Below are 144,179 nucleotides of genomic sequence, written 5' to 3'. Positions count from 1 at the left end.
ATATTTTTCTTTTGACTTTTAATAAGCCAGTAGGGTTCATCTCACAGTCTCCAAACACATATATTTTATTATGGGCCTCTGCAGTTTACTTTAATTAGTGTGTCTGAGTGCTTTGGGAGCCTTAGCCTTACTGAAAACAAACAGAGTCTTACCATCTATAAAACATTAGCTCCCTTTGGTTTATCCTGATACAGCAGGGGAGGCTCAGTGAGAAACACATGGTGTAAGTAAACACTCATAATTGCATTAGCATTCTCTGGTGGATTGGTAATTCAAGCTCTGTTCCATGATATTGTAAGAGCAGTTAGAACAGGTTTACCAATCTTGTGGTCTGCTAGGGATTTCATCAAATTCCATGTGAACAGAACTTTAAGTGATAAATCTACTAGAAACAGGAGGAGAGAAGGAGGCATACTGTAAAATGAAAGCTTAGTATAGGCTTTATAACTTTTTATGTCTGATGTAGCTGTGACATTTTTTAGTTTTAGTTGCTATTTCTTCCCTCATGTTATTTAATATTAAAGACAATTTCAGTCTTTTCTTTGAATATGCCTACTCTATTGACTATAATTGTCCAATACTGTATAAAATGGTTGATTAAAATTTTCAGCTTTCAGATATCTATTTTGATATCACTTCACTCAAACATACTTGCCAATAAACTATGTTACTGATTGTTGATAGAATGGATGTATTATTTTTACAATAATTATTTGTAGTTAAAATTCAGGTTTTGATATTTTGTATGTATAAGCCTAGTGTATGTTATCACTTTTATGCATTAGAATTTAATATTCTAGAAATTGATTAGAATAATACATGACCAATATATATGGAATGGTAACAGGAATGGAAAATATTCCCTAGTTAGAGGAGTTTGTTTGACTTGGAGAACAAATTGAAGCTGCATCAATAGGCATAAATGGTTTGGTTGTCTGAATGACTTGACCAACTGAAATTATTCAATTTGCCTATTTTTATATAACTTCTTTGTTGTATGTTTGGTACTGCTTTTGGATTAACTTGACCTCTGTAATTTTATTTTTTGGTTTATTTGAGTCAACTTGGTAAAAAAAGGGCAAACCAGTTTGTTTAGGGTATCTATTAGCCACTTCAGGAAGAAAAATCACACCAAATTTTCATTGAAGTCATTGACTCTTAGTGTCATGCATATGCAGTCTACACAAAATGCTGCCCATTAGAAATATAATTTTAGAATTTCTAGTGGCTATATAAAAAACTGAAAAGAAATGTGAAATAAATTCTACTGATATATACTATTTGGATATATATACACACACACACACACACACATTGATATATACTATTTAGATTATACTATTTGGATATATACTATAAATAATATATATATATATATATATATATAAAATCTCCAAAATATTATCAGTTTAGCCTGTAAGCAATATGAAAAGTTATTAAGGATATATTTTATATTTTTATACTAAATCTTTAAAATCCAGTGTGTATTTTGTACTTATAGCACACTCATTTTGGATTAGCTATTTTTTTTTTGGATTTTTCTGAAGTTCGAAGCAGGGAGGCAGCCAGACAGACTCCCACATGCAACTGACCAGGATCCACCGGGCATGCCCACCAGGGGGCGATGCTCTGCCCATCTGGGGCATTGCTCTGTTGTGGCAGGAGCCATTCTAGCACCTAGGTAGGCCAACTTTGCTCCAATGGAGCTTTGGCTGTGGGAGGAGAAGAGAGAAACAGAGAGGAAGGAGAGGGGGAAGGGTGGAGAAGCAGATGGGCACTTCTTCTGTGTGCCCTGACCAGGAATTGATCCCGAGACTTCCACAGGCCCAGCCTACGCTCTACCACTGAGCCAACTGGCCAGGGTGGATTAGCTATTTTTGAAATGCTCAATAGCCACATGTGGCCAGAGGCCACCATATTGGACAGTACAGTTTATACCTCTTAATGCAGAAACAAATAAGTGGATGCTTGAAATAAGAACTATACAAAAATTTTAAAAATTCACACAAGATTCATATTCCTTATTACACACACATATATATTTTCTTAAGCATTACTCTTTCTGTGACTGAAATCATTGGTCTGATTTATAAATTGTAATTTTCCTACTTTATTATACCTCATTTCTCAGATTCTGATGTTGTTTTGTTTGCTATTACTTCTTTATATTTTAAAAACTATTTGTATAATATGTATACTTAAAAATGTAATTTTTCACATTGATGTTTATGATGACATACTATTATAATATCGGTGTGAAACTTATTAAGTAATAAAAAGACTTACATGGAAAAGATAATCTTTCAAGTATAGAAAATAAACTACTTTTTTCAAAGTACACCACATTGTTTTTGGATTGTTTTCATGGGTAAAGTCCTCAGTTTGGGGGAATATATTGCCTGCTCCTGAAACACTGTGAAAGAAAAAATGTTGGAGCTTTAACATTTTTTAGTAAATAGCAAAGTAATCTAAATTATTTTTTCTTTCTAATTCTCATGTCTTAGAAGTTAATTTACCTTTTACATAGAACATATATTTTATTTAATTAATTGTGTTTACATAGATTCTAGGGTCACCCCAAATGCATCCCTCTTCCCCCCTCTTCCCCTCACCATCTCCCTTGCCCCCCTCCCTACAGCACCCTCCCCCCTTCCTTTCAGGTTTATCCCATCCTATCATCCCCTTTCCCTCTTACATAGAACATATTTTTAACATTTGTTCCACATACTAGTTTTTATAAAATTCTTATTGCTTAAGAAAAATTTCTTCAAAGCATCATTTTATATTAAAAGAAAAAGTCTAAGATTAAATTTTACTGATAGTCAATAATAAGCAAATGAAAGGAATATTTACAAATTTCTGAACCATAAGTCGCAATATATACAAAGATATTTCCATCTGGCTCTTTCTATTCAATCTTCTATCTATTCTTATTATATATTGCTTTTACTTACAAGCACAAATATTTTCAGTATTTATATTGCTAATGTAAAAACACAGTATTATGTTTTCAGATAATTTTAAAAATGAAAGTTATTAAAATACATTTAAAATGTTTAAAATTATATGATGGTTCAATTATTACATTATTTAATTTTTTTAGCCAATATTTAGTCAGATTTATCATTTTATTTATCAGGTTTTGTTGGCCACATTTCCCTATTGCTATAATTAATGCCATATTTAAAAATATCTGAGGGTTTTTAATTCTTCTCTTTTAATTTGTTTTTATAATGTAAATTCAAATGTATATTTTAAAATTTCACGTATAACTGAAACTTATGTGCTATGTAAATATATTTTACATATAATGTCAATTGTATATCTGTAAGTACAATAAAAATGGGTCATTTATGAAGCAAAAGATTAAATTTTTATATTTCTTTATTTTTTATTTAGAAATTAAATTTAATTGGATGACATTGCTTAATAAGAATACACAGGTTTCAGGTAAACAGTTCTATATCAATTGAAAGATTAATTTGCATCACAGATAAACTTAAACTACATATTTTTTATTTCAATGATGTGTTTAAAAAAATTTTTATATAATACTTGACATGAGATTCATTATTTAGATATTTTATTGTCATTATAAATGCTTATTTAGAAAATTCTCTAATTTTATAATGACTGCTAAAAATATCTTTTGCTACCATATTCAAAAGTATATTTATATATAATTTTATTGCACAGAATTTATTTTCTTATAATCAAAAGTTCATAACACAACTAATTTAATAGAATAAGGAAACTTAAACATCTAAACTATTAGAATACAATTATGGGATTATTTAAATTGAAATTCTTTCATAACAATTTTCTCATATTACGAGGCATACTAAAAGACATATACATATGTAAAACATTATAATATTTAAAAAAATTGTAACATTACCTTAGTTTTGAAAAGTTATTTTTCCAGTGAGGACTCAATTTGGAGAACAACTTATTTTATGTTTTTCTACAACATATGCAAGCTCTTTATTTATGTACTATGATTATTAAAATCTCATGAAGGAAATCAAGCTGTTAAAACTTTCAATATTTTATTTGGTAACTAAATGAACAATGCTAAATAATTCTTTGAATTGTCTCTGTAAATTTGTTCCCAGTGATCTTTAGGAGTAGAAGGAAGGTTCGCTTTGAAATTGCACAATGTTTGCCTCCTGCCAAAGCTGAGCTGCTCGATGTGCACAGCCCCTGGCTTAAGCACGGTGCCTGACTGACTAGAATGGCTGGTGGAGAATCAAAAATATGCTTTAATCCAGTGTTCATTTTCATATCACAAAAGGTGCTGCAGAATGATTGTCATTTGCAAAAGAAAAAGACAAGCACAATTAAAGCCAGGTTTCTAATCCCCTTTGCCTGGGTTTAGAAGCAAAGCCAAAAGAAATAGTGTTTTAACAGGTACAAATGCCCTCAAGGGGAAGCACAGCCTCACCTCCTAGCTGGTGAGATGAAAGATACAAGAATTCAGTTGTATCAGTGGCCAAGAACCTTTACCCCAACTACTGTGGCTGACAAGAGACCACAGAACTAGTTGGTGGGCAACAAAGGCTCTATTTTGTGACAGCGATCAGACATGCACAGCAGCTTAAAGTTATCTTTCAGGCCTGTAGCTTCTGTTTTAGCAGCCAAGACATATAGTATCATCAGCATGTGAGAAAGTCTTAGAGCAGTGCCTGACATTGTGTGGAGAGCTATCTCCAAATGATTGAAGGGTAGACAGAGCTGCTAACCACTAATTAGCCTAATTGATACCAAATTGAAAGGGATGACTCAGCTGTTGCAGAAAAACTGCCAAATGGTAGTGTTGTGTCTCAGCTGCTTGAGTGAGAAATGATTATTAATTGTACCCTGTGGAAAGAGAAACTGCTGCATTACATTAATATTGGGGAAGTAGAAGATTAAACTTCTTATTATTCTGACTGTACGGTTGCCCCACCCTGTGGCACTCTTGTCATCAGGAATAGCTGACACAGTTGGGTAAAGTGACTTAAGCTCAACTTCTGCTCCTCTGGGGGATTTTACAGACAGGTTGGATTGCAAGCCAAGCAGTTTTCTGAGAGCACTGATACTACTAAAACAAATCTAAAAGTGAAGACAAAAATAAAAACAAAACTAAATAGTGGGTACTGGATAAGTGTTTGCTATTGAAAAACACAAGTTTTGGAGGTTATGTTTTCTTTTTTAACAAATAAACACAGTATTTTTAATCGATAAGTAGAATTATATAGTCTCTTCTAAGTTTTTAATTGCTGGTTATGGTAGTTGGTCAGTAACTCTAGTAAAGCAATAAAGGAATCTCAGATACGAGTTGTAGACACATATAGGATCCAAACACTTGAAAAGTAAATTTACTTTAGTTACATTTGTCTTCCTAAATTAAGAACTAAATTCTGGAACCAATAGGAAGGAAGATTTTTGAAATGCAACTATCATTTTGGGCTGTAGTTTTCTCTTTTCCTGTAAATTGTTAAGGATTACACTACTTCTTAATAAAGATATAATTGTTCCTGTGTTCACAGTTGTAGGACTGCAAGGGCCTCTACAGGCGGTTTGTGGTTTTGGCAAACTTAAAATAGTCATAGGAACAGTGGAGAAGCTGCTGCCTTCTCTAATACATTTGAAACTTTTAATTCTGAAGGAAGTTACTGAATTAAAATAAGGCACACTAATAAAAACAGATCTAATCAAGACTTTCAAAATTTACTTGGGAAAGTTTATCAGGGAAGACAACATTTGATCCTGCTATAACAAAAACTATAACTGCAAAATTTGTATAAATATTTGATCTGGCATTTGAGAAATAGCATCATATTTTCTGGTCCCAAACAAGATGCAGAGTTGAATGGGTTATATCAAAGGTAGTCTTTTTTTTTTTTCAAAATAACAATGAGATGGATTTTTTTTTTTTTGAGAGAGACACAGACAGGAAGGGAGAGAGATGAGAAACATCAACTCATAGTTGCGGCACCTTAGTTGTTCATTGATTGCTTTCTCATATGTGCCTTGCCCAGGGGGCTCCAGCTGAGCTAGGTACCCCTTGCTCAAGCCAGCAACTTTGGGACTTAAGCCAGCGACCTTTGGTCTTAAGACAGTGACCATAGGGTCATGTCTATGATCCCACACTCAGGCCAGTGAGCTGAGGGTTCAAACCTGGGTCCTCAGCATCCCAGGCCCATGCTCTGTCCACTGTGCCACCACTGGATCAGGCAACAATGAGATGTATTCTAAATGAGTCTTTTTCAATTATATTTGACATCAAAGTGCATTTAGATTCCAGAATAGTATGGTAACATATGATTATAGTGCCAATGAGAAAAAAAGGCAGGGAAAGTATTGGAGGATAGGAAGTTTTTAAAATAATGTATTTGTCCAGTGTAATTCTGAGCCAACTGCTTTCATATATTACTATATTTCAGATGCTCACCAGGCCTCCTGGAGGATGGGAAAGTCCTTTCCAGTAAATCTAGGCCTGGAAGTTTGGTGCAATAGTGACACTGCAGATAGCAATGACTTGGACAATTTCAAGAATATAGACTTTTCACTTACCCACAGTTTAGCAATTTAATTCTTGCACTGATAAACTCAAAAATACTTTCATAGTATTTTGTTCCATCAATGGCCTTCATATTACTTATATTATAAAATTGCTGAGAAAACATTATGGATTGGAAACTATATTATGGATACTTTCTTCTAAGAAACTGCCTATAAAAGGGTATCCAAAGATGAGAGAGGAGATGAATATTCATTTATTTATTCAACAAACATATTCATTTTCTTCTCATGCCAGGCACTTAGTTATGTACTTCCACATGGAACCATTCACGGTGACCCTACAGATGAGAAAGTAGGAAAGAACTTTGATAGGAGGCTTTCAAATCAGAACAATCTTGCATATTGAAATGTATCTCAAGGAACGATTATAGTACCTTCCTCTTGACTCTAGTCCAGGTGCTAAGGAATAACAGCATTTGCCACTCTCCTAGAGAATAACCATGGAAGTAACCTTTCCTTTTCTTTCTGACCATGATATTATCAAGAAGTGCAAAGTGGAGGACACTTGGGTCTTTAATTACATGAGTTCAGGGGAAGAGGTTTAAGACCAAAAGCTTATCTGAGTATTAGACTGTTTTTCAGAGAAGAGAGAGATATAATGGGAAGGGGTAAGGGAAGGATGATGACTGGGGTGCCTTCATAGTGATCATGAGCATGACCATTTGGAGAAAGTTGGGATGTCATTGAATTTCAGATTCGTATATTCAAGACTGCTATGAGTGGTGTGGTGTGTTAGAGGTGGCTCTTAAGGCTTTCAGGAGCTGGTTATACACATTTCTTCCCAACTCTATAGTCAGTGACCTCTTTTGGTATGTTCAAATTGGCTATGGTGGGAGTATTTACTCCACAGAAAGTGGCAAATGTTGTACAAATAAGGACTGGGTTTCTCCACATTTCAGAGAACTTGTTGCTAACCATTTATTAGCACAGCATTGGCTGTAAAAGATTATGGATCTCAGTGGGTCATTCAACCTCTTACAACCATATGATGATCTTTAAAAATTAATGCTTAGCTACTGATCTATTATAAATCCAAGCTAAGTGGCTCAAAGTCATTGGGAAACACAGTTACTGTAGTTGCCACATCAATGGTATATAGACAAGCAATATGGTAATTGTTAATTGTTGTTGCATTCATGTTTTTAGTATAAATAAAAACAAAACCACAAATAATTTAGAACTCCATTAGACAAAAAACTATTTTGGTCATAATAGCATCAATATTCCTTTTTTAAAATGTTGCTTTATCAATTTTAGTGAGAAAGGGAAGAGGAGAGAGAGAGACAGAGAGAGACAGGAACATCAATCTGTTCTTGTATGTGCCCTGACTGGAGACCAAACTGGCAACTTCTGCACTACTGGATGATGCTCTAACCAATGGAGCAATCCAGCCAGGGCAGCATTGATTCAGGAAACTTGTTTGAAATAAAAGCATTGTTAAGATTTTGAATGAGAGATTTTTAAAATAAGAAGCAAAACCAAATATCAGTAATGCCCCTTTTTTTTATTACAAGCTGAAAATAAGGGGATTTCTCACCTGTTTTCAGAAAATTTTACAAGCTTATTTGTGTCCTTAATGGATAACAATATTAATTACTTTATTTTCTTTTATTTTTAAAAAATATTTTTCTGGTTATTTGCTTCCATAGTTCTATGATAATTTTTACTTGGCACTTGGCAAAGTATTCTAATTTTATTTTCATAATCATTTCCTAGAGGAATGTAAAACTGTATACTTTGTGTATCTTTGTGTACTTTGTATACAGTTGTACAGCTTGTATATCTTCTCTATACCTTGGGTTGGAGCTAACAAAATTTTATCTATTTGAGACCAAAAACCATTTAGTCTCTCTGGTGTTGTGGTTTTCTTACAGTCTCCTGAGTAAGTTTAAAGATACTTGAAAGGATATATATTAACACCTTGGGAATGGAGTGAGGCCATTATTTTTTAATATATAGATTTATGTTGTCTAAATTTTTTACAGTAAATATATATTAATTACATACTTCTAGTTTTATTTTTGCAATGCTCCCCTCACTCACTACTTCAAATGCAATAATAAATGCAATGAAGGGAATAAAGTTAAGAAGAGAAGAATTCCAAGATGGCAACAAAGTAGGTGGAAGTTCCAGTGGCCACCTCTCAGGACCAAACTGGAGTTATAACTAAATTTAAGAACAATCATTCTAAAAAATCAACTTAGGACTAAATGAAGAGGAATCTATAACCAAGGAGTCACAGAAGTCACATGAAGACTGGTAGAAAGGGCAGAGATGCAAAAAGGTCTGCCCCGTTCCCAGGAGCGAGCAGCAGCTGAAGATTCTGAGGGACTCTCAGCTGTGGAGAGGTTTTCCTTGAGAAGTGTGGGTCCAAAGCCCCAGGCTGGGTGCCTTAGCTTAAAGTACCAGTGACTATAAGAGGTGTCCACAGAGTATTTGGTGGTGAAAAGAGTTTCTGTCTTCAAGAAGGAGACAGGAGAGCTCAGAGTCATAGGCACTCTTCTAAAGGGCCAATGCAGAAAATCTCATTCACAGTTCTGACATAGGGAAGGCTGAGAGGACTAGAGTCTGTGAGGAGAGTATGTAATTGGAGGCTTGAGGAGAGATTGATGGGGGACAGCCTCCAGAACCCCTGTGCTGAATCATTCTCCAATACTGCATTGCCATCTTCCTTGGTTGGAGCAATCCCCTCTGTGCTGCATCAGCCTGAGGGAAAGCAACTGCCCCACCCTTGGGAATCTCTCTTGCCTCACCCTATGGAAATTGAGTAGTGCTGAGAAGTAAGTAGCTTTGGCCAGGAGGCAAGGGACATGATAGTGACTCAGTTGTCTGGTGTTGAGGTCTGAGCTTTTCCTACTTTCCCAAAAATATGACTGGTCTTTCCTCCTCATGGGAAATTCAGTAGAAATTGGACTGTGGGCAGACCAAATCTCTGGGTTTCAGAGGCCACAATCACAGGAGTCCTGGTAACCAACCCTACTGAGGTCTGTGAAGAAATTCAGGAGAAACTGACACTTGGGGTCCTGGGGTGGGAGCCACACCCAGCATCTTTCCTAATCCCTGAATTGCCCCAGACTCTAGACTCTAACAGAGTCCCTTTCCCGCCCCCCCCCCCCCCCCAGGGGCCAAACCCAACAAGTATCCAGTAGACAGAGGCAGCATGAGATGAATTTTAGGGAACTTTGGGCCTTTTACTGACTTTCCCACGGTGAAGTGTAGGTAAAAGCCAGCTAGGTGAGCATCTTGGTCTTTCCATGTGCACCTAAGCTGAGCGGAGGCAGCTAAAATTCTGGTTTGCTTATAGCCCTAAAAGTGTTGCTGAGGGACAAGTCACAAGCAGTGTCTTTCACTGGTCTGCTACAGGTTCCCTCCTCAGAGGCCCAGAATCAGCACATCCAATGGCCAGCTACAGAGAACATCAGAGTAATACTCGACTACCCTTACTAGCAGCATATCCGAAGAGGAGCTCATCAGACACCAAACACAGAAAGACACCAGAAAGAGGCAAATTGCACTTTCTATAGTCAACACCTGCATAGCAGCTCAAACACATTCAATATATTATTCAATAAAGTAGAGCTTCACAATCAGCCAGCCCAAACCTTGGATATCCTTTCCTGCTGGATTTAGCTCCACAGGAGAAAGAGAGAGAGGTTTAGAGCACAGACATTCAATGTGTGAGTTCCTTGGAGCCTACTGTTTGAACTGGTCAAGGGGCATGGCCACCTAGTGAACAGTTACAATCAGCCCCAGTGGAAGACTTTCTCAAACTTTTCTTCTGATACCAGGGGCTCCCCAGCTGGAGAGAGGAATGTCAGCCACATCTAATCTGAACCTGCTACTCACCTTGCAGGGAAGAAATAGAATTGAAGTATTCAGTATCCAGAAGTGTCTGAGGCATTAGGCTCTGAAATAGGGGCCACTTTCCCTGTCTTGAGTGCCTGGCCAGGAGATCTCTGAGGTAGGGGGTCCCACTAATGTCATCCCGACCTCAGCTGCCCTCACCACCGACCTTGCAATCTGTGGAGGAGTTGGTGGGGTGAGGTCTGGTTGAGCCCACTATACAGTCTTTTACAGAAGACTTTGTAGGAACACCAGGCAGCTGCAAGAAGAGGTGGAGCAGCTGAAAAGTTGAGGCAAATCATAAGGAACTTGGGCCCTTTTATGGAGCTATTGTCAGCTAAAAGCATGAAAAACCTAATCTTTATACACAGGTTTGCCCCTCCCACACACACCCAGGCATAGAAAATCTCAGACATGAACAGAGCAATAGTTCTAGACAGGTAGCCCATGATGGGTTACAAACAATGTCTGACATCAACTCATACCCAAATCCTGACCAGGAGAACCTAGAACCAACACAACCAGTAGTGGGTGGTAGACCGCAACTAGCCACAAAAGTGGAACAGCCAAAGGAGGAGTCCAGCAAGCACCAGACCCTGCACCAGTCCAGACTATTACTCATAGGATGAACACTGTACAGCATCTAATATATGTCATCAAGGTTGATCCATACAGCCAGCCAGCCTGAAGTATTAACTTCATTTACAAAAGGGCCAAGAGCATTCAAAACTCACAAAGAACAGGAAGGTAAATATAACACTCAAGAAACATACTTAAAGCAAGGAGTTCATGTGACCTGGAGGTTAGTACCACTGAGACCACCTTTCTCATAAAAATGTCACATCAAATTTAGGAGTCAGAGCAGAACTATCTAATACACTGACATAATGAGCAGACAAAGAAATATGATCCAAATGAATCAATAAGAACAATCTTCAGAAAAGGAATTAATGAAATTGAAGTAACCAAACTACCAGACTAAAAGTTTAAAATAATGGTTATTAGGAAGTTCAAGGATCTTAGAGTAAGAAAAGATAAGCACAATGAGACTTAGTAAGCATTTAAAAGGACTTTGAAACTATAAGAAAGAACCAGTCAGAAATGGCAATACAATAACTGAAATGAAGACTGCACTAGAAGGAATCAAAAGTGGATAGATAAAGCAGAGGATTGAATCAGAGATTTAGAGTACAAGATAGACATAAGCACAGAAGCATAACAGTAAAAAGAAAAGAGGCTCAAGAAGGCTGAGGAAACTCTAAGAGACCTCTGTGACAACATGAGGAAAGAACATCTGCATCACAGAAGTTCCTGGAGGAAAATAGAATAAACAAGGGATAGAGAACTTGTTTGTAGACATCATAGCTAAAAATTTCCCTAAATTAATGAAGAAAAAAGTCACATGGGTTTAAGAAACACAGAGAGTCCCATTAAAGATGAACCCAATGAGGTCCACGCCAAGACACAACTTAATTAAAATGCCAAAGATAAGAGAAAAAAGAAAACATACTAAACGCTGCAAGAGAAAAGCAATTAATTACCTACAAAGAAGCCTCCATAGGGTTGACATCTGACTTCTCAATGAAAACATTTCAGGCCAGAAGGGACTGGCAAGAAATGTTCAAAGTGATGCAAAACAAGAAGCTACAGCTAAGACTATTCTCTCCAGAAAAGATATCATTTAAAATTGAATAAAAAATAGCCTGACCAGGCAGTGGTGCAGTGGATAGTGTCAGACTGGGTGGGACATGGAGGCCCCAGGTTCAAAATCTTGAGGTCACCAGCTTGAGCGTGGGCTCATCTGGCTTGAGCAATGGCTCACTAGTTTGAGCGCAGGGTGACTGGCTTTAGGGTGGTATCATAGAAATGACCCCATGATCTCTGGCTTGAGCCCAAAAGTCACTGGCTAGAAGCCCAATGTTGCTGGCTTGAGTAAGGGGTCACTCACTATGCTGTAGCCCCCTGGTCAAGGCATATATGAGAAATCAATCAATAAACAACTAAGGATCTGCAACAAAGAATTGTTGCTTCTCATCTCTCTCCCTTCCTTTCTGTCTGTTTCTATCTGTCATTCTCTCTGCTCTCTTTCTCTCTGTCAAAAAAAATTGAATAAAAGATAAAGAGTTTCTCAGACAAAAAAAGCTCAAGTAACACCAAACCACCAAACCAGTACAGCAAGAAACAGTAAAGGGCCTACAATAAGCAAAGAGGAAAAAAATCAAGAGAAAGAGGATTATAGATCTAAAAAATAAAATGGATATAAATAAGGTTTTTATATCAATAATAACCTTAAATGCAAGTGGATTAAATGCTTCAATCAAAAGAGATAGGGTAGTTGCATGGATAAGAAAACATAACCCATACATATGTGGTCTACAAGAGACCCTCCTCAAAAGAAAAGATACACATAGACTAAAAGTGAAGTGATGAAAAATTATATTCCATGTAAATAGAAATGAAAAAAAAAGAGCTAACATAGCAAAACTTATATCTGACAAAATAGCTCTTAAAACAAAGTCTATAGAAAGGGACAAAGAAGGTCACTACATAATGATAGAGAGAATAATCCAACAAGAGGATATAACTATTGTAAATCTTTATGCACCCAATATAGGAACACCTAAATATATAATGCATATTTTGATACACATAAAGGGAGAGATTAACAGCAATACAATAATAGTAGGGGATTTTAACAACCTACTAACATTAATGGATAGATCTTCCAGACAGGAAAAATCAAACAAACTAACAACAAACAAACAAACAAATACAGTAGCTTTAAATAATACACTATATCAAGCAATTAAATTGTTATCTTCAGAATGTTTCACCCCAAAGCATCAGAATATACATTGTTTTCAAATGCTCATCATACATTTTCTAAAATAAACCACATGTTAGGCTATAAAACAAGTGTCAATAAATTTAAGAAGATTGAAATCATATTAAGCATTTTCTCTGATCATAATGGCATGAGAATAGAAATCAACTACAACAGGAAAACGGAAAACATTCAAACATTTGTAAGCTAAATAGCATGTTATTAAATAATGAATGGGTTAACAATAAGATCAAAGAAGAAATAAAATATTTCCTTGAAGCAAATGAAAATGATCATGCAACCCAAAATGTGTGGGGCACAGCAAAAGCAATCCTGAGATGGGAGTTCATAGCATTACAGGTATACCTTAAGAAGCAAGAAAATCTCAAACAATCTAACCCTGAGCCTAAAAGAAGTAAAAAAACAAAACAAAACAAAGCCCATAGAAAGTAGAAGAAAGAAAATTATAAAGATCAGAGTGGGAATAAATGACATAGAGGCTAATATCTATATCTATATCTATATCTATATCTATATATCTATATCAACTATATCTATATCTATATCAACTATATCTATATCTATATCTGTATATCTATCTATCTATATTTATATCTATATCTATATCATCTGATCAATGAAATGAAGTGCTAGTTCATTGAAAAGGTAAACAAGATTGACAAACTTTTGTCCTGGCTGGATGGCTCGCTTGGCTAAAGCATTGTCTTGCAATGCAGAGGTGGCTGGTTCAGTCCTTGGCTGAGGCACATACAGAAACAGATCGATGCTTCTGTCTCCCTCTTACCCCCTTCTTCTCTGGATTCAATAAAAATATAAAATTTGAATAATAAAATAAATAAATACAAAAAAATTAAACAGAGAACAATTTTGCCTGACCTGTGGTGGCGCAGTGGGTAAAAGCGTCGACTTGGAACGCTGAGGTCGCCAGTTCAAAACCCCAGGCTTGCCTGGTCAAGGCACATATGGGAGTTGATGCTTCCTGCTCCTCCCTCTGTTCTTTCTATCTCTTTCCTCTCTCTGTCTCTTTCTTTCTCTGTGTCTCCTCTCTCTAAAAAGATGAATAAATAAAGTGTAAAAAAATAAATAAATTGTAAAAAAAAAATTTAAAAAAAAAAAAAAAAAAAAAGATTGACAAACTTTTAAACAGACACATCATACAAAAAAGAAAGAGGACCCAAATAAATAAAACTAGAAATGATAGAGAAATGTAACAACTGATATCACAGAAACACAAAGGATTGTAAGAACTACTATGAAGAACTATATGCCCCCAAATTGGACAACTTCAACAAAATGGATAAATTATTAGAAACATATAATTATCCAAAACTGAATTTGGAAGAACCAGAAAACCCGAGCAGACCAATTACAACAAAGGAAGTTAAAACAGTTATCAGAAAACTCCCAGCAATCAAAGCTCCTGGACTGGTTGACTTCACAGGTGAATTTTGCAAACATTCAAACACGAACTAACACCTATCCTTATCAAGCTACATAAAAAAATTCAAACTCATTTTATAAGGCATCCATTATCCTAATTCCAAAGCCAGGTAAAGACACTATAAGAAAAAGTAAGTAGCCTGACCAAGCGGTGGCGCAGTGGATAGAGCGCTGGACTGGGATGCAGAAGACCCAGGTTTGAGATCCTGAGATTGCCAGCTTGAGCGCGGGCTCATCTGGCTTGAGCAAAAAGCTCACCAGTTTGAGCCCAAGGTCGCTGGCTCAAGCAAGGGGTTATTCAGTCTGCTGAGGGCCTGTGGTCAAGGCACATATGAGAGAGCAATCAATGAACAACTAAGGTGTTGCAACGAAAAACTGATGATTGATGCTTTTCATCTCTCTTCGTTCCTGTCTGTCTGTCCCTATCTATCCCTCTCTCTGACTTTCTGTCTCTGTAAAAAAAAGACTATATATATAAAAAGGTAACTATACATCAATATTCCTGATGAACATAGATGTTAGAATTCTCAAGAAAATATTAGCAAACTAGATCCAGCAATACATTAAAAAGATTGTATATAATGATCAAATAAGATATATTCCAGGAAGTCAAGGCTGGTATAATATTTGAAAATCAATAAATGTGGTTTATCAAATAAATCAAATGAAGGATAAAAATTACATGATCATATCAACGTAGAAAAAGCATTTGATGAAATCTAGCATCTATTTATGATCAAAACTCTCATCAAAATGGGAATACAGAAAACATACCTTAAAATAATAAAGACCATAAAAGACAACCAAACATATATGACAAACTGACAGCCAACATCATACTCAATGGGCAAAATTTAAAAGCAATCCTATTAATGTCAGGAACAAGACATAGCATTTATTCAACATAGTATTGGAAGTCCTAGTTATAACAATCAACCAAGAAGAATAAAAGGCATCCAAATTGGAAAAGAAGAAGTAAAACTGCCATTATTTGCTGATGACATAATACTGTACATAGAAAACCTTAAAGTCTCAGCTATACCTGATAAATGAATTTGGCAAAGTGTCAGTATATAGAATTAATTTTCAGAAATCAGTGGCATTTTTATGCACCAATAATGAATTGTCAGAAAGCGAAATTAAGGAAACTATCACATAGGCTATTGCAACAATAAAAAATAAAGTACCCAGGAATAATTTTTTTAACACATGCGAGAGAGAGAGAAGGAGAGAGAGAGAGAGAGAGAGAGAGAGAGAGAAACAGGAAGGGAGAGAGATAAGAACATTTAACTTGTAGTTGTGTCACTTTAGTTGTTCATTGATTGCTTTCTCATATATGCCTTGACTGGGGGGCGCCATCCAAGCCAGTGACCCTTTGCTGAAGCCAGCAAACTTGGGTTTCAAGCCAGTGACCTTTGGGTTTAAGTCAGTGACCATGATGTCATGTCTATGACTCCATATTCAAGCTGGTGACCCTGCACTCAAGCTTGTGAGCTGGTGCTCAAGCTGAATGAGCCTGAGTTCAAGGTGGCAACCTTGGAGTTTAGAACCTGCTCCTCAGTATAACAGGTTTACACTTTATCCACTGCACTACCACCTGGTCAGGCTCTAGGAATAAATTTAACTAAGAAGGTAAAAGACTTGTTCTTGAAAAATTATAAGACATTGCAAAAAGAAAACAAGGGAGATACAAACAAGTGGAAGCATATACCATGTTCATGGATAGAAAGAATTTACATCATTAAAATGTTCATACTACCCAAAGCAATCTACAGATTCAATGTAATTCCTATTAATATACCACTGTCATACTTCACAGATTTAGAAAAAATATTGAAAAACTATGTATGGAACCTAAGAATAACCATAATAGCCTCAGGAATCTTGAAAGTGAAATATAAAGTGGGAGGTATTACACTACCTGATATCAAGCTATACTACAAGGCCATTGTAATGAAACAGCTTGGTACTGGCATAAGAACAGGCATACAGAACTATAAAACAGAACAAAGAAACCAGAAATAAATTCACCTTTTTATGGCCAATTAATAATTGACAAAGGAGACAAGAACATACAATGGAGTAAAGGCAGTTTTTTTAATAAGTTGTGTTGAGAAAATTGGACAGATACATGTAAAAAAATGAAAACTAGACCACCAACTTACAATGTTCACAAAAATAAGCTTAAAATGAATAAAAGACTTACCTTATTTCCCCATGTATAAGATGCTCCCAGGTATAAGACACACCTTAATTTTGAGGCCCAAAATTTGAAAAAAAATGTATTACATAAAGTTATTGAACTCAAGTGTTATTCATCATTAAGCAATGACTGCAAATATAACAAGCACAAAAAAGTGGGAAATGCAAGTAAAAACATTTACAACCACTGTATAAGATGAACCCAGTTTTTAGACCCCAAATTTTTTGAAAAAGGGTGCATCTTATACATGGGGAAATATGGTAAATGTAAGTCACAAAACCATAAAAATCCCAGAATTAAACACAGGCAGCAGACTCTCAGTCATCTCTCGAAGAAATATCTTTGCTGATATATCACCTTGGGCAAGTGAAATAAAGAAGAGAATAAACAAATGGAACTAAATCAAACTAAAAAGCTTTTGCACATCAAAAGATACCATTAACACAATAAAAAGACAACACACTCAATGGGAGAACATACTCACCAATATGTCTAATAAGGGGTTAATAATCAAAATTTATAAAAACTTATAAAACTCAACATCAGGAAGGTAAACAATGCAATTAAAAAAATGGGCAAAGGACCTGAATAGTCACTCTCCAAAAGAGAACATAGAGATGGCCAATAGGCATATGAAAAAATGTTCAATCTCACTACTCATTAGAGAAATGCAAATTAAAACCACAATGTGATGTCATTTCACACTTGTCTTAATGAGTTTCACTAATAAATCAACAAACAACAATTGCAGCCCTGCTGGGGGAATGCAGACTTGTGCAGCCACTGTGGAAAACAGTATAGCATTTTCTTAAAAAATTAAAAGTGGAACTGCCTTATGACACGGCTTCCCATTTTTAAGAATGTACCCTAAGAAACCCAGAACACTAATTTCAAAGACTATATACATTCCCATGTTCATTACAGCATTGTTTACAATAGCCAAGATCTGGAAACAGTCCAAGTGTCTGTCAGTGGAAAGTGGATAAAAAAATGTGGTACATTTACACAATGGAGTACTACACAGTCACAAAAAAGGAAATCTTACCTATGCAACAGCATAGATGGATCTGGAGATTATTATTCTAAGTTAAATAAACCAGGCAGAAGAAGACAAATACCGTATAATCTCACTTATATGTGGAATCTAACGAACACAGTAAACTGAAAAACAAAATAGAAATTGAAGCAGGGTCACAGGGAACAGGTGGACAGCTGTTAGAGGAAAGGGGGAAGATGGGATGGCATCAAAGAAGGTGAAGGTATTATGCATATTATATATACAGAATACATTGACACAGACAACAGGGTAGCTATTCCCAGAGTGAAAGGAGGGATGAATGTAGGAGGATAGGGGGAAAGAAACATTGCATGGGGATAGGGGGCATGATTTGGTGGATAGAGCATGTTAATTGAGTGAGACACTTGAAACCATGTCAACACAGTAAATTAAAATTAAAAATTAAAAAAATAAAGAAAAATAAAAAGACAAAATAAAAAAAACTAAAACAAGAAAAGAGTGCAGTACATAAATGTTTTGTGGTTTTCTGTGAGAAGAAAAGTGTAAAATGTTTTTATGCTTTCTAAATCTAAATCACCATGTATTTTTCTGTTGTTTCTTTCTTTGTACCAATAAAATTAATCATAATATTCATTTCTCAACTGAGATTTTGACAAAGACATTTTTTTGCTAATGTTTTGATATTCATATAGAAATTTTACTAGTCCAGTTTAAATATAAAATTTATTTATTATTCTGTTGAGGTTTCTCACCTGAAATCTTAATGGCAAAGGTCAATATGCCTAAATGGAATAGTTACAGTCACATGTTTGTCTCCTGGTTTGCAAAGCAAAGAAAAATACCGCTGAAATGGTTTTAGTTATTCTAATTCTGGTGGATCACTGTAGTTTTTAGACAGACACAATATGAATTGTAGAAGTATTTTTTTTCATTTTTATAATAAAAACTGAGTAATTAAAATGACAGTTGAAAACAATAGTGGGGACATAGCCAATGAAGGAAGGCTCCAAACCTTACTCAATGTAACATTTAATAAGATGACAGTAGCATTTTAAAATCTGACGCAGTCAAAAGGTTTGAGGTATGTTGTTTGAGGTATGTTGTTTGAGGTATGTTGTTACCACACATCACTTCAGCTCTTTTCAGTCAGAAGCTATTTCAGATGTCTTTGCAGTGTATTTGGCAATACACTTAAAAGATTACTATTTATGCTATTAATAATCTGGCTTTAAGTAATTGTGTCCGGCCTGACCTGTGGTGGCGCAGTGGATAAAGCGTCGACCTGGAAATGCTGAGGTTGCCAGTTCGAAACCCTGGGCTTGCCTGGTCAAGGCACATATAGGAGTTGATGCTTCCAGCTCCTCCCCCCTTCTCTCTCTCTGTCTCTCTTCTCTCTCTGTCTCTCCCCCTCCTGTCTAAAATGAATAAATAAAAAAAATAAAGAAAAAATTTAAGTAATTGTGTCCATCCAGCTGCCTATTCTCTCTTTGGTTTTCAGAACCCCCAAAATGAACAGCATGAAACAACAGCAATAGGAAAGGAAGAAACCATAATCCCACTTAGAGTTCCCCCCATCTTTCAGACAGCTGTGAAATTACTAAAAGGCTAATGTACTCTATTTTTTTCTTTTCTTTTCTTTTCTTTTTTGCAGAGACAGAGAGAGTCAGAGAGAGGAATAGACAGGGACAGACAGACAGGAACGAAGAGATGAGAAGCATCAATCATTAGTTTTTCGTTGCGACACCTTAGTTGTTCATTGATTGCTTTCTCATATGTGCCTTGACCGCGAGCCTTCAGCAGACTGAGTAACCCCTTGCTTGAGCCAGCGACTTTGGGTCCAAGCTGGTGAGCTTTTGCTCAAACCAGATGAGCCTGTGCTCAAGCTGGTGACCTCGGGGTCTCAAACCTGGGTCCTTGGCATCCCAGTTCGACGCTCTATCCACTGCACCACCGCCTGGTCAGGCTTTCTTTTCTTTTTATTAACATATTACTACTTTTTTAACTTTTAAATTTTATTTAGAAAATTAACTTTAACACAGTGACATTGATCAATAAGAGTACATGAGTTTCAGGTAAAGATTTCTATAGCATTTGAACTGTTGATTATGTTGTATGCCCATATCCCAAAGTTAAATCATTTTCTGTCATCTTATATTTGTCCCTTTTTACACTGTTCCTCTCCCCATTTTCCCTCACCCCTGGTAACCACTTCACTGTTATCTATATTTATGAGTGTCAGTTTTATATCCCACCTATGTATTAAATTATACAGTTCTTAGCTTTTTTTCTGTTTTACTTATTTTACCAGGCATCCCCAAACTACGGCCCGCGGGCCGCATGTGGCTCCCTGAGGCCATTTATCCAGTCCCCCACCACACTTCCGGAAGGGGCACCTCTTTCATTGGTGGTCAGTGAGAGAAGCACTGTATGTGGTGGCCCTCTAGCGGTCTGAGGGACAGTGAACTGGCCCCCTGTGTAAAAAGTTTGGGAACCCCTGTTTTACACAGTATAATGTTCTTGAGGTTCATCCATGTTGTAAATGTCACTATGTCATCATTTCTTATGGCTGAGTACTATTCCATTGTATATATGTACCACTTCTTCTTTATCCAATCTTCTGTCAAGGGACACTGGTTGTTTCCATATCTTGGCCACTGTGAATAATGCTGCAATGAACATGAGGGTGCATGTGACTTTATGTACCAATGTTACTGAGCTTTTGGGATAGATACCTAGTAGAGGGAATTGCTGGGTCATATGGTAGTTTCATTCTTAATTTTTTGAAGAACCACCACACTTTCTTCCATAATGGTTGCACTAGTTTGCATTCCCACCAGCAGGGAATGACGGTTCCTTTTTCCCCCACAGCCTCTCCAACACTTGTTATTACCTGTCTTGTTGATAATAGCCTATCTAACAGGTGTGAGGTGGTATCTCATTGTAGTTTTAACTTGCATTTCTCTAATAGCTAGTGAAGATGAACATCTTTTCATATATCTGATAGCCAATTGTATGTCCTCTTGGGAGAAGTGTCTGCTCAGGTCTTCTCCCCATTTTTTAACTGGATTGTTTGCTTATTTGTTGCTGAGCTTTGTGAGTTCTTTATATATTTTGGATATTAACCCCTTATTGGAGCTGTTGTTTATAAATATCATCTGCAATTTAGATAACTGCCTATTTATTTTGTTGTCAGTTTTTTTTTTGTTTGTTTTTGTTTTTTGCTGTGCAGAAGCTTTTTAGTTTGATATAGTCCCCTTCATTTATTTTAGCCTTTACTTCCTTTGCCTTTGTGGTCAAATTCATAAAATGTTCTCTATGATCTAGGTCCATGAGCTTAGTACCTATGTTTTTTTAATGTAATTTATTGTTTCAAATCTTATATTTAGGTCTTTGATCCATTTTGAATGGATTTTGTGCAAGGGTGACAGACTAGTCAGGTTTTATTTTTTTGCATGTGGCTTTCTTCCCAGCACCATTTATTAGAGAAGCTTTCTTTTCTTCACTGTGTGTTTTTGGCTCCTTTGTCAAAGATGATTTGTCCATATATATGTGGTTTTATTTCTGGGCTCTCTATTCTGTTCCATTGGACTGCATGTCTATTTTTCTGCTATTACCATGCTGTTTTGATTATCATGGCTCTGTAGTATAATTGGAAGTCACGTTGTGTGATACCTCTGACTTTATTTTTTCCCCTCAGGATTGCTTTGATTATTTGAGTTTTTTATGATTTCATACAAACCTGGTGATTTTTTGTTCTATTGCTTTAAAAAATTACATTGAGATTTTGATGAGAATTGCATTAAATTTGTATATGGCTTTGGGTAATATGGCCATTTTAACTATGTTGATTCTTCCAATGTGTGGACATAGAATATTTTTCTACATCATTGTGTCTTTTTTAAATTTCTTTCAATAATATTTTCACATCCTTTGTTAAGTTTATTCCTAGGTATTTTATTTTTGGTTGTTATTGCAATTGTAAAAGGATTTTTTTTTTTTAGTTTATTTTCTGATGGTTCATTGTCAGCATATAGAAAAGCAATGTACTTTTGTCTATTGGTTTTGAATACTGTGACTTTACTGTATTGGTTTATTGTTTTTAATTGTTTTTTGGTGGAGTCTTTGGGATTTTTTGTGTACAGGATTATGTCATCTGCAAAAAGTGATACCTTTATTTTTTCCTGATATGATGCCTTTTATTTTTTTCCTCTTGCCTGTTTGCTCTGGCTAAAACTTCCAGAACTATGTTTTAAAAAGAGGAGAGATTGGGTAGCCTTGTATTGTTCCTGACTTTAGAGAAAAAGTCTTCATTTTTTTTTTTTATCATTTAGTATGATATTAACTGATGAATTTTCATAGATGGCCTTTATTATGTTGAGGTACTTTCCTTTTATTCTGATTTTATTGAGTGTTTTAAACCTAAAGGGGTGCTGTATCTTATCAAATGACTTTTCTGCATCTACTGAAAGAATCATATGATTTTTGTTCTTTGTTTTGTTAATGTGGTGTATTACATTGATCAATTTTTATATGTTGAACCATCCTTGTGCTCCTGGAATGAATCTCACTTGATCATGATATATTATTTTTTAAAATGTATTGTTGTATTCAATTTGGTAGTATTTTGTTTAGGATTTTTGTATTTGTTATTTATCAGAAATATTGATCTGTAGTTTTCTTTTCTTGTATTGTTCTTGCCAGATTTTGGTACGAGGGTTATGTTGGCCTCATAAAATGTGTTGGGGAGTATTGCTTCTTTTATTTCTTTTTGGAGACTTTGAGAAATATGGCTACCAAATTTTCTTTGAATGTTTGGTAGAATTCACTAGTGTAGCCATGTGGTCTGGACATTTATTTTTTGGGAGATTTTAATAGTTATTTCTATTTCCTCTGTGCTTATAGGTTTATTAATGTTTTTCACTTCTTCAAGACTCAGTCTACAAAAATTGTATAGTTCTAGGAATTAATCCATTTCCTCTAGGTTGTTGATTTTGGTGGCATATGATCTTTCTTAATATTCAACTATGATCCCTTGTATATCTATGATGTCTGTGGTAATGTCTCCTCTTTCATTTTGGACTTTATTTAGTTTAGTCCTTCCTCTGTTTTTCTTAGTGAGTCTAGCCATTGGTTTGTCAATTTTATTGGTCTTTCCAAAGAATGAACTCTTTGTTATATTAATTTTCTTTACAGATTTTTGTTCTCTATTTTATTTAGTTTTGCTCTAAGTTTTACTTTTTCTTTCTTCTGATGACTTTGGGTTGCCTTTGTTCTTTTTTTTCTAGTTTTTTAAGGTGTGATGTTAGGTTGTTTACTTTGAAATAAGCCTGTAAGGATATAAACTTCCCTCTTATTATTGCTTTTGCTGCATCTCAGAAATTTTGGTATGTTGTATTATTGTCATTTTCATTTGTCTTTATATATCTTTTGATCTCTGTGTTTATTTTTTCTTTGATTCAGTCATTTTATAGAAGTATCCACTTTAATTTTTACATTTTGTAGGTTTCTTTATTTTTTTTTTTTACAGTTGAATTCTAATTTCAAAGCCCTGTGATCAGAAAATATGCTTGGTTTAATTTTTATCTTCCTGATTTTGTTGATGTTTGCTTTGTGGCCCAGCATATGGTCTATCCTTGAAAGTAGACCTTTATCTTTGACAATAGACCTTTATCTCTCCACTGATGCATTCTGAGAAGAATGTATTATCTGATGTTTTGGCTTGAAATGTTCTGTAAATGTCTGTTATGTCCATTTGGTCCTGAGTGCCATTTAAGGCCGATATTTCTTTGTTGATTTTCTGTTTGGATGATCTACCTAAAGCCATCAATGGTGTGTTAAAATCTCCAAGTGTGATAGATTTTTTGTCTGCTTCTATATTTAGATCAGTTGGTAGATGTTTTATATATTTTGGTGCTTCCTGGTTTGGTGCATATATATTAAGAAGTGTTATGTCTTTTTGATACAATGTCTGCTTTATCATTATAAAATGTTCATCTTTGTCTCTGGTTACCTTTGTTGTCTTGAAGTCAGCGTTTTCAGATATAAGTATGGCTACACCTGCTTTTATTTGGATATTATTTTTTTGTGGAATCATTTTCCAAGACTTCATTTTGAATCTACTTTTGTCCTTGTGGCTTAGATGTGTCTCTTGCAGGCAGTATATGGTTGGGTTTTGCTTTTTGATTTAATCTGCTATTCTGTGCAGCCTTATTGGTGAGTTCAGCCTATTTATATTTAGGGTAATTATTGACATTCGAGGATTTCCTATAGCCATTTTATGTTTTGTTTTCTGGTAGCTCTGTGTCTAATTTGGTTCTTCTCTTTTGTGTTTCTGTCAGTTGTTTTGTTTGGTGGTATTTCATACTTCTTTTTCATGATTCTTCTTTTTTTAAGCTGTGTGTTTCAGTAGTGGCTTTTTTGTGGGTGGTTACTATTAGGTTATTAAGAGAAAAACTGTCATATGTATAAGAGTCCTTTGTATTATGAATGCTTCTACACTCCATCCTCCTTAGCTATTGCAGATCTTTATCCTCTCCCCTTTTATGTTATTGTTGTCACAGATTATTCTTTTCTTTATTGTAAACTTGTTGGAGATTTTACTTGTAGCTTTTGATTTATTTTGGTCTTTGTGTCTGGTCAAATAACCCCCATGAGTATGTTCTGCAGTGGCGTTTTTCCAGTTTTAAATTCCCTCAGCTTCTATGTCTGCAAAAGTTTTTATTTCTCCTTCATATATGAAAGATAACTTTGACTGATATAGTATTCTTGACTGGTAATTCCTCTCTTTCAGTATTTTGAATGTTTGGGTTTACTCTCTTTTGGCTTTTAGAGTTTCTGATGATAAGTCTGATGATAACTTAATGGGCTTTCCTTTATATATTATGATCTTTTTCCTAGCTGCCTTGAGGATTTTTTTCATTGATTTTTTTTTGGCAATTTTATTGTAATGTGCCTTGGAAAAAGTTTATTTGGGTTGAGGTCATTACCTCAGAATGACATTCTGTTTGCTTCTTGGATTTGAGGATCTAACTCTACATAAGCTTGGGAAATTATCAATTATTTGTTTGAATAGGCTCTCCATTTCCTTCTCCCTCTCTTTTTCTTCTGATATACCCATTATCCTTATATTACTCTTTCTGATGGAGTCAGCCAATACTTATAGAGCTCTCTTAGCTTTTTAAAGTCATGAGTCTCACTCCTCTTCAATCTTTAGCATCACTTGTTGCCTGCCTTTGATATCACTGATTCTTTCTTCAATTTTGCTTGTTCTATTAGCTAAACTTGCTACGTCAGTCTTCAATTCATATTTCGAGTTCTTCATCTCTGTTTTTAGAATTTCAAACTCTTTAATGATGTATTTGTTTTGTTCATTAATTTGTTTCCTGAACTCATTAAGGTGCCTATTGGTGTCTTCTCACATCTTGTTGAGTATTTTCAGAACTTCAATTTTGAATTCTTTATCATTTAACTCCAACGTTTCCATGTGATTTAGTAATTTTTGTGAATTTTTTTTTCTTTCTGAACTATGTCTATATCTTCTGTAGCCATGGTAATCAATTTTTTTCTTGATAGCATTTATGAATGATATTATTAAGAATCATAATAAAAAACTACTAAAAATAAAAATTAAAATTAATAATTAAAAGAATAAGACCTTATTACAAGTAAAGAAAATAACCACTGAAAAAAGACTGAAAACAAACAAAAATAAAAAAGAAAACACCCACAAAAATAAGAATGAAACAGAAAAATTAAAAAAATGATAAATGAGAAAAAGAGAAAAAAGACAAAGAAGGAAAGGGAAAAAAGAAAAAAATGAATTTTGGTTTTGAGCAGTTTTGTAGAGTTAGTGTCACTGTATTACCACTTTTAGCTCTGTGAAGTTCCTAGACTGTCCTCTGCTGAGATGTTGCTGTAACAATGATGAAGGCAGGGCTACAGGTGCATTGTTGTGTGAAGTGTGTTGTTAGGGTTTTACAGCTTTAGCTTTATGGCTTTGGCTTTATGGCTTCAGCTCTTCAGCTTTATGGCTGTAGAAATGGTAATCTCAGGCTTCTGGGCACTTTTCCCCCATGTCTCAACAGACCTGTGAACCAGATGTGGAGCACCTCTGTTTTTCAGGGGAGAGAGTAGTTCTGGAGAGCTAGCTGTGGGGTTTGTCTCTGCTACTCTTGGTACTGCAAGGTGAGAGGGGCGGAATATGGGAGGCTGGGGACTGCACTTTAGTTTTCTCTGTCTCTGTCAAATGTGGTTTGCAGGCATTTATTAAAACACTTGCCATGACCTTGAGCTCTGGCTGCTTTGGTTTATTTCTCCCTCTGCCCCTTTATCTCTCCATTCCTCACAGGAGATGGAGACTCATTCACTCTGAGATTCTTTCTCCATACCACTCAGAGCAAATTCAGAGAGCCCTTCCAACAGAGAAAAAACAACACCCAGTCACTCCAGTTTTGTCTCCTCTCCTCTCTAAAGCCCACTACAAATGCATTTTATCTTCTGCCTCTTTTTCACCCTCTTTTACCTTTAGTCTACTTGGTGTGTGGATCTTTCAGGCATGCCTGTGAGCCCAGTTGGGATTCCTTTGCTAAGTTTTAGTTGTTCAGTTTGTTGAAATTTCAAAGATAGAGATCAGGTATATCTCTCATGCCACCATTACTATAATGTCATCTGGACTCTTTTCCAACATTTATTTTTAAGATTGGTTTGGATGTGGGTGGGATGGAGTAAGAGATAGAAGATAATATGAAATGAAATAATTTTGAAATTTTCATGGCCTCTTTTGTGTTTTAATCCTTCTCTTTCAGTGTTTTAATTTACATTAGGGAAGACAAATCTCTTTAGAGTTTTGAAGTTTGGTTGTTGGTGGATTAATCTGGTGGAATATTGCTCTCAGGAGACCAGCTAAAGACAAAACTAATTTAGCTTGTTTTAAGAACAGAGACAATTTACAAAGTAATAAATATCTTGTTGTTTTGGCTTTCCCATCACCAAAGTCCATATTTTATCTATCTCATATTTCTCTCTCTCTCTCTCTCTCTCACACATGCACACATACAATTTCTAGTTGACATTTATTTTTAAAAATTTTAGTTTTTGAAAGAATTATAACATTTATTTAAATTATAAAAATAGAAACCCTGGACAAATAATAGATTGTTCAATTTTATACTCTGAATTTTGTTAGCTTGCATAATCATAAAAATATTTTTTACTTTTTATATTAATACTAATGTTAACAGTTACAGAGTACTTCATACCTTAAAATTTTTGATACATAATAAAACATTCTTATATTGATAGTGAAGTTTTCTTATTTATATTTTTATAGTACTTTTATTTCATCACTGAAATAACTGACTACATACTCTGTCATATATATGATATATAGTACTAGATATATACATGTGCATATATATTACATGTGTAGGGAATGCATATATGTGTTATGTTTGTACAGACATATGTATCTAGTGTTAATGTATATTATTAATGGCCTTAAATACTATGTTTTGAGTTTAAATGTTAAAAATGTGAAGTTGGTTCTTTCTATTTTTTCTCCTTCAGTGTCCTAAACACAAAAGAGAGATATTCAGTTATACTTGCTCTCTCTTTTTTTTTTTTTTACAGGGACAGAGAGAGAGTCAGAGAGAGGGATAGATAGGGACAGACAGAAACGGAGAGAGATAAGAAGCATCAATCATCAGTTTTTTGTTGCGACACCTTAGTTGTTCATTAATTGCTTTCTCATATCTGCCTTGTCTGCGGACCTTCAGCAGACCAAGTAACCCATTGCTTGAGCCAGCGACCTTGGGTCCAAGCTGGTGAACTTTTTTTTTTTTTCTCAATCCAGATGAGCCCGCGCTCAAGCTGGTGACCTTGGGGTCTTGAATCTGGGTCTTCTGCATCCCAGTTTGACACTCTATCCACTGTACCACTACCTGGTCAGGCTATACTTGATCTCTTGATTGATTGATTAAACTTTTTACTCTAATGAGCTGTGCAGTCTTCTCTTTGTTTTTTTTATTTTTTTTATTTTTTTATTTTTTTGTATTTTTCCGAAGCTGGAAACGGGGAGAGATAGTCAGACAGACTCCCGCATGCGCCCAACCGGGATCCACTGGCACGCCCACCAGGGGCGAAGCTCTGCCCACCAGGGGGCAATGCTCTGCCCCTCCGGGGCGTCGCTCTGTCACGACCAGAGCCACTCTAGTGCCTGGGGCAGAGGCGTCTGCATCCCCACCAGCAATGCAGGAGGGTTCCCTTTTCTCCACATCCTCACCAGCACTTATTATGTATTGTTTTATTAATGAGCGCCATTCTGACTGGTATGAGGTGGTATCTCATTGTGGTTTTAATTTGCATTTCTCTAATGACTAGTGATGTTGAACATTTTTTCATCTGCCTATTGGCCATCTGTATGTCCTCTTTGGAGAAGTATCTATTTATTTCTTTTGCCCATTTTTTGATTGGATTGTTTATCTTCCTAGTGTTGAGTTTTACAAGTTCTTTATAAATTTTGGTTATTAACCTCTTATCAGACATATTGTCAAATACATTCTCCCATTGTGTGGTTTGTCTTTTTATTTTGTTCAAATTGTCTTTAGCTGTGCAAAAGCTTTTTAGTTTGATTTTTCAATAGCCGTAGGATGTAAAGAACAGCATAGGAAAATAGTCAATAATATTGTAATAACTAAGATTCTTTCTTGTACTTGAATTCGCTTTGATCAATCCTAAAATTAAGTGTTCAAGGTAATCCAAACCAGTTTCTTGAAATATAAGTGAAATATTTCACTAGGTAAAGATGAGGTACTTAAGATCTCTAGAACATGACCCAAGTCATGTTACTGTTTCTGTAAATGACAGCTTTATCTGTTCAGTTGCTCAGGCTCCAATTATCATCTAGTCCTCTTTTTCTTTCATAGTCCGAATCCATTTTAACACATATCCAGTTCTGTCACTTCTGACCATTGCTATCTTTATCACCCTAGTCCACATGACTAACATCTTGTGCTGAGATTATTATTGCAATAGTCTTTCACTAGTCTCCAAACCCTCCTGTGGCCATACCACTTCTCTTCATCTCTCATTAGCTCCAGCAATGCTGGCTCCTCATAGTTCCTTTGTACTTACTATTTTCTTGTCTAGAACTGTCCTTTCTCAGATAACATGATGTCCTTTATCTCTTCATGCTTCTGTTCAAATGTCACTTTATCAAGGAAGCCTTCCTTAGTCACCTTAAGTGACACAGGACCCTCCCCTCTTCTTTCCTCTGGAACTTTCTCTCACCCTTCCCTGCTTTAGTGTTCTTCATGTACTCATCAGCATCTGATATACAATATATTTTAACTGCTTATTTAGTATTTGGCTTCCCTAAAAAGAATATAAACAGCATAAGGACATAGACTTCATCTGTTTCTTTAGTTTGTAAACTCAATCTCAAACAGTAGCAGCCATAGAGAGTTGATGCTCAATGACATTTGTTCAATAATGATGTCTCACTGAATGAATGAATATTAAGTGGCTTTGAATTGTATATCCACACTGGAATTTATATGAGTTTTATATATTTGATTCACACAGGATTCCAAAATTATAAGTAAAATTTAAAATTAAAGTGCAATTTAATAATATTAGATAATAATAATTTAAAAGAGCTACAAACCTCCACAACCATTGGATGAAGTTTTGATTATTTAAACTAAAATTATTTAACTACCATTATTTAAAGAGGGTTTTTTTAGATAACTCTCTGTACATATTTCTCCCTTCAAAGGTTAGTTAAAATAAAATTGTAATTTCTCTTTTATTTACAAAGAATAGTGATTGAATATTTTTAATTGAATACTTTGTTAATGTAAGAATTGAAATCAATTAGTTCACAAAATACCCTCTTTTCTTAAAAGTAGAATGCACATCACAATTATATCAAATGTCAATTTAGTTCAATAATTTGGAAAAGAACTTTGGGCTTTCTCATTCTTCACTATATTCATCATGAATATCTCATTGAAAATTGGCTACAGCAATGTATAGTACTGGGGACAGTAGTTATGTTAAATTTTAACAAGAAACATCAATATTTTAAAAATTTAAATAACCTTTTGAATGTTTTTACTAAATATTTACTGTTATACTTCTGATGTCACTAAAGTTTAAAACTATACAAACTCTTTTGGAACACACTGTATACTTAAATTTTTATCTTAGCATAATATTCAAATTAGATTAATTACCAAAATTATCTGGAGAGTTGATTTAAAACAATTTTTCTGGGCTCCTTAAGCTCTTCTCACCTCCATCAGAAATTCTTTTTTTTTTTTTTTAAATAAATTTTTATTAATGTTAATGGGATGACATTAATAAATCAGGGTACATATATTCAAAGAAAACATGTCTAGGTTATCTTGTCATTAAATTATGTTGCATACCCCTCGCCCATAGTCAGATTGTCCTCCGTCACCCTCTATCTAATTCTCTGTGCCCCTCCCCCTCCCCCTAACTCTCTCCCTCCCTCCCTCCTATGTCCTCCCTCCCCCCACCCCTGGTAACCACCACACTCTTGTCCATGTCTCTTAGTCTCGTTTTTATGTTCCACCAATGTATGGAATCATGTAGTTCTTGTTTTTTTCTGATTTACTTATTTCACTCCGTATAATGTTATCAAGATCCCACCATTTTGCTGTAAATGATCTGATGTCATCATTTCTTATGGCTGAGTAGTATTCCATTGTGTAGATGTGCCACATCTTCTTTATCCAGTCTTCAATTGAAGGGCTTTTTGGTTGTTTCCATGTCTTGGCCACTGTGAACATGGTGGTTCCTCAAAAAACTGCAAATAGAACTACCTTATGACCCAGCAATCCCTCTACTGGATATATACCCCAAAACCTCAGAAACCATCAGAAATTCTGAGTCTGTCTGTTGTGATATATCCACAGCCTATATCCATATATCTATATGTATATCTATATTTATACCTATATCTATATTTATCTATATATACCTGGAGATAGCTACACCTTCAGGTGACTTTGATGAGGAATTAGATATCACATCTGACCTCTAGAGTAGCATTTCTTGAACTGGAAATGAAAGAATACTAGTGTCCCAAAATTCTTGGTAATAAAAGGTGTCCTTAGTTAGAAGAGATCAGGAAATGCTGGGTCTTAAACATCTGGAATATTCACAGTGCACACTAACATAGTACAGTCTTCAACAAGTCCTATATTTTATAAAATGTGAAACTGTATTTAACACACAGTTTATCAAACTATGAAATCATGAACTCCCATTTTCCTCCATAGAAGCTGTTAATACCCCTTTAAGAAATGAAAGAGCTGGCATGCTATTTTTAAACTTTTCCATCTTTGTTAGACAAATCTAATTCATTGGGTTGTTCTTTAATAAAAGGATCAAACTACTCTTTATAGAAAGCGAAAATTTGAAGTATTTCAATTTCTTTTCCAAGCCCAAGTTTATCTATATGGTCTCTAAGGTGAAGTTCAATTATTATTTTTCTTTTAAATTTACAAGGATTGTTCCTACTTTTTAAAATAGACAGGTAAGAGTAAGTCTTTATAGTTAAAAATATATTCCTAATGATAGATATAGAAAATTGGCATGCTTTTAGTATCCTGGGGGAGGATGCTGTTCTAGCTTAAAATTAGCACAGCTGTACTGTTTACCATGTGTGCTAGGCCAGCCTTATTCAAGTTAAGTTTTTCTGCTAACAGTATCCTACAGAGTCTTATTTTAAAGGTGGATTAAATTGGCTGTTACAATAATTTCTATTCTTGTCTATTGGTCTTCACAAGTATGGCAAGATAAATTCTAAAAGTAATATGAACTATACTTTCCCATTCTTTATCTCCTTACTTCAGAGAAAACTTGTTTCTCTCTCTGCAAAAGACATTTCTAGCTTATTTGTGCTCTAGAATCCTGTTACTGTTACAAAAAAGAATACACAGATACAGACAAGGAAGTACTTAATTATTTTGGTACTTTCCTAATAATAATACTTCTCTGTCTTTCTCTCAGTCTCAATCTCTTTGATTTTTTTTTATTTTTTTGGTTCTTATCTTCATTAGTCTTAGAAGGCCCCTCTGTTATTTTACTAATTTATGTCTTTATTTACTCATTTTTATTTCCCATTTTCTTTTTTTTACAGTTTTTTAAAATTTATTCATTTTAGAGGAGAGAGAGAGAGAGAGAGAGAGAGAGAGAAGGGGGGAGGAGCAGGAAGCTTCAACTCGCATAGGTGTCTTGACCGGGCAAGCCCGGGGTTTTGAACCGGCAACCTCAGCATTCCAGGTCGACGCTTTATCCACTGCACCACCACAAGGGTCAGGCAATTTTCCCATTTTCATACCTATTTTTTATGGGCAGTAGCTTAAATATATTTAACATTTACCTCTTTGAACATATAAAGTTATAAATATACATTTTTTAAATTTAAATTTCCCCATTGCTTTAAAAGAGAGAGAAGGGAGAGAAAGAAGCATCAATTTGTTGTTCCACTTAATTGTTTTATTTAGTTGTGTACTCAATGGTTACTTCTCACATGTACCCTGCTGGCGATGGAACTCATTATTTTGGCATGCTGTGTTCATACTCTATCCTCTGAGCTACCTGGTCAAGGCTGACACATAAATTCTTTTAAATATATATTATTAATGTAAATATTTTTTAAAAATTCAATAGATGTCATGGAATTACTGTGATCACTCTATTTTTAAATATACTTAAAAAGTTTTAAAGTACAGTTGATGTACAATATTATATTAGTACCACTTAGTGATTTGACATTGATATAATTTATGAAGTGATCTTCCTAATAAATCTAGTACACATATTGCACTACACATAGTATTTACAATGTTATCGACTATATTCCCTATGCTATAATTTATATTCCCATGAATATTCTCTAACTACCAAATTTTCGCTTTTTAAAAAAATATCATCACTATTTTCACCTAGCTCCCAACTGCCCTCTGGCAACCATAAAATGTTCTATGTATATAGCAGTCTGTTTCTGGTCTGCTTATTCGCTTATTCATTTTAGATTCCACAAATGGCATTTGTTTTTCTCTGTCCGACTTATTTCACTTAGCACAATACCCTCTAGGTCTATCCATATCATTGCAGATGGCAAGATTTTATTTTATTTTTTTATGGCTTAGTAACATTCCATTGTATATATGTATCACATATTCCTTTTCCATTAGTCTATTGATGGGTACTTAAGTTGCTTTTATATATGGACTGTTGTAAATAATGTTGCAATAAAAATATAAATGCATATGTCATTTTGAATTAATGTCTTGGTTTCTTAGATAAATAAATACCCAGATGTGAAATTGCTTGGTCATTCTTTTTTTTTTTTTTTTTCCACAGGGGCAGAGAAAGAGTCATAGACAGGGATAGATAGGGACAGACAGACAGGAACAGAGAGAGATGAGAAGCATCAATCATCAGTTTTTCGTTGAGACACCTTAGTTGCTCATTGATTGCTTTCTCATATGTGCCTTGACCACGGGCCTTCAGCAGACTGAGTAACCCCTTGCTCGAGCCAGCTAGTGGGTACAAGCTGGTGAGCTTTTTGCTCAAGCCAGATGAGCCAGTGCTCCAGCTGGCGACCTCGGGGTCTTGAACCTGGGTCCTTCCACATCCCAGTCCGATGCTCTATCCAATGCGCCACCTCCTGGTCAGGCACTTGGCCGTTCTTTGTCTTTTGTTATAGCCTTTGTTATATCTTAAAATTTTATTTATTTATTTAATAGCCTTTGTTTTAAAATCTATATTGTCTGTTAAAAATATTGCTACCCCAGCCTTTTTTGTTCATTTGATTGTTTTTATTTTCATGAAATATCTTTTTTCATTTTTTTAGTCTGTGTGTGTCTTTCAATCTGAAGTGAGTCTCTTCTAGACAGCATATGTAAGGGTCTTATTTTCTTATTCATTCAGTTACCTTGTGTCTTTGATTGGAACATTTAATTCATTTCCATTTAAAGTAATTGCTTGTAGATAGATATTTATTGCCATTTTATTATTTATATTTATGATTATTTTTTATTCTTCTGAAAGAAGACCCTTTAACATTTCTTGTAATACTGGTGATGAACTCTTTTAACTGTTCTTGCTTGGGAAGCTCTTTTTATGTCCTTCAATTCTAAATGATAGCTTTTCTGAGTAGTGTAATCTTGGATGTAGGTTCTTATTTTCCACCACTTTGAATATTTCTTGCCACTTCCTTCTGGCCTGCAAAGATTTGTTGAGAAATTGGCTGATGGTTTTTGGGAGCTTCTTGGTAGGCCACTAACTCTTGCTGCTTTTAGGATTCTCTCTTTGTCTTTAATCTTTGGCATTTTAATTACTATGTGTCTTGATGTGGGCCTCTTTGGGTTTTTCTTGTTTGGGACTCTGTGCGTCCTAGATTTATCTGTCTAATTTCTTCACCAAGTTAGAAAATTTTTCTGTCATCATTCTTTCAAACAGGTTTTCAATTTATTTCTCTCTCTTTCTTTTTCCAGCATCCCCATGAAACAAATGTTGGTATGCTTGATGTTGTCCCATGAACTCTTTAAATTAACTTCACTCTTTCTTTTTTTTTTTTTTTTTGGATTCTTTTGTTTGTTTGTTTGTTTTCTTAAAACCTTATATTCCAAATTGCTGATACAATTCTCTGCTTCATCTAATTCAGTGGTTTTCAACTTTTTAACATTTGGGGCCTGGTGAAAATAGGAGAATAATTTTGGGGACTGCTAATGCAGAAATCACCCAGAGCATAAATGAATTAGACTAAGATCATTGGGTCTATAATCTTCATACAACATCAGGATAGTTTACTCTTTTGTGGACTGACATGACATTTCTGGTGGATCTGTCTGTGGACCAGCGGTTGATAAACATTGATAATCTACTGTTGATTCCTGTATTCTTCATATCAGCTATTTTGTATTTTATTTCAGATTGGTGCTTTTAAAAAAATGTTTTCTACCTCCATTTTTATGTTCCCTATCTTTTTGTTGAAATTCTCACTAAGTTCATCTACTTTTTTCCTAAGTTTACTAAGCATCCTTATAACCATTGTTTTGAACTCTGCATCTAGTAGATTGTTCATCTTTATTTTGTTGAGTTCTTTTTCTAGTGTTTTTTCCTGTTCTTTCATTTGGTACATATTTCTTTGTCTCTGCATTCTGTCTTTCTCACTGTGTTTGTTTTTTGTATTAGGTAGAGCTGCTATTTCTCCCAGTCTTGGTAGAGTGGTCTTATGAAGTATGTGTTTTGTGAGGTCCATTGGTGCAGCCTCCCCAGTCACCTGAGTGGGGTGCTTTAGGTGTTTCACCCATGTGGGCTGTGTGTACACAGCCTTGACTGTTATTGTCACATTAGAAGAAAGGATTAATCCCCAAGCTAACAAGCTGTGAGTACTGGCCATGACTACAGTGGAGGAATTGCTTTGCAGGGGCCCACCTATGAAACAGGAGTCACTCCCTTGGGGCTCTGGTGCCTACGAAGTCTTCCCCTTGAAATGTGTCACTTGTGGAAGTGGTTGAGTGGTACTTCGGTGTGGTCTGAAGCTTCCCAATAGATGCATTGGTTTTGGGGCCTCCCCGGAAGTGCAGGTTAGCCACTTCCTGTGCCTTTTCTGGGGCCACCCAGCGTGAGCTACAAAGAGATCTGCCAATGGTTGCCACTGTGCTGTGCTTGGAGATATCTGGGAGAGCCTAAGCTGTGAACTGAACAAAGCTGGTAGTACTGGGCTTATGGCTGCTTAACAAGAGGTACAGGACCCACTGAAGCCAAATGCTGCTTGTTTTGTGTTATGGATCTTTGAGAGACTTTGGCAAAGTCCACAGTGTGAGCCAAGACAGTGTTTATATGGAAATGCCACTAGAAGTGACTAGAGGGGGCCCAAAAGTTGAGTGGGGAAAGATCTCAGAAAATCACCAAAGTGGGGTGAAAGGCATCAATAAAGTTGATGGAGAGTCAGATGTGACACCCACCTGTGCCTGAAGCAAAAGAACAATGGCTTCTGCCAGCATTTCTGTCTGGAAGAAAGCTGCCCTTAGTTCTTACCCTAAAACCAGGATATTTAGTTCCTCCAATATGTCCCTGGTGCCTTTGGAGCTGCTGCCCTTGCACTGGAGCACCGAGTGAGTGAATCTGAACAAGTCTGTGTGCAGGCCATCTAAGAGGAATGCCTGGGACTCCAGCAGCTTTCTCTCTCACTTAACCATATTCTCCACTCATTTTTACAGCCAGAAATTATTAGAACTTCTCTACTAAGCACCAGAAACCTAGGCTGAGGATCCTCCTCAGGTAGGATTTACATGTTGGAGATATCCCTCCTTATTTTTAACTGCAAAATGTGGATGTGGGATCTACTCATTCCTCATTTCCACCTCTCTTACCAGAGTCCATGTGGCTTCTTCTTTATATCCTTAGTTATAGGACTTTTGTTCAGCTAAATTCCAGGTTGTTCTAAATGATAGTTGTTCTGTAGTTTAGTTGTAATTTTGGTGTGGTTGTAGGAGGAAGCAAATACCATGTTTACCCACTCTGCCATTTGACTGGAAGCTTATCATTCTTCTTTGCACATTTTCCCCCAGCATTCTATCTGCTGAGTTCTTTTTAACTACTTCATAGTAGTTTGTAATGTTCACCATATTGTATCTATTTATTCAACTAAGAAAAGATATTCAAATTATTTTTATTTTCTATCACCACCATTAAAAATGTAGTGAACATTCTCATACTTTCTCACATATAAATCTGTTGGAATTTCAATGGGACAGATACCTTAAAAATAGTTAAACTGATTGGATTCTTCTAGTGTACTCTTTTCCAGGGCAGCTGAAAACTCCCATTAACAGTGCCCATTTCTTCCTATACTTCTACATTCCATCAACACTTGTTTTCTATTGTTTTATAATTATTGCTAATCTATATATATTAAAATATTAATTAATATTTTGAGAGTGACAGAGAGACAGGAAAGGAGAGAGATGAGAATCATCAACTTGTAGTTGTGTCACTTCAGTTGTTCATTGATTGCTTCTCATATGTGCCTTGAGTGGGAGCAGAAAGAAGCTCAAGCAGAACCAGTGACCTCTTGCTCAAGCCAGTGACCTTGGGCTCAAGTCAGGTATCATGGGATCATGTCGCTGACCCCATGCTTAAGCCAGTGACCTTGCACACAAGTTGGTGAGCCTGCACTTACAGTGGATAAGCCTGCACTCAGGTTGGTGACCTTGGGGTTTGGAACTTGAGCCCTCAGTGTTCCAGGCTAACACTCTATCCACTGTGCCACCACATGTCAGGCTCAATGAGGTTTTAATGTGTATTTTTCTGATTAACAATGAGCCTGAGCATCTTTTCATATTTTTGTTAACCACATGGGTTTCTTCTCTAAATTGCCTATGCACTGATAGCTCTTTATTCTTCTTCTGAAGGGTAAAGTTGACTAAATTTGAAAACTTATACATAGCAAAATACTTTATGTGGCTTAATATTTATGTTACCATTGCATTGTGTTCATTTTAATTTCCACTTAATTCTTATTGTACAAATTACTTTTTAAATCTTATTTTAACCCATGGGGAGGGGGATGCATTTGGGGCGACACTGGAATCTATTTAAACACAATAAATTACATTTAAAAAAAATCTTATTTTAACCCTTTGAGTAGTATGAACGTTCATGTATATCCTCGTGCCTCCTAATCATCCCGAGTACAATTAAATTATTTTAAAAATGTGTAAGGCAACATTAAAAAAAGGCAAATGTATGTTCTTCTTGTTTTCATAAATTGGTTATCAAACAAGCATGATTTTAAGTTAATAAAACTGTCACTGAAACTAATTTCATTTTTTGAAAAAAAAAATTACTCCTGGGTGGGTCAGTGAGCATAAAAAAAACTCACTACTCAAAGGGTTAAGATACCTATTTTTTGTTGACTATATAGAAATTATAGTAACTTAGATCTTTCCTTTTTTTCCTAAACTGTAATGAAAATATCTATGGTCTAATAAAAAGTCTTTGCTAACAAAACAACATAAGTAAAAATACCAAGGGAGATACATTGTTAAGACATTTTCTCTTTACTGTTGTGTCAACCCATGGTGCTAGCATGTTTGCCCTAAGGAAATTTGACGTTACAGAAAACCAAGGTGAGTCTTGCTTGCTGCTGCACTGTCCACATGGGGCATTCCATAGGCATTTGCTAAAACATAGGCTCTATGCTAATCCTTTCCTTAGAAAGGATCAGAGATGAGAGTTGATGTACTCTTCTAACACAGCTGAGAAGCATGTGCAAGTAGGCTCTGTCTAAGGATATCTCCTCCACCTTTCCTAAATCACTGTGATGTCTCTGACTGAGGAAGGCTAATGGGAATGGGACTCAAAGATACGGAAGAAAGCAAAGAAATATCAGGAAGTCAGCTCATTGTGAGCATACCTCTGCTTTCCTCACATGGCAGTGCTGAAGGCAAGAACTCTCAGGTGGGATTATTAAATATTGCATTTTCACTTCAAACATAATAAATATTTGTAAAGAAAGTATTTTGCACAAAATCTACTGGTTAAAGCACACACCAAGCATGACTTGTAATACTCGTTAGCATTTGAGTTTCTGATCATTTCTGGGACTCGTGATATTAGAGCAAAATGTTTCGTTTGTTTATTCTTACTTGTGCAAAAGATTAAGGATATAGCTTCTATAACTCAAAGTATTTGTATATAATGGTTCAGGAAATTGAGATGCAGGAAGATAAAGTACTTCATCAAGGTTACAAGGTGTTAGTCACAAACATATTAAACAGTGAAAGCCACATCTCCTGAACTCCATATCTTGCTTCATTAACTAAAAGTTGCTTCTCAGGACAAAAAATCAGCAAAAAATTGGCACATTATAAAAGTATTAAACTCTACCCCCATCTACCTGAATAAAAATCTCTCCCTTCTTTTTTAAAATCTCCATAAATCTGAACAATAACAATAAAACTTGGTCCAGTGACTTGACCAATAAATGAGAGACAGTTTAAAATAGATACATATGAAAAGAAGTTTGAATTTTAGCTTAATGTTAATTATTTCTATATTTTCTAAAATATCTACAAGCCTTCATTTACAACAGTAGCAGAAATGAAAAGGATAGGATATAAATGCAATATGTCATAAAATATGAGCTAATAATTTGGGTGTCCTCTTGACAAAAATGAGCTATGGCTTTTCTGTAGTTAGAGCCCAGCTGATGAAGCTCTATCACCTAACATATTATTCCATCACTGTGCTAGCTGCTTTACTGAATGGATGAGATGAGAGGACTGCCTTCTCATCAGAGGAAATAGAAGAGATAAATGAAGATATTCTAGAAATGTTTTCCGTTACTGTGTCTTTATGGACGATAAGATTCATTAGAAGAGAAATGTAAATCTCTAATTTACATAGTTTGAAACTTTTGGCTCTCAATATGTATGACTTGAGTGAATAGAACTTTTTTTTCTGAAGCATGGAATATAGGAGTTTTTACTAGGTTTATCATAGCTAAAAGAATTAAAATGCAGCCTGATGAGGTGGTGGTGCAGTGGATAGAGCATCAAACTGGGACCCAGAGGACCCAGGTTTGAAACCCTGAGATTTGCCAGCTTGAGTGCGGGCTCATCTGGTTTGAGCAAGGCTCACCAGCTTGAACCTAAGGTCGCTGGCTTGAACAAGGGGTCACTCAATCTGCTGTAGCCCCATGGTCAAGGTACAAATGAGAAAGCAATTAATGAACAACTAAGGTGCTGCAACAAAGAATTGATGCTTCTCATCTTTCTCCCTTCCTGTCTGTCTGTCCCTCTGTCTCTCTCTCTCTGTCTCTCTCTCTCTCTCTCTCTCTCTCTCTCTCTCTCTCACACACACACACACACACACACACACAAAAGAATTATAATGCATTTTATCATTAAACAACTTTGGTTTACCAGACCAGGTTCAGTTCAGGGCGAACTGCACAGCAGGTTGCTTGATTTGTACTTCTTGCAGGTAAGCAGAATCAAAACAGCTAAACTTCAGGCATCCGGCATCTTAGAAGTTTCCCATTAGGTATTTGTCCTCTCTATTTTAATTAACCAATTATGATGTTTTGTACTCTTCTCTGTAAAAGCACTATGGTTACTTTCAGCACCTAATACTTTTTTAGTGATTTTAAAATTGAGAGTCAAGGAAAAAAAATTTTTTTTAAATTACTAAACAATTGATTAGCTATATAGTAGGGGGCAAAATACATATTAATGACTATGTTACTATGTATTATATGAAAAAATGACTGAAAAGTTTAAGACAAAAATGAAAAAGATTTCATTAGGATGGTGAGATGTTAATGTTTAAAAGTTGTTAATTTTATTGTTAATTTTCTTTCTATGGAGAAGCCTATAAAGTCAGACTTGTAGTGAGATCCCTTACATTTTCAGAAATTACAATTTGATTTGATGTTTGTTGACCACAGTGAATAAGAGCAAGTAGCTGTTTGTATTATTGTAGGTTGTTTAGCCAAAAGAACTATAGAGGCCACGGTAGCTAACATTTATGATGTTATTTTAATGATTTTGTTAAATTACTAAGTATTTTCTCTTTACTCCACTAGCTGAATATTTTGAAGGACATCCAATTTTCTGATGTTATTGTTTATATATCTCTACATTCTGATGTTATAGTTTATATATCTCTACGTCTTTGTTTTTTCAGATAACTCTATCTATATTTTTGTATGTTAGAAAATAAATAATTAAAAAAGGGAATATAAAAGACAGGTGAGAAATACATATTTCTGCTAAAATTGGAAAGCATATGTAGTTTCTACTTTGATTTGGATATTCTTTGTGCTACATTTGAGTTCCAATTTCAATAAACTTCAGGTGAAAGAGTAAAATGCCATTCATACTCAATTAGTTAACAAAGGCCTGATGTAATGGTAAACTCTCAGGAGAAGCTGTTTCTAGAAGGCAGCAAGCAGGGCTGCTGCTCACCAGTACTTCCACATTGTCATCTTAGCCAGAGAGAAGAACTTGTGATCCAAAAACTATTTTGGAAACAGGTCCCTGAGCCAGCCTGCTCAGTAGCTTTGGGAGAGTCCAGTCTCATTGAAGTCAAAAGCAGAGTTTGCCACCTAACCTGTGAAGGCAGTGAGAGCAGAAGGCCTGGGTTTAATTGGTATTTATTGCTGCCATTGTTTTGGATTCCAGACCTTTGATAAACCTTTCCCAGCACAGCAAACCCATGGTTAACTCTGCAGCAGTGAGGAAGCTATGGAAGCAGAACTGCAATTAAACCGTCACAGGCAAAACAGTACATAAAAAACGATGAGAAGGTTCGTTTTTTACAGATGCAATTTTAATGACAGCTGGCAGGTGAAAATAGTATACTTTAAAATGAGATCATACTTTGTGTTCATACACAATGACCAAGGAAGAAATATTTATCAAAAAAGGACTATTCATATTGTGGTAAAGACAAGAAAAGGAGTGTAAAGACAAAATAGTTACAATTGAAAAGTGGATTGTTTCTAATACTGGGATTCAAGTTTAAGTGTTGTCAGGTGGCTTTGTATTTAAGTGACAGTGCTCAAAGGGTGTTAAAAACCTAACCATTTTCTCAAAACTTTTTCTATGTTTCTATGTTGTTTCTAAACACGAACCCTTACACCTAGGTCTGTAAGAAGCTGCAAATTCCAGGTAATTGTCAGTGAGCAAGACATTTACCTGCTCTGTGCCTCAGTTTCAGTATCTAAAATATTCAAAGAGGCACTTTCACAGCCTGTAAGCTGAAGGCTCTGTCACATTATATTTTGAGGCTCGTTGGGGCTCTAAGGTCCATGACTCCACAATGCTTTGTAGTAGAGCCTCCTGAGTAATTTATCCCTTCACAGTCTGTTTCACATGTTAGTAATAACAGAAGGCTAAGGAAAGTCCATTAGAAGAAGGTTAAGGGAAATAAGTCAAGAGAAAAGGAGTCAAGCTCTGAACCTAGAAAAGAATAGTATTTGGAGGTAGGGGGAAGTGATCTTGTAGAGGTAAACAGGGCAAATAAGAAAAAAAAAACAGAGGAAGAAAAGAATCAGAAATGGACAAAGGTAAGGAGAGGCTTATGCATGAATTAGTTAGGGAGACATCTTTAAGAGGTGGGATGAGGTATCAGAATTGAGTCGGTAGGAAGGGTTGATTAAGCCTAGCCTCCCACCCAGCTCTTGCCCGAGCAGTAACCCGTGGTTGTGAACAGTCTGTGCATAGTGCTTGTGGGCTGACTGGCAGTGGTGAATATAAAGATTCATAAATTTGAAAAGCAGATATATCATTCCATATTTGTTCCAAAGCATTTCCCTTCTCAAAGCTGTGCTTTGAATTTAGAGGCTGTTATAAAGGTTGAATCCTCCAGAGAACAAAGGCAATGTTGAATGTGGGACATGGTTGAAATCTGGGCCAAGGCCCAGGAATTCTGATGCTGCAAATCTCTGAGTGCTGCCCGGAGCCTCTGGGAGTTGCTGATATTGAAGACTTTCAGGTGAAATACATTCTGTACATTAATTTTTTTTACTGTCTCAATTTCCATTCTAAATAACTTGTCGGCTTGGGAATATTTTGCTATTAACCTTTACCCTGGTGTTGCAGTTTTTCTTCTTCTTCTTCTCTAAATTTGAAACTTAATAAAATGCTATGTGGAGTGAAGCCTTGCTCCTATCTTTTCCCTTGCCATCCCTTTTCCCTAAAGTTTAGCCATGTTTTTAAAGCTTCAGAAGTTCTTGGAAATTTTATCCTGGTACTTTTGTTACTTTAAATTGATATTCTATAGAAAGGAAGTCCTCTTGGATTTGACCTCTATTTGTTTTTCATCTCATCTGTACAGAGCACACACACCAGCTGTTACCAGGTGGCGAAGAAGATTGGACAATGGGCCTTTGCTGGTAATAATTCAAAGCATCAATTTCCCTTTTTATCTCTGAACTGAGCTGACATTCTCACTGGCCACTGGGGGGAGCCACATACCCATTTTCTCTCAGTCTTAACAGCATTCCTTTTAAAGGAAGCTGGGATTTTATTGAGCTTGTGGTAAATATAAAAAGTAAATTGTTTTAATGCTTTTGGAAAGAAAACAGCAATTCAAATTGACATATTTATAGGTTTAAATTTGAATCAAAATAATTTATTTTATTTTCTCCACTTTTCTTGATGAGGGGGAAAAAAAAAACAAATGGAAAAAAAAGAGGCTGCATCCTTAAGGAGAATTGCTTACTTTTAAAGCGCTGCTCTTCTGTCTTTCCTCTGCATACGCTTCTGAGGTTGGTAGCTGTGAGGCAGTTAAAACTCCAAATATATTTGTCTTGTTTATTTAAAAGTTTTAAATTGAATTTATTGGGGTGACATTGGTTAATAAAATTATACAGGTTTCAGGTATACAACTCTACAACACATCATCTGTATATTACACCGTGTGCTCACCACGCCAAGTCAGGGCTCCCTCCATCACCCTCTATTTCCTCTATTTCCCGTCTGTACTCCTCCAGTCCCCGTATCCCCTTCCCTCCCTGCAATCCCCACACGGTTGTCTGTGTCTGTAAGTATTTTTCTTTCTTTAATCTTTTCACCTTTTTCACCCAGCCCCCCAATTCCCTCTTTGTCTTGTTTGATTAATCAGCACATGCCTTTGCTATTAGAGTGTCCATATTCTCCATATTCTTCAGGAAGATGAGACAGACAGCATTGCGGAGCATAATTTTCATTTCATTCTCTTTGTTTTGCATCTCTCAGCTGTTTCCAAGTTGAATTCATTTTTAACTCCACCATCTAAGAACAATTATAAGTCATAAAGTCAAGAGATTATTAATATTACGGGAAACAGAAAGATGAAGAGCAGAAAGCTATCAGGGCCATTGCTCCTTCATTAGTTTATAACAGTGGTTGTTTTGTGTATTGTTGAACACAGTGATTTAAAAAAAAGAAGACTGATGAAATAAAAATAGCATCCTACTTCAGGACCTGGGGTTTATTTTAAGAGTCTAGATGTGATTAGAACTTGATTGTTCACCACAATTATTAAGATACTATTTTTATAAACTATAATATAGTATGGGTGGATAATTTTGGGGGACTAGTTTGGTAGAAAACTAGCATTTGTTGAAGGTTTGCTCTGTATCAAGCATTTTATATACATTTTAATTTATTTTTCCCAGTAACACAATTAAATGTACATTTTACAAATGAGTTAGATGTTAAATAACATACACAAGTTTGAACAATTAATGTGCAAAGCACTGTCAAAACAGGTGTCTGTAATACCACCATCTGTCCTCTTAGCTTAAGAAAAAAATTCTTTGTTTTACTTTTGTACCATTTAATTTATATGTCATATATACAAATTAATAAAATTGGTTTAGTTAATTTTATGTCAAAATAGTCTAAACAAATCCATGCTGCCTACTTGTGTCAGCTTACGTAGAGAAGCTTATACTGATTAACTGTCTAACTGTTTCCCTTTTCCCAGAACTCAGATTTTCAGATTTATTAAAATTCTCACTGTGAAGAAATAAATGTAGGTGTCTTGCTCTGGTATCTAATACCACCTTACTGAATTTCATATATATAATTAAATTTGTTTCTAATGAACGTCTTTTACCAGTTTCAATGTTGAGAACTATCTTGCTTTTTAGAGGTAAATGGGAATCCCATATGAATATTAGAAAAAGAATGAGAGGGAAAATGTGATTATTATATTTTTGGTAGCTCAAATATTCAATTGAAGCAAATGTTTATTGGACAATAGGGAGAAGAAGGTGACAGTGGCAAAGTTAGATAGGATATTAAAATATGCTTTAATCATAGGTTCTACAGAAATATTCATAAGAAAACAGAGAATAGTTATAAATGAAACATTCTTTTAGTTCCTTAATTTGATTTTTGGATCAGTATATTTTTCTATTTAACAAAAGGCTTAGCCTAACAAATGATGGCTATGCAATAAGTAAAAACTAGGAGATAAATTTTTAGAGGAATAAACATTAGCTTTTAAATTACAGTGGATTTTGTCTCAAAATTTGCTGGATAAACATCACAGTCCAGGAAATCAAATAACCAAAATGCCAACTATGTATATTTTTTTCCCCAGAAGTTAGAAGTGGGGAGGCAGTCAGACAGACTCCTGCATATGCTTGACCGGGATCCGCCTGGCATGCCCACCAGGGGGCAACGCTTTGCCCACCTGGGGCATTGCTTCATTGTGGCTGGAGCTATCCCCAGCGCCTGAACCAACCTTGCTCCAATGGAGCCTTGGCTGTGGGAGGGGAAGAGAGAGATAGATAGAGAGAAAGGAGAAGGGAAAGGTGGAGAAGCAGATGGTCACTTCTCCTGTGTGCCCTGACTGGGAATTGAACCCAGGACTTCCACATGCTGAGCCGATGCTCTACCACTGAGCCAACTGGCCAGGGTCTATACTGAATAAATTTTAATGAAAAATTACAAGAGATTCAAAACAACCTAAATAACATTTTGTCATAAGCATATTATTTCCCATGCCCTGTTTATGTGTTTTAGACACAAACTTGTCTTAAATAATTTAATCTGGATTCCAAAGGTCACTTATTTGCAGCCAGCAGTCAGTCTAGCTTTTGAGTCACTATTATTATTTTTTAACTTAAAAAAGAGCTGAAAAACATATATTTATATTGTTGGTAAATTTACTTCTAATTTCCTGAAGAGTTAAGAAAACCCTCAGTCCCCCCAACCTTTTGTGTGTGTGTGACAGAGACAGAGAGCGACAGACAGACAGGAAGAGAGAGATAAGAAGCATCAATTCTTCATTGCATCACTTTAGTTGTTCATTGATTGCTTTCTCATATGTGCCTTGACCAGGAGATTACAGCAGACCGAGAGACCCCTTGCTCAAGCCAGAGACCTTGGGTTCAATCTGGTGAGCCTTGCTCACACCAGGGGAACCCATGCTCAAGCTGGTGACCTTGGGTTTCGAACCTGAGTCCTCCGTGTCCCAGTCTGACACTATCCCCTGTGCCACCACCTGATCAGCCCCCCACCCAACTTTTTATTCTGAGAATTTCATAACTCCAGAGAAGTTTAAACAAAAGCACAATGAAGACTCAAATGCCCTTCACCTAGAATCTGAGATCACTAACTTTTTGTGTTATTTTATTCCTCTGTCTCTTTTTCCACATACCCACTTTTTTAAACAGAAAAGCCTATTGGAAAATAAGTTGCAGACATCATGCCATTTTACCTTTGAATACTTTGGCACCCAACTTCTAAGCCAAAAAGGATTTCTTTACACTTAACTACAAAACCATTATCGCACTTAAAATTTACAGCCCTGGTTGGATAGATAGCTTAGTTGGTTAGAGGAGCTTCCTGAAGTGCAGAGGTTGCCACTCTGATCCCCGGACAGGGCACATACAGGAGCAGCTCAGTGTTCCTGTCTTTCTCCTCTCCCTTCCTCTCTTGAATATTGAATACTGAATACTTCAATAATTCAACAATTTTATTTAATATCCAGTTCATTTTAAATTTCTCAAATTGTCCTCCAATGAGATTCTTGCTGTGTTCTTGGAGGTTCTTTTGAGTAAGTAGCTCAGCAGAAAACTCTGCAAATTTAAGTTAGGTCATTGGAGGAAGGGGCTGATTCCAGATGCTGGACACTGGAGTCTCCATATTTTTAATGAGACCATTTCCTCAACCTGGGAACTTCCAGTGTTGTATGGTTGCATAGATCATTCCTGTCCAACTACTCCTATAAATATGTAGAATCTTATTGGCAGGAAAGGACCTCTCTCTACTGGAACATTGGCCAGGCACACAGAGGTCAGCTATACACAACCTAAAATTGTGAGATTATGAGTTATGGAAATGCATATACTCTGATATTTCTCCTGTTTAAACCTTTCACTTCATAAACCCTATTTTATAGCTGAGTACTATGTATCTTTGACCTCTTTGTATGGCATTTCCCAGAGACCTCTGCTTCCCAGAGACCTAAGCAATTTATTTTTTTCCTATGCACAATCAGAATTTACATATTGCATTTGGTTTTGATCTCTCTTTAGTCCTATCTAGAACAGAGCTCCATTCTTTTATTTACCCTATGACAGTGACTTTTAAAGAGTCCAAGGTGATTTCCTACTATGTATTACACATTCTAGATTTGTCTGATTGTATTGTTTCTTCATGGTATCATTTCATTTGTTTCTCTATATTCTACATTTGCTGTAATTTGGATGTTTAATCTAAAAGCTTGAGTATATTTTAAAAACATTTACAGTAATAAGGTTTCATAAGTGATGATCCATAATTTGTATTACATTATACCAAGAGAGATATAATATATGGTTGTTTTATATTATTGATTAGTTAAGATGCTGACCACTAGAATTGCATTTTGCTTTCTTGAATTAATATTTAATTTACTAGTAATATTTTGGCACTATGTGACTATCCTGTTATATAACATTTTACCCAATGGTTTTAGCTCCTTTCAATAATCTTTGCCTGAATCATTTATTAAATTGGAAGGTTACAAAATGGTGATTTTTAAATTTTATCATTTCTCTTATATTTATTAGCTGGCATTCTTTTATAAATAGGACTGCTATTTTCTTCTACTTTTCATCTTTTCTAATAGCTATAGATTTTTTAAAAAGCTCATTTCATCATTAGGAGAAAAAAAATGGCAGCAGAGTAGGCGGATGCACAGACACCCAGCTCTCACCACCAAACTGGAATACAAATCAATTTAGGAAAAATCAGCATGAAAAACCAACTCTGAACTGCAAGAACAGCTCTCAAAAACCAAGGAGAAAGAAGAAGCCACAACAAACCTGGTAGGGAGCGCCTGAATCTCCCCTGCATACAGGAACAGAAGGGGGGGGTGAGGCTGAGAGCCCAGAGGGGATCTCACACAAGGGAAAAGAGCAGAAACTACTACTCACAGCCACTTGCCTGGGGACCAGGGAGCGAGGTGTGTTGAAAATAACAGCTTATCTCCCAAGTGGAAAGGAAAGAGAGAGGGACAGACTGTGAGGGGCTAAGGAATGAAGGAGACAACCTAAAAAATCTGACTCATCTGTGCTGGAGGTGGCCATAGCTGGGAGAGGGATTGAACCTTTCACAAAACAGAGCTGAATTGCTTCTGGATCAGAGATCTCCAGACATCTATCCAGCTCCAATTAGCGCAACAAGACACAGCTGAAAACAAGAAGTGGGGAGGAGGGGCAGTAACTCAGGTCTCCATGGAGATCTGAGATACACCTCCCCCTACTGAAAACACCCTGCCCCCAGTGAGATTAGCTGGCTAAAGAGGCCTTCAGAGTCTCAGGTTACACCCATCGCATTCCTGGATACAGTTTCAAGGAAGCCCCCTGCTGAGATCAGTAAACAAGACTTCACCTGTTAAGAAAACAAACAAATCAAGACTTCAAAGCTGCCCAAATCTGAAAGTGGATTACAGATAACAGCTGATACCAACCCAAGAACACCTAGAAATAACACAACTGAAAACTGGAGGCATACAACACCAAGCCTAGACTCAACCAACTCTACAAAGAAAACCCCCAAAAACAGACAATGAGAAGACAAAGAAGTGCAATCCAAATGAAACCACAAGAGACACCTTCAGAAGATGAACTGCGTGATATGGAAATAATCAAACTTCCAGATGCAGAGTTCAAAATAATGATTGTAAGGATGCTTAGGGATCTTAGAACAACAATGGATGGTCATTATGAACACCTAAATAAAGAAATAGCAAGTATAAAAAAGAATCAGTCGGAGATGAAAAATATCAGAAATAAAGACCACAATGGAAGGAATTAAAAACAGGATAGATAGAGCAGAGGATTGAATCAGCGAGTTGGAGGACAACTGGAATGAAGGCATGAAAGCAGAGAAGAAAAAAGAAAAGAGACTCAAAAAGACTGAGGAAACTCTTAGAGAGCTCTGTGACAACATGAAGAGAAATAACATCCACATCATAGGGGTTCCTGAAGAAGAAGAAAAAGAACAAGGGATAGAGACTTGACTTTGTTCAATCATATCATAGCTGACAACTTCCCTAAATTAATGCAAGAGAAACTCTCACAAGTCCAAGAAGCACAGAGGACTCCATTAAAGAGAAACCCAAAGAAACCTACACCAAGACACATCATTATTAAAATACCAAAGCTAAGCGATAAAGAGAAAATATTAAAAGCTGCAAGAGAAAAAAAAGTTATCACCTACAAAGGAGCCCCCATAAGGATGACATCCGACTTCTCAACGGAAACACTTGAGGCCAGAAGGGAATGGCAAGAAATATTCAAAGCAGTGCAGAACAAGAACCTACAACCAAGACTACTTTATCCAGCAAGGCTATTGTTTAAAATCAAAGGAGAAATAAAAAGCTTCCCAGACAAAAAACAACTCAAGGAATTCATTACAACCAAACCAATGCTGCAGGAAATGTTAAGGGGCCTGTTGTAAACAGATCAAAGTGGGAAAAGAATATAGCAAAAAAGGAATACACCTCTAAAGAAGAAAATGGCAATAAACAACTACATATCAATAATAACCTTAAATGTAAATGGATTAAATGATCCAATCAAAAGACATAGGGTAGCTGCGTGGATAAGAAAACAGGACCCATACATATGCTGTCTACAAGAGACACACCTTAGAACAAAAGATACACATAGATTGAAGGTAAAAGGATGGAAAAAAGCATTTCATGAAAATGGAAATGAAAAAAAAAGCTGGGGTAGCAATACTTATATCAGAAAAATTGGACTTTAAAACAAAGGATATAGTAAGAGATAAAGAAGGCCACTACATAATGATAAAGGGATTAATCCAACAGGAAGATATAACTATTATAAACATCTATGCACCTAATATAGGAGCACCCAAATATATAAAGCAGACTTTGATGGATTTAAAGAGCGAGATCAACAGCAACACCATAATAGTAGGGGATTTCAATACCCCACTAACATCACTAGATAGATCCTCAAGAAAGAAAATTAACAAAGAAACAGCAGCCTTATTGGAAACACTAAATCAACTCGGTTTAATAGATATCTTCAGAACCTTTCACCCTAAAGAAAAAGAATATACATTCTTTTCAAGTGCTCATGGTATTCTCTAGGATAGACCACATGTTAGGGCACAAAAGTGCTCTCAACAAATTTAAGAAGACTGAAATCATATCAAGCACTTTCTCCAATCACACTGGCATGAAACTAGAAATGAACCACAACAGAAAAGCTCAAAAATTCTCAAACACATGGAAACTAAATAGCAGGTTGTTAAATAATAAATGGATTAAGAATGAGATCAGGCCCTGGCCGGTTGGCTCAGTGGTAGAGTGTCGGCCTGGCGTGCGGGGGACCCGGGTTCGATTCCCGGCCAGGGCACATAGGAGAAGCGCCCATTTGCTTCTCTACCCCCCTCCTTCCTCTCTGTCTCTCTCTTCCCCTCCCACAGCCAAGGCTCCATTGGAGCAAAGATGGCCCGGGTGCTGGGGATGGCTCCTTGGCCTCTGCCCCAGGCACTAGAGTGGCTCTGTTTGCGGCAGAGTGACCACCCAGAGGGGCAGAGCATCATCCCCTGGTGGGCAGAGCGTCGCCCCTGGTGGGAGTGCCGGCTGGATCCCGGTCGGGCGCATGCGGGAGTCTGTCTGACTGTCTCTCCCTGTTTCCAGCTTCAGAAAAAAAAAAAAAGAATGAGATCAAAGAAGAAATAAAAAAATTCCTAGAAACGAATGACAATGACCATACAACAACTCAAAATTTATGGGACACAGCGAAAGTGCTGAGAGGGAAATTCGTAGCACTACAGGCACACTTTCAGAAGCGAGAAAAAGCTCAAATAAACAACTTAACCCTGCATCTAAAGGAATTAGAAAAAGAACAGCAAGTAAAGCCCAAATGTAGTAGAAGGAAGGAAATAATAAAGGTCAGAGCAGAAATAAATGACATAGAGGCTAAAGAAACAATACAGAGGATCAATGAAACTAGGAGCTGGTTCTTTGAAAAGGTAAACAAGATTGATGAACCTTTAACTAGACTCACCAAGAAAAAGAGAGAGAGGACTCAAATAAATAAAATTAGAAATGAGAGAGGAGAAATAACCACTGACACAACAGAAATACAAAATATTGTAAGAAAATACTATGAAGAACTGTATGCCAAAAAACTAGACAACCTAGATGAAATGGACAAATTCCTTGAAACATACAACCTTCCAAAAATCAATCTGGAAGAATCAGAAAACCTAAACAGACCGATTACACCAAATGAGATCGAAACAGTTATCAAAAAACTCCCAACAAAGAAAAGTCCGGGGCCAGATGGCTTCACAATGGAATTCTACCAAATATTCAAAGAAGAACTAACTCCTATCCTTCTCAAACTATTTCTAAAAATTCAAGAGGAAAGAAGACTTCCAAGCTCCATTTATGAGGCCAGCATAATTCTGATTCTAAAACCAGGCAAAGACAACACAAAGAAAGAAAATTATAGGCCAATATCTCTGATGGATATAGATGCTAAAATCCTCAACAAAATATTAGCAAACCAGATCCAACAATATATGGAAAAAATCATACACCATGATCAAGTGGGATTTATTCTGGGGAGGCAAGGATGGTACAATATTCATAAATCAATCAATGTGATTCATCACATAAACAAAAAGAAGGAGAAAAACCATATGATAATTTCAATAGATGCAGAAAAAGCATTTGATAAAATCCAGCACCCATTCATGATCAAAACTCTCAGCAAAGTGGGAATACAGGGAACATACCTCAACATGATAAAAGCCATCTATGAGAAACCCACAGCCAGCATCATACTCAATGGGCAAAAATTAAAAGCAATACCCTTAAGATCAGGAACAAGGCAGGGGTGCCCCCTTTCATCACTCTTATTTAACATAGTCCTGGAAGTCCTAGCCACAGCAATCAGACAAGAAGAAGAAATAAAAAGCATTCAAGTTGGAAAAGAAGAAGTAAAACTATCATTATTTGCAGATGATATGATATTGTATATAGAAAACCCTAAAGTCTCAGTCAAAAAACTGGACCTGATAAATGAATTCAGCAAAGTGGCAGGATATAAAATCAATACTCAGAAATCAGAGACATTTTTATACACCAACAATGAACAGTCAGAAAGAGAAATTAAGGAAACAATCCCCTTCACAATTACAACCAAAAAAATAAAGTACCTAGGAATAAACTTAACCAAGGAGACTAAAGACTTGTACTCGGAAAATTACAAAGCATTGATAAAAGAAATCAAGGAAGATACAAACAAGTGGAAGCATATACCGTGCTCATGGTTAGGAAGAATAAACATCATTAAAATGTCTATATTACCCAAAGCAATCTATAAATTCAATGCAATACCAATTAAAATACCAATGACATATTTCAAAGATATAGACCACATATTCTAAAAATTTATATGGAACCAAAAGAGAACACGAATAGCCTCAGCAATCTTAAAAAAGAAGAATAAAGTGGGAGGTATCACACTTCCTGATATCAAGTTATACTACAAGGCCATTGTACTCAAAACAGCCTGGTACTGGCATAAGAACAGGCATATAGATCAATGGAACAGAACAGAGAACCCAGAAATAAACCCACAGTTCTATGGACAACTGATATTTGACAAAGGAAGTAAGGAAATACAATGGAGTAAAGACAGCTTCTTTAACAAATGGTGTTGGGAAAATTGGACAGCTACCTGCAAAAAAATGAAACTAGATCACCAGCTTACACCACTCACAAAAATAAACTCAAAATGGATAAAAGACTTAAATGTAGGCCGTGAAACCATAAGCATCTTAGAAGAAAACATAGGCAGTAAGCTCTCGGACATCTCTCGCAGCAATATATTTGCTGATTTATCTCCACAGGGAAGTGAAATAAAAGACAGGATAAACAAATGGGACTATATCAAACTAAAAAGCTTTTGCACAGCTAAAGACAACAAGAACAGAATAAAAAGACAAAGTACACAATGGAAGAACATATTTGACAATATGTCTGATAAGGGGTAATAACCAAAATTTATAAAGAACTTGTAAATCTCAACACCAGGAAGACAAACAATCCAATCCAAAAATGGGCAAAAGAGATGAATAGACACTTCTCCAAAGAGGACATACAGATGGCCAATAGGCATATGAAAAAATGATCAACATCACTAATCATTAGAGAAATGCAAATTAAAACCACAATGAGATATCACCTCACACCAGGCAGAATGGAGCTCATCAACAGAACAATACAGAATAAGTGCTGGCGAGGATGTGGAGAAAAGGGAACCCTCCTGCACTGCTGGTGGGAATGCAGACTGGTGCAGCCTCTGTGGAAAACAGTATGAAGATTCCTCAAAAAACTGAAAATCAAACTGCCTTTTGACCCAGCTATCCCACTTTTAGGAATATACCCCAAGGACACCATAGAACAGCTCCAAAAGGAGAAATGCACCTCCATGTTTGTGGCAGCATTGTTCACAATAGCGAAGATCTGGAAACAGCCCAAGTGTCCGTCAGAGGACAAGTGGATTAAAAAGCTTTGGTACATATATACTATGGAATACTACTCAGCCATAAGAAATGATGGCATCGGATCATTTACAATAACATGGATGGACTTTGATAACATTAAACGGAGTGAAATAAGTAAATCAGAAAAAAAACTAAGAACTATATGAATCCATACATAGAAGTGACATAAAAATGAGACTCAGAGACATGAACAAGAATTTGATGGCAACAGGGAAAGGGGGTGGGGGGAGGGGGGATGGGGCGAAGAAGGAGAGAGAGGTTGCGGGAGGGGAGGGGCACAATGAAAACCAGATAGAAGGTGACAGAAGACAATTTAACTTTGGGGGAAGGGTATATACAGCACAATCAAATGTCAAAATAATCTAGAGGTGTTTTTTCTCAACATATGTACCCTGATTTATCAATGTCAATGCATTAAATTTAATAAATAAATAAAAAAGCTCATTTCATCATAATCAATTATCATAGTTATTTTTATTGATGAATAAGTTGTCCTAAATAGTCAATTCTATTGGAGCCCATTCAAGTTTGTTCCTTTGAATTTTGACCTGATTTGTGCAACTGGCACCTGCTAAAATTACTCCCAACGATCTCTGCATCTTAATATTCTTGACCTTATATAATCTTTCCTTTAAATATGGGCTAGATGTAGCAACACACTTCTAACAGGATAGGGCAAAAGTGGTGGTATGTCATGTCTGAGATTAGATAGGTTTTGAAAAGCCTGTTGCTCTGTCTTGCTTATCCTCCCTTACCCTCTTTATAACTAATACTAATGGAAGCTAGGAACAATATTGTCAGCTTCCCTATAAAGACGCTCACATGACTAGAAAATGAGTGACACTTTTGATTAACAGCCAGGAAGGAATTTAACATTTCAGTATAATGGCCCATGAGGAAATAAATGTCAACAGTCACATAAAGTTGGTTTGGAAGTGAATCCTGTCCCAGATGGGCCTGAGAGGACTGCAGCTGGGCTGACAACTTCATTGCAGACTCACGAGCAAGAGGACAAGCTAAGCCATGCTCACATTTCTGACCCACAGAACTGTAATATAATAAGCGTTTATTGTTTTAAGTCCCTAAATTAGGACTCATTTATTTTGCAGCAATAGATAACTAATACAATCCCACTGTTTTTGTTTTGTTTTGTTTTGTTTTTTTAGTTTTTTTTTTTTTTTATTGATTCATTTTAGAGAGGAGAGAGAGAGAAAGAGAAGGAGGGAGGAGCAGGAAGCATCAACTCCCATATGTGCCATGACCAGACAAGTGCAGGTTTCAAACCGGCGACCTCAGCATTCCAGGTCGATGCTTTATCCACTGCGCCACCACAGGTCAGGCGTTTTGGGTTTTTTTGATCAGTTTTAATTCTTTCTGGTGCAACAAAATTTTTCAGATTCACTTTATATTTTCCCTGATTTATACTTGGTATAGTATTCCTCCTATTTTCTCTGTTTTCCCCCCTCATGGAGAATGGTGTATAAAACACAAGATCTGGGCATATAATATGTTCATTGCTACAGAGGTGTCATTGTTTCTATATCTATTCAGCGACTAGAGCTAGAAAATGTTAAAAATATCTTAAGCTCATACTTGTATTTCCAAGTCACATTTAATATTATATTACTCTTTTTTATCTCCTTTTCTCTTGTAGTGAAAACTTTGTTTCCTTATCTCAACAGCAGAGTTGACATTATAAGGAAGTAGAGTAATGGGTGTCACAATTTTAGCAGTGACAGTAAATTCTCTGGCTTTCGCAGATACCTTTTCTTATAATGGCTTACTTTCTATCACTTGAGACTTATTCATTTGGCTCAAAAGAATTTTGAATGCTAGCATTTACTTATCAAAATTTATTTATAATTATATTCCAACCTAGAATAATAACCCAGAAAGAATAGAATAAAAATGAAAAAAATACAGATGTTTTTGTCTTGCTTACTTTAATAGGAAGTGTATGTTGGGCCTCAAGTATGTACTGTTCACAATTTAAGGCACTGGAGTCTCAAAGTTTCTGTTTTTGGTGGGAATACCTTATATTCAGGAGAATGAGTCATCTAAATATGTCAGTATAATTGGTAAGTGATAATATAGAGATATACAACACTTTACTACGTTAAATGTTGTCTAAAGGACATGCACTATTTTAATAATATGAAAACTATTTTAAAAGTTTTACAAAAGATGCAAAAGGGTTTACAAATAGGAGAGGAGCATTCCCTTTTTTTGGCTTAGAAAAATGTCAAAGGCAGACTAGTTTATCTGACAATTTTTATTGACTTCTGATTAATTAAACCAGAGGTTTTTCTCAAATAAAGCTTTGTTTATTTACTTCTATGCTTCACATTTCACTAGATTTTTACCCTGCATTTTGGTGAATGGTAGGTAGCATGCATATTTATGGCCAACTGTCATATTTATTAAATACTATATTAAACAGTCTACTAAATTTATGATTTCCTTAGATAGTTCAGCTCTTCTTTTATTTGTTATTGTTCTAATATTTATTTTTTGCTTGCATCTCTACTTTAGCTATGCTTTCAAGTAAAGCCTTTTAAAAATCTACACAACTGTAATTTATGCCAAAGCTCCCGAGGAGCAAGAGCCAGGGCATTAGAGCATTAGTCTGTTCAGTATAATTTAGAAATCCTTAAGACAAAGGAGAGAAGTCAGAGAAATAGAAACAGAAGACAACTCAAGTGGCATTTATTTTTTTTAAAAAAATTGTTTTGAGAGAGTACAGAGAGAGAGACAGAAACATGGAGCTGCTCCTGTATGTGCCCTGGCCAGGGAATTGAACCAGCAACCTCCGCTTTCTGGAACAGTGCTCCAACTGACCGAGCTGTTTGGCCAGGGCTTTAATTGTTTTTTATTTTCCAAGAGACAGAGAGTAGAAGGGAGAAAGAGGAGAGGGGGAAGGGAAGCATTTATTTGTTGTTCTGCTTAGTTGTGCACTCATTGACTGCTTCCCCTGAGAGTCCTGACTGGGTAGCAAACCGGCAACTTTACTGTTTCCGATGACGCTCTTAACTGCACTAACTGGTCAGGGCTGGTATTTACATTTTTAACTTGTGTTGTCTTTGGTAATACTTTGTAAGCTTATCCATATTTGCTTTATTTTCTTTTATTACTTTTTGTCATTCACAATAATTAAAATGACCATCCTGAAGGAAGCAAAAAAACCCCCAAATGTAATAAAATGACTTTTGTAGAAAATAAATCAAGGCTGAATTTTTAAATGTTTGGTAATAAACATACTAAACTGAAAACTTTCATTAGTATCTTAGATATTAACATATATACAGATGATAGTTACTATACTTTATAATGTTCTTGCTAGTCTAGAGGAACATTGGGTTTTGCAGAGGTTAGCTGTGTTTGAATGAAAGCAAGCCACTGAGGATGCACTCCATGGACCATTTACTTCATAAAAAACTTTACTAAAAATTATAATTTACTAAACTCTTGAATTTTTTTCATTTTAGTTCCATTTCTAGCTATTGAGGATATGGTTACTGATCTCTTCTTTTAATAAGTTGCCACCCCTAAGCATCAGTACTGTATATTTATTTGCACAGTTATTTAGCTTTCCAAAAGTGTAATGGATAGATCATATGCTATGATTAGTAAATGATGCAATGGTTTGAGTTGAACATGGATGAATTAATAGAAGCTTTGAAACTTTAGTCTTTCTCTTCCCACTACAATCTATTTTTTCCCAATAAGATCTATACATCTTTCTTGCCTCTTCAAAAGTCAGTTACAATTGCTTTGTTTTGTTTCAAATAGAATTCTATACATACAACATAATGAGGCATACTAGGAAAGAAAATGAAGAGACAATAATCCAAATTCACTCTTTAAACATAGCTGAAGCTGAGAAACTGTCAGTACAATCATTTTTTTTAATGTTTGCAAGGTCCATCCATATTGTCATAAATGTCACTATGTCATCGTTTCTTATGGTAGAGAGTAGTATTCTATAGTATATATGTACCACATCTTCTTTATCCAATCTTCTATTGAGGGACACTTTGGTTGTTTCCATGTTTTGGTCACTGTGAATAATGCTGCAATGAACAGGGGGCTGCATGTGTCTTTACATACCAATGTTTTTGAGTTTTGGGGGTAGATATCCATTAGAAGAATTACTGGGTCATATGGTAATTCTATTCTTAATTATGTAAGACTCCACCAAAAAAACTATTAGAAACAATAACCAATACAGTAAAGCCGCAGAATACAAAATCAATATACAAAGGTCTATGGCTTTTCTATATGCCAACAATGAAACTTCGGAAAACGAACTCATAAAAACAATTTCTTTTACAATTGCAACAAAATAATAAAGTACCTAGGAATAAACATAACAAAGGATGTTAAAGACTTGTATGCTGAAAACTATAAAACATTGAAAGAAATTGAAAAAAACACAATGAAAAAGAAAAATATTCCATATTCACTAATTGGAAGAATCAGATAGTTAAAATGGCCATTTTACCTAATGCAATATATAAAGTTAATTCAATCCTCATCAAAATCCCAGTGTCATTTTTTAAAGAAATGGAACAAAAAACTACCAGGTTTGTATAGAACCATAAAAATATTCAAAAAGCTAAAGCAATTTGAGGAAGAAGAATAAAGCCAGAGGTATCATACTACCTAACTTAAAATTATACTATAGAGCCATGATCATCAAAACAGCATGGTATTGGCAGAAAAACAGACATACAGACCAATAGAACAGTATTGAGAGCCCAGAAATAAAATCACATTTATATGGACAAATTGTCTTTGACAAACTAGCCATATTATTCTTTAAACCTATCATTTAAACCTTTCATTTCTTTCTCTTTCTTTTTGTTATTTAAGTGAGAGGTGGGAATATAGAGAGACAGATAGCTGATGTGCCTTGACCAGCATCTACCCAGCAACCCTCATCTATCACCGAAGCTCAGACCAACTGAGCTACCCTCTGTTTCCAGGCTCAATGCTTGATCTAATCAAGCTACTGGTTGCAAGAGGAAAAGAGAGAGAGAAGGAAGAGAGGGAGAGGAAGAGAAGTAGATGGTTGTTCTCATGTGTGTCCTGACCAGGGATCAATCCCAGAATGTCTGCATGCCAGGCTGATGTTCTATTCAGTGAGCCAACCAGTAAGGGCCAATCCACTTTTTCTTTTTTTCTTTCTTTCTTTCTTTCTTTCTTTCTTTCTTTCTTTCTTTCTTTCTTTCTTTCTTTCTTTCTTTCTTTCTTTCTTTCTTTCTTTCTTTCTTTCTTTCTTTCTTTCTTTCTTTCTTTCTTTCTTTCTTTCTTTCTTTCTTTCTTTCTTTCTTTCTTTCTTTCTTTCTTTCCTTTCCTCTTCTTATAGCAGGCCCTTTAACACTTCTTGCAGTACTTGTTTGGTGTTAATGAACTTCTTGAGCTTTTCTTTTTTGTTCATTTGTTTGTTGTTTATTTCTCCTTTAATTTTAAATGATAGCTTTGCTTGGTAGAGTAGTCTTGGTGGTAGGTTCTTGTTTTGCATCACTTTGAATATTTCTTGTCAATTCCTTCTGGCTTGATGTGTTTCTGTTGAGAAGTCAGATGTCTGTCTTATGGGGACTCTTTGTAGGTAATTCATTGCTTTTCTTTTGCAGATTTTAGTATTCCTTTTTTGTCTCTTAACTTTTGGCATTTTAATTATGTGTCTTGGTGTAACCTCTTTGGGTTTATCTTTAATGGGACTCTCTGTGCTTCTTGAAATTGTGTGACTTTTTTGCTTTATCAATTTAGGAAGTTTTAAGCTATGATTTCTTCAAACAAGTTCTCTATTCCTTGTTCATTCTCTTCTTCAGGAACTCATATGATACAGATGTTGTTTTCTTCATGTGGTCACAGATGTCTCTTAGAGTTTCCTCAGCCTCCTTAAGCTCTTTGCTGTTTTGCTGCTATACTTCTGTGTTATGTTTATCTTGTCCTCTAATTTGCTGATTATTATCCTCCACTTCATCCACACTGCTGTTGATTCTTTCTAGTGCAGTCTTAATTTCAGATGTTCTATTTGCCATTTCTGACTAGTTCATTTTATGGTTTCAATATCCTTTTAAATGTTACTAAGTTCTAATTGTGATCATCCATTCTTACTTTAAGATCCTTGAATATCTTAATTAATAATCACTATTTTAACCTCTGTGTTTGGTAGTTTGGTTACTTCCATTTTATTTAATTCTTTTTTGGGGGAATGTCTCTTGTTGATTGCCTTGAGTCATAATACTTTGTCTTCCCATTTTGTTTGTGTATTAGGTAGCTCTTCTCTGACCCCCAAATTTGTTGTTTCATCTTTATAGGGAAGATGGGCTGAGTGGTACTGTCCTCCAGGCCACCTGAGCTCCTTGTTCTAGGAATGTTTCTTTGGGGTTGTAATTACTCTCCTGTTGTATGAGCCTCAAATGCTATTTGCCTTTTCATGCCTTACAACTGGCTGGCTCTAAGGGTCAACCTTGATCACATGTATTAGACATTGTTCAGTGTCTGGCCAATGGGGTGTAATTCTTCTAAGCTGGGCATGGTGTCTCCTTAATTCCTACTCTGAGCATGCCACTTGTGTGGTTAGCTGAGTTAGGTAGTGGTGTAGTCTGCTACCCACTAATGCTTGTGTTGGTTCTGATCATCTTGGGTGGCTTTTGGGTATGAGTTGATGTTGGATGTTGTTTGTAACCTGCCATGGGCTAACTGACTGGAACTACCACTCTGTATGCTGTTTGTGTCTCCATTTTCTGTGCCTGATTTTTGTGTGTGGGGCCAACCTCTGAACGAAGATCAGCTTCCTCCTGCTTAGAGCTGACAGCAGCTCCATAAAAGGGCTTAAGTTCTGTAAGATTTTCCTCTACTTTTCAGTTGCTCCACCTTCTCTTGCAGCTGCCTGATCTTTCCACAGAGTCTTCTGTAGAGACTATAGAGTGGACCCAGACTGACCTCACCCCACCAATGCCTCCATAGGTTATGAGTTTAGTGGGTCAGGGCAGCTGAGGTAGATATGATGTTAGTGGGATCCCTTACTTCAGGGGTCTCTTGGTCAGGAGCTCAGTATGGGGAAAGTGTCCCTTCTCCAGAACCTAACTCTTTAGCCACTGCTGGATATTTCAATTCTGTTTCTCCATAGGAAGGTGAGCAGCAGGTTTAGACTGGGTGGGTCCACTGTCCCCTACGCAGAAGTTATTTCAGCTCGGGAGCCTTTAGTCTCAGGGGGAATATTGAGAGAGTCTTACACTGGAGCTGATTGTGACTCCTCTAAAAAGGTGGCTAATGCCCTTGACCAGACCCAACAATAGGCTCCAAATATCACAGTTTGATAGTCTGTGCTCTAAGTCTATCTCCCTTCCCCCCTGTAGAATTAGCTCAGTGGAGCAGGATATCCAGGTACTTTCTCTATGGCATCGAGTAGAATTTCTATCTCCTGTACTTTTATTTGTGTAAATGTTTTGTTTTAGTTCTAGTTGTTAGTTGAGTTTCATAAGTTTGAGCTAGTATTAGTTCAAAGTATGAGTCAGCTGACTGTGAAGCTCTACACTTTCTGATGCATGCAAGCTGCTGTGCAGGTATTAACCATAGAAAATGAAATTCATCTTGGCTGGGTTTGGTGCCTGACTCAAGTTCCCTTTGAATCTGCTACTGGTAAGTGTAGTTGGGTTTGTTCGGATGTCTGTAGCTGGCCACTGGATGTGTTGGTTATGGGACTCTGAGGAAGGAACTGTTGCAAACTAGTGTAAGGTGTGGCCACTAGGAGTCCAGTGGTATGACCTCTGAATCCTAGAGATTTGGCTTGTCCACAGTCCAGACAGTTTCTACTGAATCTCCTGTGAGGCAGAATCACCAGTCATATTCTAGGAAAAGTGTGGGGAAAAGCACTGGCCTCAATGCCATATAACTGAGTCACTTCTCACTCACTGCTTCTTGGTCAAGACTGCTTACTTCCTATCATGACTCTATTTCCATTGGGTGGGACAAGAGAGATTCCTAAGCATGGGGCAGTTGCTATCCCCTAGGTTGATGCTCTCCTGTGGGGACTGTTTTACCCAAGAAAGATGGCAACTTCAGTACTGGAGAATGACTCAACACAGGGTTCTGGTGGCCAACCCCCACAGTTTCCTAGGCCACCAGTTTCACACTCTCCTCACATGACTCTAGTCTTCTCAACTCTTCCTCTGTCCCAGGTAAGTGACTCAACAAGATTTTCTGCATTGACCCTTTAAGAGCATGCTTGCATCTTTAAAAACTATCTCTTATGGAGACGGAAACTGTGCCTTTTTTCACCTCCAAATGCTGTGTGGGTACCTCTTCTAGTCTCTGGTGCTCTAGGCTGGGGCCCCTGGCTGGAGGCTTAAGACCCACAACTCTCAGGGCAAACATGCCTGCAGCTGAGAATCCCTCCAGACCTTCGGCCACTGCTCACTCCTGGGAACATGGGCAGCACTTTTCATGACTCTGCCCTTCCTACCAGTTTCAATGTGGCTTATCCTGTGACTCCTTGGTTATAGACTCCACTTCATTTAGTCCTAAGTTGGTTTTTAAGGATGACTGTTCTTAAATTTAGTTAAAAATTCAGTTTGTTCTGGGAGGTGACAGTTGGAATGTCTGCCTACTCCACTGCCATCTTGGAATCTCCCTTGAAAAGTGTTCTTTTTTTTGGGGGGGGGGGATTTTTCTGAAGTGATAAGCAGGGAGGTAGAGAAACAAACTCCTGCATGCACCTGATCAGGATCCACCCAGCATGCCCACTAGGGGGCAATGCTCCGTTGCAACCAGAGCCATTGTAGCATCTGAGGCAGAGGCCATCAAGCCATCATCAGCACTCAGGCCAACTTTGCTCCAATAGAGCCTTGACTATGGGAGGGGAAGAGAGAGACAAAGTAGAGGGGGAATAGTGGAGAAGTAAATGAGTGCTTCTTCTGTGTGCCCTGGCCGAGAATAGAACCTGAGACTTCCACACACTGGGCCGATGCTCTACCACTGAGCTAGCCAGCCAGGGCCTGAAAAGTATTCTTTTAAGGGAGAGAATATGCTTCTCTTTCCTCTTTCTTGTGATAAGAGTGGGATACTATGCTTGGAGCAGAAAGCTGGATGTAGCCTGGGACTGGCTCTGTGCATCTGTGAAACTGCTATTCTATCTAGTCTTGATCTCCTGAACATTAGAATTTTTAAAAGGAACAATAATTGCTTTTCTGTCTGAGCCACAGTTAATTGGGTTTTATGTTGTACCTAATGCTAATTTGTATACTAAGCAGTTTAAATCCCTTTTATTGGTATCTTAAATAAAATCTTTTTTTCCATTATATCTTCTAATTGGCTATTATTTCTGTTTATAAAAATTTATTTATATATCCACTTTGTACCTTACTAAAAGACTAAATTTTAATATTATTTGCAGTAGTTAGAGAACAAGGATGGGATAAGAAGAACCGGTTTATGCAATAGCTTTAGCACTTGAAAGATATGGGGACAAGTTTATTATATTAATAGTGGAGTTGATTTGCATTTGTTAACTTCTACGGAAGTTTCACAGGAAAAGAACGACAGGTTCAGGGCAATCAACTATCAACTTAAGCCACATTGTATAAACCAGAAAGCTTACAGAGCAGCATTTGAGGAGAGCCTCATCTGCAAGAACCACCTATACTGAAAAGTAGGCCTGAAATTTGATTATAAGATTGGCAAAGTTCCAATAGATTAAATTCATAGCTCTAGGTAGTTTTCTGTGCTGCAAAGACCTGTAATGGGGACATTTGGGTAGATGATCTTAAGAACCACAAAACCACAGGTTCCCATGAATGCTCAGGCTAGCTAGCCCACTTCCTTCTTGTGAAACGACAGTAAACTCTTATTGTGTGCAATGAGCCTTATATGAAGCAGTTTTCTTGAAAATACATAGATGTTTGTTTTCCTCAGGATCTTTCATTACTTACCCTTATTTATTCTAAGCCAATAAATCCAGACCACAAAATAGACTTTCCAGGGACAAAGCCACCTCTTTAGGAGGAATATGCCACAGGATATGGCTCATATTTACTCCAGGAACCAGAAAAAAACATGTGTGTATGGATCTGGAAGACGCTGAACTGGGATGAGCAGAAGAATATGAAGCTATGTAGGGCAGAGCTTTGCCTTTTATCTTTTCCTTTTCTTTCCATCAGACTTTTGGTTAGGTTTATTATTTGGTTTTACTTTTGGGATCTAGATTTTAGGTTTTAGAGTCAGGTGTTTATGGTGATTGGGATTTGAATAACAGGAAAATGCACAATGTATTGGAAGAGCTGTTACAAATAGAGCCATGGGCTGCTGGTCTAATGAGGCCAAAGTACTGTTTGTGGGGAGAAGTTAGGTGAAAGCAGAGGCAGTTGTGTTGAGAAAGCAGGTTATCTGAATGAGTGTTTCTGGAGGAAGAGCAATTGTGGATGGTGACAAGGACTGGAGTACCAGTCTTACTGTGGGTGTCTGAGATTGAAGTGAAAAAGCTTTCTTGGAGGCAGTGGGCCAGGGAACTGAAGGGCTGGGTTTTAATGGAACACTAACATCCTTCAGGCAGCTGGCAAGGTTTCTTTCACATGGAAAGGGAGACTGAGGCAAATGACAAAAGCCTTCATTTTATTTCATTATAGTAACAGGAAAGGGGAAGAGATTGTAATAAAATTACATGAGTCTGAAAGAGCAAGTTTTATGACGAGTAGAAGTAGTAATGGTCTGGAAGCAGAGATTCAGTCCTTAGAGTTCTGAATCCATAGGAAGACAATGGAAGAAAAAAATATACGGTTGGGAAGAAGTAGGTTTACAGTTGTGAGTATGTGAAACAGAGTTTATTTTGTTTGTTTATTTATTTATTTATTTATTTATTTATTTATTTATTATTGCATTATTTATTATGAACAACTGTACCTACTTTTGCCCACCCCTGTATTTTCTTACTGTCTTCTTTTGGGTAGGAAATGATTTTTCTCTACATCTAGTTAGATCAATCTGATTGTTTGTAGCAATTCCTCCAAAAAACCAGAAATATAATTTCTGTCAGTATGAATATAGTTTAAATGAGAAGTTGTGAGAGGTCAAATTCATGGGGCTGCCAACCCACTGCCATTTTAAATGAAAGTTTAAATAAAATTTTTTTATATATGCCAGCATATTATATATATTTGTTAGCAGAAAGCAATTTTCAGTTTACCTAAATTTTAAGAATTTATCTTTTTCTTCGGCTATTAATGGCTTGAGGCAAAGTGATACCAATGTAGCATGACAAGTTAATTAAGAAAATTCATAACCAGTTTTTAAAAAATATCTGGTTATTCAAAATTACTAATCTGTTAATTTTAATAGTAATTTAAAAGCAAAATTTTTTTCCTTTCAGTGTTTTCCATCACAGCTATTTTGTTTCTATTTTTGCCTGCTATTTCATAGACAGCAATAAACAAAAAATTCTAAAACAGATGACTACTACTCTATTCTGTACTTTATTTTAAAACAATGCAACTCAATACATCTGCCATCATCTGGAACTAGTTATCAGAAAATAATTTGCATTTGATGTTTATTGTGGACCCAGTTGGGAATGAAAATGGTAGCCAGTGAGGAGACAAACACGGCAGAGAGGACTGTTCTCCTCTGGAAGCATTTGAAGCACTTCTAAGATTTTATTTTATTTTTTTAGTTAAATTCTGCTCTTGTATTAGTAGTCTATTCAGTTTTGGCCCTGGCCAGGTGACTCAGTTGATTGGAGCACTGTGCTGACATGTGGACATATCAAAGTTGCAGTTGATTCTTGGTCAGGACACCTACAAGAATCAACCAATGACAGCATGAATGGGTGGAACAAGTGGATGCTTCTCTCTCTTTCTGTCCCCCTTCCTTTCTCTGTAAAAGTCAATAAATATAAAATAATCTATTAAATTTCAGTTTAGTTTTTGTGCTCGATTTGTTTTCTTCCCATAAAACCTCTGCATTTGCCCTGTTTTCTTACAAAATCACCCTTTATTTTATAGACTACAAGGCTAAGGTTCCTGTTATTTCTAAACTAGCCCCAATGTCATAAATTTTGACATATGGACTTTATTAAGAAAATCAAGAAGTACTAACTAAGAACCTACTTCAAAGGTTACTTATTAATAGAATGCATGTTTTCTTACAGGTTATCATTAGGAATGTTATTTATTCAGACATCTCATAGAACATAATTTTATCACTTTGAGGTTCCATGCTCTTTTCTGGTATTCTAAAAATCATGAAAAGCTTGAAAATCACAGAAGGATTAACTTGCTCATTCTTAATAAAAGTAGAAATGCTCAAAAGAAAAAAAATTAATATTTTATCAAATATGTATCTGTGTTAAGTTGGTGCAGTTCACCTGGCAAATCTATATATCACATATTATATATAAATGTTTTGATATTTTAAATTAATTGATTCTTTTAGCAAATAGTTTTTGAAATCTTACTATGTTTCAGACAATGCCAAGGTCTTAAATGTGAACAAACCAGTCAAAATTGCATTCAAAGGAAACATTAAAACAAATAAATGTACAAATACTATAATTTTTATAAATCACAAATGCTGAGAAATAACATCAGTATACAGGAATAGAGAATGACTAATGGATAAAGATAGGGACATATTAGATATATTACTTATTTCTTTTTAAAATTTTATTTAAAAATTACATTTAAAGGGATCACATTGATCAATAAGAGTACATAGGTTTCAGGTAAACATTTTTTTTTTTTTAAACAAACGTTTTAGTTTAGATTTTTTTTTTTAAATTTTATTTTTAATGGGGCGACATCAATAAATCAGGATACATATATTCAAAGATAACATGTCCAGGTTATCTTGTCTTTCAATTATGTTGCATACCCATCACCCAAAGTCAGATTGTCCTCTGTCACCTTCTATCTAGTTTTCTTTGTGCCCCTCCCCCTCCCCCTTTCCCTCTCCCTTTCCCCCCTCCCCCCGTAACCACCACACTCTTATCAATGTCTCTTAGTCTCACTTTTATGTCCCACCTACGTATGGAATAATGCAGTTCCTGGTTTTTTCTGATTTACTTATTTCACTTCGTATAATGTTATCAAGATCCCACCATTTTGCTGTAAATGATCTGATGTCATCATTTCTTATGGCTGAGTAGTATTCCATAGTGTATATGTGCCACATCTTCTTTATCCAGTCGTCTATTGAAGGGCTTTTTGGTTGTTTCCATGTCCTGGCCACTGTGAACAATGCTGCAATGAACATGGGGCTGCATGTGTCTTTACGTATCAATGTTTCTGAGTTTTTGGGGTATATACCCAGTAGAGGGATTGCTGGGTCATAAGGTAGTTCTATTCTCAGTTTTTTGAAGAACCACCATACTTTCTCCCATAATGGTTGTACTACTTTACATTCCCACCAACAGTGAATGAGGGTTCCTTTTTCTCCACAGCCTCTCCAACATTTGCTATTACCTGTCTTGCTAATAATAGCTAATCTAACAGGTGTGAGGTGGTATCTCATTGCAGTTTTGATTTGCATTTCTCTAATAACTAAAGAAGATGAGCATCTTTTCATATATCTGTTGGCCATTTGTACTTCCTCCTGGGAGAAGTGTCTGTTCATGTCCTCTTCCCATTTTTTTATTGGATTATTTGTTTGTTTGTTGTTGAGTTTTATGAGTTCTTTGTATATTTTGGATATTAGGCCCTTATCTGAGCTGTTGTTTGAAAATATCATTTCCCATTTAGTTGGCTTTCTGTTTATTTTGTTATCAGTTTCTCTTGCTGAGTAAAAACTTCTTAGTCTGATGTAGTCCCATTCATTAATTTTTGCCTTCACTTCTCTTGCCATTGGAGTCAAATTCATAAAATGCTTTTTAAAACCCAGGTCTATGAGTTTAGTACCTATGTCTTCTTGTATGTACTTTATTGTTTTAGGTCTTATGTTTAGATCTTTGATCCATTTTGAGTTAATTTTAGTACAGGGGGACAAACTGTAGTCGAGTTTCATTCTTTTGCATGTGGCTTTCCAGTTTTCCCAGCACCATTTATTGAAGAGGCTTTCTTTTCTCCATTGTATGTTCTTGGCCCCTTTATCAAAAATTATTTCACTATATATATGTGATTTTATTTCTGGACTTTCTATTCTGTTCCATTGGTCTGAGTGTCTACTTTTCTGCCAATACCATGCTGTCAGGTAAACATTTCTAAGCATTTGAACTATTGATTATGTTGTGTACCCATCTGTAGGGCCAGTAGTTGTCACCGTCATGGCCATTCATATGCAGGGTTTCCTTCAATTTGTGCAGACCGTGAAGAAACAGTGGAGCCAAAAAATGGTTGGCTACTTCTTTATTAAAGTCTCTCACTGGCTGGCAAGCACCACATAGGGGAAACACTTCTCTTTCACTCATTGAGAGCTCCCAAAGCCCTGACACATTCTCTGGTTCCACAACCAGAAAATTCTTCTCTGGTTTCCCCTAGAATCAAAGGCCCTCAAAACCTCAGTAGGGCTCACAAAGCCCCTCACTTCTGGTTCCCCACCTGCAACACCTTCTTTTTCCCTGCTGACATGGCTTCTTCCATAGAACCCTGCATTCTCTCTGCTCTCACTCTGTAAACATGGCTTCTTTATCTTTCTCCTTCTTCTCTCTCTCTCTCTTAAAAACTTTCTGGCATGAAAACCTCCCCTCCAGCAAACATTATCAAAGCAGTAGCCCTTCCCAAGCAGGAAGGTAATTTGCAATTTCACAGACAACATGTACCTGGCACTGCCCATCCCTCAATGCAAACTATAAGCGAGCAAACATAAAAATTATATTTTATAAACTTATTTGACCAACACCATCACACAAAGTCAAATCATTTTTTGTCATTGTATATTTGTTCCTCTTTACTCCTGTTGGGCAGATAAAATATATTATGCTCACTTTGTTAAAGTTGGCGCTGCCCACGTGGAGGCTGTGGCCCAGGTGATATTAATGTGTGTTGGGGGCTGGCTGTGGGCAGGCAGAATCCTTGTAGCCTGGGGCTTGGTTTTGGGATTAAGCCTTTCCCACCCTTTTTGATGCGGGGTGGTACAACCCCATCATGCCCCAGATAAGTGACTTTGTATTAGAGACTTCCCTATTTTGTATATTGGATTAAAGGTTTGGATTTCTACACTATAAAATAGGGGCAGAACAGGAGCTTGCTCTTTTGGTTCCTGGGATTATTAGGAAGGAGATGGGGAACAGAGGTGAATAAGTCTGGTGAGCTAGAAACCTTTGATTCTAGGAAACTCGGATAAGTCAGTGGCTTTGTGAGCACTGAATGTGAGTGGGATTTGGAGCCCAGTGTGTGTTTTTTGCTTGCCCACTGGGTGCAATCTAGGATTAAAGACTATGGCCCACCAGTTTTTGGCTCCGTTGTTTCTTTACCGACTGTCCGAATCTATTGCGAACCTGCATGGGCCAGGCTGCTGTGATGGTGGCCTTGGCTCCTGGCTTTACAACTTCCTTTCCCCCACACCTCCTCTACATCCCTCTCTTGCTGTTAACCACTTCATTTTTATCTATGTCCATAAGTCTCAGTTTTATATCTAAGTGTGAAATCATACAGTTCTTGGCTTTTTCTGATTTACTTATTTTACTCAGTATAATGTTCTCCAGGTCTATCCATGTTGTCGCTAATAGCAATATATCATTATTTCTTATGGCTGAGTAGTATTTCATTGTATACAGGGTGTTCTCAGGTTGTGAAACAGTTCCATTCCTACTACAAGGATCTAACCCAAATTTTGGTGTAATTCAAAACACACCCTAGCCTAAGCCACTTACCTATCCTAACACAGTTGTAAAATCATAATCTAGAATATAATAACACAACTAAGCCACAAAAGTGTAAAAGGACATAAATGTGCTGTACTGTACACTGTACTGCATATTCTTCCTCTGCGACCAACCAAACTAGTTTGCCCGTGTCTGTAACTATGACGCTAATAGCATAAACAAAAACACTCACATCTCAATTTTTCAAAATTTTTATGGGAATGAGTATTGCAAACTTGAAACATTGTATGTTGAGACTGTTGTAACCTGAGGACCCCCTGTATATATAACATAGCTTCTTTATCCAATCATCTATCGAGGGACACTTTGGTTGTTTCCATGTCTTGGCCACTGTGAACAGTGCTGTGATGAACATGGGAATACATGTGTCTTTATGTACTAATGTTTTCGAGGTTTGGAGGTAGATGCCCAGTAGAGGAACGCTAGGTCATAAGGTAGTTCTGTTTTTAACTTTTTGAGGAGCCACCATACTTTCTTCCATAATGGTTGTACTAGTTTAAATCTCCACTAGCAATGAATGAGGGTTTCCTTTTTCTTTCTATGCTTGCCCTTCACCTTTCACTGAAACTACTGCCACCTATAGAGAAATGTCCTCCCAAACTTATTGAAGATTTGTACCATTATTAGACAGCTCAACAAAAAAGAGAAAGATGTAGAGGCCCTGAACAGAAACAGAGAATAGTAGCAGAGTTTAGTGCCCTGAGGCAAATGCCACAGTGGCTTTACTGACAAAAGTACTGAATGCAGCACAATAGTGATAGAATTAGCGATTCTGATTAATCAGGAGGTGGGGCCATTTGAGCTACTTCCTTACCCTTTTATCTGCTCTAAATATGCTTCCCTTTCTGATTTCTTTGCTCTCTTCTCTGCTTCCTGACTTCCTCATTCTTGTCCCTGCTTCTATTTGTGTGTATCAGTAAATACCCATAAGAACTAGGGGTTGGGGCCATCTTATTAAACCTGTGTAGGGGATTGTGAGGTGCTCTCCCTTAGGTTTCTCAGTGTACTCCATACGGTTTCTGAGTAGTCATTGTCTCTGTGACAGGATTTTGATGAGGATTGTTTTAAATTTGTATATTGCTTTGGGTTATATGGCCATTTAAACTATGTTGATTCTTTCAGTCCAGGGGTCGGGAACCTTTTTGGCTGAGAGAGCCATTAACGCCACATATTTTAAAATGTAATTCTGTGAGAGCCATACAATGACCCATGTATGTTATACATTATCCAATAAAAATTTGGTGTTGTCCTGGAGAACAGCTGTGATTGGCTCTAGCCACCGCAACCATGAACATGAGCGGTAGGAAATGAATGGATTGTAATACATGAGAATGTTTTATATTTTTAACGTTATTATTTTTTTATTAAAGATTTGTCTGTGAGCCAGATGCAGCCATCAAAAGAGCCACATCTGGCTCACGAGCCATAGATTCCCGACCCCTGTTCCTATCCATGAACATGGAATATTTCTTCATTTCATTGTGTCTTTTTAATCTCTTTCAATAATGTTTTGTAGTTTTCAGTATACAAGTCCTTCGCATCATTTGTTAAGTTCATTTCTAGATATTTTACTTTTCTCTTGCAATTGTAAAAAAAAATTTTTTTAGTCATTTTCTGAAGTTTGATTGTTGATATATAGGAAAAAACAATAGACTTTTCTATACTGCTTTTATATTCTGTGATTTTACTGTATTGGTTATTGTTTCTAATAATTTTTCAGTGGAGTGTTTGGGGTTTTCTATATACAAAATCATGTCATCTGCAAAAAGGGATACCTTTACTTCTTTCTTAATATGAATGCCTTTTATTTCTCTCTTTTGCCAGATTGGTCTGGCTAAAACTTCCAAAACTAAGTTGAATATAAGTGGAGAGAGAAGGAAGCCTTTTCTTGTTCCTGATTTTAGAAAAAATGTCTTTATTTATTTTTTCATCATTTAGTATATGTTGGGCAGATAAAATATATTATGCTCACTTTGTTAAAGATGGTGCTGCCCACATGGAAGTTGTCACCCAGGTGATATTAATGTGTGTTGGGGGCGGGCTGTGGGCAGGCAGGATCCTTGTAGCCTGGGGCTTGGTTTTAGGACTAAGCCTTTCCCACCCTTTTTGATGTGGGGTGGTACAATCCCATCATGCCCCAGATAAATGACTTTGTATGATATTAGACACTTCCCTATTTTGTATATTGGATTAAAGGTTTGGATTTCTGCATTATAAAATGGGGGCAGAATGGGAGCTTGCTCTCTTGGTTCCTGAGATTAATATTAGAGAGGAGAGAGCAGAGAGTAGAGCAGAGAGAGGCCACGTGGAGGAGGCCAGGAGAAGCAGCCAAGATGGCGGAGTGTTGAGTGAGAAGTCAGTTTGTGCAGAGTTTGTGCAGGGAGAAGGAAGGAGATGGGGAACAGAGATGAATAAAGTCTGGTGAGCTAGAAACCTTTGATTCTAGGAAACTCGGATAAATTAGTAGTTTTGTGAGCACTGAGTGTGAGTGGGTTTTGGAGCCCAGTGTGTGTTTTTACTTGCCTGCTGGGTGCAAGCTAGGATTAAAGGTGATGGCCCATCAGTTTCTGGCTCCGTTGTTTCTTTACCGACTGTTTGAATCCAATGCAAACCTGCATGGGCCGGGTGGCTGGATGGTAGCCACGGCCACTGGCTTTACAGTATATTAGCTGATGATTTGTCATATATGGTCTTTATTATGTTGAGGTACTTTCTTTCTATTCTGATTTAATTGTTTTAAACATAAAGAGATGTTGTATCTTATCAAATGACTTTTTTGCCTCTATTGATAATATCATATAATTCTTCTTCTTTGTTTTGCTTACATGGTGTATTTTGTTGATTGATATTCATATGTTGAACCATTCTTGTACTTCTGGAATGAATCCTACTTGACTGTGATGTATTATTATTATTATTTTTTAATTTTAGTTTTTTTAAATTTATTCATTTTTAGAGAGGAGAGAGAGAGAGAGAGAGACAGAGAGGGAGAGAGAGGAGAGAGAGACAGAGAGAGAGAGAAGGGGGAGGAGCTGGAAGCATCAACTCCCATATGTGCCTTGACCAGGCAAGCCCAGGGTTTTGAACTGGCGACCTCAGCATTTCCAGGTCGATGCTTTATCCACTGCGCCACCACAGGTCAGGCATATTATTTTTTTAATGTATTGTTGCATTGATTTGCTGGTATTTTGTTTAGGACTTTTTGCATCTGTATTCATTAACAATATTGGTCTTTAATTTTCTTTTTTTGTGTTGTCTTTGCCAGATTTTTGTTTTTAAAGATTTTATTTCTTAATTTTAGAGAGAGGGGACAGAGAGAGAAGCTGAGAGAGAGAAGGGGGGAGGAGCAGGAAGCATCAACTTCTATACGTGCCTTGACCAGGCAAGCCCAGGGTTTTGAACCAGTAACCTCAGCGTTCCAGGTCAACACTTTTACCCATTGCGCCACCACAGGTCAGGCGCCAGATTTTGGTATTAGAGTTATGTTGGTCTCATAAAATGTGTTAGGGAAAACTGCTTCTTCTATTTTTTGGAAGACTTTGAGAAGGATAGGTACTAGATCTTCTTTGAATATTTGGCAGAATTTACTAGTGTATCCTTCTGGTCCTGGACTTTTATTTTTTGGGCAATTTTTGATAGTTGTTTCTATTTTCTTCCTGCTTATGGGTCGGTATAGGTTTACCACTTCTTCATGACTCAGTCTAGGAAGATTTATAGTTCTAAGAATTTATTCATTTCTTCTAGATGAATTTGGTGGCATATCGTTTTTTTACATTACAGTATTCTACAATGATCCTTTGTATATCTATGATGTCTGTGGTAATTTCTCCTCTTTCATTTCAGATTTTGGTTATATGAGTCCTTTTTCCATTTTCCTTAGTGAGCCTAGCCAGAGGTTTGTCTATTTTATTGATTCTTTCAAAGAACCAGCTCCTATTTTTATTAATGCTTTCTATAGATTTTTTTTTGTTCTCTATTTCATTTAATTCTGCTTTATTTTTACTATTTCCTTTCTTCTGATTACTTTGGGTTGCCTTTGCTTTCTCTTTCTAGTTTTTTCAGATAATAATGTTAGGATGTTTACTTGGGAGCTCTCTTGTTTCTTTACCTAAGTCTGTAATGATATAAACTTCCCTTTTATTACTGCTTTTTCTGCATTTCAGAAATTTTGTATGTTGTGTTGTCATTCTTGTTTGTCTGTATATATCTTTTGATCTCTGCTTTTATTTCTTCTTTGACTCAGTCATTTTTAGAAGTATATTGTTTAATTTCCACATATTTGTGGGGTTCTTTACTCCTTTTCACAGTTGAATTTTAATTTTAAAGACTTATGGTCAGAAAATATGCTTGTTATAATTTCAATCTTCTTGAATTTGTTGATGTTAATTTTGTAGTTCAACATATGGCTTATTTTTGAGAATATTACATGCATACTTGAAAAAATGTATAAACTAATGTTCTTAGATAAAATGTTTATTATGTCCATTTGGTCAAATGTGTCATTTAAGGTCAATATTTCTTTATTAATGTTCTGTTTGGATGATCTATATAAAGCCATGAATGAAGTGCTGAGATCTTCAAGTATGATTGTGTTTTTGTCTGTTTTTATTTTCATTTATTTATTTATTTATTTATTTTATTTAATTAATTGTGTTTACATAGATTCTAGGATCACCCTGAATGCATCTCCCCTTCCCCATATTCCCCTTAACATCTCCCTTGTTCTTCTTCCTACAGTGCCCTCCCCCTTCCCTTCAGGTTTACCTCATCCTATCATCCCCTTTCCCTCTGTTCTCTTTTCCTCTGGTCTCTTTGATCCCTGTTCTGTCTCAATTCTGTCCCTCAGTTCTCATTGTTCCTTGGATTTCTCAAATGAGTGGTCTGGTTTTATTTTTAGATCAGTTAGATGTCTTAGATATTTTTTGTGCTCCCTGATTCAGTGCATATATATTAAGAAGCGTTATACCTTCTTGATACAATGTCCTTCTTATCATTATGAAATGTCCATCTTTGTCTCTTGTTACCTCTTTCTTGAAGTCAGCATTGTCAGATATGGGTATGGCTAAACCTGCTTTTGTTTGGATATTATTTGCTTAGAGAATCATTTTCCAACCTTGAGTCTACTTTTGTCCTTGTAGCTTAGATGTGTCTCTTGAATGCTACATATAGTTGTGTTTTTCTTTTTGATCTAATCTACTCTGTGCCTCTTTATTGATGAGTTCAGTCCATTTACATTTAGGGTAATTATTGACACTTGAGGATTTCCTATAGCCATTTTATGTTTTGTTTTCTGGTAGCTCTGTGTCTCATTTGGTTCTTCTCTTTGGTGTTTCTGTCAGTTCTTTTTGTTTAGTGGTATTCTATACTTCTTTCCCCTTTTTCTTCTTTTTTTAAGCTGAATGTTTTAGTAGTGGCTTTTTAGGATGTGGTTACCATTACATTATTAAGATAAATTTGTCATATATACAGGAGTCTTTCTCATGAGTGCTTCTGCACTCCATCCTTTTTTTCTACTGCAGATTTTTACCTCTCTGCTTTAATGTTATTGTTGTCATAGATTATTCTTTTTCTTTTTTATTATGACTTTGTTGGAGATTTTACTTGTAGATTTACTTGTTTTATTGTTTGTATCTGGTCAAAGAACCTTCTCAAGTATTTCTTGTGGAGGGGATTTTCTGGTGATAAATTCCCTTAGCTTCTGTATATCTGCAAAAGATTTTTATTTTTCCTTCATATTTGAGAGATAACTTTGATGGATATTTATTCTTGGCTGGTAATTACTCTTTTCATACTTTGAATGTTTGGGTCCACTCTCTTCTAATTGTAGAGTTTCTGCTGAGAAGTTTGATGATAATCTAATGGGCCTTCTTCTATGTATTATATTCTTCTTTTCCTGGACTGCCTTAATAATTCTTTTTCATTGATTTTTGGCAATTTTATTATGATGTGCCTTGGAAAAAGTCTGTTTGTGTTGATGTAACTTTGCATTCTGCTTGCTTCTTGGATTAGAGGCTCTGACTCTTTCCATAGGCTTGAGAAGTTCTCATCAGTTATTTGTTTGAATAGGCTCACCATTCCCTTCTCTTTCTCTTCTTCTTCTTCTGAGATACCATTATTCTTATATTACTCTCTTTGATGGAGTCAGACAATTCCTGTAGAGCTCTTTTATTTTCTTAATTGTTAGTCTTTTTCTTTTTCTCCATAATATCTCTGGTTGCCTATATCTGGTTTGTTCTTTTCTCTATCTGGTTTGTTCTATTAGCTAAACTTGCTACCTCAGTTTTCGATTCATGTACTGAGTTCTACATCTCTGTTTTTTTTTAAACAAGTTTTTAAAAGATTTTTTTATTTATTCATTTTAGAGTGAGAGATAGAGAGAGAGATAGAAGGGGGAGAGGAGCAGGAAGAATCAACTCCTATGTGTGCCTTGACCAGGCAAGCCCAGGGTTTCTAACTGGTGACCTCAGTGTTCTAGGTCGACGCTTTTATCCACTGTGCCACCACAGGTCAACTTCATCTCTGTTTTTAAAGTTTCAATCTCCTTGGTGAGGTATTCATTTTGTTTTCTGAGCTTATTATATTGCCTATTGGTGTTTTCTTGCATCCCTGTTGAGTATTTTCAGAACTTCAATCTTGATTTCTCTATCATTTAACTCTAAGGTTTTCACATGATTGAGATGTTTTCCTCTGGAGATTTTTCATGTTCTTTATAAACTACTTCTTTATCTTGTATAGCCATGGTATGGTATTTGATTTTTCTTCCTTGATGGCATTTGAGAATGGTATTGTTAAGAACTCTAACAAAAAACAACTAAATATTAAAAGTAAAAATGAAAAATATAATGAAAAATATAAGAATTAAAAAGTAATGGCAAGTTAAAGGAACAACTGCAAAACCCAAAAAACAAACAAACCATCCATGAAAAATAAGAATAAAAAATATAAAAATTTAATTAAGTAAATTTCATAAGAAAAAAAAGGAAGAAGAGAGAAAAAAAGTAGTTTAATTTTGGAGGTTTCTCTGTTTTCTTCTAGTAAGTGTTGCTATGTTACAAGGTTTAGTTCTGTGAGATTCTTGGGCTGACCACCGCTGATATGTTGTTCTTGCAGTGATGTAGATTGTGCTGGTGGTTGGGGTGTGTTGTGAGGGCTTTATGGCTTTGTTTTTATGACTCTAGCAATGGCAATTTTAGGCCCTTAAAGACTTTCCCCCTGCATCTCAACAGACCAGGGGACTAGACATAGAGCACCTTTGTTCTATAGGGGGAAGTGTGTCTCTGGAGAGTTAAGTGTGGGGTAAGTCTTTGCTATTCTCCTTACCTATGGGGTGAGGGAGATTGGATCTGGAAGACAATGGGGCCAAACTTTGGTTTTCTCTGTCTCTGCACCCAGTGTGGGCTGCAATTAGACTGCAGGAACAGTCTACCTGCCTTGCTCTACCACAGCTTTGGTTTAGTATCTCCCTTCGGCCCTCAATCTTTCTGCTCCTCCCTACAGAAGGAGACAAAATCCAGACTGTCCAAGCTTCCCTCCTTTCTGTTGGCCTGTCAGACAAAACCCAGACAGTCTGAGCTTCCCTCCTCTCTGTAGCCCTAACAGACAAAACCCAGACAGTTTGAGCTTCCTTTCTCTCCACTGCCTGGGAAGAAAAGGAAAACCTGGTCACTCTGGGCTTTCCTCCTCTCCAGAGCCCCAGTGGATGAAATCCTGAACAGTCCGGGGCTCTCTTCTCTCCAGATCTGACCACAAGGCCATCTTATCTTCCGTTCCCTTTCTCAAGCCTTCCACATTTAGTTTATTCAGTGCAGATATTTCAGGCATGCCTGTGAAAACAGCTGGTGTTGCTTTGCTGCATTAATGCTGTTTAATTTGTTGAAATTTAAAGGGGAAAGTTCAAGGGTATCTCTCATACCACCATTACTCTGATATCTATCTTATTTCTTTATTTCAATGATGTAAAATAAAATCTGTAACATTCCCTGCATACATATTTGAATAAATTGAAAAGATTTACAAATCTCTGGCTTTGCAATTGATATAAAAACACCAAAACCTTTTCTTTTTCCCTCCTCTAATCATTATTATTTGCAGCCCTTACCTAGAATTTTATCTTTTCAGGTTAAGCACTAATTATTTCTTATGTACCCATCTTAGACGGCTTAGTAAGAGGCAAACAGATAGCTGTTTCATTTAGTGTTTGAGAGGACATAATGAAAATAGAAATAAAATAAAATATTCAGATATTTAGTAAGGGTTGTGACACATAGATCTTTATTTCAGACCTGGATTTCTAAGTCTACCATTTATTTGTTAATTTTAATTTGGAATTCTTAGATCTCATTTGCCTCATCTGCAAATGAAGACAGAACAGTTTTCTAAATTTGAAGACTGATGGTTGCATAATAAAACTAATTCAGGAAATTTTTAGATCAAAAATTTTGGTTACATGAAATTGTAATTCATGTTTTAGATAATGACATATTTTGAGACTTATAAATTTCAAATTTTGCAAATACCACTGTAACAAATACTATGTCTAATTAAATTATTTACTTTTTGTTTGTTTGTTTTGCCTGAAACACTTATTGGAGTACATTAATGGATTTTTTCTCTTATTTCTTTTTAGAATACATAAACTTGTTTAAGTCCTGTATTTGAACAGCTATCAAATCCATCTTTTTAGTCTTGCTAATTTCAAACTCTATTTTCTGGCAAAAAATCATCACCTTCAGCTTTCTTTACTTCTTTAATTAACATTAGTTTTTAGTTTTTGCTGAGATACTTTTCTCTAAGAAATAAACTGGTCTTGTAACTATATAAAAAGGCAAGACAACATGCCTTGCTTTTACTGCACCCACTTGGCCTTTAGTGACCACTTCCTTCAGCATGCTTACAAACCACCTGGTGAGGTCCTATTTCATCTGCATTCCCAGGATCAACACAAAGCTTGCCAGTCTTCAATTCATATTTTCCATTTTTTTTTCTTTTTCTTTTTAATCCAAAACAAGGCACTTCTCAGTTTCTAGTATTCAGCAATAGACACATCACAATCTTATTTGAAAGTTATTTGAATCTCCTGGGTTGTAATATATTTAAGTCAAAAGTCTGAAAAACAATTATACCAGCCAAGTATTCCTTGTTTTTTAATCACCTGCATTGTTCAGAGAAGAGAAGTATCTTGCTACACTATATATGAGAGTTTTCCCAAAGGTAAATAAACTATCAGTATCTTTGACCCACTACATCCCTTACAAATAACTGTCTTTCCAGCAAGAGTAGGGAATGTGTATTTTAGCCATTACTTAGGCTGTGGTCTTTGCTAATGCCAATTGTTCGTGGACTCCAAAAGCCAGAAAACAAGTAATATAAGATGATATCTACTAATTCCATATTAATAAAGTTTCATTTGTTTACTTTCTAGTATGTGTACTAAGGTGTATAAATGAGGGACAGTTTTGAGCTGAGGCATTTCTGAACTGTAAATATGGTATCTAAAGTACCTCCAATAGCTCCACCCAGCCTTGAGTTTCCACATGTGCATGGCAATCTGTAAAGGTATTAATTCCCTGCTTTGAAAGGTACTACTGTGGAAAATTTGGTGCAAACATTTTGTTTATTGATTTCTTGTATTACCACATAAGACAGAATATATTTGTTCATGTAATTCCTTTGTGAAGGGTTAAAATTTCTCTAATTTTTTTTGGTAAAGTTAATTGAGCCAATGTTGACACACTAATACAAACAAATCACCTTCCCGTCACCAATGGAATATATTAACAAATTATTTATGAGTAGAATAAGCATCATTAAAGTTGTCATCTGTCATTTTATCAGAATTTTACCATTGTTTCAATCTTGTTTTTGAGGTAGTGCAGTGACTTTTTGCAGTGATTGATTTGGACCATTAATGACAAGTCCAAGTAGGTTTTAGTTCATCCATCTCCCTTTAGTCCAGACAAAAGACTGGTACAAATAAACATCATGTCTGAGTGATTTTTGACAGAAAAAACTCCAGGGAGCCTCCTGGCCTATTGTATAGCTGTCCCTTCATCTACCTGCCAGTAATGGACACAGCTCCAAGTGGAGCCCTGATACCTTGAATTTATCATGTCCAAAGAAACTAACTGTAAGATAACCTTATGGGGCACTACCTTGACACTTTGAAATTTGGTACAGTTTCAGCGGTATCTAAGGCTATCTGGGTGTTGGTTGAGAATGACACATAGAAATACAAACTCTTAATATAATACCACATTGCAAATGCTTGCAAATATGTGTTTATACATGCCATCTCTGCATCCTGACTTGCAAAATGACAAAAGTGATAGAAATTGTGCTGATGGACATTTTTTTTTTAATGACAGTACTACTTCCGGGTCATCTTTTACTTGGCTGTGACAAAAGTAATTTTTTAAAATTTCTATTGCAAAGACCATGTAGATATAAATGACATTTGAGCTGGCATCACATTTACCAGCAGATTCTTCAGTGCACATTTCATTGAATGCTCACTATTCCTGATGTTTGATTGATTCCCTTGAGCATACTGTTGTTCTCTCTGTAGGAAGGTGGTTATTATGCTTCTCAAGTACATCAAGGGCTTCTATAAGCAAAAATAAGCAAAACAAAATATTGGGTAATTTGAGAAACTCCATCATACAGTGAAAATCTAGTGACTAAACTTAGAACAATTTGGTATGTCTGGTGTTATCTTTTAATTTTATTTTTAATATTTTTTTAAAGAGAGAAAGAGAGAAGGGGAGGAGGAAGCATCAACTCTCATATGTGCCTTGACCAGGCAAGCCCAGGGTTTTGAACTAGTGACCTCAACATTCCAAGTCAATACTCCATCTACTGTGCCTCCACATGTTCAGGCTAATTTTAACTTTTTATTTTTTAATTACAATTGACATTTAATGTTACTTTATTTTAGTTTCAGGCATACAGAAGAGTGGTTAGTAGACATTTATATAATTTATGAAGTGATTCCCCTGATAAGTCTAGTACTCACCTGGCACCAGACATAGTTATTAAAATATTATTGACTATATTCCCTATGCTTTACTTTAAATCCCAGTGACTATTTTGTAACTATCAATTTGTACTTCTTAATCCTTTCACCTCTTTCACCCAGTCCGCCATCCCTATCCAATCTGACAGCCATAAGTTTGTTCTCTGTATCTGTGAATTGTTTTTGTTTTCTTCTTTCTTTCTTTCTTTCTTTCTTTCTTTCTTTCTTTCTTTCTTTCTTTCTTTCTTTCTTTCTTTCTTTCTTAATTTTACATATAAGTAAAATCATATGGTTTTTATCTTTCTCTGTTTGACTTATTTCACTTAGCATATACCCTAAATCCATCCATGTTGTCATAAATGGTCAGATCTCAATTTATTTTATGGTCAGGTAATATTCCATTCTTTTATGTGTCACCTCTTTTTTCTCTAATATACCAAAGGGCACTTAGGTTGCTTCCATATCTTGGCTATTTTAAATAATGCTGCAATGAGCATAAGACTGTCTATATCTTTTAGAATTAGTGTTTTGGATTTGGGGTAAATAAACCAGAAGTGGAATTGCTGGATTATAAGGTAGTTTTTCTATTTTTAATTTTTGAGGAACTTACATATTGCATATTGTACCAGTCTGCATTCCAACTAACAGCGTATGAGGGTTCCCTGTTTTCCACATCCTCACCAACACTCGCAATTTGTTGGTTTATTTATAATAGTTATACTTACATATTTCATTGTGCTTTTAGTTGACAATTCTTTGATAATTAGTGATGTTCAGCATCTTTTCATATATCTATTGACCATCTGTATGTCCTCATTGGAGAAATAGCTGTTCAGGTCCTCTGTCCATATTTTAAATTGCAGTGTTTGTTATTTTTAGTGTTAAGTTCTATGAGTTCTTTATAAATTTTAGGTATCAATCCTTTATTGAATGTATCATTGGTAAAAATCTTCTCCCATTCTGTATGTTGGTTTTTGGTTTTGCTGATGTTTTTATTTACTATGCAAAGATCTTTTATTTTAAAGTAGTCCCATTTCTTTATTCTTTCTTTTGCTTCTCTTGCCTGAGGAAATATATCAGAAACAAATATTACTAAGAGTTTACTGTGTTTTCTTCTAGTTTTACTGTCTATGTTTTCTTCTGGTTTTTGGTCTTACATTTAGGCCTTTAATCCATTTTGAAATTATTCTTGTATTAAATCATGATGTAAAAAGGTGGTCTAGTTTTTTTTACAGGTGTCTGTTCAGTTTTTCCAACATGATTTATTTATTTATTTTTAATTTTATTTAGAAAATAAAATTTAAAAATATGACAATAAATAATTCATAAGAGCACATAAGTTTTAGTTAGATATTTATATAGAATTTGAACTGTTGATTATGTTGTATACCCATCACCCAATGTAAAATTATTTTCTGTCACCTTATATTAGTCGCTTTTTACACCCTTCCTCCCACCTTCTCCCCTAAGTCCCCCTCTCCCACGTTTTCCTTTCCATAGTATACACTTCACTTTTCTTTCTGTGTATGAGTCTCAGTTTTATATCTCACCCATGTGTAAAAGCATACAGTTCTTAACTTTCCCTGATTTAGTTATTTCACTCAGTATAATGTTCTCAAGGTCCATCCATATTATTGTAAATGGCACTATGTCATCATTTCTTATGGCTGAGTAGTATTCCAATATATATATACATGTACCACTTCTTTATCCAATTATCTATGGAGAAACACTTTTTTTTAAAGGTAACTCAGTTTTATTTTTATTTTTATTTATTTATTCACTTTAGAGAGGAGAGGGAGAGACAGAGAGAGAGAGAGAGAGAGAGAGAAGGGGGGGGAGGATCTGGAAGCATCAACTCCCCTATGTGCCTTGACCAGGCAAGCCCAGGGTTTCGAACTGGCGACCTCAGCATTTCCAGGTCGACGCTTTATCCACTGTGTCACCACAAGTCAGGCCTCTATGGAGAAACACTTTGATTGCTTCCATGTCTTGGCCACTATAAATAATGCTGCAATGAACATGGGGCTGCATGTGTCTTTATGTATCAATGTTTTGGGTTTTTGGGTTTTGGGGGTACATACCCAGCAGAGGGATTGTTGGGTCATATGGTAGTTAGATTCTTAATTTTTTTTTTCATTTTTTCGAAGCTGGAAATGGGGAGGCAGACAGACAGACTCCCGCATGTGCCCGACCGGGATCCACCCGGCATTCCCACCAGGGGGCGATGTTCTGTCCCTCTGGGGCATTGCTCTATTGCATCCAGAGCCATTCTAGCTCCTGAGGCAGAGGCCACAGAGCCATCCCCAGCGCCCGGGCCATCTTTGCTCCAATGGAGCCTCGGCTGCTGGAGGGGAAGAGAGAGACAGAGAGGAAGGAGAGGGGGAGGGGTGGAGAAGCAGATGGGTGCTTCTCCTGTGTGCCCTGGCCGGGAATCAAACCTGGGACTCCTGCACGCCAGGCCGACACTCTACCACTGAGCCAACCGGCCAGGGCCTAGATTCTTAATTTTTTGAGAAACCACCATACTTTCTTCCATAATTGTTGTACTAATTTACATCCCCACCCACAGTGAATAGGGTTTCTTTTTCTCCACAGCCTCTCCAGCACTTGTTATTACCTGTCTTATTGATAACAGCCAATGCAAAAGGTGTGAGGTGGTATCTTGTAGTTTTGATTTGCATTTCTTTAATAGCTAGTGAAGATGAGCATTTTTTCATATATCTATTGGCCTTTTATATGACCACTTGGGAGAAGTGTTTGTTCGGTCCTCTCCCCATTTTATAATGAGATAGTTTTATTTATATATTTTGGATATTAGCCCCTATCAGACCTATTTGCAAATATCATCTCCCACTGAGTTGGTTGCCTATTTGTTATGTTGTCAGTTTCTTTTGCTGTGCAGAAGCTTGTTAGTTTGATATACTCTCACTTATTTATTTTTGCCTTTACTCCCCTTGCCTTTGGGATCAAATTCATAAATTGGTCTCTATAGCCCATGCCCATGAGTTTAGTACCTATATTTTCTTTCTTTTAAAAATGTTTTTATTTTTTGTTTTTCTGAAGTGAGAAGCTGGGAGGCAGAGACAGACTCCCACATGTGCCTGACTGAAATCTATCTGGCAAGCCAACTTGGGGGTGATGCTCTTGCCCATTTGGGGAGTTGCTCTGTTGAAACCGAAGTCATTTTAGTGCCTGAGGTAGAAGTCATAGAGCCATCCTCAGTGCCCAGGCCAACTTTGGTCCAATGAAGCCTTGGCTGTGGGAGGGGAAGAGAGAGACAGAGAGGAAGGACAGGGAAAATGGTGGTGAAGCAGATGGGTACTTCTCTTGTGTGCCCTGACTGGGAATCAAACCTAGGACTTCCACACTCCAGGCTGATGCTTTACCACTTAGCCAACCAGCCAGGGTGGTACCAATATTTTCTTATATGTAACTTACTGTTTCAAACCTTATATTTAGGTCTTTGATCCATTTTGCATTAAGTTTTGTGTAGGGGTTCAAACTGCAGTCGTTATTCTTTTCATGGGGTTTTCCAATGATCCTACCACCATTTATTGAAGAGGCTTTCTTTTCTCCATTGTGTGTTTTGGCTCCTTTGTCAAAGATGATTTGTCCATATTTTTGTCATTTTATTTATGGGCTCTTGATTCTGTTCCCTTGGTCTGTATGTCTGTCTTTCTGCCAATACCATGCTGTTTTGATTATTGTCATTCTATAATATAATTTGAAGTCAGATAGTGTGGTATCTCTGGCTTCATATTTTTCATTCAGGATTGCTTTGGCTATTCAGGTTTTCTTATGGTTCTATACAAACCTAGTGACTTTTGTTCTATTTCTTTAAAATAAATGGCTTCAGAGAAAATACAACTGGTGGCCAGCATAAACTATAGCAGCATACCACCAAACAGCTTCACAAACACCTCCTTGAATGGCAGACAGACTTGGCTGGAACCAGAGCTTCAACTGAAGTAACTTTCTTTCTGTGGGGATAGCCTCTACACAATAGCTCATCTGCTCTAGTCATGGTCAGCTACAGAGGCAATCAGCCTAAGCATCAACCCTACACAATAACATAACAATAGCAATTGAGGCCCAGCTACAACTGGAGGGCACATACAACTACACAGGGAAGACCCCTGAAGCACTCAGCTTAGATGACCAAGGGCCACACAGTACACTTTGTACATAAGGTCAAACTGCCATGACAGGGACACATAGTAGATATACCTATTACATAGAAACAAACACAGGATATCAGTCAAAATGAGAATAAAAAAACCCAAAAAACAAAAAAAAAATAAACAAAAATGGAACACGTTTCAAATGAACTGGACAAGAATCCAGAAAAATAATTAAATGAAATGGAGAAAAGCAGTATACCAAATACAAAATTTAAAACATTGGTTATAAGGATGCCCAATGAACTTGGGGGAAAAACAGATGAACTCAGGGAAACTTCAACAAAGAGATAAAGACATAAAAAAGATAAACATAAAAATATCAGTCACAAATGTAGAATACAATAATCAAAATGAACACATTAGAGGGAATTCATAGCAGATTACTGGAATGCCAATAGCATTAAACACTCAATTGGAACAGCAAAAATAAAAAAATAATTAAATAATTAGAACAGTTTGAGGTATCTCTGATACAACATCAAAGATAACAACATTTATATTATAGGCATCCCAGAAAAAAGAGAGAGAGGAAGGAATTGAAAACTTGTTAAAAGAAATAATGACTGAAAAACTGCCCTAACCTGGTTAAATGAATAGACACACAAGTCCAAGACACATAGATGGCCTCAAATGAGTTGAAACCAAAGAGGTCCACACAAAGACAAATTATAATTAAAATTTCAAAGATTAAATACAAAGAGAAAATTTAAAAGTAGCAAGGCAGAATTAACTAAATATATACTAGAAAGCTACTATATGACTGTCAGGAAATTTCTCAACAGAAATTTTGCAAGCCAGAAATGAGTTGCACTAACTATTCAGATTGATAAGATACTAGGACCTACAACCAAGATTTCTGTGCCCAACAAAGCTATCATTTAGTTGAAGGAGAGATAAGAATTTCCCAGGCAAGAAAAAGTTAAGAAATTTGCACTATTAAGTCAGTAACACAAAAATGTTCAAGGGTCTCCTTTAAGAAGAAAGGATTAAAAATATAAAGCTAGCACAAAGGTTACAAAAGTAGAAAAATCATTTGTCATTACAACAAATTGATATAAACACATACACACAAATAAAAATGACAAAAAATGTAATTATAATACAAGCCTGCCTCAAGAAACAAGAAAAATCTCAAATAAATAGTCTAACCTTACATATAAAGTAACCAGAGAAAAAGAACAAACAAAGCACAAGTGAGTATAACAAAATAAAGAATAAAAATCAGAGCATACAGCTTCACTAGCTAGTAGGAAAATGCATATCAAAACTATAATGAGGAAAAAGATGGCAGCAGAGTAGGTGGACGCACAAACGCCCAGCTCTCACCACCAAACTGGAATACAAATCAATTTAGGAAAAATCAGCATGAAAAACCAACTCTGAACTGCAAGAACAGCTCTCAAAAACCAAGGAGCAAAGAAGAAGCCATAAAAATCCTGGTAGGGAGCGCCTGAATCTCCTCTGCTTACAGGAACGGAAGGGGGGGTGAGGCTGAGAGCCCAGAGGGAATCTCACACAGGGAAAAGAGCAGAAATTACTGCTCACAGCCACTTGCTTGGCAACCAGGGAACGAGGTGTGTTGAAAAGATCAGCTTATCTCCCAAGTGGAAAGGACAGGGAGAGGGACAGACTGTGAGGGGCTAAGGAATGCAGGAAACAAACTAAAAAAGCTGACTCATCTGTGCTGGAGGCGGCCATAGCTGGGGGAGGGACTGAACCTTTCACAAAACAGAGCTGAAGTGCTTCCGGATCAGAGATCTCTGGACATCTATCCAGCTGCAATCAGCGCAACAAGACACAGCTGAAAACAAGAAGTGGGGATGAGGGGCAGTAACTCAGGTCTCCATGGAGATCTGAGATACACCTCCCCCTACTGAAGCTGAGAAAACACGCTGCCCCCAGTGAGATTAGCTGGCTAAAGAGGCCTTCAGAGTATCAGGTTATACCCATCCCATTCCTGGATACAGTTTCAAGGAAGCCCCCTGCTGAAACAAGTCAGTAAACAAGACTATCACCTGTTAAGAAAACAAACAAATCATGACTTCAAAGCTGCCCAAATCCGAAAGTAGATTACAGATAACAGCTGATACCAACCCAAGAAGACCTAGAAATAACACAACTGAAAACTGGAGGCAGATAACACCAAGCCTAGACTCAACCAACTCTACAAATAAAACACCCAAAAACAGATGATGAGAAGACAAAGAAGTGCAATCCAAATGAAACCACAAGAGATACCTTCAAGAGATGAACTGAGTGATATGGAAATAATCAAACTTCCAGATTGGAGTTCAAAATAATGATTGTAAGGATGCATAGGGATCTTAGAACAACAATGGATGGTCATTATGAACACCTAAATAATGAAATAGCAAGTATAAAAGAGAATCAGTCAGCGATGACAAATACAATATCAGAAATAAAGACCACAATGGAAGGAATTAAAAACGGGATAGAGCAGAGGATCAAATGAGCGAGTTAGAGGACAACTGGAATGAAGGCATGAAAGCAGAGAAGAAAAAAGAAAAGAGACACAAAAAATCAGAGGAAACTCTTAGAGAGCTCTGTGACAACATGAAGAGAAATAACATTCGCATCATAGAGGTTCCTGAAGAAGAAGAAAAAGAACAAGGGATAGAGACTTTGTTCAATCATATCATAGCTGACAGCTTCCCTAAATTAATGCAAGAGAAACTCTCACAAGTCCAAGAAGCACAGAGGACTCCATTAAAGAGAAACCCAAAGAAACCTACACCAAGACACATCATAATTAAAATACCAAAGATAAGCGATAAAGAGAAAATATTAAAAGCTGCAAGAGAAAAAAAAGGTATCACCTACAAAGGAGCCCCCATAAGGATGACATCTGACTTCTCAACAGAAACACTTGAGGCCAGAAGGGAATGGCAAGAAATATTCAAAGTAATGCAGAACAAGAAACTACAACCAAGACTACTTTATTCAGCAAGACTATCGTTTAAAATTGAAGGAGAAATAAAAAGCTTCCCAGACAAAAAACAACTCAAGGAATTTATTACAACCAAACTAATGCTGCAGGAAATGTTAAGGGGCCTGTTGTAAACAGATCAAAGTGGGAAAAGAATATAGCAAAAAAGGAATACACCTTTAAAGAAGAAAATGGCAATAAACAACTACATATCAATAATAACCTTAAGTGTAAATGGATTAAATGATCCAATCAAAAGACATAGGGTAGCTGCGTGGATAAGAAAACAGGAACCATACATATGTTGTCTACAAGAGACACGCCTTAGAACAAAAGACACACATAGATTGTAGGTAAAGGATGGAAAGAAACATTTCATGCAAATGGAAATGAAAAAAAAAGCTGGAGTAGCAATACTTATATCAGACAAATTGGACTTTAAAACAAAGGATATAGTAAGAGATAAAGAAGGCCACTACATAATAATAAAGGGAGTAATCCATCGGGAAGATATAACTATTATAAACATCTATGCACCTAATATAGGAGCACCCAAATATATAAAGCAGACTTTGATGGATTTAAAGGGTGAGATCAACAGCAATACTATAATAGTAGGGGATTTCAATACCCCACTAACATCACTAGATAGATCCTCAAGAAAGAAAATTAACGAAGAAACAGCAGACTTATTGGAAACACTAGATCAACTCGATTTAACAGATATCTTCAGAACCTTTCACCTTAAGCAGCAGAATATACATTCTTTTCAAGTGCTCATGGTACTTTCTCTAGGATAGACCACATGTTAGGGCACAAAAGTTCTCCCAACAAATTTAAGAAGACTGAAATCATATCAAGTATTTTCTCTGATCACAACGGCATGAAACTAGAAATGAACCACAACAGAAAAGCTCAAAAATTCTCAAACACATGGAAACTAAATAGCAGGTTGTTAAATAATGAATGGATTAACATTGAGATCAAAGAAGAAATTAAAAAATTTCTAGAAACGAATGACAATGAGCATACAACAACTCAAAATTTATGGGACACAGCGAAAGTAGTGCTGAGAGGGAAGTTCATAGCACTACAGGCACACTTTCAGAAGCTAGAAAAAGCTCAAATAAACAACTTAACCCTGCATCTAAAGGAATTAGAATAAGAACAGCAAGTAAAGCCCAAATGTAGTAGAAGGAAGGAAATAATAAAGATCAGAGCAGAAATAAATGACATAGAGGCTAAAGACACAGTACAGAGGATCAATGAAACTAGGAGCTGGTTCTTTGAAAAGGTAAACAAGATTGATGAACCTTTAACTAGACTCACCAAGAAAAAGAGAGAGAGGACTCAAATAAATAAAATTAGAAATGAGAGAGGAGAAATAACAACTGACAAACAGAAATACAAAATATTATAAGAAAATACTATGAAGAACTGTATGCCAAAAAACTAGACAACCTAGATGAAATGGACAAATTCCTTGAAACATACAATCTTCCAAAAATTAATCTGGAAGAATCAGAAAACCTAAACAGACCGATTACACCAAATGAAATCGAAACAGTTATCAAAAACTCCCAACAAAGAAAAGTCCGGGGCCCGATGGCTTCACAAGTGAATTCTACCAAATATTCAAAGAAGAAGTAACTCCTATCCTCCTCAAACTATTTCAAAAAATTCAAGAGGAAGGAAGACTTCCAAGCTCCATTTATGAGGCGAGCATAATTCTGATTCCAAAACCAGGCAAAGACAACACAAAGAAAGAAAATTATAGGCCAATATCTCTGATGAATATAGATGCTAAAATCCTCAACAAAATATTAGCAAACCAGATCCAATAATATATGGAAAAAATCATACACCATAATCAAGTGGGATTTATTCTGGGGAGGCAAGGCTGGTACAATATTTGTAAATCAATCAATGTGATTCATCACATAAACAAAAAGAAGGAGAAAAACCATATAATTTCAATAGATGCAGAAAAAGCATTTGATAAAATCCAGCACTCATTCATGATTAAAACTCTCAGCAAAGTGGGAATACAAGGAACATACCTCAACATGATAAAAGCCATCTATGACAAACCCACAGCCAACATCATACTCAATGGGCAAAAATTAAAAGCAATGCCCATAAGATCAGGAACAAGGCAGAGGTGCCCCCTTTCACCACTCTTATTTAACATGGTCCTGGAAGTCCTAGCCACAGCAATCAGAAAACAAGAAGAAATAAAAAGCATTCAAGTTGGAAAAGAAGAAGTAAAACTATCATTATTTGCAGATGATATGATATTGCATATAGAAAACCCTAAAGTCTCAGTCAAAAAACTACTGGACCTGATAAATGAATTCAGCAAAGTGGCAGGATATAAAATCAATACTCAGATATCAGAGACATTTTTATATACCAACAATGAACAGTCAGAAAGAGAAATTAAGGAAACAATCCCCTTCACAATTACAACCAAAAAAATAAAGTACTTAGGAATAAACTTAACCAAGGAGACTAAAGACTTGTACTCGGAAAATTACAAAGCATTGATAAAAGAAATGAAGGAAGATATAAACAAGTGGAAGCATATACCGTGCTCATGGTTAGGAAGAATAAACATCATTAAAATGTCTATATTACCCAAAGCAATCTATAAATTCAATGCAATACCAATTAAAATACCAATGTCATACTTCAAAGATATAGACCACATATTCCAAAAATTTATATGGAACCAAAAGAGAACACGAATAGCCTCAGCAATCTTAAAAAAGAAGAATAAAGTGGGAGGTATCACACTTCCTGATATCAAGTTATACTACAAGGCCATTGTACTCAAAACAGCCTGGTACTGGCATAAGAACAGGCATATAGATCAATGGAACAGAACAGAAAACCCAGAAATAAACCCACAGTTCTATGGACAACTGATATTTGACAAAGGAGGTAAGGAAATACAATGGAGTAAAGACAGCCTCTTTAACAAATGGTGTTGGGAAAATTGGACAGCTACCTGCAAAAAAATGAAACTAGATCACCAGCTTACACCACTCACAAAAATAAACTCAAAATGGATAAAAGACTTAAATGTAGGCCGTGAAACCATAAGCATCTTAGAAGAGAACATAGGCAGTAAGCTCTCAGACATCTCTCGGAGCAATATATTTCCTGATTTATCTCCACAAGGAAGTGAAATAAAAGACAGGATAAACAAATGGGACTATATCAAACTAAAAAGCTTTTGCACAGCTAAAGACAACAAGAACAGAATAAAAAGACAAAGTACACAATGGGAGAACATATTTGACAATACCAAAAATTTATAAAGAACTTGTAAATCTCAACAGCAGGAAGACAAACAATCCAATCCAAAAATGGGCAAAAGAGATGAATAGACACTCCTCCAAAGAGGACACACAGATGGCCAATAGGCTTATAAAAAATGCTCAATATCACTAATCATTAGAGAAATGCAAATTAAAACCACTATGAGATATCACCTCACATCAGTCAGAATGGCGCTCATCAACAGAACAACACAGAATAAGTGCTGGCGAGGATGTGGAGAAAAGGGAACCCTCCTGCACTGCTGGTGGGAATGCAGACTGGTGCAACCACTGTGGAAAACAGTATGGAGATTCCTCAAAAAGCTGAAAATCAAACTGCCTTTTGACCCAGCTATCCCACTTTTAGGAATATACCCCAAGGACACCATCGAATGGCTCCAAAAGGAGAAATGCACCTCCATGTTTGTGGCAGCATTGTTCACAATAGCGAAGATCTGGAAACAGCCCAAGTGTCTGTCAGAGGATGAGTGGATTAAAAAGCTTTGGTACATATATACTATAGAATACTACTCAGCGATAAGAAATGGTGACATCAGATCATTTACAATAACATGGATGGACCTTGATAACATTATACGGAGTGAAATAAGTAAATCAGAAAAAAAACTAAGAACTATATGAATCCATACATAGAAGGGACATAAAAATGAGACTCAGAGACATGAACAAGAATGTGATGGCAACAGGGGTGGGGAGTGGGGGCAGGGGGATGGGGTGAAGAAGGAGAGAGGGGTTGGGGGAGGGGAGGGGCACAGATAAAACCAGATAGATAGTGACAGAAGACAATTTAACTTTGGGGGAGGGGTATACAGCACAATCAAATGTCAAAATAATCTGGAAGGTGGACTTCCCCCTCGCTCCTCTAAGGGAGGGTTCAGTTTCTTCCAGTCCTGCTCCAGCCACCTATGACCTAACCTTGCCCAGAAAGCTGGGGTTTGCCACTGAAGGCTGAATGTGCCCAGGGCCGTCGGCCCCATCTACAACACTGTGGACGAGCCTAGGGTATTCCAAGAAGCAGGTAAACTGATCTCATTCGCACAAGGGCCACTTAACTATGTTTTGCCTGAATAGTCAGGTTTTTTATTCTTCCCTCAAAGATCTCTGTTGTGGGTGTTGATAGTCCTATTTTCTGCTGCTTTGCTTAATATATAGTGTTTCCTTTATCCCTCCTACCTCAATGCCCCACTCATATTTCAGGCTGGGACCTACTCCTAATTTAGAGCTCTCTTTCCTCCTTTAGCCAACTTGTATTATGAATTTACCCTTGCCACCCAGCTTAGTGTATCCCAAGGTTCTCTTTACCAGGCCACAGTCACAGAGCTCCAGGAAAAAGCTACCTGGTCTCAACTCTCCAGGCAGAGGAGAACAGAAGCTTCATATCCACGCATGCTGCAAATGGCTTTTTCCAGTCTACCTGAATCATTACCAGCTAGAAGCAGCAGTCATTGGGACTTGGACATGAGCTGCAAAATATAGAATGGTGACAACAATTCCAGTGCCATGCGGACTTTTCCTGTGGGGAACTTTCCTGGACTCCTGCTCCCTGTGACAACTCCTAACAGACTGAACTGTGGTTGGGTTGCATTTATCAGGGATTTGGCATGGTGATGGGGCCAACTTGGACTTGGGGAACATGTTAAGGACACTACTCTTTTAGGGATTCTTGCTGTATTGGCCAAGAGTTTGCTTAAAGGCTTTTAATCACTGTAAAAAAAATAGAGGACTGGATGAAGAAGATGGGGCACATATACACCATGGTATACTATTCAGCTAGGAGAAATGGTGACATTGGATCACTTATAGAGGAATGGTGGAGTCTTGGTAGCATTGTGCGGGGTGAAATAAGCGAATCAGAAAAAAACGGGAACTGCAGGATTCCATACATTGGTGGGACATAAAAGCGAGACTAAGAGGCATGGACAGGAGTATGGTGGCTATGGGGAGGTGGGGGGAGGGAAGGAGGGAGAGGGGGAGGGGGAGGGGTACAGAGAGAAAAGAGAAAAAAAAAAGAAAAAAAATGTCAAAATAATCTAGAGATGATTTCTCTCAACATATGTATCCTGATTTATCAATGTCACTGCATTAAATTTAATAAATAAATTTTAAAAATAAATAAATAAATACCAAAAAAAACCCCTATAATGAGATACCACCTCATACTTGTTCGAATGGCATTTATCATCCAGACAGGTAATAACATGTATGGAAAGGTTGCGGAGAAAAAGAAACCTCAATTTACTGCTGGTGGGAATGTAAACTGGTATAGCCAGTATAAAAAACAGTATGAAGGCTCCTCCAAAATTTAGGAATAGAGTTACCATATGACTTAGTAACCCTTTTCCAGTTATCTACCTGAAAATTTTGAAAACATTTATTCACAAAAATACATGCACCCCTATGTTCATTGCATTATTTTTCATGGTGACCAAGAAATGGGCAGAACTGAAGTGTCCTTTGATAGATAATTGGATAAAAAAAGATGTGATATATAGATATAAATATAGATATATATAGTGAAATACAACTCAGTTATAAGAAAAGATAATATACTGCCATTTTTGACTTGTTGGTAGGATTGTAAATTTGTGAAGCCTACAGAAAACAACATGGAGGTCCTCCAAAGCTTAAATTTCACTTACAGGTATTTGAAGAAATTCTAAACACTAATTGGAAAATATATACTCATCTTTATCTTCATTGTGGTACTATTTACATAGGGCAAGATATGGAAGCTACTTACGTATCCATCAACAGATGAATAAAGTAGTACACACACACACACACGTAAATATACACAATGAAATAATACTCAGCCATAAAAATGAGTGAGATCTTATCACATGTGCCAACATGGATGGACCTAGAGTATAGTACACTAAGAGAAATAAGTTGGAGACAGATACCATATGATTTTACTTATACATGGAATATAAAACCAAATAAGTAAACAAAGTAATCTGAAATAAATTCATAGACACAGACAACCAAATAATAGTTGCAAGATAGAATGGGTTTGGTAGATCAGTAACAAAGATAACATGTGAGACTGACATCAGAGAAATAGTGGTGTGAGGGATACTCCCAATCTCTTCCCTTAAAATTTCAACAAACTCAACAACTAAACACAGAGAAAAAAAAATCTCAGGAGGACCTGAAATATACACACACCAATTAAGGGTATGATTGGATGAAAAGGCGGCTGAAGATAGAATCAGCTCAGGAAGAAAAAAAGATGGAGGACGGGGTTTTTTTGCTTTCTTCACTGACCTGAGGAAGGGGAACATTTTTTTTTGTTTTTTGAATTTTTCTGAAGTTAAAAACGGGGAGGCAGTCAGACATACTCCTGCATGTGCCCCACCGAGATACCCCCTCCCCGCACACCCACCAGGGGGCGATGCTCCGCCCATCTGGGCATCGCTCTGTTGCAACCAGAGCCATTCTAGTGCCTGAGGCAGAGGCCATAGAGCCATCCTCAGTGCCCAGGCCAACTTTGCTCCAATGGAGCCTTGGCTGTGGAGGGGAAGAGAGAGACAGAGAGGAAGGAAAGGGGGAGGGGTGGAGAAGCAGATGGGCAATTCTCCTGTGTGCCCTGGCCGGGAATCGAACCCGGGACTCCTGCACACCAGGCCAACACTCTACCACTGAGCCAACTGGCCAGGCCGGGAACTTTTGTTTAGAGCCAGGAGAAGTGGAGAGACTGATAGAGAAGGAGGAGCTGGATAAGGGCAAATGCTCAAACAAAAGAAAGAGCATAGCAGGTGCAAATATGTCAGTCTGCACTGCCAACCCTGCCTGAGATTATGGGCATGGGACAAGGGCACAGAGTGTTGTGGGTGTCTGCCTGCATGACTGGGTTTGTGGGTGCTGGGTGCACACATAACTTATGGTGGGCTTCCAAACAGCGTGTGAGTAGTGGTTGAAGATCAGCCGTTGGGAGCCGAGGCATGCTAGATTGGCACCAGCCCACAGACTTTTGCCTGTATGTAGCAGAGGTGCCCTTGATCTGCGATCTGCATTCTGCCCTTCCTGCTCTGGCTCCTAGTGGTGCAGCCACTGCCCTGCCCAGAACGTTTTTTGAGCAATACTGGAGGAAGGACCCAGCTGTGCATCGCTCCCCTTGCTGTGCAAACAGTGGCTCTGGCGGATGCGCACAGCTAAATCTCCAGGTTGCACCATCTGTTAGAGGTAGAGGGACGTGGGGAAAGGTGCCTGGGCAACTGAGACTACCATTGTTAGAGCCATAAAATTGCAAAGCCCTAACAAGCCCTGCCTACAAACGCAACTGGAGCCAAACCTATGTCATTACCACAGTGACACATCAGCAGAACTCTGCCCAAGAGCCCCAAAGAGGAAAAACTTGTAGTACAGCGCCACCTTCTGGGAAAGAGTTATCTCTTAAAACTGGGGAAAAATATTTTTTAAATGCTTTTTTTTTGCATTTTTTTTTCTTTTCTCCATTTGAACTTCATTATCCATAGTTGTTATATTTTTTATTTTTATTTTTTGTGAGGTTATCATTTCTTAAAAAATTACCTCTTTTTTTTGCCTTTCTCTCTTCCCTTTTCTTCTTTTTTCCCCTTTTTCCTTTTTTTTTTTTTTTGCTCTCATTCAAATGTCATTTTTCATCAAATTATTATCTTTTGGACTCATACTTTTCTTTGTGGCATTTTGCTTGCTTTTGGACTTTATTTTTTTCTCTCTTTATTCATTTTTCCTCAGTTCCTGTTCCTTGTTCTCTGAGGTTTTAGTTCTACTTATTATTACTTATAGAATTTTTATTTTTTTACTATTTTTTTCAATTTTTATTTATATATTTTTAGTTATCTCTTGTTAGTGGTATTAACAATACCACTCCCAAATGCCATCAAGGCAAGAAATCAAATATCATGGATACAAAAAAAAAAAGAAATGTAGTTCAGATAAATGAGGAAAAATCTCCAGGAAAAAAAATTTAATTCCTTGGAAACCTTGGTGCTAAATGACAGAGAATTCAAAATTGAAGTTCTAAAAATACTCAAGGAGATACAAGAAAACACTGAAAGGCAATTTAGTGAGCCCAAAAACAATTTAATGAACACAAATGTACATCACCAAAGAAATTGAAACTATGAAAAGGAACCAGAGATGAAAAACTCAGTACATGAACTAAAAAATGAGGTAACAATCTTAGCTATTAGAACAGGTCAGATAGAGGTGAGAATTAGTGACATTGAAGACAGGCAACTAAAGATACCACAGAGACAAGAAGAGAGAGAATCACAAATTAATAAAAAAATGGGAAAGCCTTACACAATTGTCTGACTCCATCAGAAAGAGCAATATAAGAATAATGGGTATATCAAAAGGAGAAGAGAGAGAAAAAAGAATAGAGAACATATTCAAAACAAATAATCAATGAGAATACCCAAGCCTATGGAAAGAGATAAAGCCTTAAATCCAAGAAGCAAACAGAACACTGAGTTGTCTTAACCTAAACAGACCTACTCCAAGGCATATCATAATGAAATGATCACAAATCAATGACAAAGAAAGAATACTCAAGGCAGCTCGGGAGAAGAAGATAACATATAACATATAAAGGAAGGCCCATTAGGCTATCATCATATTTTTTAGCAGAAACTCTACAAACCAGAAGAGAGTGGGCCCCAACATTTAAAGTACTGAGAGAGGAACTACCAGCCAAGAATACTATATTCATCAAAACTATCCTTCAAATATGAAGGGAAAATAAAAGCATTCACAGATATAGAAAAGATGAGGGAATTTATCACCAGAAAACTCCTACTTCAGGAAATACTAAAGGGGATTGTCCAACCAGACACAAGGAACAAAATAAAATAAAACTGCAAATAAAAGCTCCAACAAGATTATAATAAAAACAAAGATAATCTCTGACAACAAAAACAAAAAAGGGGAGAAGACAAAGATTAGCAGTAGCAAGGGAGGATGGAGGGCAGAAGCACTCATGAGACAATGCACTATAATAAATATGATATATATATATATTTAATATCTAATGATATGAAATATAATGGTATTATATATATATTTAATTACCTAAATGTAACTACCTCTGAAAATACCACTACTAAAACACATAGCATAAAAAAATAAGAAACAGAAGAAAGAAGTATGAAATACCATAAAACAAAGTAAATAACAAAAAAAGAGAAGAACCAAAGAAGACAGAGCAATCAGAAAGCAATTATAAAATGGCAATAGGAGACTCTCAAGTGTCAATAATTACATTAAATGTGAATGGACTGAACTCACCAATAAAAAGGCACAGAGTAGCAGAGTGGATCAAAAGGCAAAACCCAATTGTATGATGCCTTCAAGAAACACATCTAAACTACAAGGATAATAATAGATTCAAAGTGAAAGCTTGGAAAACGATTCTCCAAGCAAACAATATTCAAAGAAAACCAGGTGTAGCCATACTCATATCTGACAATGCTGACTATAAGACAACAAAGGTAACCAAAGATAAAGATGTTATTTCATAATGATAAAAGGGACATTGTATCAAGAAGACATAACACTTCTTAATATATATGCGCCAAACCAGGAAGCACCAAAATATATAAGACATCTATTAACTGGTCTAAATATAGAAACCTACAAAAATACAATCATAATTGGAGATATCAATACACCACTAATGGCCCTAGATCATTCATCCAAACAGAAAATCAATAAAAAAATATTGGCTTTAAATGAAACACCAGAACAACTGGATGTGATAATCATCTACAAGACATTTTATCCCAAAACATCAGAGTATACATTTTTCTCCAGTACATGGAACATTCTCAAGAATAGACCATTGGGTCACAAAACTAACATCAACAAAATCAGAAAGATTGAAATTATACCAAGCATATTCTCTGACCATAAGGCTTTGAAACCAGAATTCAACTGCAAAAAGAGGTAAACAAACCCACAAAAATGTGGAAATTAAACAAATACTTCTAAGAAATAACTGGATCCAAAAAGAAACAAGAGTATAGATCAAAAGATATATACAGACAAATGAAAATGACAACACAACATATCAGAAACTCTGGGATGCAATGAAAGCAGTAATAAGAGGGAAGTTTATATCATTATAGGCTTATATGAACAAACAAGAGAGAGCCCAAGTAAACAACTTAACATCACATCTTAAGGAACTAGAAAAATAAGAACAAATGTAACCCCAAACCAGCAGAAGAAAGGAAATAATAAATATTAGAGAAGAAATAAAGAAAATAGAGAACATAAAAACTATAGAAAAAATCAATACAAAAAAGAACTGTTTCTTTGAAAAGATCAACAAAATTAGCAACCCCCTGGCAAGACTCACTAAGAAAAAAAAAGAAAGGACTCATATAAACAAAATAAAAAATGAAAGAGAAATTACCACTGATATCATAGATATACAAAGGATTATTGTAGAATACTATGAAAAACTATATGCACCAAATTTAACAATCTAGAAGAAATGGATAGATTCCTAGAATAATATAGTCTTCCTATACTGAATCACAAAGAAGTAGAAAGCCTAAATAGACCCATAAGCAGGGAGGAAATAGAAACAACCATCAAAAACCTCCCCCTGAAATAAAAGTCCAGGGCCAGACTGCTATACTAGTAAATTCTACCAAACATTCAAAGATTTGGTTCCTATCCTTCTCAACATCTTTTAAAAAATTGAAGAAGTAATTCTTCCAAACACATTTTGTGAGGCCAACATAACACTCATACCAAAATCAGGCAAGGACAACACAAAAAAGAAAACTACAGACCAATATCTATAGTGAATTCAGATGCAAAAATCCTAAACAAAATACTAGAAAATTGAATACAACAACACATTAAAAAAATTATTCACCATGATCAAGTGGGGTTTATCTCAGAAACACAAGGATGGTTCAATATATGTAAAATGATTAATGTAATACACCATTTCAACAAAACAAAGAATAAAAATTATATAATCCTATCAATAGATGCAGAAAAAGCATTTCATAAAATACAACATCCTTTTATGTTTAAAACACTCAACAAAATGGGTATAGAAGGAAATATCTCAACATAATAAAGACCATTTATGACAAACCATCAGCTAACATCATACTAAATGGTAAAAAACTGAAAACTCTTCCTTTAAAATCAGGAACAAGACAAGGTTGCCCACTCTCTCCACTCCTATTCAACATAGTGCTGGAAGTTCTAGCCAGAGCAATCAGAGAAGATGAAAAAATAAAAGCATTCATATTGGGAATGAGGAAATAAAACTTTCACTTTTTGCAAATGACATGATTCTCTATATAGACAACCCCAAAGACTCCACAGAAAGGCTCTTAGAAACAATAAACCAATACAGTAAGTTTGCAGGCTGCAAAATTAATATACAGAAGTCTATTGCTTTCTTTCTGTTTTTTAAAATTTATTTATTTATTTATTCATTTTAGAGAGGAGAGGGAGAGACAGAGAGAGAGAGACAGAGAGGAGAGACAGAGAGAGAGAAGGGGGGAGGAGCTGGAAGCATCAACTCCCATGTGTGCCTTGACCAGGCAAGCCCAGGGTTTCGAACTGGTGACCTCAGCATTTCCAGGTCGACGCTTTATCCACTGCGCCATCACAGGTCAGGCCAGAAGTCTATTGCTTTCTTATATGCCAACAATAAAACTTCAGAAAATGAACTAAAAAAAATAATTTCTTTTACAGTTGCAACAAAAAAAATAAAATACCTAGGAATAAATATAACAAAGAATGTAAAGGACCTATCTAATGATAACTACAAAGCATTATTAAAGGAATTCAAAAAAGATACAATGAAATGGAAAAATATTCCTTGTCTTGGATAGGAAGAATAAATATAGTTAAAATGGCCATATTCTCCAAAACAATATACAAATTTAATGCAATTCTCATCAAAATTCCAATGTCATTTTTTAAAAACATGAAACAAAAAAATCACCAGGTTTATATGGAACTATAAAAGAACCCCAAGTAGCCAAGGTAATCCTAAGAAAAAAATAAACAAAGCTAAAGGCATTACAATATCTGACTTCAAATTATATTACAGAGCCACAATAATTAAAACAGCATGGTATTATCAGAAAATAGACATACAGACCAATGGAACAGAATTAAATGCCAGAAAACCACATATATATATGGGCAAATTATCTTTGATTAAGGAGCCAAAAACACACAATGGAGAAAAGAAAGCCTCTTCAATAAATGGTGCTGGGAAAATTGGAAAGCCACTTGCAAAAAAAAAAAAAAAAAGAAACTTGAGTACAGTTTATCTCCTTGCACGGAAATTAATTTAAAATGGATCAAAGACCTAAATATAAGAGCTGAAACAATAAATTATATAGAAGAAAACATAGGTACTAAACTCATTGACCTTGACCATATAGAACATTTTATGAATATGACCCCAAAGGCAAGAGAAGTAAAGGCAAAGATAAATAAATGGGACTACATCAAACTAAGAAGCCTCTGCACAATGAAAGAAACTGACAACAAAACAGATAGCCAATTAAATGGGAGATGATATTTTCAAACAATAGTTCAAATAAGGGGCTGATATTCAAAATATACAAAGAATTCATAAAACTCAGCAACAAACAATCCAATAAAAAAAATGGGAAGAGGACATGAACATACACTTCTCCTAAGAAGAAATACAAATGGCCAATAGATATATGAAAAGATGCTCATCTTCACTAGCTATTCAAGAAATGCAAATCAAAACTACAATGCTACAATGAGATACCACTTTACACTGTTAGATTAGCTATTATCAACAAGACAGGTAATAGCAAGTGTTGGAGAGGCTGCAATTCACTGTTGGTGGGAATGTATATTAGTACAACCATTATGGAAGAAAGTATGGTGGCTCCTTCAAAAATTAAGAATAGAACTACCATATGACCCAGCAATCCCTCTGCTGGATATATATCCCCAAAACTTGAAAATATTAGTACATAAAGACACATGCACCCTCATGTTCATCACAGCATTGTTCACAGTGACTAAGACATGGAAACAACCAAAATGCCCTTCAATAGAGGATTGGATAAAGAAGATGTGGTACATATATACTATGGAATACTACTCAGCCATAAGAAATAATGACATAGTATTATTTATGACAACATGGATGGACCTATATAACATTATACTGTGTGAAATAAGTAAATCAGATAAAACTACAAACTATATTATTCATACATAGGTAGGACACAAAATTGAGACTCATGGACATAGATAAGAGTGCAGTGGTTACCAAGTGGAGCAGAAGGAAGAAGAGGGAGGTGGTTGGGGGAGGGGGAGGGGCATAAAGAGAAACAAATATGGGGTGATGGAGGATGATTTGACTTTGGGTGATGGATATGCAACATAATTGATTGTCCAAGTAATGTGGAGATGTTTTTTCTAAATCTATGTACTCTAGTTGACCAATAACACCCTGTCAAATTATATGTCTAAAAAAAAAAAAGATGACACACATTAAGATGTTCAAATTGCCAGTTATAAAAATTGGCATGGGGATGTAAAGTACAGTATAGGGAATATAGTCAATGATATTGTAATAAGCATATATGATGTCAGATGGGTACCATATTTATTGGACTGATCATTTTATTTTTTCAAAATTTAAGTGAGAGGAGGGGAGATAGATAGACTCCCACATGCACCCTGACCAGTTTCTACCTGGTGACCCTGCACTGCCCATCTAGGGCAATGCTCACAAGCAAGCTATTTTTAGTGCCTGAGGTAGAGGCTCCACAAAGCCATCCTCAGTGCCCAGGGTCAATGTGCTCAAATCAAACCATGGCTGTAGGAGGGGAAAGAGAGAGATGGAGAGAAGGGTGAGGGGGAGGGGAAGAGAAACAGATGGTTGCTTTTTCTGTGTGCCTGATCAGAATCAAACTCAAGACTTCCACAAGCTGTGTCAATGCTTTACCACTGAGCCAACCTGCTAGGCTCATAGTTAATCACTATGTTTTAATCCTGAAAACAATATATGTTAAATGTAATTAAAAATAATTAAAATAAAATAAACATATTTATTGGCTCTTTGAAAATCTAGTCTATATTAAGAAATAAAAGCTTCATTATAAAAAGATATCTATATAATGCTATTTATTGCAGATATTTTTGGAGTGGTTTACAAACATATATACAAGCAAAAAAACCCATGAGTGTCCAAGGTGAATCAATTATGGCTTATAATATCACGGACTATTATTCTATAAAATAAATTAGATTCACATTTATTAACTGGAGTCATATTTATAATATCCTAAGTGAGAAGTACAATGTGTTTAGTACAATTCCATTTTTATAAAAAGAAACATTTGGGAAACCTAGATACATTTATGTTTATATATATTTATGTGACTTAGGAGAAAAATATTAACATTAGTTTTTCTGGGTGCAGGTTGGAACCAGCAGGAGTGAATTCATTAACTTTCTTTCTTCATCTAAGCTTGTTTAATTAGATAGCATCATCATGGGTTTGGTAACTAATTAAGTAATATTGAATACTAAAATGTGAAATGAAAGAGTTAAACTTTTTGTTATAAATTTAAATAAACAAATGTCTTAGGTTTGAAAATTCAGTCAACAACAAGTCATCTCTTCTGAAACGTTGAAAGACACAAATTTGAACTAGTTTCTTACTTGGGCTTGGCTATACTTTGTCTTAAACACCTCCCCACCTGCCTATCTTTGGACTTGTAAGAGAGAAATGTTCTTAACAGTTGCATGGCAATACAGTGTGATAACTGTTTTAGCTGAAAGAATCTTGGTATATTTATATGGAAGGTGTGGGAAGGCTTTAGTATATAATGAAGTGTAAGCTTTTGTATATCTTATGTATAATATTCAGATTATGCTAATTTTAGTAGTTATATATACATAAAGAAAAATATTTGACACACAAAAGAAGTGGGAAGATTAACTTAAATAATTAAAACTACAAAAGATAATATGTTCACCTTGAATGATCCAGTGCTTCTGATACTTTTCCCCCAAAATAATCCTAAGGCAATATGAACACATATACAAATTCAGGGCAAATGTCCCTTCTTGTATAATATTTCAAAAAAATTCATGTTTCCCTGCTTAGAAATTCAGGTGAATATTGCATTTTACTTCATATATCATTCAATTTTACTTTATAAATTTAAAGTTTTAAATTGTGTACAAGTTAAATCACTTAACTTATCTTCAACCCTACCTCACTCCCCCAACCAGTTAAGAAACTCCAGGAACACGCTTGGTGTTTATCTTGTGGCTTTAAACAGCCCAGAAAAAAATTGGGTAGCCCTGAGGGCAAATGAATCTCACCTACAAAAAGAGAAACACCTGACACCAGGAACCATCAAGTGATCAAAGAAGAAATGAGATCGTTTGTTTACTCACTCTCACTATATTCTTGGAGATAGCCTTTAAGGGATAGAAGGTAACTTTCTCCAAGGTAGTAAGGACAGGCTAGATGCTCTTCAATTATATTTCTTTTTCTGGACAAACAGGATTATGTTTAGCAGCTTCCCTTCTGGGAGATTGGAATCATGGGATCAAGTTCTGGCTAATTGAGTGTTCATGGAAGTGTTGAACCCCATTTGTAGGCCTTGCCACAAAAGGTACTACAAATTTTTTCTGCCTCAATGTTTTTTGTTTTGTTTTTGTTGTTTCTTTTTTTTTTTTCTTGAGAGAGAGAGAGAGATGAGAAGCATCAACTCATAGTTGTGGCATTTTAACTGTTCACTGATAGCTTTCTCCTGACTAGGGTGGGGGAACTCTAGCTGAGCCAGTGACCCCTTGCTTACTTCAGCAACTCTGGGCTCAAACCTGCAACTTTGGGCTTCAAGCCAGGGACTTTTGGGCTCAAGCCAGCAACCATGGGGTCATGTCTATGATCCCAGGGTCAAGCTGGTGACCTTGGGGCTTTGAACTTGGGTCCTCAGTCTCCCAGATTAATGCTCTATCCACTGTGCCACCATCTGGACAGGCCTGCCTCAACGTTTTTGCTAGTTAAATGCAAAGTAGTCAGTGGATAGTGTTTTGAAGTGAGAAAAGGAACCAGGATTCTGAAGAACCATGTAGAAGGATGCCACCTTATCTTGTAAGGCACTGAGATTACCCTAATGCACACATGGTAGTCTTTATGTGTAGGTCTTTGATTAGTTTGGATTAATTTTTATACATCGTGTAAGGTAAGGTTCTGACTTCATTCTTTCACATGTGGATGTCTTACTTTTCTCAGCACTATATGTTGAAAAGACTATTCTTTCTCCATTGATTGGTCATGTTGCCCTGGTTAAAATCATTTGACCACGTACATACACACTCTCTATTCTATTTAATTGGTCTATATGTCTGTCTTTATGCCAGTATAACAGTATTTTGGTTACTGTAGCTTTGTGGTACATTTTCAAATCAGGAAGTGTAAGACTTCCAACTTTGTTATTTTTCAAGATTGTTTTTGAGTATTTGGGGTCCTTTGAAATTCCATATGAATAAGTTAAATTTTAATAGCCAATCTAGATTTTCTGAACACTATAACTGTTTTGAGAAAACAGTATTGAAATAAATCTTAATTTTTTTCTTCAACTTTCCATTATATGTCATGGAAAACATCTCAAGGTACAAACAATATCAAGTGCTTAGAACACTGCCTACACATAAGGCATGACCAATAAATGTGAATATTTGTCACTGTTACTCCTAAATATCATTTGTAGTGTAACTATCAGCTTTTAAAAAATAAGTCCCTGTTCTACTGCTAAATGATATTTCTAATAGATAGGAGCTGTCATGCTTTCCTTAACAGGTTAGAATTTAAGGGGCAATTACTCATACTTTATCTCTCCTTGAAGGAATGACTTTTATATTAATCTCTTAATATGAAATATAATTTTCTTCTTGAATTAGTTTTCTTTGCTGTGTAACAAGTTATTTAAAATTCAGTACTTAGAGCAACACATATGCATTGTCTCACACTTTCTGTGGGTTTAGAGTCTGGGTTAGGAGCTTGGGTCTTATAAGGCTGCAATCCAGGTTTTCGTCTGTCTTATTCTCCTCTGAAGGTTGGGGTGCTTTTCCATGACCGCACAGTTATTACTAGGATTCAGTTCCTATGGTTGTAGGTTGAGGCTTCCATTGTCTTACTGTCAGCAGAAAGCAGGTCTCAGCGCCCGTGAGGCCACTGCAATGCCCTTTCACAAGGCCCTTTTCCAACGTGGATGGTGACTTCTTCTAGGTCAAGGACAGCAGCAGAATCTCTTTATCTCTTTCCCTACAATCTGCTAAGACAGTGTCTTATATAATGTAACACACCAGAAAGTGACTATTCTATAACCTTGCTCATAAGATATAAATAAGATTATAATTATTTCATCATATTAACATGATTCTCAAATGACTACATTTGAGAAAGTTATACAGGGCATGCACACCAGGAGGTAGAAATCTTGGGATCATCTTAAAATTCTCTTGACCACCATACTTGATTTAGATTATAAAATGGAATAAGATCAGCCCATACCAATAAATAAGTTAATTAAGGCCTGACCTGTGGTGGCGCAGTGGATAAAGCGTCGACCTGGAAATGCTGAGGTCGCTGGTTCGAAACCCTGGGCTTGCCTGGTCAAGGCACATATGGGAGTTGATGCTTCCAGCTCCTCTCCCCCTTCTCTCTCTCTGTCTCTTCTCTCTCTCTCTCTCTCTCTCTCTGTCTCTCCCTCTCCTCTCTAAAATGAATAAATAAATTAAAAAAATTAAAAGATATAGTACTAAAATAATAAAAAATCAAGTCATCATTACTAGAAAATCTAAAACAACAAATTTACATTGGTCTTATAAAAATAAATGCTTTTAAATTTTAATATTTAATGTCTGGTGAGGAAATAAAAACTAATAATATACTTTTTAAAAAAACTCACAGGTTATAGTCTAGATATTTATATATACTGTCTCAATTAATCCTAATAAACCAATGTATAAATGAACACAGAATTTGACCTCAGGACTCCAAAACTCTTGTTCTGGCATGGGAGCAATATTTTTATATACATGTATATTGAAAAAAGAAATCATTACACTTATTTTAAATATGAATTGTATGCCTGAAATACTACAAATCAGTTCAGTTTTGGGAAAGTTATATTATTAGTTGAGAGGTTTGGGGATTCCTATGTTAAAATCATCTTTTCCAAATGGCTGCACTATTTAGAACGCAGTCTTGTTTTTTGTTTTCCTCTTCAGATTACTTTGTGACTTTCTATTTCAATACATCACTGACAATAGCACTGAACTGGAACTAATTGCAGAAAGAGGAGCTGAAACTGCAGCATCCAAGCTGAAGGTGGATAAACACGGGTCTTCCACGTCTTCCACTTGAAGTTGATGGAGCTTTAGTAAGTCTTCAACCCTGACTGCAACTGCACAGTGACAGCCCCTGCCCCTCCACCTATCACACCGTTTATCTTCAGCTCTTCAGGCATGAGGTAGTATTTATGGGCGAACCAAAACAAAATGAGTGTCCTTGATTTTTCAAGTATGGACACATTTAGATGATTCTTTGAAATGTGTTCTTATCGGTTTCTATTGATAAAATATTTTAAGAGAAAAAGCAACTCGAGTAAAGGTTTTGGTATCAGTCCTTTTCTGAGTGGCATTTATGTTAGTCGAAAGGAAAGAAATTGTTTGGAGGCTGTCTTAAAAGGCTAGATAGGAACTCTGTGCCATTTGGTACCAGGCCCCGCTGACAGATTTACTGCCTGCTTGGAGCTGCCCCTGCAGCATGATGGAACTGGCAAATGAGGGCTCCAGAGCAGAGAATTCCCATGCTCTGTGCCTGTGTGTAATTGGCAGCATCCAGGGTCATGGAGGGGCAGGCCTATGTTTACAGTCAGGTGGTGTGGGAAAAAAATGTTATTTTTCTTTTATCCATTATGGTAAAAAAACTCATCTCATTGCTAGGTTAGGAGACATTCCCAAATGACCAAACCAAAGATGAACATTGGAGCTTTAGAAATAATGCATTGACTATACCTTATAAAAGTTCAGTAGCATGGTAAAAAAATCACACATGCCAAAAGATTAAACTAACCTGCTTGCCTACCAAGTTAAATGAAAAGCACTCAGTGTAAAACTAATGACAGGGCATGGACATGATGAGGATTTTTGAGCACCTTTTGTCACCTTTCTGTAAGGAGTACTGATCATAGCATATAATATGCAGAATTTAAAATGTTCTCCTTTCATAAACATTGGTAGTTAATTTTTGTAAGTTAAAATACCTTCAGTAGTTTAAATTGGTAGCTAGCTAATGAGGAAGCAAATTTTTATGGAAATAGATTATGTAGTTAAATTTAGTCAAATTTGCTAATAACATTTTGTTACAAATGCAAGTCCTCCCCCTTTTTTTTGTAGGTGAGAGGAGCAGAGATATTGAGGCAAACTTCTCACATGCGACCTGATCAGGATCCACCCGGGAACCCCATCTCAGCAGATGCTTGAAGACCAAGCTATTTTTAGTGTTTGAGGATGAAGCACTCTAATGGAGCTATCTTCAGTTCCTGGGGCTAATGCAAAACAATTAAGCTACTGGCTGTGGGAGGGGAAGAGGGAGAGAAGAGGTAGGGGAGAAGCAGATAGTAGCTTCTCCTGTGTGTCCTGACTGGGAATTGAACCCAGGACATCCACATGCCGGGTTGATGCTTAATCCACTGAGCTACCAGCCAGGGCCTAATCCATTTCTTTAAAATCAATTGTTAGATTACGTGATTCTTGTAGTGGATCTTGTACATTTCTTTCTGAATTTATGTTGTGCCCAGCAGATCCTAGAGCCATCCCCTAGGTGCAAAGTGAGTGTGAATCAAGTCAGTGTCTAAAGGTGTAGTGCTGGTAGTTGAGGCCATGCACATTCTCACTGAGTTTGGGCAGATGGTAGAGGAACTGCAGAGCCAAAAAGCTTGTGCCCATCCCTGTTTATTGGAGGCTTGCAAAGACAGGCAAGCGAATAAACAGCAAAAGAAAACAACAAATGGAAAAGAGCTAATAAACAAAGGAAAATCTGCTATTCGTAGTAAGGGCAAGGGAGCAGGAAAAACTGCACTTCATGGTGGCACTTCCCTTCAAGGGAGCAGGGAAAACTGCATTTCAGAGGGATCTGGGAGAATCAGCGTCCAGGGAAAGCCCCTGCAGCCTTACATAGACCACACACACAGGGCGCTGCCACACACCCATCAGGTAAAGTGCCTGCAAGCCTATGAGCAAGCCTAACACAGCCATTTTCCCCACATTCTGCCCCTTTAGGGTTGCTCGCCTCACAATCTACACAAGACGTTTCTTCCACGATGGTCCCTGTGCAAGGAATGAGGTACATTATACAAACAGAAACAGTACAGACTACAGCAACAGAATTATAAACACAGCAACAGTTGAAACGAGAGAGTGGTCAGCGGCACCAACAGAGGCAAATCTTTCCCTCTGGCAGAATACAGGCCAGAGTTCTGTCTGCAGACAGCACAGTAGCTGGTACCAGAGGCTGCCATGGACAAGCATACCAAACCTTATTGACCTGTGCACTAGGATATGCTGGTTTGATGTGCAGTATAATGGGAGAACTCATTATGGGCCATGAAATAGTTACAAAGGTGCCCTTCATAATGCTGTCTCCCTGAGCACTCAAGGGATAATACACTTCTACCTTAGGCAGCCAGGTGCTGGTTGCCCAGGGAGTTAACTGGAGATCCACCTCCAGTTCCATACCCCATGGTGCCAACAAGCCCACCCATCGTAGGTGGGGGGCCTGTACAGTCCAGGGCCATGTCCATTGAAGCCATTGGCCTTTAAGGAGGGCTCTTGGGGCAGGCAAAAGCACATTACCCTGCTGTCCAAAGCCCAGTTTATGTAATGTGTCCTTGGTGCGTATCTGCAACTGGACGGGAGCAGCTGGATGGAAGCAGCTACTTCCACCAAAGCCCCCATTGAGGTCTCTCATTCAAAATCCAGAGTACTGTCCATAAGTGGTGTGTCCATCCAGTAAGGGAGCCAGTGCTCCCTTCTGTCGCAGTCCAGTCCATTATACTGCTCAATGATACCAGCAACCTGTGGGTGGTAGGGGACATGGTACTTCCAGTCCACCCCTAGGTCTTAAGCCCATTGCCTCACCATAGAACCCATGAAATGGATACCATTGTCACTTTCAAGGACCAGCAGCCACCCATACACAGCACTCAGGTGGTCCAGAGCCTGTATGACTGCCCTCTAGTCTGGGTTATGAGGAGGGTAAGGAGCAAGCAGATCGATGGCAGTATCTACATAGGTGACTGCATACTGGTACCTGTCCAACTTTGGTAAGGATTCAATGATGTTTATCTGCCATTGTGTTAGTGAAACATGATCTCTCTAGATCTGTCCAGGTGATGCCAGTTGTCCCCGAGGGTGCTCCTTGGAACCCACTGCACATTGATCACAAGCTGCAAGTACCTCTGTATAGGACACAGGCAAGTTCCACGCCTTAACCATAGACTACATAGTTTTTTGTCTCGCATGGAGCAGACACTGTTGGAGCCACTGTGCCAAGTCACCTTCAGGCACAGTCTCCAATCATCACACCTTTGCCAAGGTGTCTGCCTCATCATTCCCAGGATGGGCTAGAGGGATATGCCCTGTGACATGATGTACTGTAAAGGTCCATTGCCACCTTTCCCAAGTGAAGGCAAAATAGTCTTGACTCTGCACCTATATCAATAGAGAAAATGGCATTAGACAAATCTGCCACAAAGTGGTATGCCCCCAACACATGACTTAACTGATCCATCAGGTTAGCTATTGAGGGTACAGCAGTGTGCAAAGGGGGAACAACTTTATTAAGTTCCCTGTAATCCACTGTCATTCTCCAGGTTCCATTTGGTTTGTGCCCAGGCCACACCAAGTAGTTGTAAGGGCTATGTGTTGCCTGGATGATCCCTACCCTTTCATGTTTGAGGATTGTCTCAATGATTTCTTCATAGCCACCTGGCAGCAAATACTGTTTTATGCTAGTCACACGCACGGAGAAATGTGCTGCGTGTCTCCGCAACACTGCCTCACAACCCAGACTTACAGGCCAAACTCCCCAGCTGTAGTTTCCAACCACAGTCCCTATAACACATCTACCCCCAAAATATATTCAGGAATAGGAGAGCCATATACCCTATATGGCTTAGGAGGTAGTCTTACTATTACCAATGGAATATTTACTGGCTTCATTTGAACAGTTTGGCTCCCATACCCAACAATGGTCACTGGGGTCCCAGGAAACTGTTCTGGGTTCCCATAAAGAAGGGAACATTCTGCACCTGTATCCACCAAGGCCAACATCTGTTGAACATTAGAAGGGGGCCAGTGGATAGCCAGCTCCATGAGGGGCCTCTGGTCCCCACCCATCCCTGTTAGATGGGTCCCTCAGCCTTCGCCCTATTCAAACTGGAACAGTGAGTCTTGGGTGTCCTTTTCTCCCTCAGCAGTCTTCATCATATAATCTTGTAACCATGACACCTGCCCACCAACTTTTATTGGTAGCTTCTGGGGCCATTCATCTCAGTGGCTGGGACCTCTGTCCTGGTTTAAGCTGCTGCCAAAGCTCTAAAAGAACCTTATTAGGCTTGCCATTCAATTTCTCCCTATCTGCCCCAGCCACAATCAAATTTACCCACATCTGTGTTTGGGTAACTTTCACAGGCCCATTTCTCACTAACTGGGGGGGGGGGTAGCACGAGCAGCAGCCCTCGCAGCTTTGTGATTTTGTGCTGCTTCCAGCTCCCCCAAATCTGCTACCATCTGCATAAATGCATTGATGGGCTGTCCCACTTAGGGGCTCCAGAATAGCCACTAGTGATCCAAAAAGGGCTGATGAGGCATTGCAGAGGATAAGATCCTGCATCTTGGCCATAAACATTTGCTCATCTGGTCCACGGGACCCCGGGTGGAAAGCAGCATTCTTCATACTTAATTCCTGAAGGACCCAGGACAGTTCAGCACTGGCACTGACTCACTGCCCCTGGCAAGTCTCCAGCATTCTTCCAGACCATGCAATGCAGCTATCGCCCATTCTAATAGGGTATGGTTTTCTGGGTTGTCATGGCAGTTCTGAAGACTCAATAAGGACTGTGTGTAAGAACTATATGATTTCATACATAGGTGGGACACAAAAATGAGACTCAGGGACATGGACAAGAGTGTGGTGGTTACGAGGGGGAGGGGGAAGGGAGAAGAGGGAGGGGGTGGGGGGAGGGGCACCAAGAAAACCAAATAGAAGGTGATGGAAGACAATTTGACTTTGGGTGATGGGTATACAACGTAATTAAATGTCAAAATAACTTGGAGATGTTATATCTGAATCTATGTACCCTAATTAATAAATGTGACCCCATTAAAATTAAAAAGAAAGGAGTGTGTGATAATGGCAGCTAATTTCTCCATCTCTGTTCCAGTGAGCATGATGCCACCATCCCTATGTCCCACAACCTCAGTAGTCAGGCTGCCAACAGCTCCATGGGCTTCTGCCTGAATTGTACCCCCAACTCTATCAGCTTTGCCTGGCAGTAGGGCCAGACCACAGAGTGCTCCACTACCTATAGAGAAGGCTGTGGTTGCTCCTGAGGGACTTTTTGCTGCTGGGCCTTTACCATCTTGGTGACTGTTAGCCAAGCTCTGAGTCTGTGGATGGTAGTTGCAGCCTGAGCCTCCTCCTCAGAAGAGGAGGAGTCAGAAATGCCTGCTTCCACAGACTCAGAGCCATTCCACTGGCAGGATGCAGCTCTGTCTCTGTGCCCTCTTTGGTTCCTGTGGCTCCTGGCTCTCGACTTGAATCTGACTCTTGAGCTCTTGAAACCACAGTTGTTTTTCCAAGAGCAGTCGCTGCCAATGTTCAACTTCCAGGACAAACTGCAACTCGTGAACCTGTAATTCCTTCTCCAGAGACCATTCCTGTTGCAGGCACTGTTGGTGTTCAGCTTTTATCTCACACTGCATCTCTTGAACCCGGTCGGCCTCCTTCTCCAGTGCTCGCTCCAGTTACTGGCTCTCAGCCTGCAGCCTGACCTGAAGTTCTCAGATCTGCAGCTCTCTCTCCAGTGACCGTTCAAGCTCCTGCCATTCTTGCTGCTTGGTCTGCAGCTCACCCTGGAGCTCTCGACCTCAGGCAGCTTCTTGCACAGAGCTCTCGGTTTCTTCTCAGTGGGCTGTAAAAAATACCCAGCCCACGGCCCCCAAAAGGACTGCCACGGAGAACCACACACTGGAGAATAGTGAACACTACTCCACCCTTCAGGGGTATCCATGGCTCCATACCAATCTGCTCTGAATCCTGCCCACTATGCTAGATGTAGTGCTGATGGTTGAGGCCAGGCAGGTTCTCACTGAATTTGGGCAGACAGTAGAAGAACTGTGGAGCTGGAAAACATTGGGCCATAACTGTTTACTGGAGGCTCACAAAGACAGGTGAGCAAATAAACAACAAAAGAAAACAACAAATAAAAAAAATAATAAAGGAAAATCTGCTATTTGCAGTAAGGACAAAGGAGCAGGGAAAACCGCTCCTCAGGGTGGCAGGAGAGCGATCTATGAATCACCACCCAGGGAATCACCCACAGCCTTACACAGACCACACGCACGTGGCCCTGCCACACACCCATGCACCAATCAGGCAAAGTGCTTGCAGCTGGTAAACTTGTGAGCAAGCCTAACACAGCCATTTTTCCCCCAAAAGGAAAACAGCTCAGGAATTCATGCCAACACTTCTGTTCTTTTGTTTCTTAGAATTCTAATGCCATTCTCACTTTGTGGCCTTCTTCAAGTGTTTCTATTTGCTTTAATGTGCCTAGAAGGAGCAACAGAACTGACTTTTCTCAGGTGGTGTGTTGGGGTGGGACAGTTTTGAAATCACCTAATAATAATAATGAGCTGCTGCCAGCGATGGGATTTTGCAGATCAACTGTGTTAAGTTACAAGTGACTTATATATTTAACACATATATAAAGTGTGTGGGGTTTGTGTGGTAGATGAAGATGGTGTTGCAAGTTGATGAGTTACAAGGAACTCCAAGACAGGAAAAAAGACCTAGACACAGAACTTTTAGAGGAACTCAGCTGATCTACCTTTTGTTTAATGTCTATATTAAAGCAAAACAAAACAAACAAAAGAAACCCACAACACAACAATGTAGCACTTTTCACACTACACTGTAATTATCCTTTATTGATCTGTCTCTTTAAAAACATTTAAAGTAAAGTTTATTTTCTGTATACATTTTTGTGTTTGCTTTTTTTTAGTAATATGTGAGGTTTACAAAGTCTAGTAATGTGGTCTAGTTATTTTTATCCAGTATTTAGTGTCTGACATTACCAGATCTTCAATAATTATTAATTAAACTAAGAAAACAAATGAATGCAAACAAAACCATCTCTTCTTTTGTATTGGAAAACTATGTATGTGTAGTGTGTGTAGCTTTATTTATATATTATTTTGACTTTGGTACATAATAGAATAACATTCAGTGTAATTAATTACTTAAAAAATTAAATCCAAGTAAATTCAAGATTAATTGTCCAAGAGCTTTGAGAGTTTATAAGACTGATATACAGTAAGTAACATGCCTAAAAGTTTATATTCTGTTTTCAGTGGTTTTTGGAATGTTTTCTTTCTATGGACATATAGTTGCTTCTATATTTTGAGAAAAGAATAAAAAAATCCAAATATTTTTCACTGAGAATGATTTCACTGTTAATGAAAGGAGAATGGAATTTAAAGCCATTTATACACCTTAATGTGAGAAGAAAGCTCGAACCATCTTAAATTTTGTTTTTCATGAAGTTAACATGGCATGGTGTTGCACAGTCAGCCCTCACCTCAACCCTCCACATACATGCAAAAAACCCCACAACCCCTTAAAATTCAGGGCACAGTAAGAGAGTGTAGAGAATGACTAGGATACACATGCACTTCAACAGGCTGCCTGTTCCTAAGTAATGAGTTAAACTTAACCTTGTTTGAGCATCATTCTTTCAGAACCTGAGAAAATGGGCTGTAAGAAGTCCAGTGAACTTGTCTCTTCACATCTGTAAGGGACATGAAGAGCATAGAGCATCCTCTTTTTTTTTGTGACAGAGACAGAGAGAGACAGAGAGTGGGACATATAGGGACAGACAGGAAGGGAGAGAGATGAGAAGCATAAATTCTTTGTTGCGGCACCTTCATTGTTCATTGATTCTCAAATGTGCCTTGACTGGGGCGGGGGCGGGGCTACAGCAGACTGAGTGATCCTTTGATCAGGCCAGCAAACTTGGGCTCAAGCCAGTGACCTTGGGCTCAAGCTGGTGAGCCTTGCTCAAACTGGCAACCTCAGGTTTTGAAACTGGGTCCTCTGCTTCCCAGTCTGATGCTCTATCCACTGCGCCACTATCTGGTCAGGCCACCAGGACATCCTATTCTATATTGTCCTGAGTCTATTAGCCCTGATGATTTATCCTTTTGTCTCGAAGTAACTTTTTAAATATTTCTTAAGATGCATTAAAAAATATTTTTAGCAAGAGAGACAGAAAGAGGGGTAAATAGGGGCAGGCAGACAGGAACGGAGAGAGATGAGAAGCATCAATCACCAGTTTTTCAATGCAGCATCTTAGTTGTTCATTGGTTGCTTTCTCATATGTGCTTTGACTGGGGCTTCTAGCAGAGCCAGTGACCCTTTGCTCAAGCTAGCGACCTTGGGCTTCAAACCAGAGACCATTGGACTCAAGCCAGCAACCATGGGGTCATGTTTATGATTCCCATGCTCAAGCCAGCAACACCGTGCTCAAGCTGGTAAGCTTGTGCTCAAGATGGAGACCTCAGGGTTTCAAAGCTGCGTCCTCTGTGTCCCAGGCTGATGCTCTATTCATTGTGCCACCCCTTGGTCATGCAAGATGCATTTTTCTTACCATATCACATTTGGTCATTTAAAATTATTCAACAGTTTATTTGAGCCTTTATCAGAGTTACAAGTTGCCTATATTACCCATGTTAGAGATAACTTGAATGAACTATTCATAATGTATACAGTTGGAATCAAAACATGTACTTTTTGCTGGAGTTTTAAATTATTTCTGCATTTGAGCAGTAAAATGTAAATATTTTATAACAAACATGAGTGCACTTTAAGTTCCAGAATTCAACATGATACCTACCAGTAATTTACAGTTTTAACTATTATTAAATACTACGTAGAGCACAAACTATAATCCTGTTGCATAGAAGAGAGTACCATGTGAATTTTGGAAATAAGAATTCAAAAATTTAGTTCACAGCTATTCACAGCTTCCCGAAACCCCTTCCACATAGTTCTCAAATCTATTTATTGTCTTTAATGGTGTCAGTGTTCAGTATAAAATTTCAAGTACAATATCAAACACAGGTAAATGAGAACTCATCTCTGTCTTTTTATTAGAAATCTTTTGAGAGAGCTATTGAAGAATTTATTGGGAAGTGTGGAGCTCGCTGGGGCAGAGGGTGATGGAAGAGAGTATAGGGGTGATAAGTGGTGATAAACGGAACAAGACTTGACTTGAGGGGTGAGCATACATACAGTGTACAGAGATGTGTTGTAGAATTGAACACCTGCAACCTGTATAAGTATGTTAACCAGTTTTACCTCAATAAAACTCAATAAAAAGAATTTATTGGGAAAGGCCTTAATGAATTTAGCCTGTAATTAAGACATTTATTTGAGCAAGCTGATATGCATCAATATTGTTCACATGGTGACATACTGTATAGCCTTACTTTCATTTTCCATTATGCTAGCTGGTGATATCAAAAAGAGTGCTGACTAGTTCTAAAAACTATGTGATTTATACTTTGCTATGCACAAATCTCTGTTAACATTTTTCTAATAAACCAGAAGATTAATCAAAAAGCTGACTCAGGAGCTTAAACCAGGTTCTAGGTTACAGCCTGACCTGACCACTTGGTTTTTACAAGTAAGATCAGCATTAGAAATATATTGATGCAGTACTGAGTCTTGATTTAAGAAAAAAGAAACTTTGTTAACAACATGCCTTATGATATTTATTTTGCAAGATAAATAATTTGGGGATAAAACTGAGCAAAGTAGAACAATTCTTCCTGATGCAGACTTAAGCCCCCAGGCTTCATTTAGAGAGACACGGGACACAGTTATGAGCAGATCTTAAGTTTCACAGAACTTTTTTATTCAGGATTCACTTAGTAGGGAAACCTATGTTATTTTCATAGGCACTTGAAGAAAATGGTAACTTCAATATAACCATGAAAGATTGTGTAAATACTGCAAATAATAATTCTATTTTTAAAAGCACCATATTTTCTGGCTTTTAGTAAATAATTTTATTTCACAGACATACATTTTCATAGAGTTCTTGAAAGTTTTAAATTAAATATTTTTTCTTTATTCACTAGGTCACCAATATATTACAAAGATATACTGTATATACTGTATAAGGATACAAATCAACAGCTGGATGAGGACACATGTAGGGTGAGGGCCTGGTACTGTGGCACCAGAAAGCATCCTAGTACCCCATTATGGAAGCTCTCCATAAAAGACTTATATTAAATTTTTGAATTTTATCCCAAGAGCATCCTCAAGACTATTTATATTTAATGTTAGTGAGCTAGAAGAGAGGGAATAGAATTACAAGTTGCTACCACTTCTAAAGCTTGATGTCTCTCGATTTGTTTTGTGTGTAATGATACCACTGTTTATCAACTATTGTTATTAAATACTGAGTCCAGAGTGTTAGCCGTCAAAACTTTATTAAAATTTGAACAAGTTGATTGGTAGGATTTCAAAAGCAAAAACAATAATATATTCAAATTTTTAAACAGAGAAACTGATCTCTACTAGCAAGGCAGACTTTGGGATTGTAAAAATAATTGGGTATCAAGGCACTCCCGTTTCCCAGTTTTCAGAACAGAGCAGTGTCTGTTTGGAAAAATCTCACCATGGCAAATACATGCCTCATGTGGTAATACGTGTAATTATCTGAGAAGATATTGATTACTGTGGTGGCGTGCTGAGTTCAGTCCCACCACAATCCTATGCAATGAGCTGTATTTTATTTCAGAAGTCTTGTTTCTCTGATAAACTATTTAATAGCTACTTTGGTACCTACTACTCTAGCATTGTTATTCACTTATATATATATATATATTTTTTTTTTTTTTTGCATTTTTCTGAAGCTGGAAACAGGGAGAGACAGTCAGACAGACTCCCGCATGCGCCTGACCGGGATCCACCCGGCACGCCCACCAGGGGCGACGCTCTGCCCACCAGGGGGCGATGCTCTGCCCATCCTGGGCATCGCCATATTGTGACCAGAGCCACTCTAGCACCTGGGGCAGAGGCCACAGAGCCATCCCCAGCGCCCGGGCCATCTTTGCTCCAATGGAGCCTTGGCTGCGGGAGGGGAAGAGAGAGACAGAGAGGAAAGTGCGGCGGAGGGGTGGAGAAGCAAATGGGCGCTTCTCCTGTGTGCCCTGGCCGGGAATCGTATTCACTTATATTTATGTAGTATTTTAGAGCAGCATCCTCAAAGTGTGACATCTGGTAACAACAGCATCACCTGGGGAGTTATTAGAAATGAAAATTTTCAGGCCCACCCAAGACCTGCTGAATCAGATATTCTGGGAGTGGGACCCAGGAATTTGTGTTTTAACAAGCCCTCAAGGTGATACTGAAACATACTAGTTTGACAACCACCCACTTAGAGTTTTCATTTTGGTATTGGATAATAGAACACTGATTTTGTTTTTATTTTTATTTTTTATTTATTTTTTTTGTATCTTTCTGAAGCTGGAAATGGGGAGAGACAGTCAGACAGACTCCCGCATGCACCCGACCGGGATCCACCCGGCTCGCCCACCAGGGGGCAACGCTCTGCCCACCAGGGGGCGATGCTCTGCCCATCCTGGGCATTGCTATGTTGTGACCAGAGCCACTCTAGCACCTGAGGCAGAAGCCACAGAGCCATCCCTAGCGCCCAGGCCATCTTTGCTCCAATGGAGCCTTGGCTGTGGGGGGGGGGGGGAAGAGAGAGACAGAGAGGAAGGAGGGGGGGGGGTGGAGAAGCAAATGGGTGCTTCTCCTGTGTGCCCTGGCCTGGAATTGAACCTGGGACTTCTGCACGCCAGGCCGACGCTCTACCACTGAGCCAACCGGCCAGGGCCTACTGATTTTGTTTTTTAGAGGAATTTAGGGCTTAGGTGAGCTGACAGATGTGCTCAAGCTCACTCAAATCTAAGTGACAGAATTTGGACTTGAGTCATCTTTTTTTCCCTTCAAGTCTCACTATTCTTTCTACCCCATGCTTTCCATCTCTGCTTGTCAAAGTGACTCCAGCTATGAGAACTGGGGGTCAGTGAACAGACCCAGACACACACCACACAACTTTGTGATGTTGAATGCTTTTTGGATTTTAGGAGTAATTGGCTTAAAAGGACAAGAATATTTTACTTCCCTTCAGTGGGAAGGCAGGAAATGTGAATCTTATCATAGCTATGACTCCTGTCATGTTCAAGGTATCAAAGTCATGGTCCTGGAGATGCAGATTGGGAACGTTAGTTCTCTAGTGAGATGTCCACCTCACTGGTCATGTTATTTATTACCACGTCTAGAATTTTCTCATTGCAGTGATGATAGGGTATAGAGCAGGGGTAGTCAACCTTTTTATACCTACCACCCACTTTTGTATCTCTGTTAGTAGTAAAATTTTCTAACTGCCCACCAGTTCCACAGTAATGGTGATTTATAAAGTAGGGAAGTAACTTTACTTTATAAAATTTATAAAGCAGAGTTACAGCAAGATAAAGCATATAATAATAATACTTAGCAAGTACTTTATGTAGGATTTTTGCTAAGTTTGGCAGAATAAATCTTTATAAAACAACTTACTATAGTTAAATCTATCTTTTTACTTATACTTTGGTTGCTCCGCTACCACCCACCATGAAAGCTGGAATGCCCACTAGTGGGCGGTAGGGACCAGGTTGACTACCACTGGTGTAAAGGGTACATATAGCTTAATACTGAAAGTGTGAAGACAAACCATATAATAGGACATACAGTGCAGTGTAGTTAAAATGAGCTGATTTAACAACATTTAGTCTTTGGAAAAACTGATCATGATTTGATTTCTGGGCAGATACCACTTTGAAAACAGTCCTGAGAAACTCTGATAATAGCTAACTTTTCCTAACTCATCTTTCCTTTCGTTTAGAAGGAAGATAATCAAGTTCCTTTTCTTGTAAAGTATCAGTTAGTATAAAAATATTTTTATAAAGATCTATATTATACTCACACACTGTTAACCTCATAGTTTTGCCTTTGTAATATATAGAATGTAAAATATCTGAGTTTCTGAAAAATTTTGTTTGGAATGGAAGCAGAAGACTAATTTTACTAAATTTTAAGGATAAATCATAAGATGCTTCAAAACTTGATTTTGTTTAACATTTTAACAAGGAGTTTTATCCAATTCTGTAATTTAGAACTTAATTTCAGAAAAAAATGTATAATAAATATAAAAAAGAACAATTTTTTATTTTGTCATTTTTACAATGTGTGTGATATTTAAAATGATAAAATAATAATTATTATTATATTATTTCATTTAGTACTGTCTAAATACTTATTAAATAAATTAATCTACATTTATTGTTCAATTTTGAAGGTACAGTGATTTAAGGGAATGGTATCAGTTTTCAAAACTGAGTAGCCAGGTGAGCCCTCTGACTTGAAATTCCATTCACCTTCCACTATACTGAACCTACCACAAAAAAGGTCACAATGAATTATGCTTATGGGCTCCAAATAATGAAAACATTTTAATGGTAAATATATGGGGAATTTCTTTATATGTATGATAAAATTTTATTTAAAAAATTATGAAAGGAATCTCAGTTTAAAAACTATAATATATTGTTAACTTTGTTCTTGAAGTAGAATAACAATTTTGTGGATAATCTTGTTGCCATTCAAAATCCTTATAGTTTGAAAATTGTGAACATATACTCAAAGTAAATTCTTATTTTTTTTCTTTTTTGTATTTTTCTGAAGAAGTGGAGAGGCAGAGAGACAGACTCCAGCATGTGCCCGACCAGGATCCACCAGGCATGCCCACCAGAGGGCGATGCTCTGCCTATCTGGGGCAATGCTGCATTGCAACCCGAGCCATTCTAGCACCTGAGACGGAGGCCATGAAGCCATCCTCAGTGCCCAGGCCAACTTTGCTCCAGTGGAGCCTTGGTTGCGGGAGCGGAAGAGAGAGTCTCTCTTTTGTGTGCCCTGGCCAGGAATCAAACCTGGGACTTCCACATGCTGGTCCCAAGCTCTACCACTGAGCAAACCGACCAGGGCCTCAAAGTAATTTCTTCTAATGTGAGTTTATATTTAAAAAATATCACAGTGCAGAAAATTACCCCGAAATTTATTCTTTTTTCTGTTAGTTTCCTTCTATCTTCTTTCCCTCCTTATTATGTTTCTACCTTCCTTCAATATCCCACAATTTAGCATAGGGAATTGAAGGGACAATTATGAAAAGTTGAAAACTATAAGATTTGTTTCATTTTAAATATTTTTTGACATTTGATTTGTGTTTCTCATAAAACTGGCAAAAAAAAAGGCATACCACTGTTTGACCAGAGAGATTTACTGGTATCTAATTCTGTTAGCCTCCCTCCATACTTGTACAATCTTTGATTACTAAATTTTAATAAAACTCATCAAAGTTTTAAAATTAATCAAAGAGATGCCCGGTTTATGGAGAAACACTTGAGTAATTATGTGATTTGATTTTACATTTCATTGACAGCAGTAAAGCCTTGATCTAATGTCAAGGTCTGTTTTAAAACAATTTAAAAAGTTATCTTAAGGGAAAAACCATGTTGTCAGTTGAATAAGGTACTATTTAGGTAAGCTGTAGCTCTGGAAGCCACTGCGCCTGGCACACCGAACAATGGAAAAAGAGGAAACTAGTAAGTCAGATATTGCTGTCTAATGTCTATCAAAAATCTCTTCTGAGTAGTGCTAAAGGACCCCTTTCCATAAGCCAGAAAAGAACCATTCTTGGCAGTATAATCACATGGGATATATCACTTTTAAAAAATGCATTAATAATTCATTTTTACATAAATAATTATTCCAAGAAATGTTATTTCATAAAATATTAACATCTGTTAGAACAAGCAGGAGTCACTCCCTGTATGTTGTCCTGATTCTTTCAAAACATAAGTGTTTTGTTTTTATACAGACCCTGAGTTTGACTACCAACGGGACAATAAAAGAACAGAGTAGAGTACATGGAACACTTTAGTCACCAAGAATATAAAAGTTTGCCAACTGTAATATGAATGAATGAGTGTATATGCCATATTGACTGTGAATGAAGGTGTGATGTTAGTGTTTCTTTTCTGCTCATTGCAAAATAAACACAAGGTCATTTTTTTCCCTTTCTCCTAGGGAGTTGTTATGGTAGATGATATTGTCCAAAAAATGGTGCAAGCACTGTATTTCATCATTTATTTATTTATTTATTTATTTATTTTTGTATTTTTTTTCTGAAGCTAGAAATGGGGAGAGACAGTCAGACAGACTCCCACATGCGCCCGACCGGGATCCACCCGGCATGCCCACCAGGGGGCGACGCTCTGCCCACCAGGGGGCGATGCTCTGCCCCTCCGGGGCGTCGCTCTGTCGCGACCAGAGCCACTCTAGCGCCTGGGGCAGAGGCCAAGGAGCCATCCCCAGCGCCCAGGCCATCTTTGCTCCAATGGAGCCTTGGCTGCGAGAGGGGAAGAGAGAGACAGAGAGGAAGGAGAGGGGGAGGGGTGGAGAAGCAGATGGGCGCTTCTCCTGTGTGCCCTGGCCGGGAATCGAACCCGGGACTTCTGCACGCCAGGCTGACGCTCTACCACTGAGCCAACCGGCTAGGGCGATTTATTTTTGTATCCTGCAACTTTGGTTGTCTCCATGCCTTGGCCACTATGAATATTTTTAATAAACATGGGATGCATATATTTTTGAGACTAAATGTTTTTAAGTTTTTAAGGTAGATACTTAGAAGAGGAATTGCTGGGCTTATATGGAACTCTTACTATTAATCTTCTGAGGAAACTCCATACTTTTTCCATAGTTGTACCAATTTACTTTCCCACCAGTAGTGAGGGTTCTTCCCCTCTGCCCCACAACCTCTCCAATACTTATCATTACTTATCTTATTGATTAAAACCATTTTGACTATTATCAATAAGTATGAGGTGGTATCTCATGGTAGTTTTGATTTGCATTTTACTAACAGTGCAGTTGAACATCTTTTTATATATACACTGCTCAGAAAAATTAGGGAATATTTCAAAATGAATATGAAGTGATAAAAAAAAGGAAGCATTTTTTTTTTATTAAACAAGAACATCAGAAAAGCAAATGACAAGTCAAAGAAAGTAGTCTGACTTTGCAGATGAGATGCAAAACCAACTTTTATTTCATTGATGAAAAAGCACTCTACAAAAGGCTGAAAGTACTGGAGTATTTACACATTCCCTGATCCCTAATGTGTGTATTTATTGGCTCTTTGTATGTATTCTTGGGAGAGATACCTGTTCAAGTCCTCTGATGATTTTTAATTAGATTGCTTGTTTGTTTGGTGTTGAGTTTTATCAGTTCTTTATATATTTTTGTTATTAACCCCTTGCTGGAGCTTTTGTTTGCAAGTATTATCTCCCATTTGGTTGGCTGCCTTTTTGTTTTGTTCGCAGTTCCTTTTGCTGTGCAGAGGCTTTTCAGTTTGATATAGTCCCATTCATCTGTTTTTGCCTTTATTTCCCTTACCTTTTGGGTCAAATTCATAAAATGTTCTTAATGACCAAAGTACATAAATTTAGTATGTATGTTTTTCTTCTATGTAACTTATTGTATCAGATTTTATATTTAGGTCTTTGATTCATTTTGAATTAATTTTTGTACATGGGAAAATAACTGTAGTTATTTCATCCCCTTTTTTATATGGCTTTCCAATTTTCCAGCACTATTTATTGAAGAGGTTTTTTTCCCCTCTCCATTGTATGTTTTTGGATTCTTTGTCAAAAATTATTTGCCCATATATATATATGGCTTTATTTATGGGTTCTCAATTCTATTACATTGGTCTCTGTGTCTATTTTTCTGCCAATAGCATGCTGTTTCGATTTTTGTAGCCCCATAGAATAATTTAAAGTCGTATATTGAGACACCTCCAGCTTTGTTCTTTTTTCTGAAGATTGCTTTGGCTATTTGAAGTCTTTTGTGGTAGCATACAAATCTGATAATTTCTCATTGTATTTTATAAATTTTATTTAGAAAATTAAATTTAACGGGGTGAAAGTGATCAATAAGAATACATAAGTTTCAGGTAAACATTTTCATGACATTTGAAATATTATGTTGTATATCCATCACAAAAGTCGAATTATTTTTCATCACTGTATGTTAGTCTTTATTTTCACCCTTCCACTCACCATCCTCCCCACAAACCCCTCCCCCTGGTAACTACTTCAATTTTATTTATGTCCATGAGTCTCAGCTTTATATTCCACCTATACAGTATGTGAAATCATATAGTGCTTAGCTTTTTCTGATTTAGTTATTTCACTCAGTATAATATTCTCAAGGTCTATCCATGTTGTTGTAAATGGCCATATGTCATTATTTCTTAAGGCTGAGTAGTATTCCATTGTATACATGTATTCCATCTTTATTATCCAATCTTCTATTGAATAACACTTTGGTTGTTTTCATGTCTTGGCCACTGTGAATAATAACATGGTGGTACAGTCATTATTCATTTTCTTTAAAAAGATGACATTCAGATTTAAATGATGATTATATTAAATCTGTATATTGTTTTGGGTAATATGGCCATTTTAACTATGTTGATTCTTCCAATCCAAGAACACAGAATATCTTTTTTATTTCATAGTGTCTTTTTTAATTTTTTTCAATAATGCTTTGTTTTTTTCAGTATATATTGATAGTTCCTTCGCATGCTTTGTTAAGTTTACTTCTAGGTATTTTATTATATTGGTTGCACTTGCAAAAGGAATTGTTTTTAATTTCTTTTTGTGATGTTTTATTGTTAGTATATAAGAAAGCAGTGATTTTTTGTACATTGACTTGTATCCTGAAATTTTACTGTGTTTCTTTACTGTTTAAAATAGTTTTTTGGTGGAGTCTTTAGGGTTTTTTGTATACAGAATTATGACATCTGCAAAATGTGACACTTTTACTTCTCCTCACTTTGAATGCCTTTTATTTTTTTCTCTGATTTCTCTAACACTTTCAGAACTATGTTGAATGGGAGTGGTGAGAGTGAGCATCCTTGGCTTGTTCCTGATTTCAGTTTTTCACCATTGAGTATGATATTGGCTGAGTGTTTGCCAAATATAGCTTTTTTTATGTTGAAGTACTTTCCTTCTATACCCATTTTATTGAGTCCTTACTTCTTTAATGTATGTTGTATCTGACCAAATGTGTTTTCTGCATCTATTGATAAGATCATATAATTTTTATCCTTTGTCTTGTTAATGTGGTGTATTACATTGATTGGTGTATGTTAAACCTTCCTTTTGCCCCTTGAATAAAACCCAATTGATTGTGATGTATTATTTTTTAATGTGTTGTTTGTTGTATTTGATTTTCTAGTATTTTGTTTAGGATTTTTGCATCTGTATTCACCAAAGATATTGGTCTGTAGTTTTCTTTTTTGTGTGTTATCCTTGCCAGGTTTGGTATTAGGGTTATGTTGACATCATAAAGTATGTTAGAAAGTATTGCCTCTTCTTCAATGTTTTGGAAGAGTATGAGAAGGATAGGTATCAATTCTTCTTTGATTGTTTGGTAGAAGTTACTAGTGAAGCCATCTGGTCCTGGACTTTTATTTTTTGAAAATATTTTCTTTGTGTGTGTTTGGTGTGTGACAGAGACAGAGAGAGAGAGAGAGAGACAGAGAGACAGAGAGTGGGACAGACAGGGACAGACAGACAAGAAGGGAGACAGATGAGAAGCACCAATTATTCATTGCGGCACCTTAGCTGTTCATTGATTGCTTTCTCATATGTGCCTTGACCAGGGGGGCTACAGCAAACTGAGTGACCCCTTACTCAAGCCAGTGACCTTGGGCTCAAGCTGGTGAGTCTTGCTCAAATGTTCAAGCTGGTGACCTCGGGGTTTTGAACCTGGGTCCTCTGTGTCCTAGTCCAACACTCTATCCACTGTGCCACTATTTGGTCAGGCTTGGGAGGTTTATTTATTTATTTTTTATTTTTTTATTTATTCATTTTAGAGAGGAGAGGGAGAGACAGAGAGAGAGAGAGAGAGAGAGAGAGAGAGAGAGAGAGAGAGGAGAGACAGTGAGAGAGAAGGGGGGAGGAGCTGGAAGCATCAACTCCCATATGTGCCTTGACCAGGCAAGCCCAGGGTTTCGAACCTGCGACCTCAGCATTTCCAAGTCGATGCTTTATCCACTGCACTACCATAGGTCAGGCTTGGGAGGTTTTTGATGGCTGTTTCAATTTCCTCACTGTTTATCAGTCTATTTAGATTTTCTAATTCTTCATGATTCAGTCTAGGAAGGTTATATATTTCTAGGAATTTACCATTTCTTCTAGATTATTGAATTTTGTGGCATATGGTCTTTCACAGTATTCTAGCATGGTACTTTGTAAATATATGATGTGTGTGGTAATTGCTTTTCTTTCATTTTTTATTTTGTTGATGACTTTATGGAGTTATTGAGGCTCTTTTTTACCTTAGAGAGTCTAGCTAGGGGTTTGTCAATTTTATGGATTGTTTCAAAGAACCAGCTCTTTGTTGTATTAGTTTTTTTTATATAGTCTTTTTGTTTTTTATTTCATTCAATTCTGCTCTAATTTTTATTATTTCATTTAGTTTACCTTCGGTTGCTTTTGTTCTTTCTTTTAGTTCTTTAAAATATAATGTTAGGTTGTTACTTAGGATTTACCTTGTTTCTTGAGATAAGACTGTAGTGATATAAACTTTTCTCTGATTATTGCTATCTCTGCATCCCAGAAGTTTTGATATGTCATATTATCATTCTTATTTGTCTTAATATATCTTTTGATATCACGTTTTATTTCTTTTTTGACACAGTCACTTATTAGTAGCATGTTGTTTAATCCCCACATATTTATAGGTCTCTTTACTTCTTTTTTACAGTTGATCTAATTTTAAAGACATTGTGGTCAGATAATATGCTTGGTATAATTTCAATCTTTTTGAATTTATTGAAGCTAACATTGTGACCCATTTGCATTGGAAAAGAATGTATAATCTGATGTTCTGAGATGAAAAGACCAAATATCCATTTGGTCTAATGTGTCATTTAAGGCCAATGTTTCTTTTTATTGATTTTCTGTTTGGATGATCTGTCTTGAGCTTCAGTGGAGTATTAAGAGCCTCAACTATGATTGTGCTTTTGTCTGTTTTTACCTTTAATGAGAGACAATTTTTCTATTTTAGAGTCTTGGTTACCTGTTGCTTCTGGAAACACTGTTGACAGTAAGTTAGGATTTCTGGAACACCGTGCAGTCTTTGTGGTTCAGCCCAGGACAGCATACACTATAATTTTCTTATTTTGGGAAGTTCTGTTGATTATTTAATTGTTATGTTCTAGTGGCCTGAGAATGATGATATAAAAAAGAAAAAGAAAAAAAATATGGAGAAAAAACCCTGTACAAAGTAAAAGAATGGTCCATAAGACCACTCACTCTGATAGCACCTGCAGAGTTTGGGGTTCCAAAGACCAGCCATCTGGCCTGCTTCTTCACTAGGAGGATTCACAAAAATTCACTGAAAGTGGTTATACTCACAGTTACAATTTATGACAGTAAAAGGATACAAGTAAACCATCATCCAGGGGAAGATTCATGGAGCATAATTCAACAAAGTCCTAAAAATGAAGTTTCCAGTTATCCTTTCCTCATGGTATCATAGGCAGTATTGCTTTATGGTGACGATGTGTAACAATACATATGGGGTACTGTCAACCAGGGAAGTTCACCAGGGCTGTGTTCATAGTTTTTATTGGAGCTTGATTATGGAGTTGGCTATCTGAGTGGCTGCCCTTTAGTCTCCAGCCTGCCTTGAGGTAGAGCTGATACCTTTTGTTTCCAGACTCACTGAAGTAGTGGCCAAAACTCTCATCATAAGTCACATAGTTAGAATGTCTAATGTGGTCCAGACATTCTTTCTAGATATCATCTCCCAGGAGATGAGGACAAAGGCCAGTCCACTATGTGAGTAAAATTAATTCTTAATTCTTTTCTACATACTACGAACTGAATGAGCTTAAGTGATTGAATATTAGATCGATTTCTTTCTTTTACTTCCTTGGTAAAGAGAAAAGCTGGTCCCGATCGCCCAAGATGTGTAACAAAATATGTGTGTTATTTCTTCCTCTTAAATAGTTTTCATGTTTTGGTGGTAACTTTTAATATCAGCAGAGAAATGATGGAAATGCTTAGCAGAATGGGTTCAGCTTTTCGAGTAGCCTTTCAAACATAAATGTTCTGGTTCTCATGCAGGAACTTGAGGTCCAACACAACTATTAAACTGTAGAGCTGTTCTTTATCTTTTGTATATTACACTAACCTTGCTCGTATACATCAGTGCTGCATCTTTTCTTTCCCTACATATTATCACCTTCTTCTTTGTTCTTCTCACATCTGGTTTAGAGGGCACAAACATTAATTAGAAAATAATACATCAAAGTAAATTTTTTCTAAAACAAGTTTAGTGAATGACTTGACTAAAAATTATTAGCACAAAATTATTTTAACTGGAAGCTTTTGTTTTACCTTGTTCCCACTCACTTAGAGTTTATTAATCTCCCATAATGTGCTAGGGAGTAATATGCACACAAATATGAATGCAATATATCTCCCTCCTATAGTGGGGAACTTCATAATAATACACATGACTTCTCTTCTTGTTTCTCTACTTCTGACTTTCCCGTGTTCTGTTAGTCTTTAGGATGGGATGCAAAGTTCCAGGGAAATGAATGTATATATACAAAGAGGTCTCTAAATGATCCATTCACTTCCACCATAAAGAACTGTCATTAAATCTTTATAATATGAAGGAGGAGATGAGATAAATAAACATTAAAGTCTTCCAGGTGTAATACTAATAGAAGTATATTCAAAACACTACAAAATACATTAAACTGTTTGGCTAATGTAGTTGGAGTGGAGAAACAAAGTAACGAAATGGATTCTTTATTAGATTTTTTAGTATATAACATTTTCCCAAAAAAAAGAATTAAAAAAAAGATGTATTTAGTTACTTAAAAATGATTTTTATTGATTGATTTTAGAGAAAGAGAAAGGGAGAAAGAGAGAGAATGAAAGAGAGAGAGATAATAACATAGATCTTTTCCTGCATATATGCCCTTACTGGGGATAGAACCGGCAACCTCTGGGTTTTGGGATGACACTTGAACCAATCGAGCTATCCAGACAAAGGTATTTAGTTACTTTTAAAATTCACTTTTTTTTCTTCTCCTTCTTTTGTTCTATGAGTTGATGCTTGTCAGGCACTTGGCATGAGGTATTTTTATGCTTAAATTGAGTAAAGGATTATTAATAGTTATGGGTGTTCTAACCATAGACTAACACTTTCAGAGAAGAATAAATTTAGCTTTAAAATAATAAAAAATTAAAAAATACAAATTTTCATTGTATAACATCATTCATAGGCATTTCACTGTAAGCAGAAAAATAAGCCTTTTTTCTTATTCATTAAAAATAAATCTATATAGATGTAGCCTGGGGAGGATGAAAGTGTCGGTTTTTACATTTAAGGATTTGTGCTTCATGAGCCTTGATACATTAATGCTTCCTCAGGGGCCCTTCTGGATGAGCACATTGCACAGGTGGCCCATTGAATTTATAGACACAATAACCAAATGGCAGAAATAAGAGGCCAGAACATTTGTGGCACATGGGATGCAGCTGGCTTGGCCACTTAACAGCCAACATAAATTTTACGTGACACAGCCACTTACTGAAACAGAGGAGACACTCTTTTTCCTGGGACCCCAACCTCCTGCTTTTGTCACTCTTCCCTTCTTTGAGCACAAAGCAGGGAAGACTCTGAGAGCTGTTCTGTCAAACTGCGAAATGAGCCAATTAATATACAATAATTTATAATATTCTGGAGCCCCTTGAAATGACCATCTGTTAACTGCACCTTCACTTTACAACATTCTAAAACTCAGATGAGTTAAACAGTTAAGGGGCTTGGAAACAAGAAAAAAGCCAAGTGCCTGTGTCTGAAGAAAGTTTGAAAAAGGCAGAGAACTAACTTTTACAAAATAAAGTGGTTATTTTATCATCTAAAATTATAAACACCATTTGGGAGTTGGGGATAGAGTGCTTTGACCAGAATATCTGATAGACCACTGAGATATCTATGGCCAAACATTGTTGAGAATAAAAACAAAAGTGATATATCACACACACACACACACATACACACACACACACACACACAATCTAAAAGACATAGAATTAGTCATTGGCAAATACTTATAAAGATCCTGTTGCCAGCTTAATCTAAGCTAGTGGCATCCCTATGCTATGGAGGCACTTTAGAGTACCACTATTTTCAGTAAGGGTATGGTCCTGGAAAGAGAGATGGGAACAAGAGAAAAATGGAAATGTTGGACAAAGAGTGAGATATGAAGCAAATATAAATGAGAAATAGGAAATGATAGAGAGAAAGGAGGCAGAAACACTGTTTCCTTACCTTGCCTATTATTTGTAAGCAAGATTACTTAATAAGAGAAAGACAGAACAGGGGGAGGAGCAGGAAGCACAACTCCCATATGTGCCTTGATCAGACAAGTGCAGGGTTTTGAACCGGCCACCTCAGCATCCCAAGTCGATGCTTTCTCCACTGCACCACCACAGGTCAGGTGGACAAGTTTCCTAATTTATTTTTTCTTCCTGTTCTAGAGGGTTATTGTGAGGATTGTCTGTAAAACACTTGAACAATGCCAGGTGCAAATTTGATATTTAATATTTAATAATGGAAGGAAATGGCGCCGTGAGCAGCGCGTCCGACAGATCTCCCCAAAATCACAACAAATTTATCAACTAGAAACAGGAAAATTTATCTTTGGAGCATTCCGGAGTTCCACACAAACTGAAAGCGAAGGGACTGTTATCACTTGGATCTGGGAGACGAGGGTGTGGAGGAAGCTACCGCAGGGACGTTCATTCAAGCCGCGAGGAAGTGCGCCTGTGGTGGTGGTGAGTCAGCCCATACTCGGGAGCCGCGAGCCGCCGCCGCGAGCCGCCGCGAGCAGCGCCCGTTTTGGTTGCAGAGCGAGCACCGCCGCCGCGAGCAGCCGCCGCGAGCAGCCGCGGGCAGCGCCCGGTTCGGTTGCGGAGCGAGCGCCGCTGACGTTCCCAGCGACCCGCGCACGGGGAGCGGGAGAGGCCCCAGGGCGGTATTCCCTACTTGGGAGATTCTCTCCGTGGGCGGGGAACCTCACCCAGCCATTCAAGCTAACAATCAAGCGTTGGGGGAGGGGCGCGCGCAGGCAGCCTGAAATACCTTCGGGAGCACAGCTGCGACCCAATTACTGAAATTAACTTAACCCGTGAAATCTGCACACCCTTGGTTCTAATTGATAAGATCTCTCTCAGTTCACCGACCCAAGACAAGAGGCGTGATATTTTTTAGTGCCTCTCGCTAAAGGGGCGGGGGCAACTTCTGATTGATAGAGCCTCCATATTCAGGGATAAACGCTAACAAGAAGGACTTGGCAGATAATAAGATCTATACTACACTAGTCGCAAGCAGAGACTAGTGCCTCTTCTTCCCAGCCAAAACAGGCTACAAAGTGTGGAAAGCCTGGGTTGAGAGGTCCAACGGAATGCTAGGCGCTGAACAGTCACCTTGACAACAATTGACTCCCACCCCCGCCTGATTACACTGGAGGCCCTGACTGCCAGAGCCTTTCCCAAAGCCTTGCACTGAGTGGGGATAGAGTGGGGATTTCCCAGCTCTTTGAGCCTCTTACTCCCCAGGCAGAAGCAGTGGCAGCCTTATAGCTGGATCACCAGGCTGCTAATTCAGGAAGGGGGGACTAGGAGAGAGAATCCAGGAAAGCAAACTCTCTCATTGTTGGACCCTGCAAACACCAACAAGCCTTGACTACCAGCAAGACTAAAGCCAATTATATGACATTGCCATAGAATCCCATCAACTGCAAATCCCTACCTAAGTGTGACACAGGGGCAGAGCCTGGGGTACAGAGTCACCGACCAGGAAGAGGGAGAGAAAAGAAAAAGGAAGAAGTTAACATCTCAAAATCAAGAAAAATCCACAGACTTTACAACTTGTTCCACTAATTTTTTGTTGTTGTTGTTGTTGTTTGTTTCTTCTATCTTATTGCCTTTATTTCCTCCACCTCGGTCCTTATATTCTCTGCCCATCTTAGCTTCCCTTTTCTTGAACTACACTACCCATAAGTGTTACATTTTATTTCTCTTCTTCATCCTCACCCTCCTTTAAGATTATACTCCAAAACACTTAACTCTCAATTTCTCCTCTTTTGTTTTTTTTTTTGTTTTGTTTTGCTTTATTTTGTTTTTTCTCTTGCTTTTTTATTTCTTCCTTCGTTTTTCTCTTTTTCTTATTTTTTCCTTTCTATTCGTTTTTTCTTTTTTTTTTTCTCGTTTTACTTTCCTCCCATTTAATCCTCAATCACGAACAAATTAGTTAATTTGGGACTCAAGGCTTTTTTTTGGCTTTATTTTTCTTTTTTGCTTTTGTTTTTGTTTTTTTCTTGTTTGTTTATTTTTGTGGCATTTTGGGTCCTCCCAACCCAAGGTCTCCATTGTATTTAGTCTCCGCTCCACTTAATACAACAGATTTTTACTTATTATTTTTATTTTTTTCTTCTTTATTATTCCTTTTTTTGTCCTTTTTTTTGGTTCCCTCTTATCCCTCTCATTATATCTCTTAGTTGACCATCATCCACAAGCAAATCATCTTATGCATGTCTAAGATTTTCTTCCTTTTTTTTTTTTTTTGCATTTAGTAGGTCCCTACTCCCCTTTTTTTTTGCCCCTTGAACTCTTCACCGCAAATCAGACCCTCCATTATAGGCACGATATTTCCCTGAGGAGGGGAGAGGAGGGAAAGAGAAGAAAGAAAAAAAGGGGGAAATAATAAATTATTACTGCTTTTTTTTGTGGGGTGTTTTACCTTTTTTTTTTTTTTTTTTTTTTTCTACTTTTTACTCTTTATTAATTCTAATTAGTGCTATCAACAAGACCACCCTCAGATGCCAATAAAAAAGAGGAAATAGAATATTATGGATACAAAAGAAAGAGAGGTAACACAAATAGATGTGGAAAAATCTATGGAGAAAAGACTTAACATATTGGAAGCCTTGGAGCTAAATGACAGAGAATTTAAAATAGAAATCTTAAAAATACTCAGAGATATACAAGAAAACACAGAAAGGCAATATAGGGAGATCAGAAAACAACTCAATGAACACAAAGAATATATTACCAAGGAAATTGAAACTATAAAAACAAATCAAACAGAAATGAAAAACTCAATTCACGAGCTGAAAAACGAGGTAACAAGCTTAGCTAGCAGAACAACCCAGATTGAAGATAGGATTAGTGAAATAGAAGACAAACAACTTGAGGCACAACAGAGAGAAGAAGAAAGAGACTCAAAAATAATAAAAAACGAGAAAGCCCTACAGGAATTATCTGACTCCATCAGAAAGAATAACATAAGAATAATAGGTATATCAGAGGGAGAAGAGAAAGAAAATGGAATGGAGAATATACTCAAACAAATAATAGACGAGAACTTCCCAAGCCTGTGGAAAGAACTAAAGCCTCAAATTCAAGAAGCAAACAGAACACAGAGTTTTCTTAACCCCAACAAACCCACTCCAAGGCACATCATAATAAAGATGACACAAACCAATGACAAAGAAAAAATTCTCAAGGCAGCCAGGGAAAAGAAGAGTACAACATATAAAGGAAGGCCTATTAGATTATGATCAGATTTCTCAGCAGAAACTCTACAAGCTAGAAGAGAGTGGACCCCAATATTTAAAGCCCTGAAAGAGAGGAACTTTCAGCCAAGAATACTATACCCATCAAAGCTATCCTTCAAGTATGAAGGAGATATAAAAACATTCACAAATACAGAAAAGATGAGAGAATTTATCACGAGAAAGCCCCCACTCCAGGAAATACTAAAGGGGGTTTTCCAACCAGATTCAAAGAACAAAAGAAAACAACACCACAAGTAACAGCTCCACCAAGAACACAATAAAACCAAACTTAAACTGTGACAACAAAGGAAAAAAAGGGGGGAGAGAATGGAGAGTAACAGTAGCAAAGGACGATGAAGTGCAGAAATACTTATAAGATAGGGTACTACAATGAATATGGTAGGTACCCTTTTCATTACTTAATGGTAACCACCCTAGAAAAAACCACCACAAAAACACATGACTTAAAAAAGGTAGCAACAGAGGAAAGAAGTATGGAACACAAACAAACAAAAACAAATGATAGAAAAACAAAAGAGAAGAATCAAACAAGATACAAAACTAACAGAAAGCAATTTATAAAATGGCAGTAGGGAACCCACAAGTGTCAATAATTACACTAAATGTAAATGGATTAAACTTACCAATAAAAAGACACAGAGTAGCAGAATGGATTAAAAAAGAAAATCCAACTATATGCTGCCTACAAGAAACACATCTAAGCAACAAGGATAAAAACAAATTCAAAGTGAAAGGCTGGAAAACAATACTCCAAGCAAACAACACCCAAAAAAAAGCAGGTGTAGCAATACTCATATCTGATAATGCTGACTACAAGACAGAAAAAGTACTCAGAGACAAAAATGGTCACTTCATAATGATTAAGGGGACACTGAATCAAGAAGACATAACAATCCTTAATTTATATGCACCAAACCAAGGAGCACCAAAATATATAAGACAGCTACTTATTGACCTTAAAACAAAAACTAACAAAAATACAATCATACTTGGAGACCTCAATACTCCGCTGACGGCTCTAGATCAGTCATCCAAACAGAGAATCAATAAAGATATAGTGGCCTTAAATGAAATACTAGAACACCTGGATATGATAGACATCTACAGGACACTTCATCCCAAAGCGACAGAGTATACATTTTTCTCTAGTGTACATGGAACATTCTCAAGAATTGACCATATGTTGGGCCACAAAGACAATATCAGCAAATTTAGAAAAATTGAAATTGTACCAAGCATATTTTCTGATCATAAAGCCTTGAAACTAGAATTCAACTGCAAAAAAGAGGGAGAAAAACCCACAAAAATGTGGAAACTAAACAACATACTTCTAAAAAATGAATGGGTCAAAGAAGAAATAAGCGCAGAGATCAAAAGATATATACAGACAAATGAAAATGAAAATACGACATATCAGAATCTCTGGGATGCAGCAAAAGCAGTAATAAGAGGAAAGTTCATATCACTTCAGACCTATATGAACAAACAAGAGAGAGCCGAAGTAAACCACTTAACTTCACACCTTAAGGAACTAGAAAAAGAAGAACAAAGACAACCCAAAACCAGCCGAAGAAAGGAGATAATAAAAATCAGAGCAGAAATAAATGAAATAGAGAACAGAAAAACTATAGAAAAAATCAATAAAACAAGGAGCTGGTTCTTTGAAAAGATCAACAAAATTGACAAACCCTTGGCAAGACTCACCAAGGAAAAAAGGCACAGGACTCAAATAAATAAAATCCAAAATGAAAGAGGAGAGATCACCACAGACATCATAGATATACAAAGAATTATTGTAGAATACTATGAAAAATTATATGCCACCAAATACAACAATCTAGAAGAAATGGATAAATTCCTAGAACAATACAACCTTCCTAGACTGAGTCATGAAGAAGCGGAAAGCCTAAACAGACCAATCAGCAGGGAGGAAATAGAAAAAACTATTAAAAACCTCCCCAAAAATAAAAGTCCAGGCCCAGACGGTTATACTAGTGAATTCTATCAAACATTCAAAGAAGACTTGGTTCCTATTCTACTCAAAGTCTTCCAAAAAATTGAAGAAGAAGCAATACTTCCAAACACATTTTATGAGGCCAACATAACCCTCATACCAAAACCTGGCAAGGATGGCACAAAGATAGAAAACTACAGACCAATATCTCTAATGAATACAGATGCTAAAATTCTAAACAAAATACTGGCAAACCGAATACAACAACATATTAAAAAAATAATACATCATGATCAAGTGGGATTCATCCCAGAATCTCAAGGATGGTTCAACATATGCAAAACGGTTAACGTAATACACCATATCAACAAAACAAAGAACAAAAACCACATGATCTTATCAATAGATGCAGAAAAGGCTTTTGATAAAATACAACACAATTTTATGTTTAAGACTCTCAACAAAATGGGTATAGAAGGAAAATATCTCAACATGATAAAGGCCATATATGATAAACCATCAGCCAACATCATTTTAAATGGCATAAAACTGAGGACTTTCTACCTTAAATCAGGAACAAGACAGGGTTGTCCACTCTCTCCACTCTTATTTAACGTGGTGCTAGAAGTTCTGGCCAGAGCAATCAGACAAGACAAAGAAATAAAAGGCATCCATATCGGAAAAGAAGAAGTAAAGTTATCACTTTTTGCTGATGATATGATCCTATACATCGAAAACCCGAAGGACTCCACAAAAAGATTATTAGAAACAATAAACCAATACAGTAAGGTCGCAGGATACAAAATTAACATACAGAAGTCCATAGCCTTTCTCTATGCCAACAATGAAATATTAGAAAACGAACTCAAAAAAATAATCCCCTTCACGATTGCAACAAAAAAAATAAAATACCTAGGAATAAACATAACAAAGAATGTAAAGGACCTATATAATGAAAATTACAAAGCATTGTTAAGGGAAATCGAAAAAGATACAATGAGATGGAAAAATATTCCTTGTTCTTGGATAGGAAGAATAAATATAATGAAAATGGCCATATTACCCAAAGCAATATACAAATTTAATGCAATTCCCATCAAAATCCCTATGAGATTTTTTAAAGAAATGGAACAAAAAATCATCAGATTTATATGGAACTATAAAAAACCCCAAATAGCCAAAACAATCCTAAGGAAAAAGAATGAAGCTGGGGGCATTACAATACCTGACTTTAAACTATATTATAGGGCCACGATAATCAAAACAGCATGGTATTGGCAGAAAAATAGACACTCAGACCAATGGAACAGAATAGACAGCCCAGAAATAAAACCACATATATATGGTCAAATAATCTTTGATAAAGGGGCCAACAACACACAATGGAGAAAAGAAAGCCTCTTCAACAAATGGTGTTGGGAAAACTGGAAAGCCACATGCAAAAGAATGAAACTCGACTACAGCCTGTCCCCGTGTACTAAAATTAATTCAAAATGGATCAAAGACCTAAATATAAGACCTGAAACAATAAAGTACATAGAAGAAGACATAGGTACTAAAATCATGGACCTGGGTTTTAAAGAACATTTTATGAACTTGACTCCAATGGCAAGAGAAGTGAAGGCAAAGATAAATGAATGGGACTACATCAGAATAAAAAGTTTTTGCTCAGCAAGAGAAACTGATATCAAAATAAACAGACAGCCAACTAAATGGGAAATGATATTTTCAAACAACAGCTCAGATAAGGGCCTAATTTCCAAAATTTACAAAGAACTCATAAAACTCAACAACAAGCAAACAAACAATCCAATAAAAAAATGGGAAGAGGACATGAATAGACACTTCTCCCAGGAAGAGATACAAATGGCCAACAGATATATGAAAAGATGCTCAGCTTCATTAGTTATTAGGGAAATGCAAATCAAAACTACAATGAGATACCACCTCACCCCTGTTAGATTAGCTATTATCAACAAGGCGGGTAATAGCAAATGTTGGAGAGGCTGTGGAGAAAAAGGAACCCTCATTCACTGTTGGTGGGACTGTAAAGTAGTACAACCATTATGGAGGAAAGTATGGTGGTTCCTCAAAAAACTGCAAATAGAACTACCTTATGACCCAGCAATCCCTCTACTGGGTATATAGCCCAAAACCTCAGAAACATTGATACGTGAAGACACATGTAGCCCCATGTTCATTGCAGCACTGTTCACAGTGGCCAAGACATGGAAACAACCAAAAAGCCCTTCAATAGAAGACTGGATAAAGAAGATGTGGCACATATACACTATGGAATACTACTCAGCCATAAGAAATGATGACATCAGATCATTTACAGCAAAATGGTGGGATCTTGATAACATTATAAGGAGTGAAATAAGTAAATCAGAAAAAAACAAGAACTACATGATTCCATACATTGGTGGAACATAAAAATGAGACTAAGAGACATGGACAATAGTGTGGTGGTTACCAGGTGTGGGGGGAGGGAGGACAGAGGGAGAGATAGGGGGAGGGGGAGGGGCACAGAGAACTAGATAGAGGGTGGCGAAGGACAATCTGACTTTGGGCGAGGGGTATGCAACATAATTTAATGACAAAATAACCTAGACATGTTTTCTTTGAATATATGTACCCTGATTTATTAGTGTCATCCTATTACCATTAATAAAAATTTATTTAAAAAAAATAATAATAATATTTAATAATGTTAGGTAGTTAACTTGCTACGAATGAGCCCTGCTTTCAAGAACTTAGGATATACCCATGCGAGGCAAACAATTGGAATATTCATAGCAAGCCATGATCCTTGGTTCATTAAATTAGACTACTGTGAAACCTTACCAAAACATGTTTTAGTTTTATTACCATCTGTATCCAGACATATATCTCTCTGTTTCTTTAGTATATCTTCTAAGTCAAAAGATTTACTACTTCAAATTGATATTTTTCTAGACTTACAGTAAAAAAGGAGATATTCTTATTCAGTTAGAATACATCAGCACATATGCGTTAGCTTGCTTGTCTAAAAGTAGTAATGTGTTACACTAATTTATTAACATAGTTTTCTAATTTTTCATGTTGCTTATATGTATTTGTATGTGTGTTTGTGTGTGTGTATTGCCTGTGTGCATGTACAGATGTACCCACATTCATGCACTTAATGAGTCTAAAGTTATTTAATTTAAATATTTTAATGTATGTTGATGTTAACACATTGTGCTTATAATGCTCACCAATGTAAAAGCTGAGTAATTCAGATTACATAGAATCCATGACAGGATTAGATAATCCATTTTTATGCAGTAAGTGACATATGCTGATAGATATGATTTTTCTTAAGGAACATCCTGTAAGGGATTATGCTTGTTCTGTGTTTTTTTTTTTAAATATAGCTTTGATTTAAATAATAATATAACACTTATCTAATTCAAGGTATTTATTAGAAGGATGTGTTTTTACTTGAGGTGTTATAGCTCACTCTAATAAATTAATAAGAAAATAAAAATAATCAAGATTAAAAATGATTAGCTAAGAACAATTGAATATGTACAATGGTACAATAAATGTGCACTATTAACAGTTAATTTAATGTGATTATAAAGTTCACAAAATAACCAAAAGGGTGATTAAGATGATCTTACCTGAGACTTATGGTCATAATGGTAGAGTAGGTAAACTTTGAGCTTGCCTCTACCCAATATCATATCAAAATGGTAAAAATATAGAACAGTCATCACTGAGAATCACCTGAAGATTAGCTGAACAGAAGTCCTATGATGAAGGATTTAAAGAAGAAGGCATGTCTAGAAGGGTAGGAAGAAAAAAGACATGGACCGGTAGGTTCACACTGATGGGGTAGCAATTAAGAAATGGTCGTGATACTTTGTGGAGATCCCTCCTGAAAATGTGGCTGATCCAGCCCCACACCAGCCTCCACAGCCCAGGGCATCAGTACCAGGAAGAGGAATCCCCATAATATCTGTCTGTGAGCACTAGCAGGGATTGTATCTGAGAGAGACAAAGGGCTACTGGAGACCGAGTCACTGCTCTTACAAATTTACTCATTTTAAGTAGCAGCTTAAAAAAGCTCCAAGGACATACAGGGAGAGATTAAATTGATTAACTTCAAGGCAAGGGCTGGAGGGGCAGCAGTCTGAGCAACCCTCTCTAAGGATGGAAGCACTGGCAAATACCATTATATTTTTGTGTAACTTTATTTTGACCCACGTGGCTCAGTGCCATTGGGGACCAAATCTGTACTCTCCATTAACCTGGCTGATATTTATTCTGAACTGGTGATTCCCTTAGACCCTTCACCATCCAACTTGCTCACCCAATCTGAGGCTTTTCCAGGGCCTCCTGAGTGGTGGGATTCAGCCAGTTGACATCTGTTTGGCAGAACCGATACCTAATTTTTTGTTGAGTTTGGTGAACCGGTTGTTAAAATGGCTCTTGTAATCAAGGTTTTCTCTAAGGTGGGTGCCTGGGCAGCCGCCCAATGTGGAAATCACAATTACATTCCTTAATCTTTTTAAATGTACATCTGCACAACAGCATTCTAGGTACCTATAGTAATGTTCATTCCAGTTGTAAATGAAAAAAACTGCAAGCGAGGATGTCAATCAAGAAGCAATATGGAAATATCTTAAATAATAATTTTATTAGGCCCTGGCCGGTTGGCTCAGCGTTAGAGCGTGGGCCTGGCGTGTGGGAGTCCTGGGTTCGATTCCCGGCCAGGGCACACAGGAGAGGTGCCCATCTGTTTCTCCACCCCTCCCCCTCTCCTTCCTCTCTGTCTCTCTCTTCCCCTCCCGCAGCCAGGGCTCCATTGGAGCAAAGATGGCCCGGGTGCTGGGGATGGCTATGTGGCCTCTGCTTCGGACGCTAGAATGGCTCTGGATGCAACAGAGTGACGCCCCAGAGGGGCAGAACATCGCCCCTGGTGGGCATGCCGGGTGGATCCCGGTCGGGCGCATGCGGGAGTCTGTCTGACTGCCTCCTCGTTTCCAGCTTCGGAAAAATGAAAAAAAAAAATAATTTTTTGTTTTTTGTCCGTATTATTTAATATTTTTTCATTAATATTTTAAAACTCTTTCTTATAACATAATCCAGCTTTGTGTACCTCTTTTATTATTCTTATTTAAGCATTAAGTCCACGAAATAATAAACTACCTTTTAGCATATTGTTTTTCATACTTAAAATGGTCATTAGGGAAGAGAATGAGTTGTTAAATTATTTGAATTCCACCACTGGCCTCTTCCATATAAGTGACCTGACCTGCTTTTCTCTTCCTAAAAAATCCACAAACTTCACACAAATGTTGGCTGCCCTAGGCCTACAGTGCTGATTTTCTGAAGTGTTTCCAAACCCCACAGAAGCAGCAGCCAACCTTGGTATTGGGCAAATGCATTTGTAAAATTTGTATTTTTTGAGATTGCTCACTTTTATTGTTAGAAAATGGAACTTGGCAGTGCCAGGTATATGTGGTCTGTGAAATTGCAAATTGCCTTCCTGCTTAGGAAGGGCCATTGTTTTGCTAATGTTTGCTGGAGGAGAGGTTTTCATGCCAGAAAGTTTTGAAAAGAGAGAGAAGAAGGAGCAGAGGCAGAAAGAAGCCATGTTGCAGAATGAGAGCAGAGAGAATGCAGAGTGATAAGAGAGAAGCCATATTGTCAGGGAGAGAAAAGGTGTACAGATGGGAACCAGAGCTGAGGGGCTCTTGTAAGCTCCTCTGAGACTGGTGAGGCTTTGATTCTGGAAGAAACTGGAGAAGATTTTCCTGGTTGTGGAACAGAAGAATGTGTCAGGGTTTTGGGAACTCTGAATGAGTGAAAGGGAAGTGTGTTTACTTGTCAGCTGGTGTGAGACTTTAATAAAGGAATAACCCACCATTTTTTGGCTTCATTGTTTCTTTACTGTTTGCTTGAATCCAATGTGAACCTGCATGTGCATGGCCATGAGGGTGGTGGCCACAGGCCCTACACTTGATGTACACTGTAATTCCTACTAAGTAACTCAAACCCAGCACAGGTGGCTACTGGCTTCAACTTGCATTGTTACTTCTATCATGTGACCCCAAATATGGTATAAGAGGTGGGCAATGTTGGCCTGTAATGTAGGTCCAACTAAGTGGCCTCAAGCTCAGTACAAGTGACTTCTGGTCTTAGCTAGTATTATAGTGCCCATGAAAATGTTGCAAGCCTAGACAAGTGGCAGCCAGCTTTGGCTTGCAACATAGCCTGTCCACCAGGCACCCCCAAGTGCAACACAAGTGACAAAAAATTGCAGATAACTTTATAGTTTTTACCAAGAGACCCCAAACCTGGCTGAAGCAGCAGCTCACCTTGACCTACACTAGAGCCCCTCCAAATAGGTACCAAACATAATATACTAAGTTACCACCTTAGATCACATCAAAGCCTCATCCTACTAGCTCCACAACTGACATAATTAAAGAGCAGACTTGGCTGACACAAGTGCCTTGCTAAATCGACTCCTGCTCCATGGGATTACTTCCCCTACCATCCCCCACAACCCCAGCTCATCTCCTGTAGTTGCAGCCAACTCTCCAAGGCCAGTGAGACTGAATAAACATCACCCACTGATTTGGCAGCAGCAATCAAAAGCCAGGTACAGCCTTACCTGTGGTGGCGCAGTGGATAAAGCGTCAACCCGGAAACACTAAGGTTGCCAGTTCAAAACCCTGGGCTTGCCTGGTCAAGGCACATATGGAAGTTGATGCTTCCTGCTCCTCCTCCCTTCTCTCTCTCTCTCTCTCTCTCCCCCCCCCTCTATAAATAAAATCTTTCAAAAAAGCCAGGTACAAAAAAAAGCCACGTACAAACCACACAGAGTATACCCCTCAAATAGCTTGCTCAGGTGACCAGGGTGATTACATCACTGGGGTCTGAAAAAACCTTCTACATAAGCCCATTCTTTCAATACTGGGAAACATGTCAGTTCTATCCAATGCTTGAAAACAAACATAGTCAGCCAAAATGGAGAGACAAAGAAGCACCTTCTAAATGAAAGGAACTCCAGAAAAAAATCTAAATGAAATGGTGACAAACAATATATCAGATAAAGAATTTAGGACAAAAACAAACAAAGAATTTAGGACACTGGTTATAAAAATTCTGAATGAACTTGAACAATAATAAAACTCAGTGAAAACTTCAAAAAAGAGATAGAAACCATTAAAAAATCAAATAAAAACACAATTAGAATAAAGAATCAAAGGCAGATTTTCTAAAGCAGAGAATCAAATCAGTGACCTGGTAGAAAAATTGGCAGAAAAAAAACCCAATTAAGACAGCAAAAAGAAAAATAAATAATTTTAAAAAATGAAGATAGTTTTTTTTTGTTGTTGTTTTTTTTTTAAATTTTTCTGAAGCTGGAAACGGGGAGGCAGTCAGACTCCTGCATGCACCTGACCAGGATCCACCCGGCACGCCCACCAGGGGGCGATGCTTTGCCCACCCGGGGCGTCGCTCTGTTGCGACCAGAACCACTCTAGCTGCCTGAGGCAGAGGCCACAAAGCCATCCCCAGCGCCAGGGCCATCTTTGCTCCAATGGAGCCTTGGCTGTGGGAGGGGAAGAGAGAGACAGAGAGGAAGGAGGGGGGGTATGGAGAAGCAGATGGGCGCTTCGCCTGTGTGCCCTGGCCGGGAATCGAACCCAGGACTTCCGCACACCAGGCCGACGCTCTACCATGGAGCCAACCGGTCAGGGCAAATAAAGATAGTTTAATAAACCTCTTGGACAAAATTAAGTATGCCAATGTTTACATCATAAGGGTCCTAGTAAAAAGAAGAGAAAGAGAAAGGGATTCAAAACATGTAAGAAGAAAAATGACTGATAAATTCCCTAGTCTGATGAAGGTGAAAGACATACAAGTCAAGGAAGGGCAGAGAATGCCAGACAAGATAAACTGAATGAGGCCTACTCCAAGAGACATAATAATTGAAAAAGACAAAAAGAATCTTAAAAATAACAAGAGAAAAGCAGTTAGTTACGTGCAAAGGAACTCTTACAATGCTATCAGTTGATTTTTCAACAGAAAGTTTGTAAGTCAGAAGTGAGTGGCACTAAAAATTTTATGTAATGAAAAGAAAATAACTATAACCAAGATTACTTTATCCAACAAAGCTATTATTTAGACTTAAATGAAAGATGGGAAAGATTCTTAGGCAAGAAAGATCTAAATGAGTTTATCACCACCTGACCAGGTGGTAGCAAAGTAGATAGAGCATTGGTTGAGGATGCTGAAGACCCAGGTTCAAAACACTAAGGTCACCAGCTTGAAGGCAAGCTCATCAGCTTGAATGCAGAGCATGGTATCATAGGCATGACATCATGGTCACTGGTTTGAGCTCAAGGTCACTGGCTTGAGCAAGAGGTCACTGGCTCAGCTGGAGTCCCCCAGTCAAGGCACATATGAGAAAGCAATCAGTGAACAACTAAGGGGCCGCAACTATGAGTTGATGCTTCTCATCTTACTCTTTATCCCTGTCTCTCTTTCACTGAAAACAAACAAATAAATAAGTAAAATATCTCAAAGGACAAAAAACAAACAAACAAAAATAAATGACCACTAAACCATCATTACCACTAAACCAGCAAAAAATATTAAAGGGACATTTTTTTTCAATTTTTATTTTAGATTTTATTTATTCATTTTTAGAGAGAGAGTAGAGAGAAACAGAGAGAGAGAGAAAGGGAGGAGGAGCAGGAAGCAGCAACTCCCTTATGTGCCTTGACCAGGCAAGCCCAGGGTTTTGAACCGGCCACCTCAGCATTCCAGGTCAATGCTTTATCCACTGTGCCACTGCAGGTCAGGCCTAAAGAGACTTTTTTTATTCAAAATAATAAATGGCAATAATTACACATCTATCAATATTTACTTTAAATGTTAATGGATTAAATGCTCCATTCAAAAGACACAGGATGATTGAATGGATAAAAATTTAAGACTAATATGTATGCCATCTGCAGAGACTAACTTCAGACTGAAAGACATGCACAGACTGAAAATAAAAGGATGGAAAAAGAAATTTCTTATAAATGATAACTTAAAATAAAATCAAGGAAATTATATAATAGTAAAAGGATCAATCTAACTATTTATGTAACAAAGAGAGGAGCACCTAATAAATAAAGTATATATTAATGGACATAAAGGGAAAGATGAACAGTAATGCAATAATAGTGTATTGAATTTAT

This window comes from Saccopteryx leptura, chromosome 5 (assembly GCF_036850995.1).
Source record: "Saccopteryx leptura isolate mSacLep1 chromosome 5, mSacLep1_pri_phased_curated, whole genome shotgun sequence".
Lineage (NCBI taxonomy): Eukaryota > Metazoa > Chordata > Mammalia > Chiroptera > Emballonuridae > Saccopteryx > Saccopteryx leptura.
The sequence above is the reverse complement of the archived record's forward strand: the minus strand, read 5'-3'. Positions refer to the sequence as shown.